Source organism: Mustela nigripes, chromosome 4, assembly GCF_022355385.1.
Source record: "Mustela nigripes isolate SB6536 chromosome 4, MUSNIG.SB6536, whole genome shotgun sequence".
NCBI classification, from domain to species: domain Eukaryota; kingdom Metazoa; phylum Chordata; class Mammalia; order Carnivora; family Mustelidae; genus Mustela; species Mustela nigripes.
Genome location: NC_081560.1, coordinates 45,155,141 through 45,297,108, shown reverse-complemented (window position 1 = coordinate 45,297,108; position 141,968 = coordinate 45,155,141). Strand labels below are relative to the sequence as shown.

At 49.7% G+C, this 141,968-nt stretch overlaps 1 protein-coding gene across 4 annotated transcripts; it reads left to right on the top strand.

The window, feature by feature from the left end:
* Positions 1 to 46,780: 46,780 nt before the first annotated feature.
* ADCYAP1R1 (ADCYAP receptor type I) lies at positions 46,781 to 105,208 on the top strand. 4 transcript variants are annotated; one of them, XM_059396622.1, is made up of 18 exons: positions 46,781 to 47,076; positions 56,433 to 56,548; positions 57,481 to 57,620; positions 58,514 to 58,619; positions 73,354 to 73,461; positions 75,576 to 75,596; positions 76,617 to 76,658; positions 78,997 to 79,109; positions 79,748 to 79,845; positions 80,330 to 80,462; positions 81,401 to 81,554; positions 81,928 to 81,988; positions 82,514 to 82,583; positions 87,038 to 87,129; positions 93,986 to 94,069; positions 97,153 to 97,282; positions 98,641 to 98,682; positions 100,409 to 105,208. In XM_059396622.1, exons 3-18 carry the CDS (start codon positions 57,570 to 57,572, stop codon positions 100,595 to 100,597), a joined length of 1,494 nt encoding a protein of 497 aa, XP_059252605.1. In that variant the 5' UTR covers positions 46,781 to 47,076; positions 56,433 to 56,548; positions 57,481 to 57,569; the 3' UTR covers positions 100,598 to 105,208. The 4 variants fall into 4 exon arrangements, with proteins under 4 accessions (XP_059252605.1, XP_059252606.1, XP_059252604.1 ...); XM_059396623.1 differs by lacking the exon at positions 56,433 to 56,548 and having other exon boundaries at positions 93,989 to 94,069; XM_059396621.1 differs by lacking the exon at positions 56,433 to 56,548.
* Positions 105,209 to 141,968: the final 36,760 nt, after the last annotated feature.

Sequence of the window (141,968 nt, the reverse complement as noted above, 5' to 3'; positions counted from 1 at the left end):
TGTGTGTGTGGGGGGGGGGGGTCACTTAACATCTTAGAGCCTATTTTCTCATGGTGGGTCAACTTGCAGGTCAAATGGCACAGTGGAGTGGGAGGCACTCCAGTACCGAAACCGACACACCTCTTCACATGGAGGCAGAAAGGCAGGGCAGGGATTAGTGAACCCATTTTACAGATTTTGCCATGTTGATCTTTAAACCTGTGTGTTGCTTCCTCCCTCTTCCCTACATTTAGTCACATTGAGGGTTCCTGCAGCCTGGGACCCTGTCTGCTTCTCTTGTCTCCTTCCTACGCCCATCTCAGTAGAGCCCTGACTTATCCTTGGTCTATTAGAACATTGGGACTCAGAGAGGGAGAGTGACTTGCCCATGGCCACACAGTGAATCAGAGTTTAAGCAGGGGCCAGGACCCAGCCTGAGGCCTTCCCGCTGCCAGACTTGTGTTCTTGGGATCCCTGCCTCTAGTCTGGGTTCCCGTGGAGGATGCCGTGGCTCCTGACCCTGCTGAGCCCTCACTGATTTCTCCAGCACCCCTGGGGCCACCAAACTCCGGGCCGAGGGCCTGTTGGGACTGCCTGGAAGCGTGGGAGTCAGGGCAAAGCCAGTTCTCACTGAGGCCTTTGCGTGCCTCCTCCAAGGCTCCCCACTGCCCTCTTTCTCGCCTCCTCTCTCTGGAGAGCTTTCTTTTGGGGCAGACTTTCCTGAACCTCAAGAACACTGATCTTTGAGGCTAGAGGAGCTGTCATGAAATTCAAGATCGTACCGCTTCCTGCCATAATACAGAGAAGGAAACTGAGGACCAGGGAAGGTGAAGGGACCGCCCAGGTCCCAGTCTGAGACTATTTGCTCTCTCAAGACCTCAGGTGTGCACCTTTGGGCAGCATCCTGCACTTTTGGTGTCTAGCTAAACTTGCATGCCTCAAGTGACAGGGGACTCACTACTGCTGTGTGCTTTCTCTTCGTCTTTCTTCATTTTTGTTCTTCTGACCTCTGGACTCAGGCGTTAGAGGTCAAGTTTCCTGCTCCTGACCCTCCTTTGTCTTCCCAGCAGGTGCTCCTAAGAACCCTCACATGCTTTTTGTCTAACCATGTTTGTATAGAGACTTCCTCCTGCTACCGCTTGTCTACTCTACTCTGCAAACCAGCTGCCCAAGACAAGGTTTGCTCATCCTTTTTCACTCCTTTGTTGAAAAATCCTCCTTGAACATCTGTCCTAATATGTGCTGTTTCAGGCATTGATGATACACTAATAAAAACAAGAAAAGCTATCAGTTAAAAAAAAAATACCAAAAAGAGACCTGAACAGTCCCTGACTTAGACATTTCCTCCCCATTACAGAGCCTCGTGCAGCTGTGTGACTAATGGACAGAAGGGCAGCCTGTTAGGGCAATAAAAACACAGATGTACAGAAAAAGTGCTCAGCATGGAGAGGCAATAAGGCACATGGAAACTGGACAGAACCACAGGCCCCCGTGGTTAGCTGTTGTTCCTCTGCCAGGAAATGGCGAGGCTGCCCTTTGACCCTCTTCTGGACTTGGAGGCTGAAGGTCCCTTGGGAACATCTGGAACATCTGCTAGCTATCCTCTCCCACTGAGGGAGACCTGGCCAGGGTTGGGGGTGTAGGGAAGGACAAGAAGGTCCTGTGAGAGGCCTCGCAGGCGTCCTTCTGCATCCAAATCCCGAAACAGCTTCTCCAGAGCCAGGGCGGACTGGCGCCTCCCCAGCCCATCACAAGACCCTTCTCTTCCCTCCTGCTGCCTCTGGCCTCTCAGAGTGGGCCAAGTCCTCTCCGTGCACGGCCCATGCAGGGGGCCAGGACGCTGTCTGCGCTCATGTGGTTGCCCCGGGCCAAGGGGCAGGAGCAGGGCTGTGGGAGGTCGGAGTCTGCAGTGGGGACGGTAGTGGTCAGGGAGCGGGGGTGGCTGAGACGCAGATGGGACAACTGGTGACGGGTGCCACAGGCTGAGCTGGATGCGGACGTCCTCTGCTCCTGCTATGGGGGCTGAAACGAGAGGAGGTATTATGGGAGTTAGGGAATTGTGTCCCCCCCAAAATTCACCCGTCCCAGTCCTAACACCGAGTACCTCAGAACGTAACTGTGTTTGGAGAGAGGACCTTTAAAGAGATTACCTTAAAATGAGGTCCTTGGGGGTGGCCCCAATCCAATAGACTCATGTCCTAGTAAGGAGAGGGACTTAGGACCCAGGTGGGTTCAGAGGGAAGACCACGTGAAGACATAGGGAGGAGATGGCCATTGGCAAGCCAAGGGGAGGGGCCTCAGGGGAAACCTGCCCACACCTTGATCTTGGACTTCCAGTCTCCAGGCCTGTGAGGAAATAACTTCTCCTGTTTAGGCCTTCCCTGGCCTGTGGTACTTGTTACCGCAGCCCCAGCAACCGAACACAGGCCAGAAGCTATTAGAATATGGTGCTGCCATTGTCTTAAGCAAGGGCACTTTCGGTTCCCACGGAGGCCCCATGTTCCAGACGTTCAGGCCTGGAAGAGGCACATACACTTTGGGGTCGTACTCCTGGTTTGTTTACCTGTGGATTAGGATCAAAACTGGGGCAGCAGGAGAAGCTGCTGTTCTTCATAGAGAACAGACATAGAGACTAGTGGTGAGTTGTAATTGCCTTTAAGAATGTAGGAGAAGGGGCGCCTGGGTGGCTCAGCGGGTTAAGCCTCTGCCTTCAGCTCAGGTCATGATCTCAGGGTCCTGGGATCAAGCCCCACGTCGGCCTCTCTGCTCAGCGGGGAGCCTGCTTCTCCCTCTCTCTCTGCTTCATTGTGATCTCTCTCTCTCTCTGCCAAATTAAAACAACAACAACAAAACCCGTAGAAGACCAGGCACTGTTCTTGCCTCCCTCAGCCCCAGGTCAGCACGGGACTGGCCCTGCACTGGGCCGACAGGCAGCGAGCATGCATACTTTTTGCTCACTGGTCTTGGGGTCAGGGACTCTCAGGAGAGCCTTGTTCCATACCTCATTCTCTGTGGCCGTTTCCTTCCTCAGGCCTCAATTTTATCCCTGCGATGGGGGAGAACAGGCTGAGACCCCCAGTTCACACAGGACTCTGTGACTGAGGAGTCTGGGGGAGAAGGGCAGGCCTTCTCTTGAACTCACCAGCCAATTTCTGTCTTCCCCTGAAATAGTGCCAGCACACTTGGACTCTTCCCAGAGAGACTTGAGGAAAGAGGAAGGAAGAACTTGCTGTTGGCGAGAAAGGAGCAAGGCGGCCGGAAGAGACCCAGCTGGTTGGGGATTCTTGCCGGAGGCCGGCACAGACAAGATGGGGCTGGCTGGTGTGTCTCTGAGGTCCTGTCTGCAACGGGAGACATGACACCCACCTCTAGGGAACTGACCAGAAGGACCTGCGTTAACTCCCAGCCAAGGATTTGGGCTTCGTCAGGACTGCAGCTGTGGGCCCGCAAAGGGTGGGGGCCAGACACATGGTATCTGTTGTAGGCTGTGCCGGAATTTGTCACCAAATCAACACCTGGCAAAACTAGGATGCCTTCATGCGTTTCACATTTAATAAATATAAAGAAAGCAACTCAGGGTGAAATTGGAAAAGTCAAAAGGGAAAGGGACAATGATTTGACTCGCATCTTTGCTGTGCCCTCAACAGCCTTCACCTGGGGACGTGTGGGTCCCTGCCTCCCTGGGCTGCACTTCAGGGAAAGAAGCTGGCTCAGGGCAGACTGATTTGTGTGTGTTTACGGCTTGGCCTGGAGGGGAGGGAAGAGGCTGTGGGTGGCTGCAGCGGCTCTGGGGAAGGGAGGTGTGAGCTTCAACTAGGCAAGGATCAGGGGGTTGGCAGGAAAGGGAGGGGTGAGTAGGGGACACTGGGGAGGCTGCTCCTCAGGAGGGGGTGTGGTGGCTGGCTGGCTCTGGGGACTCCTTTTCCCCACATCTACCATGCCTGGCTAAGGGCTTCATCTGCATGGAGCGTTCTGGGAAAGGCTGTCCCTCCTGGTTTTTGGTCCTGTGGGTTGGCAGGGCGGGGAGGGGGGTCCTGTCGGGCAGGTCTCAGGAACCCAGCTTCCTGCCCCCACACCAGGGAAGGCCCTGTCATCAGGAGAGGGATGACCCTCCCCTGTCCAAGTCCTCATTTCACTTGCAGCTGGGAGCTAATCCAATTGCTGGCTCTAACCTAATTCCCCATTGATGCTTGAGTCCTTTGCCTGCCGATATTAAAACTCTTTTCATTTAATTGTGCAGAAGATAGATCCTCCTCAGCCGTCAGGTGGTAAATATAGAAGAGCTGATGTGTAGCTTTCATTTCTTCCCTGGCAGGCCTCCTGCAGCTCTGAGTAATTGGGGACTGAGATGTTCTGGAAGGAGGGGGCCAGGAAGAAGGGGGAAGGAAGGCAGGCCGAGGGGCTGGGACTTGGTTATGCTCAGGGGGTTACAGATCCAAAGGAGCCGGGTCTGTGCTCCTGACCTGGTCCGTTTCTACAGGGCCGGTCACTTCTCTGAGTCTCTCATGTTGCCTAGTGACTGGCATCCTGAGATGTTGTGGGAGGAGCTAGTGTTTCTGAACCAAGGAGAACACAGGAGGAAGGGTGCTGTCCCACTGTAAATAGTAAGGGAGGTCATGGGATCCCCCAGAGCTGGGGGCATGGAGAAGTGGTCCTGCTAAGCCCCCTTGACCCTGCTCATGACAGTGGGCTGCTTCAGTCTCTAGAGTCACCCACAAGCCCCACAGTGTCATGGATTTGAGGCGTCATTTTGAGATGATTGTCTATATCCCCCCGGTTTGCTGACCGTACCTGGTCTCCCAGCAAGGCAATGAAGGTTTGGTGACAGAATACAGGACTCTTGATTTCCAGACTTGCATGCAACATGGTAGCCGAGGTGTGTTCCCATGGTGGGGAAGGGTAGTGGCATCCCAGTGAGACCCCAGGAGCCATTAGAGTCAGTTAGGCTCAAGGTCCTCTTCCATCCCCTCAGGAGCGGCCACTTGAAGTCAGTCCTGCCCATCTGTGCCACAACCCCACCCTCAACACACACAGGGCAAAACAGAATAGATGTGGAGACCACATAGTCCAGACAGTGGGTCAAGGGCAGGACCCTGGCCTGTCGCTGACCTTGCAGTTGGCCGCCAGGAGGTGAGAAGCATTTTAGGAAGAATCACTTGTCCCCAGACCCTGATCTCTTGCAACCCAGCCTCAGCTGTGGTTTCCCACAGCTTCTGAGGTTCTCCTGGGCTCTAGAGAACCCGATACCCAGTCCATTTCCTGGGAGGAGGACTATTTCTTCCTCTTGGCTTCCTGCCTGGGTCCTCATACCTCAGAGCTCCTGTGCCTGACCACTGGTGAGTCTGAGCTCTGCAGACCGGCCCTGCTTTCCTGTAAGAGGCTTTGCTGTGCCTTAGCTCCCTGAACCCCTCCTTTCCACCACCCCTCGCCACTGGCTGGTGGGGACCTCAGAGCGCTCTTGTCTCCTCTCTTCTCCTTTCTGCCTTAGAGCAAGGCTCACCTCCAGCATGTTCCCAGGGCTCCTTTTTCCTGAACGCAGGAGAGATGCTTAGAGTGCCATCCCTTCCTGGCCTGGCTAGCCCAGATGCTCTCTCTGAGTCCACCAAGACCTGCTCCTGTTCCCCCTACCCCTGCTGGGCCAGGAGATCCTTGGACAAGGGGAGGGCAATCTTAGGGCTTAGGATAGGTGCTAAATCCCCTGACCAGGAGGTCCTGAGGAAGATGACAGCATAGCTTCCGAGAAGCCTAGCAGCTTCTAGCTAGCCTAGCAGCTCGTCACTATCCTTACCTTCAGAATTCGGAGCCAACCCTGCTGACCTGCTGAGCTGAAGATCCCTCTCCCCTATGGCATCTCACAGGACATGTGACTGCGGGGAACATGGGCCCAGATGGTCCAGTCACGGGATCCCTGCGTATCAGGGTTGAAAAGGGCACAGCTGCCTGACTCCTCCGCTCAGAGGAGGAAATCGAGGCCCAGAGACAGCAGGTGGGAGGGTGTGTTTGCCCTCCGCTCACGCTCTGACTCCATCTTGAGACCCTGGCTTCCTGCCTCCAGATAGGGCTCTAGACATTTCTGCTAGTGGAGTCAGAGTGACAGGGTGCTTCCAAGCACAGGGTCAGGATGACAGGGTGTCAATTCCAGCTCCCCCCTCTACCAGCTGTGTCTGCAGGCAGTCGCGAGGCCTCTCTGGCCATCAGTTTCCTTATCTGTGAAACAGGGATGACAAGGCTGTCTGGCTCCTGAGGTGGCAGGAGCGTGTGCTGAGATCAGTTGCCCAAAGCCCCGGAGTAGCATCTGGCACGTGGCGAGGGATCATTAGCTCTCAGGCAATGTTGAGCTCCACTGCTCTGCAAATGTCCCTAAAACCAGAGTGAACTATAATGAGCCTTAGCTATTCAAGCAATCAACAGTCGTTCGATTTACTCCCTCAGAACACTGAACGGTTCTGTGGCAGGGGACTTTTTGGATGGCTTTTCCAGAAAGTGAAAGTTTCACGGATGTCATTTTTCCCTTCACGGAAGTTTCCCAGCACACAGCAGGGGAACCAGAGCTATTCCACTAGTCCTGAGGCTGCACCCAGGAAGCAGAGGGATCCAGCAAAGTTAGGATGCTGCCAGGTCTCTTCTGGAAGTTCTCTGGATACCCAGGACTGTCCTGGCTATAGCTCACCCTTCCCTGAGCAGTGTGCCTCCAGTTGTGCCTCTGTGCAGAGGTGATACCCCACAGCTCAGGCACTGGTGGGGCAGAAGGGGCAACACTGACACTCACCAGGGCCAGACTGACCCTGGGAATGACCCAGGGGAATGATGCACAATTGAAGGGGGACCCCAAACTCAGTTATCGAGATCAATCATGTTTTAATTTCTTACTTCCTATGCCCCTGTTCTTTTTTTCTTTCTTTTTTAATTTTTTTCAATTTATTTATTTTCAGAAAAACAGTATTCATTATTTTTTCACCACACCCAGTGCTCCATGCAATCCATTCCCTCTATAATACCCACCACCTGGTACCCCAACCTCCCACCCCCCCACCACTTCAAACCCCTCAGATTGTTTTTCAGAGTCCATAGTCTCTCGTGATTCATCTACCCTTCCAATTTACCACAACTCCCTTCCTATGGCCCTGTTCTTAGGAAGCTATTGGAGGATGCACACCGCCAAAACAGGGGAACAAGCCCAGGAAGAGAAAGAAAGAAGATTCCAGAAATGAGGACTTGAACACAGGAAGTACAGTGAAGGCATGTCTCAGCGCCAAGATGAGGAGTGGCCTAAGAGGACAGCTGAGTCTCGGGGTCAGCAAGCAACACGGCTAGATGCAAACAAGAGGATGGAGGAAAAATGAACCTGAGGTGTTGGAACGGAAACTACTGTTGATGGGTGAGTGGCTGAGATGGTAAGCACTTAGAACAAGTGAACAATAGATACTAGGCAGGGCTAGTACCCAAAAAGAATGCAGGGCTCATTAGGGCCGCAAAAAAGAATGCAGGCCTCATTCAAAAAGAATACTGGGCTCAGAAGTGCTTTTGCTCAATGAAAAATTGGAAGTGAGCCTATTGGGAGGATGGGAGGAGAGGAAGCACGGGACCGATGGGAGATTTAAGTCCTTATTTACCGTGGCAGGAAGTCAAGAGCTAATGCCCACACTGAAATGTCAAGAAATACCGTGTACTCAGATAGTTTTGAAGAGTGGAGCTAAATATTGGACAACACACCCCAAAGGATTTTAAAGGTGATTGGAACCTCGAGGTGACGCTGAACTTGGAGAAGGCAGAGAAGAGATTGTGCCTTTCCTTCTAAACTTCAAGCACAATTTCACTTTAATTATGTGGTATTGTTTTTGAGTTCCCCCAGCTTAATAAAAAAAAAAAAATTCAGTCCTTATGTCTCTACAACCCAGCCCGTCACACAGCACGTTCTCCAGCATGTGCTTGTGGAATAAATAGAGGGAGAGAGCCCAGAACCAAAGGGGTTTCAAGGTCTTCCTGGAAGGGGAAGGAGGGCTGCAGTGGGCTGGAGTCTGCAGAGGATTCGGATAAGCAGAGAGAGATGGACCCCACTCACAGGGTCCTGAAAGGAGGAGCAAATTGATTTCTGGCATTGCTTAATCATCCTGAGTTTCTGATGGAAAAGTTTCCTTTTCTTAAGGAAAGCCCATGGAGAAAGCTCCAAGGGGAAGGAGGCGGAAAAGCAGACGGGACACTGTCTGACTGTGTGCATCTAACCGTTCCACAGTGGCAGGCATCCCTTCCCTCCTCTGTACAGCAGAATGACCTGTGGAACTGTCCCCAAAGATCCCCTCTGTCTGAACCCACTTCCCAGAGAGGCTGACCCTACTGGGCTAGGAAGGGAGCCTCGCTTCCATGCTGGGACTAGGGTGAGGTCAGTGAGGGTCTCACTCTCAGGGTCCCGCAGGGCCAGCTGCAGATCCTGCAGGATTTAAAAGTGTGATATTTTGTTCATTATGGACTTTTTTTAAAATTAAAAAAAAATATTGAGATATAACTGACACATAATATTGTAGTAGTTTTAGGTGTACAACATAATGATTTGCTTTAAGTAGATGTTGTGAAATGGTTACAACTAGCTTGGTTAAATTAATTTAAATATTTTCAAATATTCTGGAATCTAGGAATAGAGGGGAAACAGCTGAGAGATGTTTTGGAAGTGGAATCCATAGGAGGAATAGTTTTGCCGAAGTTATTATTTTTCTGTAAGTTGCTTACTAAGTTTTCATGTACCTACCATGATTCTTCCCAAACTCTCCAAGAAAACCTAAAACTTCTCTCAATTCGACCAACCTCCTCAGAGAACCTGTACATACAAGTCATGTCCCTTCCCCAGCTGTCATTCTAGAACTGTCCTTCCTCATTTCCCCGAGAAGTTCCCTCTCCATCTCATTAGTTGACCCACTGTGTTCTGGACCCAGAACCTTCCTATTTCTTGGCTAACTTCCTTGTTTTGGTGTAGCATATTCTCCAGGAATTTCCTAAGAATTGTACAAAGAAGGTAAATTTTGTGATCCTTACATGTCTGAATATGTATTTATTTTACATGTTCTGAATATGTATTTTTTTTTAAAAGAACCTATATTTTACTTACATAAAGGATAGTTTGGCAAGGTATGAAATTCTAGCTAGGAAATACATTTCTTTCAAAGATTTTGAAATCTCAAAAGATTTTTGATTGCTCAGTTGTTTTCTATTTTCCAGTTTTGTTGTTGAAAAGTCTGAAGCCATTCTAAGTTTTTATCCTTATATATGACCTATCCTCCCAATTTCTCCTTTTCTGGTTTTTTTCTTCGTCTATGATGCTCTGAATTTCATGATAACATGCTTTGGTATAGATCGTTTTTGATTCATTGTTGCTAGGTGCTCATGAGTGCTTTCCAAGTAGAGACTCACATCCTTCAGTTCTAGAAAATCTTTTTGCTTCATCTCTTTGGAAAATTTCTCTTCTCTATTCTCTCTATTTGCAGTTTCCATAACTCCTATTAGCAGGACATTAGAACTTACTATTTGAACGTTCAATTTCTTAACTTTTCTCTCCTATTTTCGGACCTGGCCATTTTGTTCTATTTTCCAAAAGATGTTTTCAACTTAATCTTTCGGCCCTTTAACTGATTTTTCAATTTCAGCTATAATATTTTTCTTTTTATTTTCTGAGTTCTTTTGCTTACTTTTTGAATATTTTTTTCACTTACACACAATACCCAGTGCTCATCACAGCAAGTGCCCTCCTTAATACCCATCACCTGTTTAACCCAGCCCCACACCTCTGTCCACCGCCCCTCCAGTAATCCTCAGTTTGTTCTCTATAGTTAAGAATCTGTTTTTCTGGTTCGCCTCTCTCTTTTTGCCACCCCCTCCCCATGTTCATCTGTTCTGTTTCTTAAATTCCACATATGGGTGAAATCATATGGTATTTGTCATTCTCTGACTGACTTATTTCACTTAACATAATACTCTGTAGCTCCATCCATGTAGCAAATGGTAAGATTTCATTCATTTTCGTGGCTGAGTAATATTCCGCTGTGTGTGTGTGTGTGTGTGTGTGCACACGCACACACGTGCGTGTATTCACTATGTCTTCTTTATCTGTTCATTAGCTTATGGACAACTGGGCTCTTTCTATAATTTTGCCATTGTTGATAATGCTGCAAAAAATATCAAATATAGTGGTGCCTGGGTGGCTCAGTGGATTGAAGTCTCTGCCTTTGGCTCAGGTCATGACCCCAGGGTCCTCTCTACTCAGCAGGAAGCCTGCTTCCTCCTCTCTCTCTGCCTGCCTCTCTGCCTACTTGTGATCTCTGTCAAATAAATAAGTAAAATCTTTTTAAAAATATCAAATAGGGGCGCCTGGGTGGCTCAGTCAGTTAAGCGTCTGCCTTCAGCTCAGGTCATGATCCCAAAGTCCTGGGATCGAGCCCCACATCTGGCTCCCTGCTCAGTGGGGAGCCTGCTTTTCCCTCTTCCTCTGCCTGATGCTCCCCCTGCTGTGCTTGCTCACTCTCTCTCTCTGTGTCTGTCAAATTAAAAAAAAAATCAAATATACCCACTTTGACTGTAATTTTGTATCCTTTGGGTAAATACTTAGTAGTGCAGTTGCTGGCTTGTAGGGTAGTTTTATTTTTAGCTTTTTGAGGAACCTCCATACTGTTTTTCAGAGTGGCTATACCAGTTTGTATTCCCACCAACAGCGCAAGAGGGTTCCCCTTTCTCTGCATCCTTACAAACACCTATTGTTTCCTGCGTTGTTAACTTCAGCCATTCTGACAAGTGTGAGGTGGTATCTCATCATGGTTTTGATCTGTATTTCTCTGATGATGAGTGATGCTGAGCACCTTTTCATGCGTCTGTTAGCCATCTGGATGTCTTCTCTGGAAAAATGTTCATGTCTTCTGCCCATTTCTTAACTGGATTATTTGGTTTTTTGGGTGTTGAGTTTGGTAAGTTCTTTATAGATTTTGGATACTAACCCTTTATTAGATAGGTCATAATATCCTCTCCCATTCTGAAGATTGCCTTTTGGTTTTGTTGATTGTTTCTTTCTGTGCAGAAGCTTTTTATCTTGATGAAGTCCCAATAGTTCATTTTTGCTTTTGTTTCCCTTGCCTCTGGAGACGTGTCTAGTAAGAAGTTGCTGTGGCCGAATTCAAAAAGGTTTCTGCTTGTGCCCTTTTCTAGGATTTTCTGCCTCACATTTAGGTCTTTCATTCATTTTGAATTTATTTTTGTGTATGGTGAAAGAAAGTGGTTGAGTTTCATTCTTTTGCATGCTGCTGTCCAGTTTTTCAATACAACTTGTTGAAAAGACTTTCTTTTTCCAATTGGATATTATCTCCTGCTTTGTTGAAGATTAGTTGACCATATAGTTGTGGGTCTATTTCTGGGTTTTCTAGTCTGTTCCACTGACCTATGTGTCTGTTTTTCTGTTAGTACCATATTGATTTTTTTACTATAGCTTTGTAATGTAACTGAGCCTCCCATATACCCTCTACAAAATATTTAAAGAAGAATTACTACCTAAACTATTCCAAGAAAAAGAAATGGAAGGAAAACTTCCAGGCTCATTCTATGAGACCAGCATGACCCTGATACCAAAACCAGACAAAGACACCACTGAAAAAGAGACCTATAGGTAAATATCTCTGACAAACAAGGATGCAAACATTCTCAACAAAATATTAGCTAATCGAATCCAACAGCACATTAAGAGAATCATTCACCACAATCCAGTGGGATTTGTTCCTGGGTTGTGAGGGTGGTTCAATAGTCACAAATCAATCAATGTGATACACCACATTAATACAAGAAAGGAAAGAACCATATCATCCTCTCAAAAGGTGCAGAAAAAGCATTTGACAAAGTACAAAGTACAACATCCATTCATGATATTCTTTGGGTATTTCTTTAAAAATAGAATTCTGTTCATTTTCCCCTTCCCTAGGTATACAATACATTTTGTTAATTTTTTGAGGATATTTTTAAGCTGTACTTTAAATTTTTTCCCTCCCTACATGTCTCTGTTTCATGTAAGTTTCTTTCTCTGTCTGCCAAACCCCTCTCTTTGTTCCCCCTCCCTGTCTCATGGCTTTCATGTCAGAGGGCTTTCTAAAACATCCAGGGACCCTCGCCAGCAATTCTTACTTAAGACAGAAGCACCCCTAGTCTAACAGCAAGCTCTGTGTGCATAGACCCAGCTTGTCCTTAAAGAGGCTTCCCTGTAGGTGACCCGGTGGCAAGCCCAAATGCCACCATCTCTAGGTCTATCTTCTTGAGCTGGGTAGTTTCTCCCCCTGAGAGGAGATCCCTGATTTCTATTAGGGGTCTTCAGTCTTCTGCAGGGGGAACATCAGGTGGAGGTCCACAATTCTGTATTCAGTCCCCACTTATGTATGGCGCTTTGTCCCTACCCTTGCCCCTCCACATCTCAGTCCCTTTTCGAGACTGTGTCACCAAAAGTGTCACCAAAGTTTAGTTTCTCTGGAAAGGAAGCTTTTCCTTCTCAGCTAGTGGGAAGGGAATTTGCAGGGGGACGGGAAGGGTGGCTCTAACCACGTTCACACTGCTCCTTCCATTTCCAGCCCACTCCTGCTCTCGTAGGGCTCTGGCAACTCTCCTTCCAGAGGCTTTCCAGGCATCAAGACAGATCTGGCTTGCTTGCTGCTTCCGCCTCCACCAGCACTTAGGTTTCTGCTTTCCTAGCTCTGCCAAAGCACTTGCCACTCCTCTGTTCACTTTCCCTTTTGCAGAATTTCGTTGTGCCCTATTGTCTCTTCTCTGGTTGTCTTTTTCTGTCATTTCAGTCGGGCTTTGTGGGAGTGGGGCCAACCCACGGGGCTTACTTATTGGGGTGCTGTGACAGGGCTGTGTCACCTCTGGGCATATCTGTGTGCTGGGGGTGGGGGCGTCCCTGCTTCTGCCCTCCAGCCCAGCTATCTCCCCGGAGCCCAGACCGCTGTATTCAGCTGTGTCCTGGCACTATCCCCCAGGCATTCCCAGGCCCCTCAAATACAGCATACCTCCAGCTGAACTCATCCTTACTCCCTCCGCACTCCCTCCACACCTCCACACCTCCGTCACCTCTTCCTTCTGTGTCCTTCAGGAGTAAGTGGTCCCACCATTCACCTGCATTCCAGGGACTGGATCCTGTGGCTTGCCACCCATGGTCTGTTCTACCTCCTGATCAGCTCGTGAGCCCATCCTCATCTCTCTGTGTCCACCGTGACTCTTCTAGGCCATGCATCATTCCTCACCTGAATGGCAACAGCCCTTGGCTGCTCTCCTTTTCACTGCTGGGGATCAGACACCTCTCTCGATCTGATCATTCCCAGGAGGTTCTCACTGCCCCTCAGATAATCTAACCCTGTCACTTGGCCTGTGAGTTTAGCTGTCTGTCCCCAGACAACGTCTACAGCCCAATCCCCTGCTTCTAACCCTGAGGACTCTATACTCCACGTATGACATGATGTGTTTTCTCCCTGCCAGGCCTTAGAGTTCAGCCTATCTGTTCCCCTTGCTCCTTCCCCTATCTCTTCTGGCTTCTGTCTTCTCCCTGCCTCTTGCTCGTTCTTTGATCCGTTATTTATCAAGTGTCAGCTTAAATGTTACTGCCTCCAGGAAGCCTTCCATGACTGCACCTACCCCCCATCCCAACCAAGATTGATGAGGTGCTCCCTACTGTTGTATTTGTGACATTATTAATGAGTCAACCCATGAACAGTGGAGTCTTCCATGGTTAGAGCAGGGGTCTGTCTTTCGTCTGAGGAGGAGATCCGTGTCAGGTATTTTCGGGAACTTAGTGAGACACCGTTGGAGGAGTGTACGTAAATCACTCTGTGTTTGCTTTAGTGACACCCAGGTCTGGGAGTGGGAGGCGCGGTTTCAGCCAAGAGAAGGTGGCTTAAGAAGCCCTCACCTCTCCCTAGCGAGTTGGGGGGGCTTTTCCCCCTCTGCACTTTCCCTGGACCACAGCACTGCCTTCATTGCAGCTGGAATAGAGACCTGGGGTAATGGGGTGTTGCTATAAACAGATCCAAGCCTGGGTGCTTGGGGGGCTGAGTCACTACGTGGCAGCTCCTCCTCAGGAGCAGCTCCCAAGGCAGGATGGGGAGAGGTGGGGCCACTTCAGGGGAATCAGAGTCCCTGGCCAGTGTCCCAACCCCATCCCCCTCTCACCCCAGTCACCACTTCCTGCCTCCTTCCTCCTGCTTCTCTCCAGTCTTCAACTAAACATTACCACCCCCCCCACCTGCCCCGTGTCTCAGCCCACCCTTCTCTCTCTAACCCCACCACTTGGCCTGCCCTCGATCAGTCTTCATCTCCTCTGGCCTGGTATCTTATGGGGACCAGATTTTATTTGTTCCCAATACCTGGCACACTGCCTGCTCTGGTGGGCATGACGCAGGAGCCTGGGATGGTCACGGGCAAAGACTCTGGAGCTGGGCTGCCCAGGGATGGAAACTCTCAGAGACCTTCATGGCTCGGGGTCTCACTTCTCTCATCTATAGATTGTGTGTGAAAACAGCACTAGCTCATTGTACTGTTGTACGATGAAAGCAGCCGACATGTGTAAAGTTCTTGGAATGGTGCCTGGCAAGCATAAGCCTTGCAAAAGTGAAGTTCATTACTGCTGAGTAGGTGCTTGGGGAAGTGTGCAGCGTAGAACTGTGTCAGGGATGCTGGAGAGTGGGCTGTGCTCTGCTCTCTGGACCACCGTCGCCTCCTTGCTGGTCTCCTTGCCTCCTGGAAGACCCCTTCCCCTCTGCCTTTGTACTGTGGGCCTACCAGGGCTGAGCTCCACCTACTTCTCTGCCTTTGCCAACGACGGGCATGTGCATGCGCACACACTCAGCCCTGCCTTTGGGTGCCCTATGCACCTCCAGACTTTTGCTTGTGAGGCTCTCTGCCTCCAAGCTTCTGCTCCTGCTGCCCCAGGAAGTCCTCACGTGGCCTTGGGCTGTGCTCACCTTCTCCAGGAAACCTCTTGTGCTCAGCTACCTCAAACTCAGGTATACGTGTGCCCACCTCACACTTCCCTACCTTGTTCCTCCCACTGACAGCTTCCTAAGGAGCCTTCCATCCTCACAGAGGCTGCGTGGAATTGTAATCGCTTTCCTGTGTGTCTCCTCCACTCTGGCATCAAGGATGGGGGTAAACCCCCGGGGTACAGGGGCTGTGGGATCCCACAACAGAAGCAGTTCTTTTACCTGCCCCTGGGGGATGGGGTGTTAGCTGTCTTCGGGGGGCAGGGGTCAGGACCATGTCTGCCTCTGCTCTCCACCTTCACAGCCACCATCCTTCTAGCCCTTTCTTCCTTCCACACCCCAGGTTGAGTGCCTGGGAGGTCAGAAGTGAAGGGGAGCTGTCCTGCCCTGTCAAGCTCTCAGGCTTATGGAACATCACAAAGCTGTGCTCTCCATGGCAGTCCCTTCCAAGCCCCCTTGGAACCTGAAGCCCAAGGCACAGGGAGGGGAAGAGTTTGCTAAAGGACATGTGACTGAGGGTAGGGCTTCTACCAGATTGTGCGTCTCTTGTGTTCATACGTTCAAATACTAGGTCTATAAGGCTGGCCTCTGCCCTTCTCCCATTCCCTGTAGTTCCCTGCCCTTCCTCCCTCCACAAATCTGCAGCTCCCCTTCTGTGGCCAAGCACTGCTTTCCAGCCTGGTCTGTCTTAAAGAGATGGCACTGATGGCACCACTTAAGCTCCAGTGGTGACCACACCTGTGGCCCCATGTGCTATGGGAGAGTGCTGTTGGGCTAACGTGGCTGCTCGAAAACTCTCCCCAATGCCTAGTCTGGGCTTACAGCCCTGTCAGTCACGTACACCACAGGATGAATGAGATCCGGACTCCCTCCCAAGTTGGCTTTTAACAATGGGAGTTAAGGACAGATTTCAGGGCACTGGAGAGGTAAAGGCCTTTGTCTGAAGTCACACAGCACGGGCCAGGCAGAGATAGGGAGCCTGGTCTCATTGGGAACGTACTTCCCAGAGCTACAGCTGGTCCTCTGGGCACTTGCACTGTTCCCTCTGTCCTCTGCCAGAGGGAGACTGCATGGCTACTGCGGAGAAGCTGCGGGACAGATGGAGGCGGTGAGGTGAGCGGGTATGCGGAAGATTAGGGAAGATGAGACGTCCCTTCAGACCATTACCCCCCCCCCCAACTCTGCCTCTGGCCAGTTGAAGGTTCCCCCATTCCCAGCTATGTACGTTTTTCGGGAGGGAGAGCTGTGGGAGAAAAGTAGGGTAGCAAACCACGTGCCTTCCTTACCCTGCCACCGATGCCTGGCCATTACCTCTTTTCCTTCCAGCGGAGGGTGGAGCTTTTGTTGTTTTGTGAGGTTTTTGGCATAGAGGGTGAACTCTGGTTGTCATGGCAACTCCAGCAGAGGGAAGCAGGGAGAGGGCCTGAGTGGGGTGAATTTATCCCACTGTCAGCTGGTTCTCTACGTGGGGATGTGCTGAGGACATCCCCACGTGTCCATCGAGAGGAAAGCCTTGGCCTTGGCAGGTCCTGTGAGCCCCCCACCCCATTTCCTGCCTGACCCGGCTCCAAGCTGGCTTCAGCACCATGCAAGCCCTTTTCCTATTGAGGGAGACATGGGCTTCCCCCTGCTGCTGCATCAAGTTCTGGGTCTAGAGAAGGATGTCTTAGTGTGGGTGAAGCGTGGTAAGGGACAGCCCCTGGGAGGAATGTCGGGTGGCTGGGAGGCCCCTGTGCTGACTCCTTGGTCTTCCTAGGGCAGCTGTCAGGGGGTGACGCAGGGCTAGGGAGTCCTTTGGGTGGCCTGAGACACAAACGCTTCGGGCTGGGTGGCTACATAAGAGCACAGGGCCCAGCCTTCGATGGTTGATCACTTTTCCAAGGCAGTAGTCTCCCTTTGCTATTGGTTCTTACAACACATGTCCCTCCGGTTCCATCTTCCACTTTGACAGTGACAAATAGTTTTCTACTAAAACAACAGCACATGGCCAGTGCTAAATGGCAGCTGGCATTAGGCATGGGGGCGATGGGGAGTGGTAGGGACTGTGGCCAAATGGAGAGCTTGTTTTCTGCATGACGGGCACTGTGCCTACTCACTCTAGTTGACTGTTGCCATGTGGACATGCTGGCTCACTTGTTCAGGAGAAGCCAGAAATCCTGATTCTGGGAATTGTCCTGAATTTTACCTTTCTCCTCACTGCAGTCCCATGCCCACCTAGATGCAGGACTTCTCAAGATCAAGACCAAGCCTTTAGAAATGATCTCATGGGCCTCATCCTGGACCAGTTAGGAACACTGGGACCCAGAGAGGGTTGGGACTTGTCTGGCCAAGGACACTGTGTAGGTTTGGGGCAGGGCTGCAGCTGGAGCTACCCAGGACAGATAAAGAGGACAACCCAAGCCTTCATGGACTGCTGAGCCCCATGGTGAGCACCTTGCCCCATTAAGGTCAGATGGGGCTGAGAGGCCCTGGGAAATATAATCATCTTAGCTACCATTTACTGGGACAGGTGCCAGTCTTGGTGCATTACACATATGTGTCCAACAAACAGAGCCTGTATCTACTGAAAATGTAGGTTTATCTTTATATCTCAGAGCCCCTTGAAAAATGCATTATTGGGGGAACTTGAGTCTTGCTTTATGAGATGAGAACTTGGGCAGATCCCATGTCTTTTCTGCTCACTCTGAGGCTACAAAGGAGATGTTAATTATAAGTCTGGAATTGACTTTACAGCCCTTTTTTCTTTCCTGGCTTGGGTCTGCAGTGGGAAGAGGGCACATGGCAGACTTCTTTGTGCTTCTTCCCTTTTCTAGTCCATGTCCGGCTCTTTAGCCAGTTTCTGGCCCCTCCTGGGTGCAGCAAGGGCAGGAGGGAGCTGGGAAGGGAGAGCTGGCATCATCACGAGCTGGCTTCATGCCTTGGGCCTGGCGGGTGGGTAAGGCCGGCTCTTTCTCTGTTATACCTGGGAGGGGGCTGTCTTTGTTCTGGTAGTCCAGGGAAGGCAATGGCGCTCCTCCTGGTGGGCAATGCCCATCCCACAGCCTACCACGCAGCCACAGAGGCCTCTCATCTCCTGGACCATCCCAGGAGCTGGACCAGTGTCGGATGCCTTATATCGGCTTCTTGCGGGCTGTGTGACCTTGTTAAAGACCTTGTTCAAGACTCTCTTGGTCTTAATTGTCCTCCTCTGTGGAATAAAGAGGTTACATACTTTTTCATAAGGCCGTCTTCCTGCTGACCCAGAGGAGGCAGGCCCTCTTTTCACCTGGCTCCCATGTGGGCCCCAAGCAGAAGAGCAAAGCAACTCCCCAGATGCTCCAGGATTCTGAGTTCATGTCCCCATCAGAGACTTGAGGAGCGCTGCTGCCTGCTGGGGGCACCCCCCTCCCCCAGTCTCTGAAGTCTCCCCTCTGTGTATTGGGAGAAAGGTCAGAATGTCCCCCTCCTGCCCTTATGATCCTCCTCCTTCCCCAGGACCATGTGAGGGTAGGGATGGCCTGGGGGATGTGACGAACGGGGAGGATGTGACACAGGGAGGGTCCCTGGACTTTCTCCTCCTCCTTGTCCTCCATCCCCTGACCCCTGGCTCTCACCCAGCACAAGGCCCTGCTGATGGGAACTGACCACGGAGAAAGGTGAGGACCGCAGGGGGCCAAATCAGGGCTAGAATGCGGGGTATAGGGAAGGAGGGTGGGAGTACAGCCGGAGCGCGCTGCTGCTCTTGGGGAGAGGGAGGGTTTGCTATGAGACAAGAGGAGTGGGTGTAGGCCTCCCACCTGGGAAGGGGCTCAAGTTCAGGGACCCTGTGCTTCCTTTCCTCCCTAATCAAAGTCCTGGGAAAGCAGGCCCTTGACCTCCGGCTGGCTGGGGGACAGGGCTGCGGGGCAGCGCTAAGACTTCATAAGGGCATGCGTTCATTACCAAGAGTTCCTGTTCCTCCTTTAGGCCTCGGCGTCTATGTCTTTTTCTGGTTTTCAGATGAGATGGGGCAGTTCAGGTTAACCAAGAAATGTCTAGCAATGGGCCCCCAATAGATTTGTCCTAACTCGCAGGAAAGAGCCCCGTTGCTCAGGCTCCCCCAGGCCTCCCTGCTAATGCCCCAGTCACAGCCCTTCACCTACCGTGCGGAGATGATCACCGTGCCCACCCGCTTCTTCCAGGCCAGGGCCTGGGCTGTGTTCTGTTCACCTCTGGACCTCTGCCCTGGGCCTCATACCTGGCACAGAGGAAGTATCTGACCAGTGTTTGCTGAGTGAATGACTGAATGCATTTGGGAAGAAGGGGGTACGGGAAGAGGGGAGGAGAGAGAGAAGGGGTAGGAGTATTGGAGGAAATTCTGGGGATGGGTGCCTGTTCTGGCTGCTGGGTTCATTTTCGCCTCTTAGCAGGAAATGCGGGGGCTGTGGTGGAAGACACTTAAGACAATGACCTTCTGCCCGTTTACTTGCATGGGGTGGGTGGAGGTGGCAAGCCGCTAGCCTGCCGGCTCTCAGCCAGGGCGGACAGTGAGCAGCTTAGCCCCACACTCCTCCCATCCTGACCTCTCTGGGCCTGGGGGCGGCTTTGGGGATGGTTAGGGCAGGCAGGCACAGAGATTTGGAGAGAACCAGAGGCAGAAACAGGAGGAAGAAGACAAGAGAGGAAAAAAGTGGAGATGGAGACATGCAGAAGGAAAGAGATCAAAGGACAGAAGCAGGGATGGAGAATCTGAGAGGGTTCTTGGCCTAACAAAGGAGAATTCACCTGTTTGCATCCTGGTTCCTGACCCTGGCCCACCTTCCTCTGAAAATGGGTGGAGCTCCAGGGGGGTGGGGGCTCCAACCCAACTCCGGGGTCATGGCTGACCAGAGCCAACCAGGCTCTCTCCTTCAGTCCTTGGATTCAGGGGATTTGGTAATGAAGGAAAATGATACTATGAGAGCTGCTCACTAAATATCTCTAGGGGCCAGTTGCTTAAATGCTCCTTGCCTCAGTTTGCCCATCTGTAAACTGGGGGTAATAATCAGACCATTTCATGGAAGTGTTATGAGTTGTGGATGAGAGAATCCAAGAGGAGGCCTGAGCCTGAGACATCACACGATCTCTAGAACTATGTGGTTATTACTACTTGGGGTTCTGCGAATGGATGCAGCAAGAAGGCACCACCAACTTCTGCACACCTGTTTTTACCTGCTGAAAGGGGAATAGTGATCCTGGCTCGGACAACCTGCCAAGGCTGGAAAGGGAATCCAAGCCAATATTAGACAGGATCAGCAACGGTTTACAATGACTGGCTTCTTCCTTGGCTTTTAACAACATTTCTAATTTCCGTCTAATCCTTTGAAGAAAATGTTAATGCCTATTGTGAAGGGATGGAAGCAGGAGGAGGTGTTTTGTCTGGGGTCACATGGGAGTGCCTGTGCCAGGCAGGGCTTCTCCTGATTTAGGCTCTGGGGAGGGGGTTAGGGGTGTCGAAGGGTAGGGACAGGAGGAGGAAGCGCTCTTGCATCATCTCTGTCATTATTTGTCCCGTGTACTGCTGATTCTGAACAGCGGACACCACGTCTTAATGCCTCAAGCACCTGTCTATTTGAGCAGAAAATTGGACTCAAATGGCCTAGAGCTTTCAGGCTACAATTCAGGAGAAGGGAGGGCAATGAGCTGCACACTGGGCAGCGAGGAAGAACGTGGCTTCTGCCTCTGAGGGTGTTCTCACTGCGAGGACCTCAGGAAGGGGCCACCCCAGGCCCAGTGGATGCCTGGGGAGGAGGTAAATGTCAGTCTTCAGGGTCCTAGACCCCGGCCTCCCTGCTGCAAGATGGAGGCTCTTACACCCCTCTTCCACAAAAAGACAGGATACAAAACTCACCCAGGACCACTGGACCCCAGGGTTTTTTCCCCCAAGAAAAATGAAAATAAAGATAGGAGTGGAGGGCATGAGTGGTCACTCCAGATACTGAAGGAGACCTTGCTTTGTGCTCCCTCCCCTGCATCCGGGTCTTCATTTGCTTGGCCTACTGGAAAGACTGGGATAGAAGACCTGGCTCCTCCCCTCAGGAAGCCCTGGCTGGTGGGGGGACGAAACTCAGCCCAGGTCAGCCAGAGAAGAGCCCAGGCTGTGGTGCGAGCTCTGGCTGGAGGGTAGGGCTCAGCCAGTCCAGGCAAGGAAGTTCAGGAAAGGGAGGTGGGTGAGGGTTGAGGCAGCTGGGGAGGGTCCTGTGGTGGAGCGGCAGAAGGGGGAGTCGGATTGGGCCGGCTCTTCAGGATGTGGACATGGGGATTCAGGAAGAAGAGCCCTGAGGTGGAGGTGTTGTCTTGCCCTGGCTGGGGCAGAGTTAGCAATGAAAGATGACGAGATGGGAGAGGTGAAAGAAAGCTCCACCTAGTTGGATCAGGGAAGGGTGGTGTGGCCAGTCAGGAAAGGGAAAACACAGACCTGGAAGCCAGTTGCAGAGAGTTGGGCTGGTGGTGTTAGACATGGTATAGGGGGAAATAGGGAAGCACTGAAGGTTCTAGAGCAAAGGAATGGCTTGGTCAGATTAGCAGGGGCAAAGCTCACTCTTCCCCTGGCTGGAGTGTGGGTGAGAGCAGAAGCTTGGTGACCAGTTGGAAGAATATTGTAACTGATAAAAGGCAGGGGTGCCCTGGTTTGGGCAATTCCCTGTGGTTGGAAAGTAGGGACTAAAATCCTTTGTGATATAGATGTGGGATAGACTGGGGTAGATTAGATAGGGATGGGATTCATCTATACAGAAGAGGTTAATTTCTACCTAGGTTTCTGGTTTTGGCAGTTAGGGGGATGGGGTGCCATTTGCAAAGACTGAGAACACAATTATGAACTTGACTTTGGACTGGCTGACTACCAAGCCTCTGTGAGGCATCAGTGTGGAGACAGTCCACACTGTGGATGGTTGTGGATGGTTGGATAGATAGGAGCAGAGCACAAATGAGGGATGGGGGCCCAAATGGGGGATGGCAGATGGTTGGGGGGTAGAGTGTGGTGCTCAGTTGGGTGACTATGAATAGCAAAGCCCGTAGGGAACATCTTGACCCCTCCCACAGACATTCTATGTTCTATGACCCCATTCTAAGTGTTGCCTGAGAGTTTCTGCTAAGAGTGAGAAGAGGGTCAGAACCCAAACCTGGGGACCCCCATCATTTACGGGGAGGCAGAGGAGGAATGGCAATGGGTGGAGTCGAGGAAGCCGAGGGGCATGGCCACAGGTGTCTGGTGTCGCAGAGGGGAGTGTGACGAGGCACGAGGCTAGCAGGAGGTCATGGGGCCTCTGGGGTCATAGCATCGGGTCAACTGATGGAAAAGCTCAGAGCCCAGAAGTCAAGTCCAGTCTGTTGCTGCTGGTACCTATCGGGTAGGCTGGGTTCTTCAAGCTGTCTTGGAAGCAATGTGGAGGTGTACTACTCTGGACCTGCAAAGCCCCAGGGAGGGCCCCCATCTTGTGGTCACGGAGTGGAGGAGCTCACCATTTGGCCTCTCCACCCTTTCCCAGCCCATTGGTCTTATGTCTTGACCATCTGTCCTCTTGGCCTTCTACCCCCTTTCCCGTCTTCCTCCCAAAGTTGGAGCCAGAGGCCTAGACCATTCCAGGCCCAAGTGTGTTACCACTTCCTGCACCCTGCTCCCAGGACTCAGGACTCCCTTTCCGGGGGTGCAGGAGTGCCGTGTGATGGAACCTGAAGTGTATGCTGCTGTTCAGAATAACCCATGGTGGGGCTTGGGGGTTACACACTGGGGAAGGCTCAGGCTAGGACCAGACGATGAGGTGACAAAGTACACCAGCAAATTGGCCAGAGGGACGTTTCAGGGAGCGTGGATGGCTCTCTGCCTCTCCCCTCCTGGGCCCTTCTGCAGTGATCCAAGGTCAGGGCCCACAGCCATGCCCATGACTGAGGGAAGCCTGGATGTCGGCAAGCTGATAGCCCAGACGGGAGGTCCACGTAGGGGGTGCACCAGGCGGCCTAGCGGTGGCTGAGTCATTCCCGAAGCTGCTGTGGCTGGAACATCCAGTCCCTGCTGGTGGACAGTAGTTTATCTGGGCCACCCGCCTGCCCGTCTGATGTGATCTCTGCGAGGAGACAGTGTCCTCGGCGCTGGCCTGCAGTGCGGAGGTCCTGCAGAGCTGGGCTAAGGAAGGGTCAAGAAAAGTCCTGAAGTCCATGGCCTTTGCACCAATGCTGGGTCCTGCCCTCAGGAAGCGCCTGGCTATTGGTGAAGGGAGGTCAAATCTTGGGTCTTGGAGGCACCAGATAAGCTCCTGTCTAGAGAGGTAAGGAACACTAGCTTCTCTGCTGCCACGCATAAGCCCCTACACTATAGGCCCCTGATGACAGTCAACTGTATCTCACCCTCTGGGCTCAGATGTCCCTTGAGATCAGGAATGCCCAGCTAATGCCCAGAACAGAAGCTTGCCTTGGGTAGGTGAGCCAGTGACATAGGGAAGAGGGAGAGGACTTTAAATATGGAAGGACTTTTAGAGAATGTCTTGTCCAGGATGGGGTTTCAAACATTTTTAGCAGAAGCTCCATGTCTAAAATATATGATGGTAGTCACTCTGATTGAGGTGGTGGTGGTGGGCTGGGGTCCACCTATAGCCTCCTATCCTAGAAGCCCACCCCAGCAGCCACTAGAGAGTCCTTGATTAACTCCTAGTTGCACCGGATAGCCCAGTTTCAAAAACTGCTGGCCAGCTTCACTTTCTGCATGATATTCTCGGAGTACCTGTTTTACAGATGGGTACACTGAGACTTAATTAAGGAGGAGGAGTGACTTGCATAACGTTTTTTGTGGCAGAAGTGGGGCAGGAATCCAGATTCTTCCATCCCAACCTGGGGCCCCCAAGCTGCCTGATAGAACTCTCTTCTCAGACTGCTGATTGGATTCCAGCAGCTCTGCTTTAAAGAATAATTGTATTGTCCTAATTGTGCATCTACATACTCTAAGCCACCTTATGTCTGCTTTGGAAGCTGGCAGAGTAAGCGTTGTAAATGCACATGTAAAATCATTATGTTTCCTTTTGTTCAACTCTGCTCTCTGCTTCCCTAGGGGAAGAAAGAAAATAGGGTCGATCTGGCCCCCACCCTTGAGGAGCTCACGGTCAGGGCACCCTCCTGGTTAGCCACAGGGCAGAGGCATGTGATTTCCTCTGGCCCTGGCCTGCAAGTTGTTAAGAATATGGACTTGATCGCTTGATAGCTGTGACCGTAGGCTACTTTGCTACTCTGTGTCTACCTCAGTTTCCTCATCTGCAATGTGGAGATTGTAAATTATAAACCCCAAAGAGAAACACAGTGTTGCCCCTGGCATAGGGTAAATGCCCCTTAGCAGTTAGCCAGGGATAATGAAGATATATGTGGCTGTGTCGAAATGGGCTCCGGTGGAGTGTCTATCCTGGGATTGGGGGCTGTGGTAGGAGCTCTTCCAGGAGTAGTGCCTCTTGCTTGAGGCTTGGTCACCGGGATACTGCTTGAATGGAACAGTCTGTTACAGAGGACATAGCCCCTGGCCTGGAACCATGAGACTGGGAACTCGGATCCTTGCTCTGCCGCCAAGGACCCGGGGAAAGGCCTGTGTCTGCTCTGAGCCTCTGTTTCTGCATCTGTGAAGGGAGGAATGTTACAGTGACCACACCGTGATGCTGAGAGTTAGCTCAGATGAATGTGTGTAATTGCTATCACTTGACCTCACAAGTTGGAAGCATTCAGAGGAAGTTAGCTCCCTGCCCCTGCCCCCGCCAATGAGAGGATAGCAGAGTAATGTATCACATGCGATCCTGCTAGAATTTGAGAAGATGGTGGGAGCAGCTGCTGGCAGCTATCACAGAAGAAGCAGGTAGGGAAGCCACGTTGGGACAGAAGAAATGTGTCTTTTCATTCAACTCAGTGCATTTCCCAAATGTTCGCTGTGTCTGGCTCCTAGTCTGGGTCCCGGGCAGACAGACAGACATGGTCACATAAACCGTGCTCACAGGAGCTCCCAGCTGTACAGGGAGCGGGGTGAAGACGTAGGCTCGGATGAACCCTACGTCAGGTGGAAGTACAAAGGCTGGCTGGGGGGCGGAGGGCCCTTTAAGCTAGGGACAGGTAGGGTTGGGTTGGGTTTTGTTTGGCTGGACTTGAAAGACAGCTAGGATAGAAGTTCAGGTGGAAAAGCGTCCCAGGGGGAGGGCACCCATAGGCCAGTATTGTGGTAGGCAAGTGGGTCTGGAACCCTGCTATGTCCCTACCTCCCACCTAGGTCACCCCATTCAGGCAGGAACAGAAAGCCCCCGGAGGAGTCGGCAAGTCTTGAAGCACAGAATTATTTCCAAATTCCTACATAACCAAAAACGGTATGATCAAGAGTCTACTTTTGCAATATTGACAAAAGCTCTAGGACTACACAGGGGAATATTAGTTTCAAAAGTCACCGCAGTCCCTGGGAGGGTCCAGTGAAGCCGGAGGGGAGACTGGGCAGGGTCCACCTAGGCCTGGCAGGCTTCTCTGAGGAGGTGATGTTGGCGGAAGGCTGCTTGGGTGTAAGGAGAAAGCCAGATGAAGAAAGCTACACCCATTCATTCACTTCTATTGCAGATCAGAACGGGGAGTTTTACTCAGATTCCTTCTCGCTAATAAGACAGGCCTCTTCTCAGGCACGACTGCTGACATGTTTTGTTTTCCCCAGATGGGGATAATCAGGCTGTTTGGTAGTCAGGCTGACAGCTCAGGCAGCAGGCGGGGTGGGGGGCTGCGGGCGGGAGGCCCCCGGGGCTGTAGGCAGCTCTCAGGGGAGCAGACGCTGCCTGGCTGCCTGGGTGACAACCCCAGCAGCTGGGGGTTTCCATTTGTGCTACGGAGGAGAGGGCTGTGGGACAATTTAGCTCAGTTATGGAAACCCTAAGAGCCCACCTGGCTGTCTCCCCATTTAATTCATGCCTGATGTCAGTGCTGAAAATTATCCAGCCGTCCCCTTGCTTCGCAAGAGACCAGGCAAGAGCTGTGCTCAGAGCTCCCTCCCCTTCTCTGGGAAAACGGCCATGGCTCCTCCATCCCACAGCCCTGACAGGCCCAGCCTCAGACTCCGGGCCAGACATGCGTGCCTCACCCACTCACCACCCAGGGGCGGGGGGAGGTGCCCGCTTCCCTGGGGGTCTCTGTGGGCAGGCCATTGGTAAGCTGTTGGGCTCCAGGGTCAGCACCCAGGGCCTTGTCCAGCTCAGCGTTGCTACGCATGTGGCTTGGGAATGGAACACAGCAGGGCTGAGGAATGGGTAAAACAGCCATATCCACCTTGAGAATGGCGGGTCCCCTACCCTATGTGTGCTGGAGACCCCTGACCTGCTTCCCCCAGCTTCAAGCTTCCCCTCCGTCCAGGTTCCTCTTCTCCTGGATAGCCTTTCTGGATGACTTGCACTCTCTCCCTAGCCAACATACATTTTGATTTCCTCCCGCGTGGAAGGGAGAGGTTGGGACACCCTAGCTCTTAGACCCCACTGCCCCCAGCTCAGCTCCCCTTTCCTGCCCCCCTCCCCCACCCCCTAGCCAGAGCCCAGGAGAGAGTACAGCTCTGGTCCCAGGGTTTGCTTGTTCTCTTCCAGTGCAACAGGGCTGGGAGATTTCCTTTGACTCTGCGGCTGTGGGTTCTAGCTCTTCCAGAGAGCAAGGTGTAATAGTGAGCTTTCCAGAGACTGAGATCTTTCCAGAGGGGCCTGGGGGAGACCCAGCCCTGGGGACAAGATGCCCCCTGGCTGTGTGTGACTGGGTTGTAGCTCCTGGGCTCTGGCTCTGTCCTTGGTTCCTTGCCACTGATCCTCCGTGTGTCAAGGAGGCAGGCCTTCCCTGGCTTGGCACCTCAGTTTTCCCAATCTGCTTTGTGGGTGTCTAGAAGACCCTAGCAAGATGCGTACAAGGTGGGGGCCCCCAGAAGAGGCACCTCTGGGACCACTAGCCGTCTGGCCCTCGGTTGTCTTGTGGAGCAGCTTTCCTCCTCCATGGTCTCCCTGGCAACGCCGAGTGCCTGCCAAGCTTGCCGCCGAGGCCTGGCTCCCGCGCACATCTTTAGTGCCATGCCGAGATGGCTGATGGCAGGAGCGGGGGCAAGGCCCAGCCTCCCCAGCTGTCACAGGGAGCAAATCAGATAAGAGCTGAGTGGGGTCGGGAGGAGGGAGGGCTGGAGCCAGGGGTCCTGGGAAAAAAAAAAACTCAGAGGCCCTGGCTGTGCAGTCCCCCACCCCACCTCACCGCCTTAGACCTGCCCTCTCAGTGACCCCTGCTTTCAGAACACTCTATGTGGAATCTCACCACCCTGGGCCTCAGTTTCTCCTTATAGCAAAGGCATGAGGGATGACCTGCATCCCTCCAGGCTCTGAGCTTTCTCCAGGCCGGCTTTGCTCTGTTAGCCTTTCCCTCTGCCACTCCTAGGATTTGCAGGCTCTGGTGGCTGGGCAGTTCCGTCCTAAATTATAGTCACTCGTGCACCAAAGCCCTTATGCAAACCTCTCATGTCCTGAGAGATGTGGAAGCTGGAGCTGGCCCTGGGAGGTGGCCAAGGGAGTGTGTCGAGAGGATAGAGCCTGGGCATTGCTTGCTTACTGAGATACAGGGAGAGCTGCCGGGGTGCTTGGGATGGGGCACTGTCCCGCCTCCAAGATATTCCTGGGTCTGGAGGAAAGATCCAGGCATTTCCCATCCAGGCTGGGTCCTCACATGTCCCCCAGGCCTGGGGCAGCAGAAGGGACCATTGCAATGGTGGGGGTTCCACTGAGACTGGGCTGTTGGCTGCATCATGGGGCCACATCGACAAGGATGCCATCACCCCCCGCCCCCCATGACCCTCCTGTGTGAATTGGAAAAAGATACCCCCTCTGGGCAGTCATGGCCCCACAGTGCATGGATTTCAGTCCCTCACCTCCTTCGAAGACCGCCGTTGCACGGGGCCGACTTAACTTGGTGTCCATCGAGGCCTGCCAAGCAGAAATTGGAGAGACAGCCATTCAGACTGACGCCCTGGAGAACCAAGGGAGATGGCTGGCTGGCACAGCAGGTGGGGGAAGCTTTGATGCCTCTGAGCTGAGGCCGGATGCCAGGGCAGAAAGGGCATGGATGTCTTCAGCAAGCACTAATTGAGAACACCTCCTCATTGCCTGGCACTCTTCTGGATGTTGGGATCCTCAAGATAGACAAGGTCTCTGCGGTCCTAGAGCTTATGTTTTGCAGGGAAGAGACAGTCAAGGGTAACTTAAAAATAATCAGGGGGCATGCAGAGGCTTCCATGATGCAGTGGGATAGGGAGTGAAGGGTTACGATAAATCGGGGCTGGGTGGGTCAGTCTGGCAGGCCCCACTAAGCCTTCAGCTGAGACCCGAGTGAGAAGGAATCAGCAGAGTGAAGGTCAAGGGGAAAAGCCTGGCAAGCAGAGGGAACAGCTGGGCCAAGGCCCCACGGAGGGAAGGAATTTGGCCTGTTCAGAAAGTGCAAGGAGGCTGGGAAGATGGGAGTGTTGTGGCGCTGAGGAGAGAGGAGGAGAAGCACTTAGCAGACAGAGGCCAGATCTGGGGACCCTGCCAACCATGGTGAGGAGTTTGGACTTTGTCCTGAGTGCAGTGAGAAGCCAGGAGTGGAATCTAAACAGAGGACACTCAAGGACAGTGCTTTTCAACAGGAGTGTCCCCCCCCACCATCCCAGGATATCTGACAATTCTGACTGGGGGTAGAGGTGGGTGCTACTGGAACCCAGAGGGGAGAGGCCAGGGACGCTGCTAGATGTCTTCCCATCTGCAGGACAGCCCCTCAACGAAAAATGTCAGTGGTGGGTGGGGTTGTGAAACCTTAGTTTCTATGTCGGCATTCCCCAGGGCTGCTGTTCTTTTTGAATAACCCAGGGTCACACTGTACTCACATCTAGCTCTATATATACTCTGGGTTCAAATTCGGTTTCCAGCACTTGCCCAAAATGTCAGTGGTGCAGAGGTTAAGAAACTCCGCTGCATAGGAAGCATGGAAGCGTTGAGACTGCTTAGACTTGCACTGGCCAATGCAGTGGCCACTGGCCTCAGGGGGCTTCTGGACATTCAAACGTGACTAGTCCCTGTTGAGAGATGTTGTGAGCTTAAACCACACACCACAATCCAGACTCAGGAGAATACCAATAATGTAAAATATTCATATTTTATATTGACTGCATGTTAAGATTGTTAATAATCGTGATTTATTCAGTGAAATAAAATGTTTCATTAAAATGAACTCCACTTGCTGCTTTTAATTTTTTTTAAAATGTGGCTACTAGAAAAATTTAAGTCACACAGACGGCTTTCATTTGTAGCTGATGTTATGTTCCCAATGGATGAAGCTGTGGTGGGCAGTGATAATGTTGATCAGGAGCTTCCTATGTGCTGAGTACTGCTCTTCTTCTATACACATCATTTGACTGAATTTCCAGAAAAACTTCATAAAGGAGATACTGTTATCTCCCCTTTAATGTGAGGAAGCTGTGGCCCAGAGAGGTTAAGTAACTTGCCCAAGGCCACACCGGGAGTAAGGGCAGAGCTGGCTCCAAAACCTGGGTGCTTAACCAGGCCCCATGAAGATGATGGCTGGGTTTTGGTGGAAAGGATGAAATTGGGCAGAAGTAGGATGATTCAGGACCCCCAAACCCCACGGGCTCCACAGGATTCCCTGGTGGGTGGACACGGGGAAGAAGGGAGAGAATCAAGAATGCTCAGTAGGCCTTGCTTTGAATGGCAGGTGGAGGGTGATGCCATTCATGAAAATGAGGAAGCCAGAGGAGGAAGCCTAAGTGTTTTGTGCTGGTCCTGCCAAGTTCAAGATGACTGTAGACCTCCAACTAAAAAGATGTCAAGAAGGTAGTGGGATTTGCAGAGAGGCCTTTGGGGGTGGAGATGGACATTTGAGGGTCCATAGCAGATCAAATTTAAGGACATGGGAGTGATTTTACCTCCCATGGAGAGTACAGATGTTGAAGAGAAGGTTGCTTAGGATGGAGCCCTGAAGCACACCAATATTTAGAGGATGAGCCATGGAGAAGGAAGCTGAAGGGGAGGCTCAGAGAGAAGCCAATGGTCCAATAGCACAAAAGGAAAAACAAGGCAAGAGAAGATGTCTTAGGAAGGAGCATGGGGTCAGTTTTCAGGTTCATTGGATCAGCCTGTGAGCCTCTGGCTGTTTGGAGCCAGATTAGGAGAACTCTCTGGTCCAAGGAAGGACATCTGGGCTGGAGCCTTGCAGGCTGCCCAGATGCATGCCCAACCTTTAGAACTAGGCATCTCTGGTTCCCAAAAGATGGGGGAAGGGCCATGTCAAGCAGCCCCAGCTAAGGTGAGAGGAAGGCTCAGGGATGTGGGTGGCTTATTACATCTGATAGTCAGGAAGTCCTTCCCTAGGTCTGACTGTAATCCTAAGGGCCTCAAAGTGAGACTACGGTTCTTTGTAGCTAAGCGGAGCAGACCCCTCATAGATATCCTTCCTATGGCTGAAGTCCGAAAATGCTTCGCCCTCCCCACCCCTCCCCCAAACCCAGCAGCCCCATCTTCCCCAGGCTCTTCCTTCTTCCTTCACCCAGAGGAGACGTTTCTCCTTGCAACAGCCCACAAATTCAGCTTAGGCTTGGGCAGTTCAGGACACTTGGGGAGGGATAGGTAGAAACTCTGATCTGCTTCTTGGGTCCTGCCTCGCTCTAGCAGCTTCCGGCTGGCCCCCATCCCTATCCTCCACTGCTTCTCTCAGCTGATTAGAAAGGTCTCTTTCTGCAGGAATCTGTTCTCAACAGCACTTGTTTCTGGTTTGGCAACTTGCTCTCTGCCACCTGGGTCCCGACTGCAGCCCAAGCTGGCTTCTGTTCTCAGTCTGTTCACTCTTGGCCGTTTGGGGTACCCCCGCCCCTCGCCTAGGCCAGGTCTTGGCTCTCCTACCACGTCCTCAGAGCTGTCATCCCAGGGTACCAGCCCCTGCTGCCCCCATCGCTAATCTCTCCATCAGCAGCTTTTCTTCAACCGCACTGCCCACAGAACCAAGTGCTTTGTCAATGAAAAAGCCCTTTGGGGGCAAACACAGGAAATTAAAGCCTCAGAGCGCAGTAAGAAAATCCATTCTCTTTCATGGATTTCTGCAATCCGATTGTGTTAGCCTCTCCTGAGTGGCTGGGATGTCATGGTGTTACTCACACTCACAGGGGCTGCTGGTGGGGCAGGGGCAGGATGGGGGGTTGACATCAACAAGGAGGACCTCTGTCTGAGATGCTGCCGACCACAGTTCCTACCTTTGGGGCTGTGAGGCTGGCCACTTGGCCATCGGGCTGTCCTTGGCAGGGGAGAGACTTCGGGGCCCTATCAGAAGCTAACACCTTGAGTGGATTTGTTGACAGCCAGCCGAGAAGTTCATGTCCAGCCAAAGGAGAAGTTGGCAAGGCCAGCTGTGACCCTGAGTGTAATGTGGGAAGAGGACTGACTAATTCAGGGATGGGTGGAGCCATGGTCTAGTCCCTATAGCTGCACGGCTCAGTCTCAAAATGAGGGGGGTTGGGTTGATGGTTTTAAATTCCCTTCTGGGTATATTTTATGCCATAAACATTAGTAGAGCTCTGTCTATGTGCCAGAACTTTCTGAAGCCTCAATGACAATGCCCAGAGCCCCAAATACACCAGGCAGCAGCTATGCCCCCTTACCTCCCTTGACCACCACTGAGACCAGGCTCAGCCTGCAGCCCCACGGGCAAGCTCGCTGGCCGGGATCTTTGGAAGCCATCTTGCCACCGAGGGCCTCTGGAATGCTGCTCTCTGGCCAGCGTCTTCTCCTTTGAGAACCCCAAGATTCCACCAAGAGCACTTCAGCACCGTGGCTGGGCTCTGCACCACGGGGCCACTAGGAAGGCGGGCTAGGTGCTGGGGGTAGAAAAGCGGGGAGTGCCCTGGAGGAGTGGCAGAGTGCGGGAAGACATGGCCTTGATTTGGGGCCCTACTTTACCATTGGAGGGAACAGAAAGTGAAGGAATACAAGGAGAAGGTAGGAAGAGCAGAGCTTCAGGGTAGGATACACAGAGGGCTCCTTCAAGTACTCAGGCCCTGCCAACATGTCCCAGTGCGGGGCCTGTGGGCTGAGGTTGCAGTCATCCCTGGGAAAACCCTCCAGCTCAGCGCTCTGGGAGGTGGCCACAGGTGGAGCCTTGGGAGAACAACTCCTGGGCGTGTGTGTGGCAGACCCAGCAAGAACAGCAGTCCCGGAGGTGGGGGAGGCAGGAGGATCTGTTCGCCTCAGGGTAGGGGCTCAGCATTGGATTATCCGGTTCTGTCATGTCTAATAGCCAGGAGCTCTCAGATTCCATCCATTTACCTACCCACCCATCCAAGAAACACTTTATGGTAGGCTTTCTTTTGTCCCCCTGCCCCAACCCCATTGCCACTGACCTCTTGCCCTGGGGTTCCTCTTTCAGCCGCAGGCTGTGAATATTATTCCCTGGCCTTTTGTCTGACCTTGTGCGTCTGCTCCTGGCCTGAGTAACACCAAGCAGAGTAACTGGCATCCACTTTGTAGATGGTTACAAGAGGTGCCGTTTCTCAAAACCCTTTCCCCCTGCCAGCCCAAGTAACAGGGGCAGAGATCTCACCTCTGCAAAGCGCTGGCTGTCCTCACCCTCTACACTTGCAATGCACTGAAACTTTACTGGATTAAACTTGAAGGAAGAAAGGGAAGCGGTACACACTGAATACATCCTCTAGGTCAGGCACTTCCCGTATTAGCTCACAACCATCTGAATTTCGTAAAATCTCACCAACAGCAGAAGTAGCTAATATTTATAATATTTATTAATATAATATTTATTATTATTAACTACTGCTCTGTTCTAGGCTTTATGCTAAGTAATGAAGACACGGGCTCAGAAAGGATAAGAGCTTCTTCACAATTCACCCAGGGTCACGTAACCAGAGTGTGGCACTGCGGACATTCAGACCAGATCTGGCTGACCCTTACCACTTTCCTCTTTGACCTCCCCGAACAGCCATTGGTCCTGTGCTGTGCGGACCCAGTGGGGGGAAGAAAATGATTGTTCTTGAGGAAATGCTGGGGCTAGGACCCTCCTCCGGGATGCCTTCCTGTGCCCTCTCATTCCTGCTGACCTCTGCCCTCATAAACTGTGGACTCCTCCTAACACAAATGCTATGGAGCTTTTCTCCTTCTGGGCTTTCACTTATATCAGGCATGTTCTCTTGTAAGGGATTTATGGGTCTCTTTTCTCTGCCTCCCTCCCTGACTTTTCCTTGCACCTGACCCGAACAAGAGAGATTGGGCAGATAAAGTGTGCTTCATAAATTCTTATAGTTGCATTAATGACCACCTAGTACTCACCACAAAACTTAGTGCATCTCTAGCATTGAGTATGGGATAGCTCTCCTGTTTACAGTTGAGCAATTTGAGGCCCAGAGGAACAAAATGGGCAGAAAGAGAGGAAGGGGCCAATGTCCTGACGGTTCCCTCATGTGTGTGCATGTGCTCCCAGTGCAGTTGGGACTGACGCTTGCAGAGAGGGCACCTGGTTGCAGTGACAGCAGCTAGAGTTGTCCTGGGCAGAGGGGCTCCCTCCCGGAAGGGAAGGGGGAGCCCCCCAGGAGCGGGTTCTGGCCAGCACACTTCCTAAGTGACTAATGAGTGACATGCGGGGAGCCCCAGAAAGGAAGGACAGACGAAGGGAGAGAAACAGGGAAAAGAACCAGTTTTGTTGCTCCAAAGTCCCATCACTCCTTAGCTGGGTGGCTGCTCTGGTTCATCTGCTCTGTCCTCTCCTCTGGCCCAGGAGGCATGGGAAGGCCTGCAGGTTGATTTGATTCCCATCCACACTCCTTCCTCAGGCGTCTGTCTCATCCGTTCCTGTGGTTTCAGTCACCCCATGGCCATGCCATTGCCTCCTGCACCCCACCCTTCACTGCAAGGATCCCTGGGGAGCTTTTAACCCATGCGGATGCTGGCCCTATCCCAGACCTACTAAATCAGAATGTTGGGGATGGGCCAGACTATCCGAATTGGTCGCCCCCTCTTTTTCAGTCAGGGTTGGGAGCCACCCTCTCTGGTCACACTTTCTTCCAGCGGCCACCTGTCCTCAAAGCTCTCCACCTGTTCCCTTCATTCTTTTTCTTGTCTCTTCTTAGGATGCCTCCCGTTCAGCTTGCCCAAGTTGAGTTCGTCATCTGTACATGCCATCTCACCCCACTGTGAAGACTGTTTCTCCCTTGGGGCTCCCTGTCTTGGGGAGCTTGATCAGCTCCAGCCAGCCGCACAAGCCAGAGACTTGAGGACAGCCCTGCCTCCCTTGCCCATGTGCTTAGCGTCTAATTGCTGCTCCATGGGGACCTGATTCAGCACCTAGGACAGAGAGACCCCCAAAAGTGGTGTCCAGACAGAATAGAAGTTTCCCTCTTTCTCATATAAAAGCTTGGGTGCCCAGTTCAGGCTGGTGTGGCAGCTCTGTAACCACTAGCGGCCCGAGCTCATCCTCGATCGGGTGCATTGGCTCTCCTTTGTAAGCAGCCTTCTTCTCCTCATCCTACAGGGTGCTCTCCTTCTGACCACCATGTCCTCGCTCCAGCCAGTGGGAAAGGGCAAAGGGGAAGGAGAGGTCATGCCTCTCCCATGGGGCACACACTGGATGTTGTTCACATCCCTTCTGCTCCTGTCCCACTGAGCAGGATTTAGTCACAGGCTCACACTTGGCGGCAAGAGAATCGGGGAAGCGTCATCTTACTGAGTTCGTCTCCTCAGATGGTCTCCGGTCGTCTCTCGCTTCGATGTCCTTCTCCCAGCATTCCCTTAGTCCAAACCACAGTCTCCTTCCCTGTCCTCTGCGACAGCCTCCTCATTGGTCTCCCCATAGCCTCCAGCCTGGTTTTTCCTTTGCATCCAGGGTGACTTCATTTCAGTGCAAAGGAGACCTGATCATCTGTTCAGCAACTTCTCACTGCTCTTAGGATAAAACCCCATGGCCTTTATTGGGCCTTGATTAGCCCCCAAGACCCTCACAATGTGATCTGCCCTCTGGCCTCAAATGAAGACTCTCCCTTGCTGTCCGTTCTCCAGCCACATTGGCCCGAGTCCCATGGGTTGAGTGTGGACAGCCCCATCTCTATTCACGACCTTTGTTCTTACTGCTTTGACTGCTGTAGCGTTCTCCCCTTTGCACCCCTCCCATCCCCATCCTGCTCCCCTGTACTTGTCCCTCTGATCTAAGATAAACTTACAGTTGCCCTGGAAACCACCCCCTCTCCCTTTGAATGAGATCAGGCCACCTGGTCCCCAGGTTGATGGAACCTTATTCTTTTGGTTCATCGTCATGGGTTGGATTATAATATTTGTGTGATCATTACTTAGGTGGTGTGTACCCATCAGACTGTAGACTCCAGGAGGGCACAACCATTGAGAGCCTAGCATGGTGCCTGGCCCATAGGATATCATCCCTTGCTAACTGGTGGTTGCCCCAATGAACTTTGGGATTGTAGAAGTATGCAGAGTGATTCTCAGGTTTTTGGTTCATCAAGGAGATGAATGTGGTACCATCTGTGGAGGTAGGGCACAAGGAGGGGATTCGATGGGGGCAGGGTCTTACATTTAGTGTTGGGAACGCTGGGCTGGGATGTCAAGTAAGTTGTTGGGCATAGGAAAATGGACTCTGGGGAGATGATCTACTTGAGTCAATGGACATGGGATTCCCCACCTGACCCAAGGTTATCCTAAATCAAGCCCACAGAAAGGCAGATGTTTGGGGTGAGAGGTGAGAGGGCATCCTGGCAATGTGTTCAACTTCAGAGGGGAAGAGAAAGGAGGGAAAGACCAGGAGAACTCCCTGCTGAGTTCTGCTGTCGGGAGGCTGAGGCTCTAGGTAGCATGCGGCATGAGCCCAGGGAAGGCTGGAACCTGGGTTTGCCCGCCCGGCAGCAGCACACACCTCTCCCCACGCTCCACACCCACAAGCAGTCTAGCTCAGCAAACACAGATGGAGCATCTACGGAATGCCAGGCCCCGTGGGGATCAGTCATGACAGCAGTGGGAGGGGCAGGGAAGCAGAAGTGGTACTAGCTGCTGCTTTCTGGGGACCCACGCGCACCAGCCACCACCCTCGGCGTGAGCTCTTCACACACCTTTAATCTTCGTGACCACCTTATGGCCCTAATAACATGCCGTTCGTTAGTCTTCACATTCTACATCTGGGAAAACGGAGGCAACCAAAAATTAGAAATAAACCACAGTGACTGAGTGGGTAAAAGAAGAAAGATCCCTTTGCTTAAGCTAACTTGGAGGGGTGGGACTCTCTCCTTGTAATAGTGGTGATGGCTACTGTCACTCCCATTGGCTAGATAGGTCCACGGAGGGGTTTCTGGCGACTATAATGTTTCTGATCAGCTCATATTCACCCCCCACGTATATCCTCAGTGGTTTTCACTTAAACTTCTTGCCTTCTCTCATCAAGCCAGGAGGCTGGTGGTGGGCTGATGTTGGCAAAACAGTTTTGAGGCCATTCCCCTTGCAAGCCCTGCATAGACAATCTCCCAAAATGGTTCTCAAGCAGGTAGAGTGGACTGTTGGAAATGCATGGGAATTTTTTTTTTAAAAGATTTATTTGAGAGTGAGAGAGAACATGAGTTGGAAGGAAGGGCAGAGAGAGAGGGAAAAGCAGGCTTCCCACTTAGCAGGGGGCCCAATATATCCCAGGCACCGGGGATCATGACCTGAGTGGAAGGCAGAAGCCTAACCGATGGAGCCACCCAGGTGCCCCCTGCATAGGAATGCTTTTAATGTCACAGCGGCTGGGCAATGTCACTAGCATTTAGGACTGGACTCAGGATGCCAAAGGATTCGCACTATTCGCAGCTTGGGGAGAAGGACGTGTCCTAACCAAAACGGCCTTTGGAGAAATGAATATGGGGTTAGGTGGCAGAAGTGTTGGTGAGAAGCAGCGCTGTGACCCAGATTAGCAGGCGGGCCTCTCCCCACCAGACAGGAGCATTCAGTGCTGCACATTCCCACTTGTCACCAAAAGAGACTGAGTCCCAGTGGGGAGACTGGGCAAGGCGCTGAATAAGGAAAAGTTGTAGAGTGGGTAGAGGGTTTTTCCCTGTGGCCCTCCCACCCTGGCCACATAGCGCCTTCATGGAGTCGCTGGCAGAGCACCCGTCCTGTGGCCTACAGTCTCTCCCTCCTCCATCCTCATGATTGCAGCTGCGGAGTCTAAGGGCCCGTCCATCTCGTCCAGGCAGGACTCCCTTGACCTTCCTGGGAGTAAGCGGTATGTACGTATGTCAGACAAGTTCAGTGCTCAAGGGGGAAGCCTCCAGTTCTCCCGTGCAGCCTACTGATGGAAGAAGACAGTTATCCCCTGGCTCGGAGATGCTGACAGAAGAGCAGGGAGCACACAAAGATTCAAATTTATTCTGTACTTGAATTGGTATAGACTTCCTCCTTGAAAAGCACCAGGCTCGTTAAGGAAAAGCAATGACCTCTTGCAAGACGTTAAAACCAGACACACTGAATCCAAGACAGGGTGGCAGAGAAGAGGAAAGAGTGCAGTTGCGGAAGGGAAGCTGGGAGACCTGTACAGTTTGGTGGCAGTTGCTGGGACATTCGCCTGGATTGCCATTGTCAAGGTCAGCATCCCCACAGCCACTGCACCTCCACCACCAGCAGGACCACCTCCTCGGTCACTCCACCCAACCCTCTTGCCAAGGTCAGTGTCTCCACCTCCACCCTCTGGGTCAGTTTAAACCCTGGCCCGTTGACCTCCTTCCAGATTCTCTTTCTCATGTTGGAAAGAGGCCAGGGAGGGGGCAGGACTTCCTCTGGATGGAAGAACCTTCCACGCAGTGAGGATGAGAACCAGCTTGCTCTGGACTTTGGGCGGGAGTTCAACTCAGGTCTTTGTAGTTGCGTTTCCAAAAGCCAACGAGTCTCAGGGGACTCGATTTTACTGTTTTAACGAACCTTACTGTCTTCTGGGTTCTTTGAGGTGAAGCCTATTTTCAGAGATCTGTGTGCTCACGAAAGAGGAATCCATAGCTGGGATTAGGGACTGGTCTCAAATTAGGGCAATGATACAAATCAGGCTGCGACCAGGGCAGGGGCTTCCTCTGAGACTGGGATTAGAGTCTAACTTGAAAAGGTCAGGTTCAGTGTCCAGTTGGGTCAAAGTGCTGGTGGGGGCTGAATTGGTTCTTAGGGTAGAAGTAGTATCAGGTATCCATTAATTGAATCTCTGTCTTATATCCAAAATGTTTTACAAAGTCCCACCGTTTTATTCAGGGTCAATTCATTTCCTTGAGTGATTTCTTCATCCTCTAGTTCCCTTGCCACCATCTCCCTTTTAGCTCTTAGTGCCCTGGGGCTCAAGATGCAGCCATACTCCTGCTCTGGGATAGGGACTTCAGAATAAGATAGAGACCATTGTGAATTCAAAGCCCTCTGCAGCCTGAGCTGTAATTGGAGGAGAGGGCACAGCCAGGCCTGGTGCCTAGCCAGCCCTGGCAGCTGGGATGGCCAGTTGTAATGGGATTAGGGCTGGCTGTGCCCGCCCCCCTGTACTCCGCCCCAAACCTCTCCCTCCCACCCTCCCCCTGTATCCTGATTACGATGCAGCGATGCAGCCTTCGGCTCTACCTACCCCGCCAGCCTCATTGTCTCAGCCAATGCCAGTGCCTAGCAACACTCACAGCGGAGCCCTTTCCCACCACTGTCCTGGCCCCCGGCCCTGCCCCTCTGCTCTGAGCACTGGAACCATTTGTGTTTTCATTGCTGCAAAGAAGCCAGCGAAGCAGAGCCAGCAGGTCTCACCAGATTCTCCCAATGACCCGATTCCAAGAGTCTTCTGAAATGCTGGGCCTCCTTTCCAAGATTCCTGGGTCCTATCAGCAACGACAATCTGAGATGCGCTCCGTTCTGGAATTCTCCAAATCCTGGAGTCCATTCTAGGAATCCATGAATTCTAGAATTCTAGAATTCCTGTGTGTTATGACATGGGTCTCAGATCATTCACTTGTATTCTAGAATTTGGCTTTTGTATTACAGAGGGGTCTGCGGTTCCAGACTGGACTCATGAAACAGGGTGACAGAGTTTAGAAGACGATGAGGGCCCCAGAGCCACATTTTTAGTCTCTTTAAATAGCAACTTCCAAGAGCACAGAGAACAAGGAAACTAGGGCCTGGGAAAGGGGAGGGTGGGACTGACTCCTGGAATTGACACTGTCCAAACCCTCTAGGTGCTGAAACAGAGCAATGAGCAAAGAAAGACCCTGCCCTCGAGCAGCTTTCTCTCTCTTAGAGGAGACGGATATTGAACAAATAGACAAGTAACATGCAATATGTCAGTTAGTGCTAAGTGCTCTAAAGAAAGAGCAAACAAGGGAATAATTAATACTTTATTGTACCTACCCCGTGCTAGACACTGTTCAAATGCTTTACATCTTATTCAAATGTTATAATACTGTGCAAAAGTAGATGCTATTGTTTAGTACCACTTTAGAGAGAATCAAGGCACAGAAGGTTACATAATTTGTCCGAGTGGCGGAGCTGGGTTTTGAACCCAGCAGTCTGACTCCAGAGTCTATTCGTATCCACTGTGTTGTAATGCAGAGTCAGAAGGTGGAGGGTGATGGAGGGAGGGTGGGGACATTGGATGGGAAACTTACCAGAAGGCGAGGGGACAATGCAGGTGCCTATCTGGGGAGTAAGCCAGATCTCTTCTTGCAATACGGAGGACCTGTGTTCTCTGCACTCCAGGGCTGGAAAATGGCTTCTCGTGGGAATCTGGTGCGAGGGGGCAGGCTCAGAGGTGCTTGTCTTTCTGATCAGAAAAGGCCCCTTTGCTCACCCTGCTCACATTCCCTTGTGTCCTTTCTTCTCCGGTCCTGCAGCTGAGTCCCTTCCTTTCCAGAGAAGTGTCCTGGGAACACAAAAGAAAGAACTAAAAGAGACAATCCCCTCATGACAGGACTGATCAGCTTGGCTAATTATGAGGAATTAGAAACCTTTTCCCACCACCTTGGGTGGCCCTCAGTGAAACTGAATGATGCCTTGAGGACTAAATCCCCCTGAGAAGGAAGTTGGGGTAGGGGAGAGGGAGTGATGGTGAGAAGAAGGGAGTGGGGGTAGGTGGCGGGGCATCCTTGACCATTCCTGCATACCTGGCCTCCTGATGCTTTTCTCAGTTTGTCCTGCCTGGAGACACAGGCAGGGCAGCATAGAAAGGCGGGGGTGGGAGCATCAGGGACAGTGGGATCAAGCCAAGTGAGCTCGAGTTCTGGCTTTATGATTGTGCTAATAGCGTCTTTGGGCAAGTTGCTTTGCCTCCCTGAGGTTTGTTCTCTTCATCTATAATCCTGGGGGTAATCATAATCCCTAATCATACAGCTTTACGGTGATTCGAGGAGCTAATGAAATAAGTGAACACAGAGCCTGGCATGTAGGAGAGGCTCAGCAAGTGGTAGTGCTCATCATTGGTTCACATTCCTCCTCTGTTGCCCTGGATGACTTGGAAGAGTTCTTTGTTTTCTGTGGGCCTTGGTTTCCACGGCTGTATAATGGAGTTGGGACTTAGTGACTTGCTTATCCAGATAAAAAAGTATTTCCTGAGTGCTGACTTCATGCCAAGCCTTGGAGATGGAACAGGACCCACCCAGGATCTGAGCTCATGGAGCTTTGGTTGATGGCTTATCCCAACCCAGTTCCTCACACTCCAGGCTCTAGGTGATGAGGATTATGGTAGACAGAGTTGTGAGGTCCCCAAGATTGCTGCTTCTGGTATACAAGCCCATACAAGCTCCTCCTCTTGAGTGTGAGCAGGACCTATAGATAAAATGGACTTCTACTTTCCTGGTTAGTCTAGTTATGTGGTAAAAGGGGCAAGATTTTTCTGATGTTGTTAAAGTCCCTAATATGTTGACTTTAAATTTGCCAGAAGGGAGATCACTGTGAGAGGCTCTGAGCTAATCATGTGAGCCCTTTTCAAGAGGGTCTAGAAGTCAAAGACAAAGAGTCTCCCTTCTGTTGGTCTGGAAGTAGCAAAGTGCCACATTGTAGAGAGGACCACATTGGGGGGGGGGGATGGTAGGAACCTTCTAGAAGCTGAGGGCCCTGCCCCACATCCATGAGGAACAAACTGCCTACAGCTTTGGGAGAAGACCCCCAGCCTCGGCCCAGGCCTGGCTGATACTCTGCAGACTTGTGGTACCCTAAGCAGGGATCCTGCCTGTGCTCCTGCCCCATGAGGAAACAGATAATGAATGTGATTTGTTTGAAGCCTCTAAGTCTGTGGTAACTTGTTACACAGCAATAGAAGACTGATACACAAACCCTGCCCTTGAATATCTGTGAAGCCTCAGATCAGCCCCATCCTGCTGGCAGCCACTAGCTTCCCTGCCCACCCCACACTGCTCAGGGCCTGGGGTCCCCAGTGCCTCAGTTCCTCGCAGACAGTGCTCTCCTCTGCCATGGCAAATGGTTGTTTCATCAGCTGCCAACCTGCTCCCAAAGTTGGTCGTCAAAGAACATTCTATTTGCCCTACTTTTAATATAATTATCAGCATCGTTCGCACAACACCGAGTCAGGGCTCAGCCTGTCACAGGCCCCTATTATCCTGAGCTGCTTTTCTGGGAACAGCTGTATCCAAGCCTCATGCGTGCTGCTGCCTCCCACACGAATTATCTGCAATTTCCACACCTCCATGCACGCCTAGGGCCTGCGTTAAAGCCAGGACTTGGGGCGGGTTTAGTGCGCTGTTATTTTCAAGGCAGCCAAGCTGGCTCTGAGGAAATGGCAGCCAGAGCAAGTGGGACCTGGCTTGGACTGTGGGATCTACAAGGGGGCGGGGAGAGTGGGCAGAGGGGAGCGGGTGCCTGTCCCCATAGGAGCCAGAGCCAGACTGAGGGCAGTGACCAAGCCCCTAGCCATCAGAGGGCAGGGCAAGCACCACAGGGCTCTTGAACACACACAATATGGCCCATTTGTAGGATGCCCAGGAGGGGTCCTTTCTGCAGCAGAAGAGGACTACACACCAACTTCAGAGTGTGCCAAAGAGGGAGGAGGGGATGGGGGTAGGGATCAGGAAAGAAAAGCCCTGCAGACAGAGCGGCGGTGGAGTTGATTTGCCTTCAATCCTGTCCCCTGATGAGTATTCGGCTCCCATGGTTGAACAGCTGAGTTCCGAGGGGAGGGGGCTTTGGAGGTGAGTGAGACATGTCACTGACAGCAAAGAAGCTACACCCCACCCCCATCCCCCCCGCAGAGAGGCCTACTGCCTCCATGCAATTCTGCAGGAGAGAAAGCATGTCTACCTTGGTAGAGAAAATGTACTTTGATACCACATGTCTGTGGCTGGGTCCCTGGTGTGTGCGTGTGCGTGTGCACATGTGCATGCTTGGACCCTATGTGACTGCCCTTCCGGGCAGAGATTGGATGGAAATGCACATGTGTATGTGCGCAAAGTACACTTATGTGTCACAAGTATGTGTATTCAGGAGTCTGCTCATGTGAGCACAAATACATTTGAGTATTTGTAAACATGGTGGAAGGAGGCTCCATCTCTCACTTTTACTCTGAGCTTCAAGAGATTACTTCTTTGGCCACTGGCCTTCCCACACACCTACATTTCCCACTTCCCTTTCTAAGAGTTATCATGCTTGAGCGGAGAGAGCCCAGTATTGAAATTTCAGAGAGCCGGTTTGTGGCCCAACTCTGCCACTAGCTAGCCTTGTCACTTGAAGCCGGTCATTTCTGCTCCCTGAACCTCATTGGCTCTGTCTGTGAAATGGATTGCTAATTGTTCACATCGGCACTTAGAATTCAGGGCTCCAAATCTCTGGTTCCCTGGTGCCACCTCCCCCTACTCCAGACAGTCCTCCCCTTGCTCATCCTTATCCCCTGCCATGCCCTGTGGGGGACAGGACAGAGAGGACTCTGGACTGCTTAGCTCTGAAGATGGGTCTCCTTTCCTCTTGTACTCCAGGCTTGCGGTGAGGCAGGATTTCCACAGCTCCTGGAGCCTGGTGTGAAAACCATGGATCTAAGCAGCCTTAACGTTCATTGCTTTGGTTTCTCAGAGAACCCCCAGGGTCCTAAGGACCTAGTGTCCACAGGGTAACTTAAAAGGTGCCTGATGGCACTGGCTCATCAGATGAAGATACTGACCTCAGATGGGAGGGCAGGGGTCAGAGTGTACCTGACCTGCGGGGTCTGCTCATGGAACGGCTACCATCTGAGGGGAGCCCGAGCCCTAATGCCTGCAGTGTCCCCAGAGCCTGTGTATCTGTGGGAGAGGGGACCTTTATGGGGCAATGGGCATGGCTTCCATACACTGCATGGGGCCAAACATTCCAGAACTTCCCTGCTGCTTTGCCCTGCTGTGCTTCCAGGCCTTCCAGCAGGCATTCCCTGGTGCCCCTGGGGCTGTCTGGGTCCTGCACAGATGCAGGAGTGATCAGAGGGCCTTCGGAATCAAGCTTTCCCCCAGCCTGTGTAATCTAGTCTCTTGGTTCCCACTGGCCTGAATGAGGACGGACCCAGGATCAGTACTTTCTCCTCCATAAAAAGAAACATGGACTCTAGGGCCTGGCATTCAGGGCCCATTCCCCAAATATGAGCTAATTGGGTTAAATAATGTAAGGCAGTTATTCCCCATCCTTTTCATGCCTTGGAGCATATAGAAAACAAAACCACGTATATACTTCTGGGCTGCCTGCCAGGCCGAGGGACAGTATCGCAGGACACATGTTAACCAGTGCCAGACACACAAGCATGCCACCTTGGGATGCTTGTATGTAAAGTGTTTAGCAGAGGGCCTGTGACAGTGGTTGTGAACCTTAGCTGTACGTTAGAATGAGCTTTAAAATACCAACCCTCTAGCGACTTCGGGTGGTGAAGCTGGGGCATGGGTATATTTTTAATGCTCCCCAGGGACTCAGGAGCACCAGGAGAGCTGAGAAACACTGGCCCAAGGCAAGGTGAGCGTTTGGCACATGTCAGCTCCCTGTAATGAAAATGCCACCGTGTCCTCCAATGTGCTGTTCTCCTTGACAGAGCAGCAGCAGAAGGGCGGGCTGGGCTGGGCTGGGGGATCAGGAGTCATAGAGGGCACTGCTGCTCAGGAGAGATGAATGCTGGGTAGGGCAGCCTGGCATCCATCTCCCTCAGCCATGTCTCAGAAAATTCAATTAAAAGCCATATTTTTCAGCTACCGCCCGCCTGACTGGCTGGCATGTGGAACAGAGCTAAGGCAGTGAGCCCCTCAGGATAGGAAAAAGGCTGTGGGACGACCCCCAGCCTCCCTCTGGAGGAGAGACAAGGCAACTCGAGGGCTCCTTTGGGAGGAGACCATTCCCAAGGGTGGGTCCTCAGCCTCCAATCTTCCCAAAGCCTGGCAGGTAGGGTGAGAATGGGCTGGCTGCCTCAGAAGAAGCAGGGAGACTCTGACTCTGTCCTTGGGGAGTTGTCATCTGGGGAAACAACTGGCCTAGCTGCTGCTCAAGGAGAACCATGTTTGTTGGGAGAGACCAGAGCCTCTGCCCCGACAAGCTTAGAAGAGTGAGGACCGTGAGAGCCCAGCCTGGGCCCCCAGCATCATGGAGGCTGCCCATCGGGTAGAAGACCACTGAGGTGAACACCGGGACACAGGCTGTGGTCCCCAGTCTGATGGAAAAGTTGCCTGTGTGTCCTCATCCTAGGACTCTTGTCCCTCTGGCCTCAGGCACTTCATTCACAGGGAACCACCTTCCTGGATTTGAGCTCTGATGGTCACCTCCATGCCTCACCCAGGCTGATGATCCTTAGTAGGGCTGGGATTAGAATCCATCTGCAAGGCTGGCTGGTCCCTACAGCACTTTGGAGAGAACTGGAGAGGTCCCTCCTCCAGGACCAATTAACAAAAGTGCTCACTGTCCACAAGAAGACATACATGTGGGGACACAGAAGAGACAACAGGGGATACAGAACCTTGAGTGGGACCTAGAACACTAGGTAGAGAAAAGGGAGTAAACCTGGAACAGAATGAAGAAGCTCAGAGACAAAGGGACCTTTTCTGGGACCCTGGCCATTGACCTTTCCAGGCTGAGCTGGCCGGCTGTAGGTTACTCTTGATTTCCTCCCTTCCCCACACTCCCAGGTCCCCGGCATCCTGAACTTCCTGCTTCTCTCCTGACTCGGAGACTCCAGGCAGCCTTTCCTTCCCTCTGCTGACATTTCAGTTTACAGAGCACCTTCATACACAGCATCTCATTTGATCTTCACAGCAAAGAAGGGAGGCTCCCAGGGGCTGGGGCAACGAACTAGGCAGGAGGGTAGCCAGGTCCAGAAAGGGAGGTCCTGTCTGTCTGTCTGTCTGTCAAACTCTGGTACAGCACCTGGCCCTCTTCTCTCTAGGGAGGTCTTACTCTTTATTGACACAGAGAAGGACTGGCATTCTCTTCTTCCAGGAAGTTTTCCTGGACTGGAAGGAAAGAGAGTCTGGGAGCTCTTTGCCTCTTTCTGGGGCCTCAGCTACTTCCTATAAGTCTCCAATCCATTATGGATTCCTCTTCTCGATTGGACTGGAATCCCCAAGGAAACATTCATCTCTTCCTCCTCCTCTCTCTTTGAGGCTTCCTTAACAAGGCGGCCACACCCAAGGCTTGGCCCAGGGGAGGCTGGACAATAACTTACTGAGAAAGGTCAGCCTGGTTGCAGGACTATGGATGAGGGGTATGGAGAGAGCTCTTGGGTTGCTCAGGTGTGGGGTGTGACCATAGCAGGGGCAGGCAGGAGCCTGGGGTGAGGAGGAGTGGGGGAGGGGTTTGGGACCCTGTGAGTGGGCAGGGTAAAGTACTTTGGGAGTGGGTAACTGTTTTCAGTTAGGCTTTGGCTCCACTATTGGCTGGCGACATGACCTTGACCAGTTCAGTTCCCCTCATTAAGCCTCATTTATCCACCTGTACTACGAAGAGGTGGAGTAGGACTACAATAACAGTAGCAATATTAATTTATTCATTAATGAGTAAATAAAATCAGTGAAAACCCGGTATGGGGTCTATGTACCATTCTTACCTAATGTTGCTGTCAAGATGGGTACGTGTTCCCATGTACCAGTGAAGAAGCTGAGGTTCAGAGAAGTCAAGGCACTCACCCAAGCTCTCAGAACTAGCCCTGACTCTGCAGGGACTGGAGCACAGGCAGTCTGACTCCAGAGCAGCGTCACTGTTCAGTTGTTGTAAGCCCTCTGTCCCTTTCTAGTCATAGAGATGTTCTCCAGGGGGTCATACTTGAGTTCATCCAGCCAGGCCAAAGCTGGCTGCCCTTCCCAGGCCCAGGCTATCGGGGCAAAGAGTAACCCAACCAGAGTCTGGACTTGCCCCGTAAGTAAGGAAGACTTCCTGGAGGAGGAAGCACAGTCTCAGACAGGGACTCCTGAGGACGTGGAAGAAAGAAGGTAGAGAACTTTCTTATTCTAGATATCTTGGGGAGGGTGGGAAGGAGGGAAATGTGCCCCAGGGAAGACCGGACTCTGAGCTGCGGAAGCCTGGGCGACAGAGGGGGTTGTCGCCTCCGCACCGTCCGCCTAGGGGTCTCAGCCAAAGCTCTGGCTGATGTCTGTCTCTAGGCCTGGTGAACGCGGCGGGCGGGGTCCCGCTCCCCCGCACACCCCCGGCCTAACCCCTCCCCCGGGCGCCCATTGGTCTACACCCGCCCCTAACTCTGCGAAGTGCGCGGCGGAGGCGGTGGTCGGTCCCCTCCCTCCCTCCCCAGGCCTGGCTTCGCGGAGGAGGCGGCGCCTCTCCCGCAAGGCAGAGCCGCCCGAGCCGCGCGCGGTGCGGGGCGGGAGAGGGCAGGCGGGGGGCGCCGCGCTCGGGGGCCCGGGCGGTGACTGACGGCGGCGGCGGCGGTGGTGGCGGCTCCAGGCGAGCGCGGTCCCCGCGTGCGCACACGCACACGCCGCCGCGCAGGGACCGCGGACTCCGGCCGCCCGCGGACACACGGACGCGGAGAGGCGGGCTCGGCGCGCGCTCCTCGGCGCACACGCTCCCCATCCTCTGGCGGCGCGGGGCGCGGACTCTCCGCTGTGCGCCCTCCCCGCGGAGTATGCCCCGGGCCGCCCCGCAGCCCCGCGGCGAGGCCCGGTTGTGAGCAGGTAAGGGCCGCCCAGCCGCCCCTGCACATCCACGCCCCCCCCGCTCCCCCTCCCGATCCAGAACCCTCGTCCCCCGGCCCCCCCCAGGGGACAGCGGACCCCTTCCTCCAGCCCGGTGATCCCCGCGAGCCTCGTCCTTCACCGACGGATAGGGGGCCGGGGCCAGCGCGGGCCAACCTGCGGAAATCGAAATGAAGCCCCCTCCCGCTGCTGCTCCCTTCCTGCGCGACAGTCTGACAACGCTCCCTCCCCCACCCCCCAATATCTGGGCTAGACTTGGGGCAGTCGATCCTTGCAGCCACAAGGGAGCTATCTCTCGCCCCTCCCCATGCCAGAGGGAGGACCAGGGGCAGGAAAGGCATTGCGGCCAGAGGGACTTGTCTCCCTACTCCCAAGGCCGGCGGACGCGCCTACGCGGATCGGGAAGGCAATTCTGAAGGGTCTCTGGGTGCTGCGGTCCTCGCGAGGTCTCAGGGGTGGGCAAGCGATGTGCTGGGTGGGTGGGGGTAGGGGCCAGCCTAGAATGTCTGTCTCTAGTGACACGTTCGGGATTGTTCAAGAGAGCATCCTCTCTTGGTTTCTCGCGGAGCATATGGGATGGGGTCTTGATGCCTGGGCTTAGGTGGTCTCGAAGAAAACGCCTAAGGGGAGCTGTGGGAGAAAAGCTTCGGCCTGCAGGACCAAAGTGGGCCAGTCCGAGACCCCTGCCGGCCGCCTTAAAGGCACAGGCTCCTGCTGCAGCTGCGGGAGGCGGGGGCCACATCCTGGGCCGGTCGTTGGCTGGCGCTTTGAGCAGGTCAGAAGAGGGGGCCAGGGCTCCAGTGGATGGAGCTAGCCGCTCAGGAGGGAGTCGGGGCAGAAGCTGACTGCATTTCACACGTTTCTGGGGAATGGAACCTCACCACTGGAAGGAGTTCAGGTCCCCTTAGAAAGCTGCTGGTGGAGGGGTGGTGGACCCCTGCGACTTCTCCAGACCATTCCCATGCTTTTATTGCAGGCTCCCTGACTTTACCCCTGCCTTACAGTGTCCCATAAAGCAATGCCCTCCACCCTTAAAAAAAGAAAGCGTTTAGCTTTTCTGGTGTACAGTCCTGTGTGTAGGGTGGCTGGAGAATAGGATGGCAATACGCAGGGTCTTTGGGTGGTCACTTGCCTTGGGACAGCAGAGAGAGACAAGCATCAGGTTGGGCTAGAGGCTTTTGAGTGGATGTGAACTAATGAAGGGAGTGGAAAACTATGAGCTTGGGGGGGAGCGTGGGGAGCAGCAGCACCCAGATTTTCTCAGGAGGCCCCAATCTCAGTTTGGTGCTGGCTGCAGGTGGGCTAGGCAGAGCCCACCCCCCCATGCCCCACTGAATCTGGGACTCCTGTTCCCCACTGACCTTGGGGAGGGCAAGCAGAGGGGCCTGTCTGGATACAAACTGCGGTTGGAACAACAGCTCAGAGACAGAACACACTAGGGTGGGCCTGGGGCCAAATCTTCCAGCTAATCCATCAACAGGTGTATGGGGTTACCAGGGATGTGGACCTCGTCCCTTCCTCTGTGGATGATTCACTGGTGGGTCTGTATCTGGGCCAGGCTCCCTCTGGTCTGTTTGGCCCTATGTGCAATGAGGATAGGTGTCGGTGGGGAGCCTCTCAAGGACCCTTCCCTGCATACTGAGGGCTAATCAGGCTCAAGCCTCCATGAAAGTCCCCTTTGGTGTAAAGCTCAGGGTGACAGGGGGTTGATTGGAGAAATACCCCCCCCCCCTTTTTTTCATGTGGTCACCTCTCCCTACCATGCCCCTACATTGGGACACTCTCTCAACTCGTGTTGACAAACCAAACACACAAAATGGGTATTTACAGATTAGTATGTGCAGCTAAGAGGCCAGGGAGAACAAGAGCTCAGGCCACAGAGTGGCTTTCTTCCCGGGGAAGTGGCCTCAGACTGAGTGTCCCAGGCCTCTGGCCTCCCAGGGACGAAGCCTTCACTGACCGAGGGCTGGCGCTGATTCAGTGGAGGACACTTTGTGCTGTCTGCCAGAGGGCAGAACCGAGGAGTGCCAAGCACAGAGCAGGAGCTCCGCTCAGTGCCAGGAAGGCCTCGCCTCCCTGAGAGCCACCCAGCATAGAGCCCACACTGGGAGTGACAGTGGGTTTCCTGTCTCGGGAGGTGGTGAGCAGAGGTCTGATATCCCAAACAGGGCTGCCTGGGGGCTTTCTACACTGCTAGGGCCAAAGGCCCTGGAAACCTTAGCTGCCCCTGAGCAGATGAATCTGAGTCTGGAGACTGAACGTGCTGGGCCTAGTGGTCCAGATGCGTGGCAACGTACAGGTTTGGAAACTCCTCAGCGGCGACATTTGTACTGAGCCCTGGATGCTGTCAGAGGCACATGGTGACAGCCACCCCCACAGTGACACACAAAGAGGGAGTGACACACTGCCGAGAAGGCATGGAGGTTTCCAACGACACCTGCCAGAGAGCTGGGGTGGGGTATGCAACAGCAGAAAGACATAGGGACCTTGGGACACACTGTCTCACCTAGATCTGGGCACACCTGGGGACTCAGACACTTGCCCAAGGGAGATTACGGAAGTCTCCTGTAATGAAAGTCTAGAGGCACATGGACTTTCAAGGAGAAAGTGCGTGTGTGGCATGAGATTCGATGGAGGGCTGACATACTTTCTCCGTAAAGGACTAGGTAGTAAATACTTGGGCTTGGCGGGCCGTTCTGCCTGTGGCAGCTTCTCCGTCCTGCTGTCCTGGTGGGAAAGAACCATAGATGATACAAAAACAAGTGAACACACCTAGTTCTGATAAACTGCTTAGGGACACTGCCGTTTGAATTTCATATAGTTTTTATGTGACATGAAATATGAGTATTTTAATTTTTTTCTGACCATTTAAAAATGTAAAAATGATTCTTAGCTCCTGGCTGGCCAGAAGTAGGTGACAGGCTGGGTCTGACCTGCTCGAAGTGTTTGCCAAACTGTAGGACGGAAGGTTAGAGAAGAAAAGTGGTTTAACAGTTAAAGGGAGGGAGGCCTGGGTCCTGGGAGCCTGAGCTGCCCTAGGGAGCCTTGGATGCTTCCCTGCACTCTGCCTGGAGCTCGGAGTGCCCATCTGTTTAGTGGGTCAGTGCCAGGAGAGGCTCCCTGCCTGGCCTCAGCACCCCACCCAGACAGGCCTTCGCTGTGTCTGTGTGGTAAATCTGCTCTATGGACACCTGGAAAGATAACATTCACGGACATGAAATGACATCATGTCCCTTCAGCTCACCAGATAGGTCCTGTGTCCTCTTTCCCATTCAGCCTCTGTGTCCAGGTTTGTGCCCACCTCCACCAGGAGGGAGATGCAGGGACCCCTGGACATGTCTTGTGTTTCCAGCAAGATTTGAAACTCACAGTGAGCAGAATGGGACCCAAAACGGCCCCAGCAGGAGGGAGGGTCGCCTTATCTGGGGCTGGTGGCTCTCAGACAAGGGCGAGATCAGTGGAGGCAGATGCAGAACAGGGTGGGCTTCCTAGAGATGGTGGTAGGAGGTGGCTTTGACCTTGAGGAATACCTGGATGTTCTCATCCCAGGGCAATGCATTGCCTTCGCTGTCCTCAGCCTCCCCCCATATCTCCTCACCCCCACCCTGCCCTGACAAATGGGCACCGCAGAGGCTTGGCTGAGGAAAAAAAAAAAATACATAGCTGCTTTGTAGGCTTCTCCACATTTCCCAGGTTGTGATTTAAGGCTGTGTGGTGATCCAGGTCTTGCCTTTGTTTTCTTCCTCCCTCTCCTGTTCCCTTTTGACATTTCCTTCCTGCCGTTTTCCCCGAGGTGGGCCAAGGAGAATTTCCTTTCCCATTCTCCCTGTGTTTTTAGATTCTGTTCCCTTATTTCCATTCTAGCTGCCCTTCCCCTGCCCAAGCCACCATCACCTCTACCCTGAATCCAGAAAATGGCCTCTCGTTCTTGAGGGGTGGAGGGGGGCGGGTCTCTCCCTGGCATTGAACTCCCTGCACCCCTTCCAGATCAGCTGAGCTGCCTGGACCAGTCAGCTGGAAGGCCTCTGTTGCATGACCTTGGGAAAGCCTCCTGGTTTCTCAGGACCTCAGACCCTCACAGGGGCGATGGGGTAACGCTGCCAGCATCCACTCTTGAGTTCCAGCCCAGCCCTTCCGTGCCCTGAGCCCCGGTTTCCCACATGTCCCAGTGGAGGTTGTGGGTGGAATCATGAGGGATCCTTCCATGACAAAGCCCAGGTACTGGGCTTTGTCACCCACCCCAGTGGCCAGGCTCTGGAAGGGGAAGGTTTGAACACCCAGAGGCACATCAGTGTTAATGATTAATCTGCTACTGACAGGATGCCCTTTACCTAGGCATTAGGCTCTGTCCTTCATCAGCTCTGACCCTGTTGAGGAGGAAAAAGGTTCTGGAGGTTTCCCTGTTCCTCCCTCCCCCCCCAAAAAAGTGTAGTTCCCTTCCTTTGAGGAGTAAACTTGGCGGGGGTGGGGTGGGTGGGTAACGTTTTATCTTTCGTCTTCTTCCCTGGTTTCCTGCCCTGGGAGGGAGAGGAGGAAGTGGGGGGACCAGCCTGCTTAGGTGCATTAAAAAGGAGTATATGGTGAGCAAGGGAAGCTGCTGATCCATTTCTCATGGGTCATCTGTCTCATGTTAGGCTTGGCACTGCCTAAAGACAGGGAGGGATGCTGGGTAGCCTGAGGAGCTCAGTAGGGGGTAGCCTGGCTGGCCTCAGCCCCATGAGGGCAGAAGAAGCACCTAGAGCTATGTGGCCCAAGGGAAAGGGAAGGTGGAGTGCTACCCTCTCACTGCAGGGGTGTCCAGCAAAAGCTGGCCCGGAAGGACATGGTGGAAAGATATCAGAGCTTTCCCTTGAGGGCCCTCGACCAGCCGCCAGAGGGGGTGACACCCCATCCCAGGGGCGGGACCATCCCTAGCTGGGGTGCAGCAGAAAGTGTCCTGCAGGTGGTGGGGCCTGGGGAGTGGCTGGAGGGTGTCAGAGTCCCTTCCCACTCCATGGGGAACGTTGGGAGCCCAGTGAGTCACCGCTGGCTCCGGTGTGCTGACTGATGATGCTGTCTTCCTGTCTGCTTGGTGCAGTGGCTCACGGGAGGACACGGCTGCTCTTGTCTGTTCCTGCTACCATCAGTCACTGGGCTGGTGGGGCCCAAAGAGGGCCTCCTGAGTGTAAACAGGGGAGCCGACTCCCCTCTAGACCAAGTATCTGTCACACATCCCTTCCTGCTGGCAGAGCTCCAGTCCTCTGGGCTGTGTGACCTTGGGATCTATCTTCCCCTCTCTGGCCTCAGTCTCCCCACAGGCAACTCAGTAGTAATAATGGAAGATGGCCTTGAAAATCTGTCTCTGGTTTGAAATGGTGTGTCTATAATGAACTCTTTCCAAGGAAGATATTTCAGATGTAGAAGTATGGGCAGAGGGTACCAGAAGGTCTGACGAATCCCCAAAGGTGTGAGAAGGATCACTAATAACATACAATGAGTTCTGAGCTGATCTTCCTTTTTTGAGAGACAGAGAATGGCGGGAGTGTAAGGATGGAGTGTATAAGCTTTGGAGCCAGCCTGCTTGGGTTCCCTTCCCAGCTCTACCACATATTTGCTGTGTGACCTTGGAGAAGTTACTTGGGCTCTCTGTGCCTTAGTTACCTTAGCTATAGAATGAGGATAATGCTAGTAACTGCTTCAAGGTTTTGGGCAGGTGAAAGGAGTTAATGCAAATTGGTCGCTTGGAAGAGTGCCTGACACATACTGAGTGTCTAATAAATGTTAGTCCGGAGCAAATAAAGGTGCAGCGGTCCTGCTGCTGCCATTTTGAAAGGGATACAGGGCTATGGGGATGGAGGTGACAGCAAGAGGTACAAAAACCTGAACAGAGTAGTAAGAATCATAACAGTGAATCCCCACACGGCCCTACTGGGAACCAGGCTGTGCTGTGTGCTCTGTAGTTTACTTCCGCGACATAGGCGTTCCTGTTATTTCCATTTTACAGACAGTCAAATTGAGGCACAGGAAAAACTGGCTTGTCTGAAGGGCTAAGGCTTAAAACTCCAGCAGAATGGTCTCCATGCCCATCACCGTAAATGCCGGGGAGTCGAGTTTAATTGTTCTCAGATCAGTTATAAAAGCCAGTTGCCCCAGCAGAGCCTGGACCCAAAACAGTGAGCCTAAGAATAGTGGTGACCAGGTTGTCCTGGGCCAGCTGCGTGGCTGGGCTGAAAGGGCCGGGCAGGCGAGAGCCCAACCACAGGCTGCAGTGGCCATGCCTAGCCTTGTCCTGTGCGAGGGTCATTGGCCGTTTTGGGGGAGTGCTGAGGAGGAAGGCAGCCAGGACAAGGGGGAGGAGGAGCCACTGACTGGGCTGCAGGTGGCAGGCCCAGGGCATGCATTCAGGGCACATGCCTGTAGTTCACAAGGGGAGCAGGTTCGAGGGCAGATGGCCTCCAGCCATAAACTCTGAGTGCTGTCCAATGCTCAGATGGGGCCGGGAGGTGTCAGAGCATGGACAGCAGGGCAGGCAGAAGTGCCAGAAGGGGCTGAGGAGACTATCGTCTTGGAGAAGCTAGAGAAGGTGACCCCCGAGGTCCTCAGCTAGCGTGGGGGTGTGGAAAGATCAAGGCCCCAGAGCTCCCAAGCGCTCTCTTGCGGGTGAGTCCAGTGGGCCGGGGAGTGGTGGGGAGAGCAGACAAGAGGCAAAAGTGGGCTAAGGGACTAGATCTTAAGAGTTCTTATGTTGATAATCACATTACTGTGTGGGGACGATGTTAACTTATTGTGGTGATAATATATACAAATGCCAAATCCTTACATTGTGTGCCTAGAACTAAGATAACGTTATATGTCAATTATATCTTAATTAAAAAAAAAAAGAGGGCAACAGTGGACATGGGGAGCCTGGGTCTAGCTCCAGATGAGACCCTGAGCTGAGCCTACCCCAGCCCCTCCACCCTGCATCACTGGGCTGCTTCCCCTCATGGCCCAGGCAGCCTAGTGACAAAGCAGAGCTGGGGGATGGTCTGGCGGGGGCCTCTGTTTTGGCTTGTTTTTCATCAGAGCAGCGGGCCTGCTGGGAGCAGGCAGGGGCATCCCGCGAGTCTGGCGTCCCCGTGCCAGTGCGTGAGCGTGTGCGTGCTCGCGTGGGTATGTGCGTATGTGTGTGTGTATGCGCCCGGGCCTGAGTCCAGACGTATTTCATTTCCTCTGTGTGTCTGAATGCCTTTGCCGCTTCGGGTGTGTGTTACTACATAGATCGGGGATCAGACGAATGCAGGTGAATCCCGGCACTGCCGTCTAATTGCATCTGTACGTGTCTTTATTCTGTGTTTTGCGTGTGCGTCTGTGCTTCCGCGAAGGGCCGTGTGTGTGTGTGTGTGTGTGTGTGTGTGCGTGGAGTTGTCTGTCGGCCCCTGAAGGGGTCTCTACCTTTGTGTATTCCATGCCTGGCAGGGCACTGATGCCCCCTGGGGATAAATGTCTCTCTTTGACTCTGTGGGGTTGACGTATGTTTGTGCTCTTCTCTGTGGACCTGTTTCTATGTATTTGTGTGTGTGTGTGCGTGTGTGTGTGTGTGTGAGAGAGAGAGGGGTGGGGAGATAATCAGAAATCAGCCAGCTCTCAAACACAGATTCATTCTCTGCCTGCTTGGTGCCCCCACTTGCCCCTAGAGCAACCAGAGGCGTGGAAGCTGCTTGCTCTCCCGGGCCAGCTCTCTGAGTTCTAATAAAGGCCAAAACGGGGATTTTAAAATCCTACTCTCCGTGAGAGTTACCTGAAGAGCCAAAACCAGCATTGATATCCGGGCCCCCGCCCCAGAGGCAGTGGTTCAGTTGGGCGTGGGTATCTTTAAACGCTTCTCAGTGGTTCTGATGGGTGGTCCGGGCTGAGTGTGGGCTAAGAGGGGCCAGAGAGGGGGCGGCAAGTCTCCATTTGCGGGGTCCCCGTCGTGAAGGAGGCAGGTAGTGCCATTGCCATCTCAGGGTGTTGCTGAGAGCAGGGAGCCCCAATTTCATGGCTGAGTGCTCTTGCCACATGTCCTCTCCAGGAACCTTGCTCTGTGCCCCAGGGCAGAGGTCTCCCCCAAGGGACAGAGACAGCCACTGGCCCTATTTTTGGTGGCATCTTACTGGGAGCACAAGAGAGGTGGCCCCTGAGGAAGGAGCATTGTGTCCACTTGGTGACACAGGCTATGTACCCGTTTTCCTTCTCTGGCTCTTGTTTGGGCCCTGCTGGCCAGGAGGAAGCTGAGAGGAGGAGTCACCTTCCTCCTGGCTAAGACAGCTGAGACCCACACAAGTCGAGGGTCTAGACTGTGGCTGGGTGCGGGTACCGGAGCCCAGGCGTTGCCTGCAGGCTCTGAGGCTGCTGGTGGCCCTGCCATATGGGCTGACGGAGGTTCCAGAGCCACCCAGCATGGTCGTAGATGGGGGCGCACCTGACCTCACATCTCACCGCCTTTGACCTGATATTGTCCTGGTGGGGAGGAGTCAGCTGCGGATCTCAGGCTTTCGATGCCTTGCAGTGGCTTCTCTAAGCCCTCCGTTGGCCTAGAGAGACAGCCTGCAGGTTCTGCTGTGGGCAGGGGACCGGGCATTCCTCTGCCCCAGCCAGGTGGGTCAGAGGGTCAGCTCCGGAATCAGCACACAGGGCTTTAGGCTCCTCAGGGAGAGTGGGGTTGACCAAGCCCCTGGGGACCAGCAGTGCCTGGTCATGCCAGAAGTAGCCCATGACCAGTAGAGTTGTGGAGGGTCCTGTATAGAAACCCAGGCCTGAGAGTCTGGCACAGCTGGTGCCTTGGGGTGCCGGGATGCTGGGGCCAGAGCTCCCCCAGCCTGCCCATCCTTCCTGACCCGCAGGGGAAAGCCTGCATCAGCATCCTCAGGGACCCCTGGGCTTCTCCGAGCATTTCTTGGGGACACCCAAGGTCTTCCTCAGCAACTCTGGGTGGGCCCTGAGGAGTAGAGCAACAGGTGGGTAAGACAGGGTCCCCCTTTGGTGGAGCTATCCTGCAGCTTGTTTGCTTTCTCCTTTTTGGATACTTGCTGGTCACCAAAGTGAGGTTAGAGAAGCTAGGGGAGAGGGAGGGAGGACACACGGGTGGCAAAAAGCCAAGGGCACAAAAGGAATGAGGATCACGGCAGCTCTGCCCAGGGAGGGGGGAGTGGTGTATATGGAGACTAATAGCTGGGGTGCACCCCCTGCTGGGTTTCTGAGCCCAGGCACCTGTGGTGGGGGCTCTGACCCCTGCCAACTGAATCCTTTTAATAATGGTTTAATAGGAATGTGAATAATAATTTTTAAATGACTGTGTGGTATTCCCTTGCATGGCTGCTGGGGCCTGTTAACAGGGTCTGCTTGATGGATGCTGGGTTGCTTCCTTTTCTGCTGTGGATGCTATTTTAAGTGATGCTGCAGTGACTGCCGTTGCACGTGCTTTTTTTTGGACAAGTACAAGTATTTCTCGGTAAATACTCAGATGCGGAATTGCTGGGGTAAAGGGAATGTGTGCTAACCATCGATTTTAGAAGCAGACCAGACTCTCCCCCTCGGGAATGTGCCAGGGCCCCCACACCCTCCCCGCTGGACTCCGGTCCCCTGTCCGGTCCCCGCTGGCAACCCTCATCCTCAGGGACCTGCCCTCCTTGGAGCATGCTCTTCAGCAACCACTGCTTTCTCCTGGAGGCCCAGTGGGCCGAGGCGGGGTGAAAGCAGGTTACGACTAAACAGCCCTGGCCCGGCAGCTGGAATGAAGCGATGCTCTGTGGTGGGCACGGGAGTCAAGGAGCAGTTCATTCTCACGTAGCAGTCGGGAGCTAGGGAGGTCTCCCAGGCTGGTGGGGCGTTCACGGTGATCCCATTCCTCTCATTGTGGGGCTTCCCACGGCCCGGGGGTTGGCTCTGGCATTCAGGCAGGGCGAAAGAGCAGAAGTGGAGAACGGGTGCTGCCTCGTGGGCAGGGGGTCTGCAGGTGGCACCTGTCCCTCCCCCCCGCCCCCCGTATTCCGTAGGTGGGGCCTGGGTCAAACGCCCGCACCTGCGAGCGGAAAGGAGCGAGTAATGTCCTCTCTAGGTGGGCATGCTGGTGAAAACTCTGTCACAGTGGAGGGAGCTGGGGGAGACAGTTGTCTGCTACAGAGAAGAAAGCCATGCAGACCCTTCTGGTGGCCTGATGGGGGCCTGAGCCCCTGTGCCCTGCATTGTATCCCCAGTGCCGAGCGCTGTGTAGGTGTTCAGTGGATATTTGTTTGCTAGAGGAGTAAGGAATGCATAGACGAAGGCAGGGAGGGGGCTTACTCTGATAGGCTGAGAACCTTGCTGTAGATAAGCGGGGGTGTCAGGAGGAAGACCTGTCCCTGCCCGGGGACCCGCAGGACTCATGCCTTCCTTTCTCTCCAGCCCATAGACACCGTGGGGCTGGCGAGCGGCTGCTCTGAGCGGGAGGCAAGCATAGCTGGCCTGAGTCTCCGTCCGGACTGAGAAGCATCATGGCCAGTATCTTGCAGGCCTCCCTGGCTGCTTTCCTCCTGCTGCCTATGGTAAGGGCCCAGGACTCTCCCCTCCAGGCATGCTTACAGACGTCCCCTCGAGGAACCGTCCGTGCCCCAGCATGAGAACACAGCTCTCGTGGACTTTGAAGTTACTTGGTCCTACGCTTAAATCCACCACTAACCAGCTGTGTGACCTTGGACAGGAACATGTGATTTTTCTGAGTCTTGGTTTCCACTTTTGTAAAATGGGGGCAGGAGGGAATGAGAGCAGCTCGTAGGTCCCGCTAAATGCAACCAGTGCTTCTCTGCCCACAGCCCCTGGGGGTGCATGCCTCCTGAGCAACCCCCTGGGGGTGCATGCCTCCTGAGCCCCTTCTCTCACCCACCCCTGCTTGCTCCCCTGAAGTACAGTGCTAGTCCCCTGGTCTCTAGAGCCAGACTGCCTAGGTTCTGGTCCTCACTGCACAGTCTGCTAAGCTAAGTGATTTTGAGAGTTACCTAACATCTCCATCTCTGTGCTTAGGGTTCACATCTGTTGAATGGAGAATGATGAGAAGCACCTACTTTGTAGAGCTCCTGAGTTGTTATATATATATATATGTGTGTGTGTGTGTGTGTGTGTGTATGTATAAGACAGAATAATGCACACGCACAGGACAGTGCTGCATGTATGTTTGCTAATATTATTATAACACATGGAAACTGAGACCCAAGGAAGGCTGGAAGCCACCGATGGCCACACATTGAATTGGTGAAGGAGAGGAACCCTCATGATATTTGGGGCCTCTGCTGGCCCCAAAATCTCTCTGGCACTATCCTCTTCCTGCTTCTGCCCCACCCCCACACCCCACATCGCTCCGGGGCTGAGGTAGCAGGGTTTGTCTGTGAACCTCCTGCCTGCTCCTCCCATCCATCCCATGTGTCCCGCGTGTCCCTCACAGGCCACCGCCATGCACTCTGACTGCATCTTCAAGAAGGAGCAAGCCATGTGCCTGGAGAAGATCCAGAGGGCGAACGACCTGATGGGCTTGAATGACTCCTCCCCAGGTGAGTGGGGTGCTGAGGAGGTCAGCGAGTTCCCAGCACAGCCTGGTCAGGCTTTCGAAACTGGCATCTGGGCCTCTGGCCGTTTTGTAGAGAGTGGTGGAGGGTACCGGTACCTGGGTCCTTCTGGAAACCCTGCAGGGTGATGGAGTCCTGGATCTGCAGTGACCTTGGGGTTGCCCTCCTTGGGACATCCTACCCCGGATTCCTCATTCTGGAGGAGGCTGTTCTGGGCAGCTGGACATGGCTGCCTCTGATCCCCTGGGGTCTGGGAGCGGGGTGGTGTCTGGGCTGGGGAGTGGCTATTAGAGAGCTTGTTAGCAAGCAGCCTGGGCCTGGTGGCAACAGGGACACAGCTGTCGCCAGTGGCCAAGTTGGAGAGCACCTGGTTAACCCAGGGCGGGCACTGAGGGGTCATTTCCCTCTTCTTGTGCTCACTCCACCAGAAGCCAGAGAACAAGGCTGCAGCAGGGACCCCATTCCTAAGCCTGCTGGGTGAAATGTTCTCCTGGGGCTGCTGTTAGCACTCGGAGAGGGGAGGATACTGCTTCCTGGAGCTGGATGGGGCCATGCACGGCAGCACACTTAGCAATCGTAGCTCTCCCCATTAGATGCCCAGAACATCCCCAATACCATTGATGACCTCAAATCCTCCACACCTTTTCCAAGTGTCCCAAGGACATGGCAGGGACCCTGGCTGAGAACCAGAGGTCTGTGTAAGGCCTCTCCTGCAGACTCCCCACTGGGCAGATGGTCTGCTCAGGCCCACAGAGTGGGGTGTGTGGGAGCTTGCAGAGTTGGGGCCGGAGTTGGGGCCGGGGCCTCGCTCGTGGCCTTGCCAACCTCACCTGTGCCTGAGTTGCTGGAGGGTGGGGCTCCCTTCCCTGACTGGAGGGCTTGACTTTTCCCTCTGGATCCTCCCCATTTCTGAGGAGCTCTTCTGAGCACCATCTGTTTAAATACTTGATTAATCGGCAGCCCAGTTAAATGTAATGGTCCCTGCGGGCTGAGCTCCCCGTACAGTCAGTGAGCATTAACCGGTAATGAAGCTCCCGGTCATGCTGGCCTCTCCCTCTGGGCTGAGCTCTGGTTCAGTCTTAACCGAGGCCGAAAGTAGATTCTAGGTCCCACCACCCAGGGAAGCTGAAGCAGGGGGCCCAGAAGGGCACACAGTGGCAAGAGACCAAAAGGGTACCTGGTCCAAACCTCTAGTCGAGGGGATGGGAAGAGGGGAGCCTGGGTAGCAGTGACTCGTTAGGCCACACAGGGGTTGGAGTGAGTGGCAGGTTGAGGTGTCCTGCCTCCCAGCCCAGGGCCGTGGCGCCTTCATCACGGGTCTCAGATACACTTGGGGTGGTGTAGTGAGAAGCATCCAGAAAGGAAGGGTAGAGGTGGGGTGGGGACCAGACTTGGGGAGCCGCGTGTGGGTTAATTGCACAGCAGTTTGGGGAGCCCTGGGGTGGGAGAGGACACAAGGTCCTGGCCACAGGGGTGTCCTCTCAGAGGCATGAGCAAGATGGATGTAAGGTTGGACACCCTCCCAGGAGGGGGCAGGACAGTGCGAGGTGGGAGGGGGTCCTCACCACCAGGTAATGCTCAGAAGAGGAAGAAAGGAGTTCTCTTTGGGGAAGGTGGGCAAGGATTCACGGAAAAGGTGGTATTTAAACCACATCCTTGGTTCTCAAACCTGGCTGCGCATTAGAATCACCAGGAGCTTTTAGAAAAATGTGCTGAAGCCACAATCCAAACCCATTAAATCAGCACCGTGGTCCGTTGTAGTCAGGATCTTTTAAGTCTCCCCAGGCCATTCCAATGAGAAGCTAGGCTGAAACTCCTGAGCAAAGCTTAGGGATAAGCAGGCACTTGCTGGCAGATGAGAGCGGAAGGATGGACGAGCAGGGAGAACATTCTAGGCTGAGGGAACCCCAGCAGTAAGAGGTGGGGAGGGGAAAGAGTACCTCCCTATGTGTGGAACCCTGAATTAGGGTGGGTTGGGGTGGCCTATCAAGAGGGTCTGACTGAGGGTCCCAGGGGCCCTGTGAGTCAAGACTGACCACAAGTCCCCCTCAGACCTGGATTTGGGTGAGGGACCCCAGGCCTATGGAACAAATCCACTCATCTACTGACATACTCATTCATTCACCCATTCCTTCATTCACTCACTCACCCCCTCATTCATTCATTCACCCATTTATTCATTCATTCACTCACGCATTCATTCATTCACTCACCCATTCACTCATTTACTTATTCACTCACTCAGTCACTCATCCACTTACCCACTCATTCACTCAGTCACTTACCCATTCATGCACTCTCAGTCACTCTCATTCATTCACTCATCCACTCATTTGCTCACTCACTCATATGACAAGTTGGAATCTTAGTGTCTGGCCTGGGTAGAATAGGGCAAGGCCACGGGCAGGGGACTGTAGAGACAGAGGTTTGCACCCTGCTTGCCCTGGCTACTTCAGAGAGGTCATGCCAGTGGCAGAGGTGGAGCTGATGCTGTGGGAATTCAGTGGAAGGAGAAAGTGCTTTGTGCTGGGTAGGGTGAGTGGACGTGGTGGAATCAGGGAGGGCTTCAAGGAGGAAGGGGCATTCAGGCCGGGCATGCAAGAGGCAGGGTATAGAGGGGTCTCCTGGAAGCAAGCTTTCCTCTAACTCTGAGTGCCCAGAGGAGAGAGGAGTCTACACCCTCCCATGGTCTGCCTAAAGAGAGATTGTCCTACCTCTTCCTATCTTCCTACTCTGAGTCATAGGGTGGGGCTCTATAGGACAAAGCTGAGATGTTACCTCTGTAGGACAAAGCACAGCCAAAAGGCAACCAGCAGGTGGAAAAGAAGAGGAGACTGAGGGCTTAGCTGGATTGCTACCTCCATGGCCCTTTCTTTCTCTGTGCCTCAGAACCTTCTCTATTAATTAAGCGGGTGAGATGGATCATATTAATAGTCAATATTTATATAGACTTACCATGTGCCAGGCACTGTGCTAGTGCTTTTTTCTCCCACTGCAGCTCCTTAGGTGTGGGGTCTATTATCACCCCTATTTTGTAGATGAGGAAACTGCTGCCCACAGAGGTTATGCCCCTTGCTTAGAGACAGTTAAATAATAGGCAGAGGTGAAACTTGTATTCGGGTACTCTGTACCCTCAACTCCTGGGATCCACTGCCTTGGAAGAAGGATATGAGACACTGAGCCCCTAGCCCCCCTCACCTGCTATATGACCTTGCAAAGGGCACTTAACCCCTTCATTTATTCTGTCTGCAAAATGGAGGATTAAAAAATAATATCTACCGCGTAGGATTATTGCATTAAATTCCAATCGTGGGAAAGGCTAAGGGTGTTATGTGGCATTTGCTAAGTATTCAACAAAGATGTTAGAGTAACAGAGTCGTCGTGTTAGGGCGTGGAGTGCCTCTAGGGTCTCCGTCTTCCATTAGATCAGAGCTCTGGGGAACTGTGGAGTTCTCTGCAGGAAACTGCAGTTTGGGACAATCTGGAAGGGCTTTCTGGAAGACTCGAGGAGGGGCTGGGAACCAGATCCAGGCTGCAGAGGGCAGATGGAGAAGCATGGGAAGGGGAGCAAGAGCTCCAGGTGGGAGACGACCTGATAGAGGGAGGAAGGGAGCCGTGAGTATGGGAGACGGGGATTGTAGCAGCTCGCTACGGACAGTTTCTGAATCTCCCCCTCCACGGAGCTGCCCAGGGTGGCTCATGAAACCTCACCCACCTATGGGCTGGGCAGAGTTTTCCCTTCCGTTTTACGGCTGCTGCTTCTCAGACTCATAGAAATCGGGTTGCGAGCCCGTTACCTGGTAAGTCACACAGCCAGGGAGGGAGGAGCTGGGACATGTGGTTGGAGGTTCCGAAGCCCTTGCTGCTGACCACTGCACTGTGGCTCAGAGGAGGAGCAGAGCGAGACCATCCACTGCACCCTTCCCCCTTGTGCAGTGAAATATCACTTGGCAGAGGAAGTTGCAATGAGGCTGGAGAGATAACTAGGAGCGGGGGGGTGGTTTCTTCAGTGCACCCCCTAGAAGCCTGCACTTCACTTGGCTACGGAAAGGCTAAAGGGCATCTGTGTTTCTAAGGGTGTGAGGCCCCAGCTCCAGTCCTGTGGGAAGGAGGCAGGGCTGGGCAGGCGGGAGTCCTGGGAGGGTCCAGTGGTCACCAGGGGCTTTTCTGTACAAGCTGAGGTTAGAAGAACCCCTTGTGGGTCTCAGAGGAGGCGGCCTCTGGGCACCTTTCCAGTGCCAAGTTCTGGGGGAGCACTGATCTTGCTGTCAGCAGACAGGGGAGAGTTTGCTAGGGGCCTTTGTTTTCCCCACATGCTCCATACGAGCCTCAGGTCCTTGGGGGCGTCCTTGTCATTGCCGTCGAGCCAGGCTTCTTGGCTTCGTATTAAACCTGCTTGTGAAATCCAGGCAACAGTTGATCTCCTTGCTCTGCGAAGTGTCTTTGAACCCCCAGGAGCACTTAAAGATGCTGATAGCCAGGCCCTTCCCAGACGAATGCAATCAGCATTTGGTGGGGAGGTCTGTGGTAAAAGCCTTCAGATGATTCTAAAGTATATCCAAGTTAGAGAGCCACTATTGTGGCCAGAGGACAGCAGCCACTGATGCTCGTGCCGTCTTGGGCAAGAGAGCAGCCCTCCGCGTTCAGGTAAGCCAGGCTGGGGGCTCGTTCCTAGCCAAGAGTCAAACACGAATGTCACGGAGAATTGGTGATTGGCATGGTGTTGCCGGTCTGCGCTGGGGTGACCTGGGAGGCCAGCCCTCCCCCTGCACCCCTTTTTTCTCCTCTCCTGCCCCTTCTGCCCCTAAGCACATGCACCACGCATGGAACTCTGGCCAGAGGTCAAATGATGCCTCTGAAGTGCACTTGAAAGAGAAAAAAGGAAAACTCTCTTCTTGCTCTAGTAACCATGAGTTATGAACTCACAGTCATGCTTTGCTGTATTTGAAAAATGTATTTCTATGTATTTCGTATATTTCCTATAATCTTTTAAATCCAGTGAAGCAAGTGCATTGGAATGGGGCCACCGATCTGCCAGGTTGAGGTGTGTCCACGCTACAGTGTCTGTGGCGAGGGCAGGCTGCGGGGGGAGGGCTCCCAGGAAGGTTAACTGTTTCCTCCCCAACTCTTGTCTGTCACTGGAACACCTCAGAGAACATGGGATGGTAGTGGCCAGAGTGGCCTTCGGGGTGGAAGCCAAGGGGAAGGGAGATGCCGGCTGAAGAGGGTACAAAAACCAGGTGAGGCCGGCAGAGTGAAAACAGGCTTGCTGACTGCGAGGTTTGTTCACAACATCCTGGGTGTGTTTTAAAGATGTTTCTCGGGACCGTTACTGAGGCGACCTGATTGGTGGTTTTGAACCTCATCCCAAAGCCCCTGAATGCTAAATGGGACTTGAGACAACACCGAGTCCAGCTCTGTCATGTGACCCAGAGAGAGGTTGAGGCTGGAGGTGGCTGTCACTGGCTCAGTCACACGGAGTGCCAGAGCCAGCTCTGGGACAGGACCCAGGTCTGCCATCCCAGCCAGGGGGGTGCTTTTGTGTGGCAGTGCTCTTGTGCCCAGAGAGGAGAAAGGAGTCCTGTGCGTGGGAACGGGATCTCCACTCTGAAGAGGTGCCGGGCCCACAAGTCACAGGCACGGCCCTCTTTGTTCCCTGTGCTCAACCCGAGGGGCCTGCCTGTGCGAGGTGGGTCCGGTCAGCACCTCCGCTTTGCGGGGCTGCGGGCTTCCGTCAGCCTGGAGGTCTTCCCCGCGTTTCAGTGGGGTCTCCTTGGGGGTCCCCCTATTCTGGAGAAGATGAAAGAGGCCTGCGGTGGCTTTGGCTGGGGCAGGAGGGAGATTTGGCAGGAAGATGAGGAAGCCTGCTCATTGCTATTCTGCCCGGAGGCCTGTCCGGTGGTGCTGAGTGCTTCGCCCCAGCTCCCACCTCCACTCTCACCACACAGGAGAGGCCTGGAGGAGGGCCGGGCCCAGGCTCCCCAGCCCTCCTTGACCGCCTCTCCCAGCTGCTCTGAGACGGAACAGGCATTCAACATGGGATGGGGAGAGGGTCCACGGGGACCCTCGCTTCCGACAAAAGGTTCCATTTCTGTCCGAACTGGTTTTCCTTTAGCTCCGTAGTTCTCAGACCCCAGCCTGCCTCAGAACCTCCTGGCAGGCTGTTAAAATGCAGAATTCCTGGACCCAGCCCCAGAGTTTCTGACTCAGTGGGTCTGGTGGGGCCTGAACAGCTGCACCTCTGGCAAGTTCCCTGTGGTGTTCCTGGTTCCGGGGTCCCCGCTCTGAGGGCGGCTGACTTCCAGAGGGGAGGACTGCATCTTCTTCCTTCCCCAACAACCTCCCCACCACCCAGCACCGAGCCCACAGCTGGTTCCCATTTTATGGATCAGAAATATTGGCTGGAAAGTCAATTACAGTAAATGGAATCTTTTTTTTTTTTTTTTTTTTACCCTTGAATTGTGCTAAAATGAGGGGCTTGTTCTAACACTACCTGAGCATCCTCAAAGGGAGGACTGCATCTTTGTCTGAGTCCCTTTGGTGCCCCTGGTCTCATGGGTTTTGAACACTGTGTGGAACTGGACAAAATCATCACCATGACAACCTGCGATTAGCTCCTTATTTTGTTCCAGTCGAGGCTAATGGTCTTTGTATTCTCTCGCTGTTCAGTGTGCCCAAATGGTCTTTCCCCCTCCTGCTGTCGCAAGGCACTGCGTCTCCTTGGCTGCTTTGTGTCTTAGTGTCTTGGTATGAGCAGCAGCCACACCCACCCCCCAGTGCTGAGTGTGCACGGCGCTCTGCCCCAAGTAGGATCCCTGAAGCACCTGGATTCCTTGGACCAGGTTCCACAGAGCCTTTCAGGTTTTCGGGGGGGTGGGGTGGGGCTGGGGAACAGACTGAGCCAGGGGGGCAGAGACGGGCCTCATGTAGAACTGGGGAACTAGAGGAGAGGTGCTTGGGGATGTCCAAGCAGAGAGTTCTCCCAGGGGAGAGAGAGGCCATTCTGATTTTTGACTCGCAGAGAGGAGGGGAACAGCGACTGATGTATTTGACCATGTCTTCCTTGAAGCATGCTTTCCTGTCTGCTATGTTGCTAACCTGGCCTGGGAGTCCTCGGTTTCTGGCCACCCCTCCTCAGCCTTCTTTGCCAGCCCCTCTTCTGATGCTGCATTCCTTCTTCTGTCAGAAACAAGCCATATCCTCTTCTCTTCTCTTTGCCACACACCCTCTCACTAGACCCATTGTCCAGGTCCGTGGCCCTACCTAGCATCCCTCCCTGTGCTGGGCACTCCTTGTTCCCTGTGCTGACCACTCCTGTTCTCCTGCCCCAGTTTCCCACTCCCCGTCTGCACTCCGGACTTTTATCTAACTGCCTGTGGGAAATCCACCTCCACTTGGCTCTTGGCACCATCTCAAACTGAACACACTCCTCCAGATGAAACCCTTGAGCTCCAGCCTGCCTCGTGCCCACCACCATTTGCTTCTCATTCAGGTTCTTTCCACTGTGGGGAATGGCTGACCCTTCCAGCCATACCGACATTTCAAGCCAGAAACCCAGGTGCCATCTCTCCTACCCGCCTCCCTTTCACTGCATCAGTCAGGGAGCCTTAATTGCTTATGCGGGTCACAGGGCGGCGTGGTTGGCAGACGTGGGACTCAGAGCTTGACTCTGCACCATCATTCAGAGCCCCGGGTTCCTTCCATCTTAGAACACTGCCGGCCTCAACCTGGCGCCTCGAAGGATGCTGCAGAGAGGGGAGAGGGAGAGAAAGGGCATGGAGCCTGTGAGGGATGCCTCTGAGAGCAGTCCATAACCTCCACTTACCTTTGTGTGAACTCAGTCATGTGATATCGGTGAGCCCCCAACAGTCGGGGGCACGCTTGCCGGTCACAGCTGGTTTGTCGCAGGGCCCTTAGTCCTGCCTCCAGACCTCCCTACACGACATAACTTTCCTTCCTGGCTGTCCTGGCTCCAAATCCAGCCCCTCCGCCTTCCCCTGCACTTCTGCCCTATCCTAACAGATATGTTTCCGTGTTTGATTGACTGTTTTTGAAATGTTCTACCTTCCCACATGTGATCTGATTCCTATGGAATTCCTATGGAATCAGATCAGGGGACTCCTGAAAAAAAGACTCTGGTCTTTTTTTTTTTTTTTTAAATTATTTTTATTAACATGTAATGTATTTTTTGCCCCAGGGATACAGGTCTGTGAATCGTCAGACTTACACAATTCACAGCACTCCCCATATCACATATCCTCCCTAATGTCTATAACCCAACCACCCTATCCCTACCCCCGACCCCCCAACAATCCTTTGTTTCATGAGATTAAGAGTCTCTTATGGTTTGTCTCCCTCCCGATCCCATCTTGTTTCATTTTTTCCTTCCCTACCCCCCCAACTCCCCACCCTGCCTCTCAAATTCCTCATATCAGAGAGATCATATGATGATTAGCTTTCTCTGATTGACTTACTTCGCTTAACATAATACCCTCTAGTTCCATCCACGTCATTAAAAATGGCAAGATTTCATTTCTTTTTAAAGTTTTTTTTTTCTTTTTTATTTGACAGAGAGATCACAAGTAGGCAGAGAGGCAGGCAGAGAGAGAGAGAGGAGGAAGCAGGCTCCCTGCTGAGCAGAGAGCCCGATGCGGGACTCGATCCCAGGACCCTGAGATCATGACCTGAGCCGAAGGCAGCGGTTTAACCCACTGAGCCACCCAGGCGCCCAAGATTTCATTTCTTTTGATGGCTGCGTAACATTCCATTGTATATATATATACCACATCTTCCTTATCCATTCATCTGTTGATGAACATCTAGATTCTTTCCACAGTTTGGCTATTGTGGACATTGCAGCTATAAACATTTGGGTGCACGCGCCCCTTCAGATCACTTAGATTTGTATCTTTAGGGTAAATACCCAGTAGTGCAATTGCTGGCTCATAGGGTAACTCTATTTTCAACTTTTTGAGGAACCTCCATACTGTTTTCCAGAGTGGCTGCCTCAGCTTACATTCCCACCAACAGTGTAGGAGGATTAGGGGACACCTTGTCTTGAAACGCATCTAAGGGAGGCAAAGCAGTGGTGGCCCCATCCTCATCCCCCAAACCTGAGAATGTGTTACCTTACATGGCAAAATGTTCTTGGCAGGTGTAATTGGGTTAAGGATCTTAAGATGGGGAGAGGGTCCTGGATTATTCAGGTGAATCCAGTGTAATCAAAAGGGTCCTCATAAGGGAAGGATGGAGGCACGAGGGTCAGAGAAGGAGAGAGTTGAGGACGCTGTGCTCTTGGCTTTGAAGGTGGTGAAAGGGGCCACTGGCAAAGAATGTCTTGAATCTGGAAGAGATAAGGAAATGGATTCACGCTAGATCCTCCAGAAGAAATGCAGGCCAGCAAACATCTGGATTTAAGCCCAGGGAGGTCAGTTTCAGACCTTCTGACCTCCGGAACTGCAACATAAGACATTGTGGCATTTAAGCCACTGAGTTGGCTTTGTTGCAATAGCAATAGGAAGGTAATTCATCATCTAAGGGCTTCTCTTAGCATTTAGCCTAAAGAGCAAGATCTTTCCCTAGACCACCGAGCTGTAAGCGCTGTACAGGCAGAGACCGGGGCTGTATTTCTTCACTCCTGCATTGCTCTGCAGCGTTGGACTCATAACTGACACAATTTCTTGAATAAATGTGTGAATAAGAGGGAGGGGAAGGGAGAGTGAGAAAAATAGGGTAAAAGGAGGAGAGGGAGGAGAAGGAGAAAAGGCGTCTTGAAATCCTCCAGTCCCAACAACACTAAGCTTTGTTGGGACTAGAGTCTGAAACAGATGGAGATAGAGAACTGGATGTGTTCTGTGGGGGTGGAAGGAAAATGAGTTGCTGTCCTCAGAGAAACCCAAGGCTCTTCCCTCCTTATCTTCCTGGAAGGGGTTTCTGGGGGGGATTCAGAGCAGGCCCCATCAAGGAGGGGAGACAAGCTAGAGCCCACGCCACCTCTGAGAGGTGGAGCATCCTGGGAGCCCCAAGGTGGCCCTCTCGGTCTCCTGCAAACCCTATGATGCAGGGCAGGAGGGTGGGCAGAGGGCTGTGAGCTCCCAGTGGGGTCAGTGACATTGTCCCCTAAAGGAAAACTATTTTTCTACTCACAGCATTTCTGACATCGAACATGTGGGTTTTCCAGGCTTCTGTGAACACTCGACTGGTTTCCCTACAATTTCATTCACTTCTGACACTAACTGTCTGCAGTTAGCCCAGACCCTTTGGCTAAGAGCTCTGTCTGAAGACTCTCCCCTCCCGCACTTTAGATGCCATTTGCAAATCATGGGTCCCCATGTTATCCATGCTTCTGTCTGACTTGACTACAAATTGGAGGTTCCCATGTCCTGCCTTCTCTTCAGTTTCAATAATTTGCAGTAGTGGCTCCCAGAATTCAGGGAAACACGTTCACCAGTTTACTATAAAGGATATAATGAACAGCCAGATGAAGGGGGTCGTAGAGTGAGGTCCAGAAGGAGCATAGGAGCTTCTGTCCTTGTGCAGTTCGGGGGTCACCTCTCTGCTAGTATGTGGATGTATTCATCCACCTAGAAGTTCTTTGAACCCCATTGTTTAGGGTTTTTATGGAAGTTCTGTTATGTAGGTATGATCCCCTAAATCCTTAGCCTTTGGTGATTAGCCCAATTTCTAGCTCCCCGCCCATGTAGGGAAGTACAGCTGGTTGCCAGCTGAAAGTACCCGCTGGCAACCAGCCATCTTTGCCCCAGAGTCACCTCATTAGCATAAATTCAGGTGTGGTCGGAAGAGCCTTATGAATAACTGAAGACACTCCCCTTACCTCTATCAGGAAATTCCACAGGTTTACGTGCTTTGCCTGGAAGCTGGACTAAGACCAAATATCCAATTCTTACCATGCGGTTCCCTAAACCCAGACACTGGGATTGGGCTCTCAAGTTATGGATTTCTATTCTAGTCTTTCCACCTGCCCTGGTGCTATAGGAATTGCCCCTGGGAACCTTAGTCCCTGGAGGGGAACCAGGCCAGGAACCTAAGGAGCGCACCGGGAAGGCTTCGATAGTGTGGCAGACCATGGGGTAGGGTGGGGCACCGTGGCGGATAGGTCCTGGAAGATGCTTGCCCTGGCAGTGGGGCCCTGGAGGGCAGTCCCGGCCTCCCCGGCCACCCTTCTAGACACCAGCAGGTCATGAGTGAACCTCTGTTCCTAATTTGAGATCTGGTCATCCAGAGTTGGGCATATGCTCAGAGACTCTCTGCCCTGGCAGTGCACACAGGGAAATTAAGTCCGGGTGGCTGGGTAGAGACTTGCCAGCGTCATGAAGGGAGCCCTTGGCAGAAGTCAACCGAATTCGAGTCTTAAGGCTGCCTTGCAGGGGCCCTTATGCTTCCTCTGCCCTCCCATGCAACCTTCTCAAATTTGTTTCCTGCTCCGCTGTGGCCCTGGTCCTGATGGGTGTGAGAGGTGGGGCAGGACAAATTCCCCAACCAGGCTTCTAGGCCTCCGACCTCCCACCTGGGAGCCCCCACTGCCCCTCATGGCATTGCTGCCTGGGGCTCTGCATCTTTCCCTGCTCCTCAACCCTCGGGAGCACGCTCTGTTTATCTGAAGGGCCCTGAGACCTCAGGAGCGTCAGCTGGCTGTCGCAGCTGGTTGGGTCAGGGCCTAATGTTCCACATTAAGGGAACATCTGTTGGCTGGGGCTGCTAGGGCATGGGCCAAACACAGCCATGCTCCACGGCCGTTCCGTGATCCGCGTGGGCCATGGCAGTCAAAGATACGCTGCTGGGTCTCTTTCAAGGACATGATGTCATAACCAGCCACGTGCCGGCTGGTTTCCTGCTGTGAAGGGTGGGCAGGAATCAGCAATAACTGGCTACTGCTGTGAGACCTGGGACCCTGCTCCCCTCACGTGGCCCCAGTGACCTAGTCTTTCTGGTTTGTTTCCCTCAGAATTTTCTGTGGGGCTTCCAGCTCCCAAACTCGGTCATCCCAGGAGCCAGGAGACCACAGGCCAATGTTACTGGGTGTGAATTCCAAAGTGGCTGGGTTTGGATTCTGAGAGACCAGGTTTTCTGCATTTGGAAGCTTTGGGTGCCTTCTTGTCCAAAGGCTAAGTCCATTGTGGACCCCGACAGGCCGGGAGCCCATGAGGTCTGCCCTAGGCCCCCCTTGCAGGCCTAGTGCCTGCCCAGTCGTCCTCTGTGACACTCCACTGGAATTTCTCCTCACCTTGCCGGGCTCTGCTTCATCTCCTCGCCTGGACCTCTCCCAGGGGAATGCTTCTCAGGGACGCCTAATTGAAATAATGAAATTAATGCCAGTAACAGCAATGAACATGCATTGAGTGGGCCTGGAGCTCCGAGAGCTTTACATGGATGAATTCATTAATCCTCACGACAGCTCTGGGCGGTGGGACACTGTCGGTCACCCTCTGACTGTCCTTGATCTGGTAAAGAAGCCCTCTCCAAAGCCCATATTTCTAGACCCCTCAGCAGGATGTGAGTCCCTTCCTGAAATTGCACTCTGCTGTCGGACCCTCCGTGTGGCCGCTTCCCTCCTCCACCTTTGCTCCCCTTCGTGGGAATTACGTCACCACTCGCACTTCCTCTGCCCACCTGATAAATGTGCGGTTGGTTCCCTGGGGCTCCCTTCTTCATGCCCTTCGCACTTCATGCCCTTTCCCTGGGGGCACTGCCGTCCCAGGGCCTCACCCTCTCCCTGTGTGCCAGAGGGGGAAGCAAGGGCTGCGCCTTGGGGGCCATGCTGAGGACATGAGGTGGTAGGTCCTCTGAAAGGTTAGCACAACTACAGGTGGGCTGGATGTCCTGCCCAGATCTTCCTTTCAGGTGGGCTGAGGGGATGGAGAATAGGACACGAGTGTCCACATATATTTTTCAGTCAGACCAACCAAACATGATGGCCCTCTGGATATGGCACATGAAGGAGGAGGAGGCATAGCAAGGGCAGTCTCTTACCGAAACCCAACTTCGGCTGCCCTTTGTTTGAACAGCCAACACTTGAGAGATGAGTTTTGATTGGAAAGCAATACGAGCTTTATTCAGGCCACCTGCCACTTGGGAAGATGGCAGTCTTGTCCAAAAACCAACTCTGTGGTGACTGCTTGGCCCAGAGATTTATTTAAAGGAGTTTAGGGCAGTTACAGGAGGGCAGTGGTCTGTAACCTTTCTTGATTGCGTGCAGAAGCCAGCTGCAGACATTATCGGGGTGCCCACAGGTCATACAGCAGGGTCTGGTGACGGGGCAGAAGGGCTGTGTTCTCTTCTAGGAAAGAATGCATCATCTCTAGGTGTACAAAGAAAGGTTTAGTTAATCACGTGGGTTACGGGTGCTTGCTAAAGTCTGAAGATGACTAGGTTGGCCAGACGGGCTGAGGTGGCTTCAAGTCTGTCTAGCTGGGGCTGAGACAGGAAACAGGGCTTAGTGGAAGATGCTGAGTGGAGTCTTGGGCAGGCTGGGTTTGGATTACTTGCGGCCTTTCACGGTGGGGATATCCAGCCTGTTTTCAGGGAGTGTAGGTCTCAGGATCCGAGGTTGTCTTTGTGTAGCTCTGTCCCTAAGTCCATGAGCCAGTGATCTTGTTCAAGGTGGGAGCAGTGAGGCTGCGGGGGCAGGGTGGCCACCGGTATATCTGCGTTCAGTTAAGGTGGGCAAGGCAGACCCATCAGGAGGGTGAAGACGTGGGCAGCTGGTGGCCAGAGGCACCTCATCGGAGAGGAGGGATAGCGTCAGAGGAAGGGGTGGAGCGTGAAGGGAGGTGAGGGAGCAGCCATGGGGTTGCCCAGACCTCCCAGGAAAGGCTGGCAGGGGTGGAAGGAGAGAGAGACAGAGGGTACAGGGTGGGCAGAGGGGCAGGAGGGTCTGCTGAGCCCCCAAATTAGTACCTGGTCATCAAGCTTGCCATCTTTCTCTTGTTCCTGGCAGCATGTGTCCGGCGATGCACCAAGTCTGGGTGATTCCTAAACACCCCTTGGTCTGCCCTTGCTCCCCCTCCAGCCCTCAGCATTTGCCTGAGTTGGGCCTGTGCCACTACTGCACTGGCCTCTTCTGTCTTTGGGCTCTGAGTCCCTTCACAGTCCCAGGCCTTGGCCACGCAGGCCTCTGCCTGGCCAGCTTTGCCCTCTTCCTCGTCAGACCGCTCAGAGCCCTGATCTCTGGAAGGCAGGGGCAGGCCTGGAGCAGCACCCTGAGACCAACCAGTTCCTGGAACTCCTCTAGAGGCCGGGAGGGCCCACCAAGGAGGCTGAGCTAAAGCTGGACCCCATCGTGATGCTGGAGGCTGGGAGGACTAGGGGAGCTGGTGTGGAGAGATAGTGGGGTGCTCCAAGGACCCCCCAGCATCTCGTGCATGGTGATCCCACCCTGGCCTGCTATGGGCCTACTTCTCCCTTCCCCATAGTCCTCCTGGCACCATGGGGCTGTGAGAGATGGAAAATCAGGTAAGAGCTCCCTCTCCACCGCAGGAGCCCCTGAAATGTCCCTGCTCCCCTTTGAGGGGTCTTCCAGGGATGAGGCTGAGCCCTGCCTCACACAGTGAGCCTCACCTTCTCTCCCTGAAACTGTTACCTCCCCCCGCAGGGGCCTGACTCACCAGGGTGTGTGTGTGTGCCCACCTGCATGAGTGTGGTGAGTGTGGTTGGTGTGGTGGGGCTGGGCCCCCTCTCACTATGGTTCTCTCCTCCATAGGCTGCCCTGGGATGTGGGACAACCTCACGTGTTGGAAGCCTGCCCATGTGGGTGAAATGGTCCTGGTTAGCTGCCCTGAATTCTTCCGAATCTTCAACCCAGACCAAAGTGAGTTTCCCCCTGGGGCTTCCCTAGGCCATGATTGGTCTACCCTTCACCCCACACTTGGCCCCAGGCCTTCCTGGGACACTAGTACCCAGGACCTAGGACCCCCTGCAGGCATGTTCCCTGTTCCAGAGCTCCCATGCTAGCAGGAACATGAGAGTACAGACCCTGGTCCGCACAGGGACATGGGAGCGCCCGCAGACATGGCTCCCAGGATGCCCTGGAGATGGGGCCTTGTGGGTGAGGCCAGGCAGTGTGTCCAGAGATGGACACACAGTGAGACGCTCTCTGGCAGTCGCACACAAGACACTCCCCCATGTCCACACTCATATACCCACTTAGAAACTAGGTATGGTATCACAAAGAGCTCTTCTTGGGACATGCCTGTGTTTGAGGTCTTGGGGGTGTGGAGCACTGATGAGCTGTGGAGATATTCAGGGGCCCCAGACTCATTTGAGAGTCCTAGGGTTGGGCAGTGGCTGAGCTGTGTGACTCAGGATGTAGGGATGGAGGCACAAGTGAGGGGGGGGTGGTGCTCCTCACAAAGGCATAAGGCTTTACTGACCGCATTTCCAAGGGAAGGGGTCTGACTAAGATGGATTCATGCAGATCTCTTCTTTGGGTGTGAGTCCACTGGGCTCTCTAGGCCAGTTCCACCTTTCAGCTGGAACCTTGTAGACTCCTGAGGAAGGTTGCTCCTAGCCAGGCCTCCCAAGCCCTGGGAAGGGCCTAGAGCCCTGCCCTGCTCCTCCATCCCACTCCTGTGGCTGTGGAGGGAAGCAGGACACCAAGTTAGGCAGGGATGGGTCCTAGGCAGGTGATGTCCTGAGAACATGTCCACAGACTGCTGAGCCCAGGGATGGGGCCTTGTTTAGGGGAGGATGGAGGGCAGGGCCTTTTGAGGGGGTGAGAGGCATCTGAGTCACTTGTGTGCTCATGCACATGACCTTGCCACCTGACCCTCAGCTTCCTGAGGCTGCCTGCCTAAGGCTTAGGCCAGGGTACTTCTAGAACTGGAGAACCTCTGAGTTCCACTCCATTATGGAGTCGTGCCTACCTCCAACCTCTGACCTGTCTATCAGAGGCAGAGGCACATTCTATTTCACTTCCAGAACGCCAGCAACTGTGACCCTGCCTGGAGGTGGGAGGTGGCAGAGAGTGGCCGTATGCTGGGGTGTGGGGCCCCATCTGAAGACCAAGGGAGGCAGGGTTTAGCTCTCCCTCCCTGTTACTTCCCCTTCTGGGGTGTTCAGCCCCACCTCCCGCCTCCAGATCCCCCAGCCCAGAAGGAGGATGCCCTGGGCTCTCCCATCCTGACAGCTGGGGGACTGGGTGTGCCCCAGAGCCAGACAGGAAGTGAATTTGGAATTAGAGGCAAAGCAGTGCAGGAGTACGCGGTAGAGTGTGTACAGGGGACATCGGTGCGGTGGCAGCCGGTGACTCAGCCACACGGCTGCTGCATTCCTGTGGAAACCGCCTTCCTCATTTCCTTTGTTCATGTACTCCTCTCATTCATCATTTACCTGAGGTCTCTTGAACGTCTGCTTTGGGTCAGGTACCATGGCGAGAGGGCTGCTTTTCAACAACAACAAAAAGGCAGAATGAATCAGTGGTGAACTAAGATGCCAAGGAAAACTTCCCTTCCCACTGTGTCCCCTCCCTCTGACAATTGCACCGTGAATGTGTTATTTACACCTGATTCTTAATGGCTCATTAAGGCAGGGCCCTTTAGCGTCTCCGTTCACAAGCCTGGATTAGTGAGACTTGCTTAGAAAGTTGAAAATGGCATTTCTTATTCTAGTTCATGGCTCCCAGGGCTGAATCTGCTTACTATAGCAGTTGTTGCTTCCTAGGCTACTGATGATAGGGGGAAGGGATTTCTCCTTCTCTGAAACACCTCGGCTCATCTCTCCTTCACTGGGTCCTATTCCGAAGGGAGAGGTAGAAGTGTCCTGTGTCTGGCCCACCCATAGCCTACAGTCCTCATGTCCCTGGGTCCCCAGCAGAGCTTGGGCATGGGGAGGGGAGGAGAGAGGAAATCAGCAGGACCCTGTGAGAACAGACCCAGCGTTAGCTCCCTGGTTTACCTATGGGTTCTCTCTCTTTCTCTGTTTCAGTGTGGAAGCTAGAAACCTTTGGTAAGAGGAACCTTGGAGAGGAGAGACCGCTGATCATCTGTCCATCTGTCCATCCAGTGGGAGCCCAGTTCTGACTGCTGGGAATGGGTGGGGGTGGAATGAGAGGCTCCTCAGGGACCAGATTCCCCCCACACCCACCCCCTGCCCTTAACCATCCAAGGAGGTGGGGGACACAGGCACTTGGAAGACATAGCCCTTGGTCTCGGGGCGCTCGGCACTGATTTGGGAGGATGAGACACACTCGTGGAGGATAGAAAATGGGCATGGTACAGCCCTGAAGGTGCGTGTGAGCCCATGTCGATGCGGACATCCTCAGTGGCCTTGATGTAGGAATGGAAGGCAAGCTTGAGAACAGGAGATACCTAGCTGTGCAGCATGTAGGCAGGATAATGAAAGGTCAGGAGAGGCTTCCTGGGGGTAGGGGGTGGAAGGTCAGCTATGTGTTGAAAATAGGGTTTTTAGAAGTGGAATGGAAAGGAGGGATCATTGCTTTCAGGGGCTTTGTCATGAGAAAAGGATGGAGGTGGAATAATCAGGAGAGAGGAGAAAAAATGTCCGTGGATGAAGTCCTGGGTGCCCCCTCGGATGAGACAGGTTTGGGGCTGAGATGGAGGCTTGTGGACCCAAGAAGAAACCCAAGCCCAGGACCCATGTAGCTATTCCTGCTTTTTTTCTGGAAAATACCCAGTCATCCTTTTGCACTCCTCTCCCAGTCTGGAGGCCCTCCCACCTCCCCGACTCTGTTCTGCTTCCACTTCCTGTGGCCCCGTGGGGAGAACTGAGTCATGGGCCGTCCTTAGCATCACTGCAGTACAAAGCAAATGGGATTGATGCTGGAGGGCACGCTGTGTCGGAGAGGGGTGCGGCTCCTGTGTGCACTGCCGCCTTTTGGCAGAGACCCCACTCTGTCCTTCAGACCTGGAACGGCCTTGACCTTCCAGGGTAGAGAGTGTACCACGCATAGCTCTGATACACGGAGGGCCGTGCGTGCTGACTCATGCCCGCTTCTGTGCTTTGCAGGAGAGTTCGATTTCCCTGACAGTAACTCCTTGGATCTCTCAGGTGAGGGCATCAACTGGGGCCCACCATGGCCTGGCTGGAGGGAGGGCATGGGCTGGCACGGGAGCTTGAGGGGCCCAGGTCCAGGGCAGGTGGGGGCTTCTGTGGCTGTGGGATCTATAGTGGGTCCTTTTCCTTCCCTGTAGAAGGTGTGGATTTTCTCCACGGAAACTTGCACTCATGGGCCCAGACAGAGCATTGTGTGTATGATTTCTGGGGGCACAGATCTCTCAAAGCCACACTAGGGACTCCAAATACAGACACCCTAGATTCAAGGGCCCCTGAAAGTTTGGAACTCCCTCAGGGGCAACAGTGGTTCTCCAACTTCAACTGTGACCTCAGTCACCTAGGCGGCTCCTCAAAACTCTGATTCCCTGCCCCTAGAGTCTCTGATTTAGCTGGCCTGGGGCAGGGAGGCGCTGAGAATGTGCATTTCCAGCCTGTCTTCCCAGTGCTGCTGAGGGGCCTGTCTGGGTAGGGGTGCCCATTTTGAGAACCAGTGCTCTAAAACCCTGTGCTCCTATGGAATTGCTGGGGTAAGAGTCTAGTGAAGTGGGTGCAGTCACTGTAAGGTTCTGACAATCTAGAGAGTACTCCGTCTTCTAGAGATTTCCTTCAGAACAATAGCGTGACAAATTCGTGGAAGAGTTCTGAACAAAAAGATTTATACGGTTCTGTGCCCACACTGTCTTATAAAAAGAAACGGAGAAAGGAGAAAAATAAAAGAAAGGAAATGGCTTCTACCTCCGGGACACTTTTAAATAATTGCTTTTTCAAAGCAGTTTCCCTTTCCTCTTCCCACCACCTTGCTGTGGGCAAAGCACAGAGGAGAGGAGGCCCATGGCCACGGCCATGACTCCCCTGGGGCATGAAGACTTTCAGAGGACTTGGAAGGAGGTCGCCAGTCACAGCTTGACATGGATTTGCTGGAAGAAGGAGGAATATGGCATCCAAATGGGGGACGGAAGCAACTCCTCTCCCTGGGCCTGCCACGCATCCTCCTTGTCCTATCATAGGACTTCGAATTCGAGAAGGGATGGAGACCCGTCGTCTCCCCACTCTGGGCAGAGCTGTCTTCTGTGGCAGGGTCACTCACCCTCTGCTTCTTCCCAAAGTCCCGGCAAGTGTGTTTTTGACTCTCTTGGCAAAAAAGAACTGGACTCATTTCTTCCAACTCTACTGGCGAGGATGCAGGGTTGGAAGAGCAGAGGGGATTCCTGTCTTGGCCTCTGCCCTTGCCTCCTTCCTGACCTTTCCAGAGGTGGCCTTTCCAGAGGTTCCCCAGCAGGGGGAACTGTCCAGCAACATGGGTGCTGGAGCCCCTCTTCTGTGAAAATGTCTTGTACACAAGTTTCTGGCCCCTGAGTCCTGTGAAAAAAGAACCATTGCCACGTGTCGTGATATACCAGGTAAACTCCCAGGAAGCCAGTCTGGGAACCAGGGTTGGTCAGGGCCAGAGTCCAAGGCTGGAGGAATAGGGGGCTGCTGACCTTCTCTCCTCCACGGAACATCTGTGGTTCACCCTTGCAGACAATCTGGAGAGGGGAAGATGAGATGAGCAATCATTAAAGGCTAAAAGGCCCCAGGCGGGGCAAAAACCAATCTAAATTCCACCCTACAGACCGTAAATGACTCTTTCCCCTTTGGTGTCCTACAAAATGGCCTTTAAAGTCTATCAAAAGGAAATTAAAGTACATTAGTGAGAGGAAACAGACCTCTAAACCTGAGAAGACAAAAGTTGTTTTTTTTTTTTTTAAACCTGAATACATATCTTAATACGATCTGGCGCTAGGTTAATGGAAGTCTGGTCCTTGTTAATCAAACAAGCCATACATGGCTTGGTGCGGGAGCTCTGGAGCTGCTGTAAGGCACAGAGCTCCCAATGTCTGAGGGGCTCTCCCGCCCCAAGGTCACTTGAGCTGATTCCTGGACCAGAATTCCTGGGTTGGAGAGCTGTGGCTGCTGGAGTCTGCAATGGTGATCTCATGTCATTGTTTTCTGTTTGCTGACGTTTGAAGAGTGCTGACCCATGGCCTGGGGAAGGCGCCAGGGCACTTCCCAGGTCCAGAGAGAGGGAGGCTCGATTCTCTTGGCCCTTGTTAAGAGATCAGCTGTGCCTTGTCCTCCCCAGTGTCCTTCACGTCCAGGCTGAGCTAGAGGTCACTAGCAAGCACTATGTTCCCTCAGACAGTGGAAAATTTCATGAGCCTTCAACCACCGTGCTTCCCAGATGTGCATATGTGGTTTCTAGAAATTCCCACTTAAGAAGTAATTTTCAAGTAAGAATTGCAGGGTCTTCTTAATCATTCCCGTGCCTCGCTGAGTGTTTCTTCTGCTGCAGACATGAGGGTGGTGAGCCGGAACTGCACAGAGGATGGATGGTCAGAGCCCTTCCCTCATTACGTAGATGCATGTGGGTTTGATGACTATGATGAATACGAGCCCGGGGACCAGGTGAGTAGTTGTCCCTTTGTGGAGGTGGCAGAGGTTGGGCTGCGGAGGCTGGTGACCAGGTGTTCCCACCAAAGACCTTGGCTCCTGTTGGGCCTACAGGTCTCTCCCTAGGAAGCACGGGAGCACCTGCTGCATAGCCAAGCCAGACACACAGAGGGCAAGGTTTTTGTTCGTTCATTCTGGGCCAAGAAGCATCTGCTTTTCTTCCTGAGGCCCCCAGCCCCCACCACATGTCCCCTACCTCCCTGGCTACTCTTCCAGGCCGCTCATCCTTCCTGTGGCCCAGCAACCGAAGGGTTGAAGCTGGGCCCAGCTGGGGGCCTCCTGGACACTTCTCCAGGCCAAGGTTGATGCCTTTTCTGGTGGGTCAGTGCCCCTGCACTCAGCAAGCATTTACTGAGCATTGACAGAGTAGAGAGCCTGTGGAGGGGAGGAGGAAGCTTGTGGGGAGAGGGTGGAGGACAGGGTAGTCGAGGCCCGGGGCTGGGGGGAAAGGAAGAGATGAGATCAGCTAGAGGTGAAGAAAGGAAGGTGGAGCTGGGTGGTGGGCCCCCAGAGTAGGCAGGCCCTGGTCTGAGGGAGCTGGGGGCTGGAGCAGCTTCCATGCGGAGCCCTGGATGTTTTGTGCTTTGCTCCAGGATTATTACTACTTGTCAGTCAAGGCCCTGTACACAGTTGGTTACAGCACATCCCTTGTCACCCTCACCACTGCCATGGTCATCCTTTGTCGTTTCCGGTAAGACCCCACACCCCCGCCACCCACACACCAGCAGCATTCAGAGTAGCAGCACCATAGCTCAGAGCCCTGGCTCTGTCCTACCCACTCCTACCCTCTCCCCTGGATGTCAGCCCTGGAGGACCCTTAGAAGGTGTTTCCCCCACCCCTACACTAACAGGTGGGAAACTCCATCCAAGAGAGGGCAACTGATGTATCCAGGGCCACGCAGCAAGGGGAACCTAGGCAGGAGACCCCCATGCCTCACTTTTATCTTCCTGGTCCAAGGGACAGAGGCCACAGGAGGGGAAAGTCTGGTGTCTCAGAGTCACGGAGCGAGGCAACAACGGCTTGGCTGTGAGGGAGGATGTAGAGAGGCGGAAAGGTGGGGAAGCCCCCGAGTCAGAGCCGTGGAACTGGCCCAGAGCAGAGCTTGGAGCGGAGGAGGGGGTCCCACGGGGCTCCTCACCTCAAGGCCTCTTCTTCCCCCGGCCTGCTGGGTTAGGAAGCTGCACTGCACGCGCAATTTCATCCACATGAACCTGTTCGTGTCGTTCATGCTGAGGGCCATCTCTGTCTTCATCAAAGACTGGATCCTCTACGCAGAGCAGGATAGCAACCACTGCTTCATCTCCACCGTGAGTGTGTGGAACCCTGGCAGGAAAGCCCTTCCAGGGCCCCCTTCCCTGTGACCCCCCCCACCCCCTCTACCCTCCAGGTACTTACCTGCTGGGACAGTGACTGTCCCCAGAGAACACAGAAATCCAGGAAGGACCATGAGTTGCTAGCAACCAGTGAGACCCCAGCTCGATGTCATTTCCTGTCCCTCAGTCTGTGTGTGTACTTGACACACAGTGTACTTGGCACACATGGCAGAGCCAATGTGGAGGGTCAGGTGGAAACACTGAGCCTCGGTGGCCCAAGGAGAGAGGGTTTGCCTGGCCTCTCGTCATTTCACTAACTGGTGACAGAGCTGAGGGGCTGCTTGGTTGGGATCTCTCCAGAACATCTCCCCAGTTCTCATACCTTTGGAGGTAAGCAGAGGTTATAGGTTTTGGTGGAACAAGATGGAAAGAACAGCCCAGAGCACAGCAGCTTGACCCAAGAGAGCACACTTGGAAGGGCCGGGGTGGGCCCCTCTGTCCGAGATTTCTGGGACCAGGAGTCTCCCCATTGATGTCTAAAAACTTCATTTGACTAAGAAGCCTCCTGCAGGGTCCTCTGTACTCCCCTACTGATGAGGATGCAGGGTTGGAAAAGCAGAGGAGAAGGAGCAGGAAAGTTGGGGGAGAATGAACCTGGGGAGAGGAGTGGGCCCTCTGCTTGCCCTCCCCCCATCCTTTTCTGACACGCCTGGAGTTGCCTCTGTGGACAGCTTCAACTCAGAATCATAGGGTGCTGCCATTTTTAACTCTTCAAATCCAGGAACCTTGAGTCTTGCAGATCTGTGGGATGCTTGAGCCCAAGTGTGCCTGAGCAGAAGGACCCCCAGGATTCTCTGTGCTCCTGCCGGGCTGGGTGGGAGTCAGCAGTGGGGGGCTTCCTGCCTCCCTCACCGTCCCCACCCTCTTTGCAGGTGGAATGCAAGGCTATAATGGTGTTCTTCCACTACTGTGTCGTGTCGAACTACTTCTGGCTGTTCATCGAGGGTCTGTACCTCTTCACCCTGCTAGTGGAGACCTTCTTTCCTGAGAGGAGATACTTCTACTGGTACATCATCATAGGCTGGGGTAGGTCACTGACTGTGGCCAGTGCTCAGGCCACATGGCTCAGGCCTCATGGCCAGATATGTCCTTGGTCCGCAGCTGATGGCATCTCTGGTTCTTGGACCCTTTCTTGCTCTTCCTGCCCATTGAAAGCCCACTGTCTGAAAGACATGGTATGCACAGGAGTTCTTCTGAGAAGTGAGATAGACAAAGTTCTGAGGGATACGTGGACATGCAGAGGCAGAGGTGTGAGGAACAGTTAGGGTCCCCAAGACTCCAGGTCTGAAAGAGAGACCTGCCCCATGGGTTAGAAACACCCTGGGAGCCCAAATCTGAGGGGACCCCAGGGCCTGTTGGTTTTCTTGTTGTCACCAGGCTTCTTTTCTTATTCTCCCAGGGACCCCAACTGTGTGTGTGTCCGTGTGGGCTATGCTGAGGCTCTACTTCGATGACACAGGGTGAGTACGTGCCCAAGAGCCAGGGCCCAGAACCCCGAGAAGGTTCTTACAGATGGGCCTCAGTGGCTCCCCTGACTTCAAGTTAATAGCCCCTGACTGCACCCCAATCACCTTCCCCCGACTGTACCCTGATTGCACCACTGATAGATCTACCCAGCCACATCTCAGCCGGATCCTAGTGAGAATGTGCAAGGTTTCAGAGGCCCTCTCCATGGCTGGGCCCAGCTCTGAGCGTCCTGTTTTCCTTTCGGGGAGGGGAGGAAGGCTATTGAGGGTGAGGTCGCACCTTCACAATCCTGAAGGGCATGGCCCTTGCCCAGGAGTCCACTGGTGATTCTAAGACGCAAGGACCAGGACACTAGAAGATCCAGAGCTGGGCTCTGGTCTGCAGCATGCCTGAAAACTCTTTTTCCAGCCAGCCCGTCCTCAGACAGCTGCAAGGGAAAAGGGCCACAGTGGGGCTGTCAGCATTGGCTTGTAGGCATCCCAGCACTGAGCTTAATCTCTCTTCTTTCTGTCTTTCAGCTGCTGGGATATGAATGACAACACGGCTCTGTGGTGGGTGATCAAAGGCCCTGTGGTTGGCTCCATAATGGTGAGTATCCTTGGGCAAGGATGGGGAAGAGACAGGGGCCTGACAGAAGGCAGGAGAAGGGGACAAATACAGAGGCCACTGCATAAGCCAGCCTTCTCCTTTTTCCTGGCTCCATTATATTTGGCGACATGGAGACACTAGTTATGTAGCTAGTCCACTAGTGTTGGACATTTATATTTTCTCATTTTTTCCTCATAATGAAAAAATGCTACTAGGAGCAATTCTGTGCATAGTTTTGAACATGGGTATTTCTTTAGACTAAATCTCTAGAAATGGAATTGTTGGGTGGGAAAGAGTACCTCTTTGTCAGTGCTTATAATATCAATCATTTAAATTTTTGCACAAGCTCCTGGGGAATGATGGTAGCTCATTGTTTTAATGTGAATTTCTCCATATTGCTAGTACAGTGAGGTACTTTTCCCCCAGACATTTATTGACAATTTGCTTTTATTCTGGTCATTATCTGTTTATTTCTCTTGCTCATTTCTCTTTTGGTTGCTTTGCTCAGTTATCTTCCTAATTGTTTCAAAGATAGTAACGCTTTATTTGTTAAGTATGTTGTAAGTATATTTCCAAGTCTGCATAATTTTATACAAACTGTCAAGTTTTGTCTTCATAAGTTCTGAAACTTGTATCTTATTATGGGAGCCTTTTCCCAGCCTAAGACATAGAAGTATTCTTAGTTGTTTTATAACATTTTTATGGGTTGGATTTTTATATATTTGTCCTGAATCTAGCTGAATTTTTATTTCTTTGATCTGAAATGATATCTAATCGTCTTTAGTTTTTTATTTTTTCTCCCAGTGGATAGATATTCTACCCTCTCATCTTCTTATTAAATAGACCATCGTTTTTCAATTATGTTGAAATGTCCTTTTATCATGAATATTCCGTATATTCTACCAGTATTCAGTGCTATGCTACTAATCTATTTGGCTGTTTCTGCAGTGAATGCCTCCTTGTCATAGTTATTATAACCTGGTAGCAGGTTTTGATGTCTAAATCAAATATGTTATAATATCCTCTTCTTCATTCTTTTTTTCCTTCAAAATTTTCTTACACATTCATTCGTTCAGGTGAACTGTCAAGTATCCTTGTCCAGCTGCAAAAAGAGGGTGGTGGAAATGTTTAGAGAAATTGCATTAAATCTATAAATTAATTTGGAGAAGTGATTTTCTTAAAATATGGAGTCTTCCTCTCCAAGAACATGGCCTGATCCTTCTCCATTGATTCAGTCTTTCCTGTGGAGACATTTTGTACAGCTTTTCCATCATCTTGTTCAGTTTAGCTCTGGAGTGCTTTCCAGGGGCGCCCAGGTGGCTCAGTGGGTTAAAGCCTCTGCCTTCAGCTCAGGTCATGATCTCAGGGTCCTGGGATCGAGTCCCACATAGGGCTCTCTGCTCAGCAGGGAACCTACTTCCCTCTCTTTCTCTGCCTGCCTCTCTGCCTTCTTGTTATCTCTGTCTGTCAAATAAATAAATAAAATCTTAGAGTGTTTTCCAGTTTGGGTTTGTATTGTGTCTGGGACTCATTCTGTCATTGTATGTTCTAGTGGGTTACAGCTGGTGCATAAGGAAGCAATTTGTTTTTGTGTATTTTTTCTTTTCTTGGTTACTTTTCTTTCTTTCTTTCTTTTTTAAGATTTTATTTATTTATTTGACAGAGAGAGAGCAGTAACAAGCAGGGTGAGTGAGAGAGGGAAAGCAGGCCTCCTGCCGAGCAAGGAGCCTGATGCAGAGCTCGATCCCAGGACCCCGAGATCATGACCTGAGCTGAAGGCAGATGCTTAACCGACTGAGCCATGCAGGCACCCCTATTCCTTGGTCTGGATGAGGATGGTGTTTGCTATATAGTTTTGAGTAGTTATTCTTCATTAAACTAAGAAAGTTTCTATTTCTGGCTTATTTTAGTGTGTATTTTTTAAAAAATCTGGAAATCAAATGTGTTTTGGAAACATTTTTTTAAAGTGGTCTCTTCCCTTAGTCTCTTCCAGTTTTTCTTCTTATGAACAATGCCACGATGGATATATTTGTGCATATCTGTGTGTGTGAATATGTCTTTAGAATAAATCTCTAGGGGGTGCCTGGGTGGCTCAGTGGGCTAAGCCGCTGCCTTCGGCTCAGGTCATGATCTCAGGGTCCTGGGATCGAGTCCCATATCAGGCTCTCTGCTCAGCAGGGAGCCTGCTTCCTCCTCTCTCTCTCTCTGCCTGCCTCTCTGCCTACTTGTGATCTCTCTCTGTCAAATAAATAAAATCTTAAAAAAAAAAAAAGAATAAATCTCTAAGAGTGGAATTTCTGGGACAAAGGTTATGTATGTTTAACATTTTCATAGATGGGATGGCTGGGTGGCTCAGTGTGTTAAGCTTCTGTCTGCGGTTCAGGTCATGATCCTGGGATTGAGCCCCACATTGGGCTCAGCGGGGAGCCTGCTTCCCCCTCTCTCTGCCTGGCTCTCTGCCTACTTGTGATCTCTCTCTCTCTCTCTCTCTCTCTCAAATAAATAAATAAATAAATCTTTAAAAAATGTTTTTCATAGATATCAAATGAGCAGAATCCAAGATTGCTCATTTCTCATGTCTTTGTTGATTCTTTGATCATTGAACTATTCACTAGTCTTACAGGGGATAAAGGTAGCTTATTGTTTTAATCTGTTAGTGTAAGAAATATTAGATTTTGACTTTCTTGGTTTTTTTTTTTTACTTTTTTTGCATTTCTGGTATAAAACCTTTAGGCCATGATCTGTTTGTTCTTTTAATGCAGTGATAAATTCTATTTTTTAGTATCTTATTTATAGTTTTTGCATTACTTTTTGTAAGTTCTCTGGGTCTGTGTGTTTGTGAGTGTGTGTGTGTGTGTGTGTGTGTGTGTGTGTGTGTGTATCTGTATGCTTTCTTTGTTGTCTGGGATTTGTTTTTTTTGTTTTGTTTTTTAAAGATTTTATGTATTTGATAGAAGGAGACACAGCGAGAGAGGGAACACAGCAGGGGGAGTAGAGTAGGGAGAAGCAGGCTTCCTGTTGAGCAGGGAGCCTGATGCAGGGCTCAATCCCGGGACCATGAGATCATGACCTGAGCCGAAGTCAGATGCTTGACTACTGAGCCACTGAGGTGCCCTGTTGTCTGGGATTTGTAGTGGAGTTTTGTTAGCCTAATAAGCAACTTGTGAGGTTGTCTTTTTATTTGCTTTTAAACAATGACATAGCCTGTAAATGACATCTTCCCTAAAGGTGTTATGAAACTGGTCTGTAAAGTTAACTGGCCCCGAGCCTTTTAATGCTTATGTCTTTGATTACTTTTTAAAATTTCTCCTGAGGTCATTTCTCTACTTAGATTTTCTACACTTCCTTGATTTGATTTTGTTATTTTCTACTTTCCCATTTTGTTTGATTTTCTCTTATGATTCAGAATATTCTATACATCTGTTGTCTTGTTCTCCTTCTCATCCCTAAATTTGCTTACTTGCATGTTCTCCTTCTGGACTGACTAACCTCTGCAGGGAGCAGCAGCAGGTTCTGTGCTGAATTCCTGGGACTGTTGGGGCCCTGGGCTTGAAGAGAGGGAGACTACTAGGAGAACTACCTTCGTGGAGAATGTGGAAACAAACCAACAAGACCAGACCCCCAAATAAAGTTTTTATTGATCAAATCTACTTTTACTCAACTTTTTATAATGAATTTTTATCTTCAGTAGTTTCCTTCTTATATAAGTTAAATGGGTGGCACTTTCCCCTTAGCTTTTGATTTGAATGCTTAATTATTTTGTCTTCAGTATTTAGTATTTTTAGTGTCAAGTTATTGTTAAGTTAGTGTCAAGCTCTACATTTTTTAGTGTCAAGCTCTTCATTTTTTTCCTCCGGCTGTAGCTGCTTTGGCTACTTTCAGAGGCTGTTGCCATGTGATCCTCACCTTATGCCTTGTTTCCATTTATTGGCTCCCCGTCCCCTTTGCTTTCTCACTGTTTAGAGAGATTTTTGTCCCTGATCTTTCTCTGAAGGTAAAGGCTATTATTGCTATTCCCGGGCATCTCTTTAATTAATAATGCTTATGGCCATCCATTCTGGTTCCCCATGTTCCATTCTTTGAACTTGGAGTTTCTCCAGAGGACAGTTCCCACCTCTGCGGGAGCCTCTTTTCTCTCTGTTGGGTGTTGTTTTCCATGACCCCGATCCTGTTTGCTCTTACTCTACCAGAAATTGGCTGCTTTTCTGGCTCACTCCGGATAATCTTTCCTATTCCTCATGATTCCTATGAAATTCATGTTCTTTGCTCTTTTCTGTCATGTTAGCACTAGTAGGTGGTGAGGTAAACGCGTGTTCTCCTGCCACCGGCTTGAATTATAAGTCGAGATGGGATTTTGACTGATCAGGGAGGGCTGAGGCTGTAACAGGCCAGGCCGAGGCAGGGCTGCGGCAAGTCTTGGCCCGGAATCAGTTCTATTTTTCTTTGTTCTTCAGGTTAACTTTGTTCTCTTCATTGGCATCATCGTTATCCTTGTGCAGAAACTTCAGTCTCCGGACATGGGAGGCAATGAGTCCAGCATCTACTTGTAAGTACCTTCATGTGAATGCCATTGTCACTTCCAACAGCTGTGTGGGCCCTGCACCCGAGTCACAGGAGAAGGCCTAGGTATTTCGCGGACAGGGTATTTGCAAGATTTCTTTCTGATTAAAGTGCCCTTAAAATGTAGCTGCCCGCCTATTCTTCAGCCAACCCAGCTGCTAATCTGCATGGTGGGAGGGAAGAAAGAGAGGATGAGATGGTCAGATCCTGGGTCGCACTAGCAAAATCAAGGTGGAAAACACCAGATTCCTTAGGGTAATTAGGGCCTTCGTTGTTGAGCAGTTGGGTTTCCTTTGGGGATCTTGGGTCTGTGGGAAGTTCATGAATGCCACTGGATGCACCATTGCCTGATGTCCCCACCTCCAGCCCAGTGTGTGCAAGTTGCTCAGGCCTGACTGGCGAGCCAGGTGGACATTTTTGCTGGTCTGGGTATTGGAAGGGGGGAGTCCTTTCTCTTTTCTACCTTCTTTCAGGGCAGCTTTATCTCTGGGTCTGGTTTTCCTCCTGCAGCTCCCCCTCCTCCTCCCTGAGCAGACGTACACTGATATGTTTGAGATCCAGGGGGTTTGGGGGCAACCCTTACCATTGAGCATGGGTTTTCTCCACTTCCATGGCCATTTGGCTTGCTTTCTACAAGTATTTTTGGAGTCACTAACAGCTTGTCCCACTTGTTCTGTCAGCCTTCCCCCAGCCTTCCACCTGTTCTGAGTCTAAGCATCTTCTCTTTCACCCATCTTGCCTGATCATCCCGAGAATGACCAGCTGGTTGGGGTATGGGGTTTGGGGACATTTCTGATGCTGATGAGGAAGATCGATCCCCTGTGGTTGGCTGGAAGGGCCAGATGGGCACAGAACATTGGAGGGCAGTCTAGTGGTCTGTCCATAAGCAAGGTAGAAAATGTGTTGCCTCCTCGGTTTTTTAAGAAGAAGGCAGGTTAGAAGGAGCCGAGGTCTTCTCATGGCATCAGTGGGGAATTGGTCCTGCCTTCATCAGCCACCCCAACCCCAGGCTCAGAACCCTGATGGCTACCAGTGGACAAGTAGGACAGCACAGAGAGACCCAGCAGAGGGTTCTCTGCAGCTGACCATTGTCCTGCATAGAAGGGGAGGCAGGAGCTACCCAGAGACCAGCCCCAGATCCTTCCGCTCCTTGGGGCTTCCCCAGGGAGGTGGAGCTTGCCCTTGGTCTGTAGGTTTAACTTGGGCACTCTTCCTTGTGGAAGTCCTTCTTGTGGGGGTGGGGGCTCTGCCCAGGGCCTGGGTTGGTCAACCTTTTTTTCCCTGCATTTAGGATGATTACATTACATTAGAAAAGACCCTTTTTTTTTTTTTTTTTTTGCTATTCATTTTCTGTTTTTTTTTTTTTTTTCATGTTTTTGCCAACCCATGCTTATGTGTATGTGTTATGTCGTCAAAAATTATGCATAAATCATAAAGTTTCTGAGGCCTTGTACTGGGGGGTCATCCATGGGGCTGGCTCCCTGCAACTAAGTGCCCTTGAGGGGTCATCCCTGTCTTAGTCTCCAGAACCCACAAAACAGGGCCCTCCTGCTTCCCTCATCTCCCCTCTGCCATCGGCACTCATGACCTCGTGTCTGCACCCACACGGTTATTTCAGACATAGGAGGCTAGAGTAGTAAAGGGTCCCTCTTCTCTCCTTTGAGCTTATCTTTCATTCCTCCACTCTTTGCTTCCTGGTAGGAAGTGTTTTCCCTTCTTTGGTTCCTAGGATCTCTTCTCTGGGAGGCTCTGCCCACTTCCCCTCACCCTGCCTGTGCAAGGATGTACACAGGGGCCCAGCTGCTGCCTAAATAAGGACACTTCTCGGACCCCAACACCGAACTTCAGCTCAGACATCTTGTCCCAGGCAGTAGGAAGCCCCAGGGTCTGGTGGAGAGAAGGGTGGGGCTGGGGGGGCTTTCAAGTTACCACAGGCTGGGAGCTGTAGCCTTTGGGCCTTCCTGATGTGTAGATGACAGTTTCTCAAAGTGGTTTCTACATTTACGTGCCCATGTTGAAAGAACCAGCTGGTTGGTTTGCTTCCATTCTGGAGGAAAAAAAAAAAAAAATCATTTTGCTATCTCCGTACATCCTCTTCTTAGACAAAACCTGTACTTGTCTCCAGCCCCAGAGATGGAAAACTCAGATGTGGTCTGCAAGCCAGCGGGGAGGGCTGATGTGGGATAAGGGATCAATTTGATCCTATGAAATTTAGCAACATTTCTGAGCATTTGCAGGGTCAGGGAGACCCAGGGCGGGACAATCAAAGTGACGGTGCTGCTGGGGACTGCAGAGCTCCTAGCAACCCTTGCCACTCTGACCATGCACAATTTGTGCTCACAGACACCCAGTGAATCTGATGGGCTGAGTTGCCAACTGTTCAGGATAATCCGCGTTTTACAGCTGAGGGAACTAGTTGTCAGTGAAGTGAAATGAATCCAGTAGGAACGAGTGGAGCCATGGCTCTAGGACAGCAGGGGCCCTTGGCTCTGAGCTTGACTGCACTGTCTTTCCTATCCTCCAGGAAGTTACAGACGAGAGATGGTCCCTAAATAAGGGGATAAACAAGGCTTCCTGGAAGAAGAGGCCCCAGTGGGATCCGGCCTTGTAGAGAACATCCCCACCTGGAGTGCTTTGGGCCCGGGAGGTGTCTGTTGTTGGGGAGGGGAGATTACGGGGGTGCTGGACGGAGGGGAAGGGCCAGGACCTGGTGGGAGAGGAGATTTCAGGGCTGTGCCCGAGTCCCCTTGGTCCACCAGAGGTATGTGTGGGGCTAAGAAGCCCCTTCCGATCTGCCCACAACAGCTTTCCGGTTTTTTCCTCTGTTTCCAGAACAAATTTAAGCCTGAGAGTCCCCAAGAAAGCCCGAGAGGACCCCCTGCCTGTGCCCTCAGACCAGCATTCACTCCCTTTCCTGTAGGTTGGTTCCAGCTGCTCAGATGATAAGGGTTTGAGACACGGCTTCTGTTGGGGGCTTGGAGGCCCGTAGGGGGGTGGCGACACTGAGCCACCCACACTCTCACCTCAGGCTTCTGATGGAATGAGGGGCTGGCCTCAGGCCATGGACAGTGGCCAGGTGTGGAGTGTGGGCCTGGGTCAGGCTTGGCATGTGCTCTGGTTCCCTTTGGTCTGGGGTTGGGGCTAGGGCTCAACCTGAGGCTGGGGTCAGGGTTAGTCTGCCCTTTCCTGCCCTGAGCTCTGTGAGGTGCCAGCTGGCTCAGAAAGGGAAGGGTGAGGTCCCTGCACAGGCACCAGTTGTGCTGAGACCACCTCCAGGAGCCGGCTGTCCTCCCAGCGGGCTCCCCAGGTCTGCTTCCAGCGGGTGTTGGAAGCTGCCTCTCAGCTCTCAGGTGGGGGAGGGAAACCCCACATGTACTTCCCTTGGGGACCTCGCAGAGCCAGTCTGCATGGCCTCTTGGGGTAAAGGAAGGAGGTTGTCACTAGTGATGTCGCTAGTCGGCAGGGCTGTGTCATACCCAGTGTCTGAAGGACGGCATTGACTCTAAAGACAGGCTCTGTCATGGCAGAAATGCAGCCAGGAAGCTGTCAGCCGAGGAACTCAGCCCACAGCCTAAGGCTCCCAGTTCACAGGGAGGTCCATTTTCCACTTCCAAAGCACCCCTACCCTATCGGGGAGCACCCTGTCCTCAAAATTCCTGTTAAGGATCAGCAGCGGGGAATGGTTACTCCCATTTTGCAGATGGAGAAACTGAGGCCTGAGACCACCCAGCAAGTCACTGTCTAGACAAAGCCTTGAGCTCAGGAGCCCTCACTCCCTGCCTTTCCCCAAGGTTGGAGAGGGGCATAGAGCCTGAGCTTGTCCTCAGTGGTGGAGGAGGGGGTAGGAGCAGGCAGGGGAGCTCCAAGATCTGCTGAGCTGAGCTTCTGGCTGGAGTGCCGGTGTGGTGTGCAGTGATTCCCCAGGTGCTGGGCCAGGGTTCCAGGGGGATATGGCATCTCAGGGCCAGGAGGGACCCTTTGGAGAGTGTTTGGCTCAGGCTGAGATGTTCCACGGACCTGCCCAGTGACCCAGCACCACACTGCTGGCCAGGAGCAGGGTGGATTAGACACAAAGCTGCCCTCTGGGGTGGGTGGGGTTGGGGGGGCTCCAGCCTTCTGTGGGGTGTTCCCTGGGGCCTCATAGCCCAGGGCACGCTGCACACAAAGGCACCAGAGCTTCCATGGAGGTTAGCCTGTGACCATAACAGGCCTTGAAAATCCATGTGCTGCCTCCCTGAGTTATAGGCCAGGGCTCCCTGGTTTCCAGAAGGAGGAGTGGACCCTGTACCTGCTATGGGGCTCTTCAGCCTTCTGATCCACTTCCACCCAGCACTCTGGCCTGTCTCTTCTCTCCCTTCAGTTCCAAATCAGAACTGAGCTCACCAGCCAGTCTGGGGTTACGTCTTCTTCTTGATTCCTTTCCCCTTTGCTACCAACTGTAGTAACTCCTGAGAGGCTGCGACATCTCTTCCTTTCTCACACCTGTCTCTGGCTTTTCTGCCACCCTTTCGTATGCTTTTCTGTGGGTCCTTTTGTGCAGAGCCAGGGAGGTTTTGGGAGAAGTACTGTTTGGGAAGAAAGACACTTAATTTTGTCCCTAGGTTCTTTTCGTGAGAGCCCTCCCAGGCATCAGCCCCCCCCCACTTTATCCTGCCCCTCCCAGCAGAGACCCACATCTTGACCAGGGGTCTCAGCTAACTTGCCATTAAGTGACCTTTAGTGTTAGAAATCAGAGGAGTCTGTATTTACTGTGGCCAGGGCCCAGGAATGGCAGGGATAACCCTTTGGGAGTTCAAGGAGGAGTAGTCTCAGAGGAGAGCAGCTGAGGCTTTAGAATTTGGGGTGAGGGCTTAAGACGGGCACGTAGGGGGCCACATCTGAGGTTTGGGCTTTCAGGCTCCTGGGCACCAACCAGGCTACTGGCTGTAGGAGAAAGTAGCCAGCCTTCCAATCTAGGCCAGGCAGAGATAAATCTGGAGATGAGGAAGGCTCCCATTCCTGATTGTCCAATTAAGCTCTTTTAAGTTGTGAGAAAAACATACCTCTGTGTGTCTATCCATCTCTTTGTATGTATACGAAGCAGACCTTTGACATTCACTGAGGACACATGAAGAAACTTCTCAAATACATGACTTCCACACGACAGTGTTTCTCAGGCTTTGAGCTGTCTGTGGATCACCTCCGGGTCCTGTGAAAAGGCGGATTCTGAGCCAGCAGTGCTGGAGGTGGTGGGGGGTGGGCACCTAAGATTCTGCATCTCTAAGAAGCTTGCAGGTGGTGCTGATGCCACTGGTCTGGGCAGCACCGAGCACTGCGCTGTCCCTCACATCCCACATCTGTCAGGTGAGCCAGTGGTGGTTCCTACCCTGCCATGCGGTGCGGACCGAGAGGTGCTGGTTATTAAATGAGAACCATGCACCTGATGGAGGCAAGGGTCCTGGGGCGACCTCGGCTTGCCTCATCTTTTAAGTATGTGATTCTGATTCTTGCCTTAGCAAAATGACATGTCTGCCCAGGTCAAGGACCTTTAGACTTCCTCTCAAAGAGCTGGAATCATAAATTATGAATCGGTGAATGCCCAAGGCCTGGTCTCCTCATGTGTCTCTGTTCTCATGTGCATCAGAGCCCCTCAGCTCAGATCACCGGCAGGTATTAGGGGCTCCGTGCCATGTAGTGCCCGAGGAGAGTTTGTAGAGGAGGCCGCTCTTTTGCTATCTGATGAGGTGACACAGTGTTTGACTTGGGTCTTATATGTTTATCAGAGAAGGAAAAGAAGTGTCTAAGGCTTGTCCCCACCTAAGTGCAAGTGGGACCGTAAAGAACTGGGACAGATGGGAATTCAGCCTGACCTCTCTGAGAAGGTGGAAATTCTGTGCCTGCCCTACCCAGCAGAATATAGAGCGAGCCTGACCCCCCGGGTCTCCCCTCCTTTAAGATGACTTGTTTCTGCAGGCTATGGGCAAGTGCCCAAAAGATACCCCTGCAGTCCCTGCCTGCGGAACTTTGATCAGGAAGCCTAGCCCAGCATTGGGCTGTGAAACCGTCATCAGGAATGGACATGCCCTGGACTATGCTGTGCAATATGGGAGGCACTAGCTATGTGTGGCTGTTGAGCCCTTGTGAGGTGGCTAAGGTAACTGAGGAAGGTGTATTTCTAGCTTGATTTAATTTTAATTCAAATAGCTGCAGATGGGTCATGGCTGTCCTGTTGGATAGTGCAGAGTTCGGTTAATTAGCCATCTCTTCCATCCATCCCACTTCTGTTGCCCCTATATGCCCACGCCAAGCTGCCTGGGAGCTCAGAGAGGAGGAGGTCCAGGCAGAAGAGGGAGAGGTGTAGAGGAAGAAGACCAGTGGACACCCAAGCCCAGAATGGGCTTGATTTGGGCTGGGTCGGCCCAGGCTGGGCGACGCGAGGTCCACAGCATGGGTTTCCAGCTGTCCGTCTTGCTGCGTGACCTCTGACAAGGCCGTGCTCCAGGCCTGGCGCTGACTCAGCAGAGAGCTTTCGGGGTGGGGGGGGCCCTGCTTGAGACCCAGGCCCGCCCCCGCCTTCAGAACACCCATGCCCTCACCTGCTGCGGACCTGGTGTGAGTGCTCATTGTGTGCGTATGTCTCTGTGCACACACCTGTCCACGTCTGGGCATGCCTTTCTATGTCCAGAGCTGACCACATCTTGGTCCCTGGCTTCCTCATTCTCTTCCGTGTCACTGCCCCCGCCCTGGCTCTGCACCTGGGCTCCTCTGCCCTCCCTTGAGCCTCGAGTCGCTCTAGGTTCCCCTCAGTTCCCTCATTGCCCAATGCCCCCAGCTGACAGAAGTGCTGATCTTGTCACACCCAGCAGCTGCGTGCAGAAATGCTACTGCAAGCCACAGCGGGCTCAGCAGCACTCCTGCAAGATGTCAGAACTGTCCACCATAACTCTGTAAGTGTGCGCGGCGTGGCTGCAGCTGGGGGTCCCGGAGGGGAGGGGGCCGCATGCTGCTGCTGCCGCCTGGAGCTTTGCACCTGCTAGCTGTCCCAGAGCGGAGAGCGAGGCTGTACCTCCAGCCCAGTGGTTTCTCTGCTGTTGCATGTTGGTGTCTGTGTGTCTTGTGAATTCTCTGCAACCTCAAGCCATCGGGGGAGGGGGAGGGGGGATGCTGTGGGGACGGAGCTGTGGTCCCTGTGGGAGCAGCCTTCTTGCTGCTGCCACGGTGCGTGGTTTTCCCTTGAATCCCCCACTCTTCTGGGCTTCAGTGTTTGCACCCGCCACATTAGTTCTAAGAGTCTTAGAGCCTGAGTTCCTATACACTGGACCCTCACCCCCGAGGAACCTTGCTCACACTTCCTGTGCTAAGAGGCTTAATCCTCACAGTGACCCTCTGAGGTGGGGTCCTTGTAATAACCTCATTTTACAGATGAGAGAACTGAACACAGAGAGGGGAAATACTCAAGGTCCCATCCCTGGCAGGGCGAGGATTTGCACCCAGGGAGTCCTCAGCACAAAGGCCCAGGGCGTTTCTAACTGAAGATCAGTCTTCCTTTGGAAATCCCTTGACAGGGGAGGGGAGGGGGAGCCCACCGTAATTTGGGCCGCTCTGACCATTGGAAATTCTTCCTTGTGTTTTTTTAGGGATCTTCTGTCCATCGATGTCCCCTTGGGGGCAGGACAGAGGCTGAGGCTTGTGTGACAGTCTCTGTGACTTGATCAGATAGGGTGATTCTGTGACTCTCTTCAGAGGGTTCCCTAGGCTCACACCATGTGTCCCCATTCCAAGGCCTCTGGGCCGCTCTGAAGTATATTAGTCCCAGAGCTTTGGGCCCTCATGGCCTCCTCGTCTGCGCCCCACTTCTCTGTCTGCCAAAGTGGTGACCATCTGCCCTGGCAGAAGTCCCCCACCGTTCCAGCGGTGCTGCTGGGCCACCCGTGTCACCCTTGCTGCCATTTGCCACCTGACCAGGGACTGGGAAGGGCCCGAGCTCATGTCTGGAAGGTCCCTGCTTCTCACACATGGAACCATCCAGCCACAGCCGTGTGAAAGCTGAAGAGGTTTGGCCTTTTGGTTTCTAAGAACTTTCAAACTGCGGGGATGGATCCCTGCAAACAGGCCCGGGGAGGGAAGGAGGGAGGAAGAGGGCGCAAACCACAGGCGCGTCTGAGGGCCGCCTTTCCTCCCAAGCCCCTTCACTTAAACTTTGCTTATGAGGTACCCCCACCTCTGGGCAACGTCATAAAGGGGTCCACAAGTGCCCACATGCCTGAGTGTCCAGGCCACCTGCCACTTCTTTTCAGGCTTTCGTCCTTCAGCCATGCATTGCCCCTTACCACGGGGGACACAGAGATGCGCAGGACCCGAGCCCCAGGTCACATTCAGGTGTCAGAACTCTGAGGCTTTCCCATGGCCTGTGTGTTCATTTGTCTCTTCCTGGGCAGGAACCTTCTGAGTGTGCGCCCCCAGCCTGGCACGAGCTGGCCAGGGAAGCTAACCGATAAGGGAAACACCAAGAGCATCTTCAGGGATCCACAGTCTGAGAGAGGACAGCCCCCTCGAGGACACCTGGGCTCAGGGTGGGACCTACTCCCATCCTTTTGGCACCAGCTCTGGTCCAGGGCACCCGGGGCCCTGCAGAACTGTCTGCCTGTGGCCAGGGGTGGAAGGGTCGGGCATCTGCACACGTGGTGCTTCTTGCCTCCATGGCTCAGCCTTTGTCCACCTGAAGGTTTTCCCAGGGCACTCCTCCCCCTTCCTCTGAGTCTCCTTCTCTGCTTCTCTTTCTTCCCTTCCCTCTCTCTCAGTTGGGAAGCCAAGTGCCTCACGCAGACCCCATGGATTCACCTCCTGAAATCTGGAGCCCTCACATTCAACAGAACATTTTCTCCCGGAAAGACTAGGATGGGGAAGAGGGCAGGGCTCATGCAATGCCCCCAAATCAAAGGGCTACACTCCTCACCCTTCAATGTCCTTTCCCGTGGACAGGAACTGAGAGGGAGGGGAGCTGGACCTCCCACTTACTGCCCCCACTCTGATGACTCAGGGGGCAGACCACACCTACAAGGGCAGGGCTAGGTCTTCCAGGAGATCCAGAGGGAGCCAGTACCCTGAGGTGGGCAAAGCTGGGGTCCCACTTGGAGACCCTCTGGGAACATCCCTTCCGACAGAATAGGACCCACAAGCACATGCAGTGTGGACCCTTTGGACGTCATATTGTGGCTTCTGTGCCCCTGCCCCTCAGAGCAGAGCCCCACCTTGCTGGGCCTCGTAACCAGTGGCAAGCAGAGGCATCCCAGAAGAGCAGCCTCAGGATGCAAGGAGGGCCCTTTGGCTCCTTCTCTCTCTTTCCCCTCAAATTCCAAGCAGGCAGCCTCCTCTCCCTTGACTGTTCCCCAGGTGGTGGATTCCTCCGGCTTAGCCAGTGCTTTTTGATTCCTAGAGGCAGTCAGTCCTTCCTTGGATCCCTCCTGGGTCTCTCCTTTTGTGGTCCACCCCCGGTGCCCCCACCCCCTCCCTCATCAGCACTTCCCCATCACTCCCCATGTGTGTGGCAACCCCAGGCTCAGAAAAGCCCGCTGCCTCTGTGGCCCCCCAGGGGCTGTTCTTTCCAAGCATGTGGAGCTTCCATCCAGAGCAGGGGACAGTTTGCTTTGCTTGAGGGCCCATGATGTCACAAACCTTCCAAATCCCGCATTGGTCCCCATCTCCCTTTTGCCAAGGGTTTTGTACCTTCCATAAGGGGTGTCTGTAAACCCCACACTCACATTTAGTGGTTCTACAGGACACTGACATGGCCTAGAGGAATGGGATGTCCACCCAAAACGTTCCAGGGGGGTCTGGAAGCCCTGCTGGGTTGGCCACCCTCTCCCCCAGCCCCCATGCCCTGGGAGAGAATCCTGAGAGAGTCTGTGGACAGGAGCCCCAGCTCTGGGGGAGAGCGGGGAGCTGGGACTTAGCCTCTCTGCCTTCCATGGCTCCAATGTCAAGACCTGGCCACCCTAAGAGCAAGCACTCTCTCACTCTCTCCCAACAGACGGCTAGCCCGGTCCACCCTGCTGCTCATCCCACTGTTTGGAATCCACTACACGGTATTCGCCTTCTCCCCGGAGAATGTCAGCAAGAGGGAGAGACTTGTGTTTGAGCTGGGGCTGGGCTCCTTCCAGGTAGGTGTGGTGGGTAGGGCAGGTGGGGGCTTGTGGGGAGCCAGGGCCCCGGTCTCTAATCTGCTGGCGGTTCTAAGTTCTGTAACCTAGACCCAGCCTTGTGTTTCCATGTCTGGAATAGCAGTAGAAGGAAGAGAGCTGGGAGAGCCCGTTCTGCTGTCTATACCGTGGGCTCCTGTGAGAACAGGTGCTGGTATCTTCCCACGGCTGCCTCTGGGGGTTCTGAGCAAGGCCTTCCTTGGGTACCCCATCCCTCCCCTTCAGCCTGTGGGGGGGCGGAGAGCAGGGTGCTCTCCGGAGACCTCTGTGTCGACACCCTGACTCCAGCCTGTAGACCACGCCTCTTAGGAGCCCTGGAGCTCAGTCTTACCTACTCTGGTGTCCCCAACACAGGACCTGGCCAAAGAGAACTAAAGAGGTGGATGAGCAAAGAGAGATACAGATGATCCAGAGAATAGAGAGGGACCATGACTCCATCCCTGAAGGCATAAGTGGATGGGGTTGTCAACGTGTGAATGAAGGAGTGAGCGAGTGGGTGTGAGGATGCCTAGTGAGTAAATTAATGGACAGCTGCACAAGTGGGTCCATGAAGGGGCACCAGGGGCAAACTTGAGTGTCCTCTGGTAAAGCACCTCGCCCTAACCCAGCTATTTGCTCCAGCTTCTTGAGGGTCAGGAGCTTACTCTGTAAGTAAGAGTAAGAGTAAGCTTACTCTTACTCTCCCTCCCCCAGTTTTGATTCAAGGTATTTTCCCTGTTAACGGTTCTTAGCTTGGCATGGCTGGGAGCTGTGTGGCTGTAGCCCCAGCCTCGGAGTCCGAGCCCAGGGTACCCGTCTTAGCACAGGAATTCTAAAGGCAAAGAGTACATGTAAAGGCCATATGCAGGGGAGCCGGCTGCCTCCTCTGTGTCAGGCAATTAGTCATGGTGTTTTGTGTGCTGTTAAGAGTGTCTGACCAAGTAAGTGTGGGATGGGGAGGGGGTGGGGGTCTATTCTATCCTGGAGGGGTGCCACCCTCAGGGTCCTGCAGGCTGGTTAGGGAGCCTGAGAACATGCTGGGGACATCCATGAAAGGCTTCTTGGCAGCACATGGGATGGAGCTGGCCGTTGGGAATGGGAAGGATCTGACCTAGGGAATGTGAGATCCAAAGCCAGGTTGTAGCCACTTGGCCTCCTGAGCATGGCCATCATGGTGCAGCAGAACCTTTTCCATCTTACTGCAGATTCCTGGGCAAGGGCCCCCCATCCAGGTATGTTTCTGATTCCTGGGGTCATTCCACATTGGTGCTGCCTCCTACCTCACTGTGCCCAAGGTCCCTTGCTAGTGTTCTCAGGTTATTTTTGCTTTCTCTCCATAGGGCTTTGTGGTGGCTGTTCTCTACTGTTTTCTGAATGGCGAGGTAAGATTCTGGCCCTCTGGCTTCTTAGCAATGGAGGTGGGAATTGCTGGGGAGCAGACAGGGGCATAGCCTGCTGCCCACCAGAGCTGATGCTCCTGACCAGGGCCACACCAGGCTCCCAGCACCTGGAGGAGGGGGAAGGCAGTGGTGCTAGAGTCTCCAGGAAGCCTCTGTCCTGGGCCAGAATCTCTCTCACTTCGCCTGCTGTGCAAAGCATCATGTGGACTTGTAAAGGCGTCCCCTGTTGAGCACAACCCTGCTTATAAGACACACCTTAGGGGCGCCTGGGTGGCTCAGTGGGTTAAGCCGCTGCCTTCGGCTCAGGTCATGATCTCAGGGTCCTGGGATCGAGTCCCGCATCGGGCTCTCTGCTCAGCGGGGAGCCTGCTTCCTCCTCTCTCTCTCTGCCTGCCTCTCTGCCTACTTGTGATCTCTCTCTGTCAAATAAATAAATAAAATCTAAAAAAAAAAAAAAAAAAAAAAAGACACACCTTAGTAAAGAGAGATGGAAAGAGGAAGGCACAAAAAATGGTACCTATAGTTTCTGAGGCTGTGCCAGGCAGGGGTGCCAAGTGGGGAGCTACCCAAAGTTCAGCAATGCCCCCACCAGGCCTGCCTGTCTGCCCCAGCCCATCCCCTGTAGAGTGGGAACTCTGGAACTTGCGAGAAACCCTAGGAGAGGCCTGGCACCTTCTCGTAGCGTGTCCTTTCCAGAGCTATGGTCTCAGGGCCTCCTGCTCCTGTTTGTTAAGGTGATGCTTTTGAACAGAGGTGCTGGGACAGGAGTGGGGGCTGAATGGGTGGGATGGGTGTGCGGCGTGACCAGGAGTCATTGTATCTGTGCTTGGGTCTTGGCTTAGCACAGCAGGCTCTTCCCCTTTTTGCATCTGAGAAACAGGAAGATTGGGTTCGGAGATTGCCAAGACAGCCTCCGGCAAGGTCGGATAAGGAGAGGCGCCAAGCAGCAAGCGGCTACGGGAGGCAGGGGGTAGGAGCACAGGGAGCTGGCCAGGAGACCAGTGGGGAAGGTGGGAGCTGGAGCTGGAGGGCTGGGTGCTGGGACCACTCACTTGCAGGCGTGCAGTCTGGGCTCCACACAGAGGTGCTAAACTGGGGAGGGCGTAGAGAGGCTGAAGCTGGCCATGCCCTGTGCATACCAGGCTAAGGGCAACATGGGGGGTGTGTTCACTCAGACAGTACCTTAGTTAGCCGTTATCGAGCCTGACTGCATATTGGAATCCTTGGGGAACTTTACAACATACGGATGCCTCACCCCAGAGATTCTGATGTCGTTACTTTGGGCTGTGGTCGTGGTATCTGGATTTGTGAAGCTCTCTAGGTAATTCTGATGCGCAGCCCACTGTTAATGGTCTGAGAGAGAGGGGCTCCTTCCCTGGTCTGTCTGCCCCAAGCGACTGCTTTTTAAGATTCCCCGAAAGATCCTGTGAGCCTGCGATGGCCTGGGGAATACCAAGGCCCAGGATTAGAAGCCCTCAGAGAACAAGAAGCCATTCGAGCTCCTTGTTCAGGCAGTGCCTTGGGAAAGGAGCTCAAGTCAGCTCCTCAGAGGCATTCCTTTCCCCACTGCTGGCCTAGAGGGCTGCAAGCCTTCGTCTGAGTCTGTGGGTATTGTAGGGAGGTGGCAGTGGGTGCCGGGGAGGGGCCCGGCAGAGCAGTCAGGTAGAAGAGGCTGTCTGGAAGTGACCATCCCACTTGCTCCCTGCAGGTGCAGGCGGAGATCAAGCGTAAGTGGCGGAGCTGGAAGGTGAACCGCTACTTCGCCGTGGACTTCAAGCACCGGCACCCGTCCCTGGCCAGCAGTGGGGTGAACGGGGGCACCCAACTCTCCATCCTGAGCAAGAGCAGCTCCCAGATCCGCATGTCCGGACTCCCGGCTGACAACCTGGCCACCTGAGCCCGTCCTCCCCTCCTTCTCTCCTCCGTACACAGGCTGGGGCTGCAGGCGGGCGCCGGCCCACGCATGTTCAGCTTCTTTTCTCACTTCGGGCAGGCCCTGGGCTGGAGGCCGGGCTCCCCGAGGTGGGAGAAGGATGCAGGGCGAACCCGGGTATTGCCCCTCCCCATCTGGCACTGTCCCCCCACCCCCATGGGCCCCTGGGCCCTGATCCCAACCTGTAAATACTCCACCAATTTTGAAAAGTTGTCTTATCCCCACCCCCTGACCACCTCAGGCAAGTCCCCAGCTTCACCCTATCCTGTTTCCACTAGCCTTAGTGATCTCCTTGCCCTTGTGAATGAGGCCTTGTGAGCTGAGGCTGATGACCTTGCTTTGGAGGGGGGGGATTAGGGAGAGGCCTGCCCGAGAGCCCCCACAGTGTCTGACTTTCAGTGTGGACTCCTTGAGTCTGCTCACCACTTGAGGCTCTTCTCAGGCCGGGCCCAGTCCCTGAGGCCTGCCAGAGATCCAGCTTGGGTGCTCTGAGCATCCTTTAGTAGAGGTGAGACCTGAGCCGAGACTCCCCCATCCTCCGCCCCCAGCACCTTGGAGTCCAGGTGCCCAGCTCCTGGTGTCAGGGCAGTGGACAGCTCCAGGGCTCTTCCAATCAGAGACTTCATTTTGGGTGTGGGGCTCAGGGTCCCGGCATGTTCTGGTGCTCTTCATTTGGTAGAAGAAAAATTGCCAAGATCCAGCAACGTGGATGTGATTGGAAAGGAGATGAAAAGAATTTGGGGGCCCGTGGAAGAAGACCTTCACTGGCTCCATTACTTCGCTCCCGACTCGAGGTGGGCGGGGGTTCCTCGGGTAGCCTCCCTTCTACGCTTCCCATCCCTAGGCATCAGCTGCGGGAGGTGAGAGACTCATGCCTCAGAGAGACTGCTTCCCACCCCTACCTACCACAAGGAACCCCTAAGCCCTCCCCCTCCTCATTTCTCCTCAAGTCAAAGCCATGAATAGGATGAACCAGCCGCCTTCCTGTGATGTCAATGAATCCCGAATCACCTTACCTCCTTGCGCCTGAGTCAGGGCCCTCATAACTCCCCTCCCCCCCACCCTCATGGACAATGAGAAGCCCCGGCCAACAGTTCCTTGGGCTTGAGCTCAGCTACTGAACTATCTCTGAGACCTTTGCAAAGACTTCCCTCTGTGTATTCTTGACATTGAATCACCACAGATGCTACAGTGGCCTAGGATGTTGGGAGGAGAACCATACCCACCGTGCCTATTAGAAGAAGCCACAGATGGAAGGCATGGCAGCTCCCCAGCTCCCGTTGTGGTTCTCCAGTTGCAAGTTGCTTGGCCACAGTCTAAGAATTCAAAATGGTGTAGAACCAGATTGTGAGGGAAGGTGGGAGAAAGTGCTAGAGTGCCGTGGCCCATGTGGGGGGGCCCATTTCATTCCATATCAACTTTTGGTGTTGTTCCTGTCCAAGTGTGTTTGCAGACTTGTTTCGTGATCATGTTCTGGAATGCTTAGGGAACTTGGGTGGAGAGGGAATGTTGCTTCGCTTGTTTTTATGAGGAGCGCAGAGCCTGGGGGACCTTGGGGTCCGTGTTTGGAGAGATCCTTTAGATGACTGGAGAAGGACTTAGTTGCATGGTTTAGAGATGAGCCCTGTGTCCTTGGCCAGTGAAGCACTGTAGACCCCTGGGTCTTTGGCAGACCTAGAATCTGCCCCCCATTGGGCCTCTACTGCTCAGACTATGGACACAGAGCTCCCTGTTCGGGGTCTCAGTTGTTCCATATGTGAGATGAAGTGGCTTCGAAAGCTTCTCCAGTCTCTGCACTTCAGCAATTGTTGCTTTCAAAGCTAAGCAGATAAAAGGGCATGCATCATTGTTAATACGTATCATCTAAGGCTTTGAAGTGTATGTGTTCGTGTATATGTGGTGGGAGGGGAGAACGCCGTTTATTTTCCCTTTCTTAGAAAGGAAACTTCTGTCTCTTCCACTGGGACACCGTAGTGGAAGCTGGTGGGCTGGAGGGAGGGATCATGCCAGGGACAGTTGGACAGGGGCCTCGGGCATGATGTGTAGATCCAGCCATGTCCCTAGCCTGGGCAGGGTGCCAAGGCTGCTTGGACAGTGGCTACCTCCAGATCCTAGGAGCGGTGCCCTGAGTGGACCTCATTCCTTCGTTCCAGTCCCCACCAGCAGCTCTGCTTCACTGTGGAAAAAGAGACTTTGATTTTATACAGATATCCTCATAAAACAGCAAAGACATCATCAGCTTAGAATCCTATGGGCTGTGTTGCCACCTGAGCCCTGGGGTGCATCCTTGTAGAGGTTCCGGGTTCCTGTTGGTTTGTTGCTTTATTTTTCTATCTGGATTAAATATTGTCCATCTTGTGAACAGATGTACCCCATGTATTTTGAATGTTCCAGAAGGTTAAGCAGCTGGCCTGCAGGGTCATAGGCAGTGGGCAGGGGGAGGGGGATGGATAGCATAAGGTCTGGACAACACCTTTCCCTCTCCGAGTCTTTGTTTTCAAATCTGTAAAATGGGCAGTAGGACTAGGTGATCTGTGGAGCCCGTTGCATCTCTGGAATTCTCTGTCTAAACACCAGCCATCTACTTACTGGGGATGGGCTCCAGGCCACATTTGCCTCCCCGGGAAGGGGTAAGAAAGAGTTGTGAGCTGGGAGGGGTTTGAGGTCTTCAGGAATGGTCATTCTGGAGAGGAACAGAGTTCTCCATCTTCATGACTCTAGAAGATAATTACCAGGAGGGTTTTTTTTTTTCTAATTTTATGCAATCCTAAAGGTCAACAGTCACCCAGGGGAGGCTGAGTTCTTGGAATGAAGAGATTTTTCAGATGCTTTTATGAATGCTCCGCCATGGGACAGGCCATGTTAGAAGAGAGTCTCCAACCCCGGCGGAAGTGGGAATCCAAGTTAGGGATGCTGAGGCTGCCAAGGAACCTGTGAGAGGACAGAGTGTGCGATTTGGGGGTGGGAGGGGGTTCAGTAGCTTCTTGGTGGTCCCCGCACTGGGGGCTTCTTAACTCCCTACCACATGTGAGGCTAGGCCACGTTTTCTGTCTCATTGGGTGGCCCTGTGACTCTCCTTGACCTAGCCGGTGGTCTGCAGTGACTCCTCTTCTTACCCTCACTCCTTCCCAAACCAGCTTCTTCGGGGAACAGGAACAGGGAGCTGGAGCCAGGCCCAAGGCTTGAAATATACATCATCACCCACGAAGTGTTCTGACTCACCTCCTCCCTCTGACCATTGCCCTTCCTGAAAGGAGCTAGCAGAAGCTTCCTTTGTGATTCTGTGAGTACCCTTGATCCCCTCAAGACCACTCCAAAGTGAAAGCAGTGAGTGCTTTGCTATCATAAATTCCTCCTTGAGCTCAGTGACCATGGAAGCTTGTGAGGAGGTCTCTGAGCAGGGAGTGGGGAACCTGGACTTCTCTCAGCTTTGCCAGTGACCTGCTGTTTGGCCTTGACCCCTTCCCCGTATTTCTTTAGGGAGACTCACAAAACACTAGAGCTGGGAAGAAAAACAGAGATCTGCAAGTCAAACCTCCCCATTGGGCTGTTGAGAAATCCCTTACTGGCAGGCTTAGCACAGTGCCTGTACTGTGCTGGGATCCAAGATGCTTCACAAGCCTGAATGAGGCAAGGGGCCCACCAGCATGTGCCCAGCCCTGCATGTGAGCCCAACGAGAGCATCCATATAGAAAATATTCAGACACGTGCAAGAAAGTGGCTCTGGCTACCGAAGTGTTTAGGATTTCAAATCGCAGGAAGAGCAATAGAGTCAGTGTGGGATGGGGAGAACCGTGTTCTAGCCTGGGATTTTCTTGGAGTCTTGTGCCCCAAGACTCAGCCTCTCTGAGCCTCTGCTTCCTAATCCGAGAAATGGGAGGACATGATTTGCAGTCTGCTCCCCAGCCCAGAGATGAGGTTGAAGTGAGATATCCTTGTGTGTAAAAGGGCTTTGGATACTACACAGGTATGGGCTGGTACTGGGGTGAAGACCCCTGAAAGGGACCCTGTGCTATTTGTCAACTGCTTTGAGCCAACCTGGGTTAACCTTTGCCCCATTTGTAAAACCACCAGCACTGGGGGCAAGGGGGAGACCAGTGGGCTGTGAGGGACACAGGGTTCCAGGCTTATCTCTGTCAATGGATTCAGTTTGCTCTTGGACTTAGGATGGGGAGAATTTCACATGGGTGGTGATTTCCCTGTCACCTCCATGGGAATCCTTCAAGGTTCTGGGACATTCCTCAAGTGGGCTATGGGCTCTTTTATTCTTTCCCTAAATATGTGAGGTCCTGGGATGTGTCTGTGCTTGGCCATTTGTGTCTTGTCTTATGTCTGTGTTGTGTGGTTTGCCCCTGCCGAGGGCTGAAGTGGGCAGTCCCCAGCATCCCAGACGTGGCTCTAGGCTCACTTATGGAACCAGACCCCCGCTCCCATATTTCATCTCCCACAATAAAGATAAGCCCGAAGACCTCACTGCTACCGCTGCCGCCGTTAACGCTGTGCTCACGATCTTGTCTGGGATTTTAAGGATGTCACCGTGCTGTAGATGACTCAATAAATGTCTTATCATTTTTCCTGGTGGCTGTAACTTGGCAGAAGTGGTGGGCAGGGAGGAGAGGAGGTGGAAGGGGAGGAAATCTGATCACCCCGAGTGATCCAGTCCACAGAGTCCTGTGGCCTGGATTCCAAGGGAGAGGTGTGGAACAAGCATGAATGAGCTTAGAACTACGGGCTTGGAAAAGCAAAGTCGTGGCCTCAAAAGGATCTCCAAGCATCATGCAAACTGAGTGGAAACAAGGCCTGTTGGATGTTTTGAGTTCCTAGAAATGGAAGTAGCTCATCCCAGGTTTTCAATGCCTTATGGCCTGATGTTGTTTATGTGTGTGGTTACCGGATATCTCGGAGCTGGTCTACAGTGAAAACTTCATCCCAGGTAAGCACAGATGCATCTTGGCTGCCAGAGTCCCACCCCGTCATCTGGATATTCTGAGCCATCAGCCCATGCCAGACCAGTTAACCAATTCCAGGTAACCTCCATTTCCTCGAGTTTCTACTGATGGTCATATCCTCCAGTGCCCATTCTTGTATTCGTCGGAATTTACAGTTGCTAGCAATAGAAGGTAATTTTGGCTGACAGAGCAAAGATGGGGTTTAGGGAAAACATACTGGGCATCTCCTAGAATTCTCTCAGGACTGCAGAAGCCAGCAAAGGTGGCTCAAGCCTGAGCATGCTGCAGAGCTGGTGACGAAGCTGTTGTCTGCTGTGGCCAGCAGCCCACACAAGTCCATTAGGTTAGCTGTGTTCTGGTTGCCAGGGAGGCTGTAAATTTCACGTTTCCAGATTGTACGTTGGGGAACTCAGGCTACTAAATCTGGAGATGTTTGGAACTTAACAATAGTATTAGAAAGCCTTAAAATAACAAATGCCCGTCCCAGCAGGCCTGTTGTGGAGCCAGCTCCCACCAGTGATCAGTGGGCTACGAGGACAAAGTCAAGACAATGAAAAGATACATCCCAACCAGATAACATGGGAGCCCTACAAACTTGATGGGCAACTTGCCAAAGGCACCAGGTGTCTAGTGGGGCTGTTCCCCAGGTGTTTCTGTTTCCTGAGATTGCCCCTGCTCTTTCCTCTCCAGGTCCACCTAACACCCTAAAGGTTATTACCAGCTATATCACTCGACCCACTTAGCAGGTACCTTAAGCTGCTTCCAAAATGGAACCCACCCTCAACAGGGGGAAATCGATCTCTTGGCGTGTCAGATGGCTGACCGCTCAGGCAGAAGCTGTCTCTAGTGTCTAGAGAAATATCCTCACTGGTTTGACCATGATACATTGAGGTTCCATAGGCTTCGTTCTTAGAGGGAGGTCACATTCAAGAAGCAAAGATAAGGAGCCAAAAGCAAGCTGAAAGCCTTGAATTCTGTATTAGACTTGAATTTCTTGGCACCTGCAGCTGTGAAGGTTATCAAACTACTCAGTCTATGAACACTTACTAAATCCTATCTTATCCCCTCCACCACATCTCTCAACGGTTCCAGTCCTCTTTTCTCCCAAGCCTCCTAAAAGAATGCCTGGTTACTCCTGATGATGCTCTTTGCTAATGGTAGCATGAGCAATCCCTCTCGGGTTCCCTGTGGTTTGCAAGCATGAGGATGTGTGAGAATCACCAGAGGTGTGGTTAAAACACAGATTGCTGGACCAAAATTTCTGATCCAGTAGGTCTGACGTAAGGCCTGCCTGATAATTTGCATTTCTAAAAGTTCCCAGGTGCTGCTGCTATGGCTGTTTTTGGTCTGGAGACAATACTTTAGGAACCACTGTTCTGGATATTCTACTGAGGACACTGGCTGGACATCTCTGTCCCTTTTTGTGAACCTTGGACCTGGACAATGATTAACTTCCTAAGAGGGGGAGGACCAGCACAGACATCAGCACCATAAGGTTTAATTGACTTTTCTTCCCAGGCCATCGTCTTTTCTTCCCAGGTCACTGTAATAAATGTGCATCAGTGCTGGCCCAGCCAGCTCTGGTCTGGTTCTTTGTTGAGCATTTCTCATGTTTCCTGTGGAAATTGGCTGGCTTCTAGGATTCCACTGCTTTCCAGATCACAATTCCCACAGCAGCATCCAAATGCTTAGGGGGCCCAGTCTCAGCAGGTGAAGCTGGATGAAATCCATTGAGGAAGGCTAGACATTGACCTTCTTTCATTCTCCAAATAACCCCAGAATCCAAAGACACTGAGTCTCCTTTCCAAAGCAGAAGCAAAGGGAAACTGAAGAAATATTCTGATAGTCAGTTACACATACTCATGGATGCCAGAAGACTTGTACAAAACCATCACTTACATCTATTCCAACTCCTACAGACCTTCACATGGGGATTTGGGAGTGAAGTCCCACCAACTCATTGGAGAAGATCTTTGTTCTGGACTTCCAGGCTTTCTCTCAGGCCACCCCTCTCCGTCATTCTCTCTTGTTCTCCTTCCAGATAGTCCAACCCCTGATTTATTTTATTCTCTTTACTTTTCCTTCACTCTGGGTCCTTCCTCTCTGCCCTTGATCTAGATTCAGGCATGGCTTCGTGCTCAATGTTTTCATTGACCTGATACCCTCTTGGTGTCCCTGTCCTTTGGTCCTTTGGGTTTCCTTGACACTTGAGTCATCTGTGGTTTCCTCCTCAACCCTCTTATTTTTAGATACTCTCTCCATGGGCAAAAGCACTCATTCGTATTCATTAACCATGACCTCAGTTGATAGTCCTGATTCTTCATTTCCAGGCACAATCTATTGGCATAGGCCTGTGTGGGTTAGGGGAGGGGGGCGGGGTTTGTGCAATAAGTACCTTGGGGAAAGCTGAGTGAACCTCAGGTCCAGCACCACAGACAGTTCCAAGATACTATACCTGCTTGAGAGCCAAATCTTTGTGTGGCCAATTTATCCAACTTGAACAAAAGCAGATCTAGGATTTATAGGGTGTGAAACACACAAAATTTGGGGGAGGGGGTCCTCTTTGATAAAAAATGCAAAGATTTTTGATGATTCACAGGCCTGTACCCCTGGGGCAAATAATACATTAAATGATAATTTAAAAAATAAAAGAAAAAAATGCAAAGATTTAAATTAAAACTGGTATAAAAATGAGTTTTTCTTTTGAGAATGAGAAAAGTTGACAACTATCATAAATGTTTCAAAGCCAAAAAAAAATTTATAACATGTGTATTAATTACTCTATGGCCCTTCTGTTTTGTTTTGTTTTGTTTTGTTTTGTTTTGTTTGGCAATTCACTCTTTGATTCTGTCTTTATTGAATAATAATTTTTCTATCATTCTCTATACAGATAATTGAAATATAATTCAGTCACATGGTTCATCAAAATTTGTGTTTTAGTATTGATAATTTGGACTCAGTACCAATGAGAACAGAATCTCCCATTTAAAATTTCACATACCTGATAAATTGAAAGATTACTTTCATAGACTAGTGCCTGGCTCCATATATGTCAAATCTTTTTTCTCCACAATTAATCACAATGCCAGACACTTTCATATTATGATGTGATCTCTAGTCCTCTGTTTTTGCATGTAATGCTGAATGAAATATAGGAGCATTCCTAGATGACTTAGTAATAATCTATATAATGAAGCATCAATATGCTACTTAATTGTAAGCCAAACTGAATGTATCTCTAACTTAACTTGCCTTTAGCTAGATCCCCCAAATTCTCACCGTCTCCCCAATATGTGAGATGGTGTCAGGTTTTCAGTCTCTTGTAACATATAGTATCTTTACTGTTACAGGCACCTGATAATAGCTGGGGGAGGGGTTTGGTAAGTAAACTTTTCCAAAAGAATTGCTCTTGAGCCCAAGTATTGATAAGCAAATGGCTATGAAGAGAGGGGTGGGGTGGAAAGTCATTAGAAGCAGAGAAAATAGGATTAGCAAAGAGTGCTTCACTTTCTTCTTCAGCTATGAAGCTGAAAAGCTTCCCATGATCCCAAATCTGGTGAAATGCCTCTCTGATGTTTTCTCATAGAATTTTGTACTGAAGTCGCACTGACTTTGAGCACTCGTGCCAGAAATATTAATGGCAAGTCTGTTAAGTTCTATGTGCTTTAGATGCCTGGGATAAAACCATGAGTGAAGAAGATTTGTTTTTTTCTTGCAGGGAATACATTCTAATCAGGAAAGCAGAAAGTATATAGGTGAACAAATAATAAAATAATTTCAGGTAGTACTATATAGAAAACAAAAGAAGGTAATGGGATAGAGAAGATTTTAATAGGATGCTCCAGATAGGCCTCTCAAGAAGGTGACAATTGAGTTGAGACCTAAAAGACAAGGATATGGTCATTCAAAGATCAAAAGAGTAATATTCTGAAAGGCGCAAAAAATCCTGATGTAGGTACAGACTAAGCGGTGTTTCTAGAAACAGAAAAAAGACCAGTGTGGCTAGAATGTCTGGTCAAAAAGACTTAAGCAAACTTCAATTTCAAATACATAGAAATTCTGAAAGAATTGAATTATACACGTGTGCTCACACACACACTTATGTATATGTTTAGAAATCTAGCAGAACCAATATATGAAAAGGAGATCTCAGATGAACCATGAAAGACTATGGACTCTGAAAACCAATCTGAGGGTTTTGAAGGGACCGGGTGGGGGGTGGGAGGTTGGGGGAGCCAGGTGGTGGGTATTATGGAGGGCACGTATTACATGGAGCACTGGGTGTAGTGCATAAACAATGAATTCTGTTACCCTGAAAAGAAATTTAAAAAAAAAAAAAAAAAAAAGAAAGAAAGAAAAGGAGATCTCCAGGTGATGGAAATAAGGAGAGATCTAAAAGATAAAGCAATGAGTGCAGCAAGTGAGGGGGAGGGTCATGCTGTTTGAGAAGCAGGCAGTGACTAGGTCAAGTAGCATCTTGTAGGCCATGATAAAAAAAAAAAAAATCTGGAATATTTCTCAAGTGCAATGGAGTATCTTGAGAGAGTTTTAAGCTGGAGAGTTAGGTCGTGCAGTTTATATGTTCAAACCACTCTGGATGCCTTGTAGAAAACAGGATGTAGGCTGATCCGGAGTTTTGCTGCCATTGTCCAGATGCAAAGGATGATCTTGTAGCTTGGAGTGGAGCTGTAGCACCAGACATGGTGAGAAATGATTGAATCGGGGGCATTCGGAGCTTAAATTGACGGGAGTTGCTTTTGGGTTGGGTATGATAAGGGAAAGACAATGATTAGGTTCTCAGCTGAAGCAATGGCTGGGGTGGGGTGCTATTCATGGAGATGAGGACAGATGGGCAGACTGGGGAGGGGTCTTGAAGAGTTCTTGTACAGAAGGGTCAGCTTTTAATGTCACTGGCCATCATTAGGGAGTCAGGAAAAGAGAAGCTATTGTGGGCATTCCAAGTATGAGGAGTTTTAACAGGGGGCATTAGAGGCTCACAGAACCATTGGAAAGGCTAGAAGAGTGAGATCCAGGCTGGACTGAGCCCTCCCAGCAACAACAGAATCCAAGACTGTCCCACAGAGTGGGCAACATGGAAGCACAGAGCGCATAAGATAGATGTCCTGGGCTCTGCAAATGACCCAGTGGGTGGCCCTCCCTCCTCATACGTCTGCATCTCGAATAGAGAAATACTTAAAACAAGTCATGACCCAACCTGTCATTTCCTGAATGAGCAGGTGAGGCAACAGCAAATATAAAAAGTCCAGGCACTCAGAACCAACTCGTCTAGCCAAAATGGCGAGAGGAAAATCAGTGCGTGGTTCTGCACTGCCCCCTGCTGGTCACTCAATTATCAGCAAGGCAGCGCAGGGCTCCCTTTTGGAACTTGCAGGAACCCTTCCCAGCGCCTATTTCTCAGCCATCCGGGCTTGTTTCCACACAGTGACTCATAAATGAGATAATGAGGGGCAAGAGCAAGCTAAAATATTTACTATAATTAACATCAGGAGGAAAAACTTACATCTTAAATCGTCTGTGGAGAGAATGTAGCCCAAAGAAGATTTGGCAGTGGGTTTCACCCCTTGCATTTTCAGTTGTGAAGTATTAGCTTACTCCCCACGCCCCCGTCTACCCCCCCAACCCCCCCCGCCCACTCCCCATCAGACAGAAAGTTTATTTCTGAAAACCACATAAATATAAAAAACATATATATGTTTGGTGTCCCTTAGGAAGTGAATATGGGCCTGAGGGTTTTCACACTCAGTCGTAAACATGAATGCACTCATTGACTCATTCATCCGTTCCTCAGATTGCCACTGAGGTGTTTGCTACGTCCTCCCTCAAGGACACCAACTTGAAAGAGATAAGGACTCTGACTGCTAGGAGCTTGCTGGTTGTGAGGAAGTTAATAAATCTGCCGGAGAAAGGCACGCGGGGAGACGTGTCCTGGCGGGTGCTATTTCTGCCTACCCAGGTTCAGCGGCTGCAGGTGTGGGCTGTTCATGGCGCTCATCTGCCCCCTTCCCCAGATGATCACTGAGGGATACCCAAGGGGTAACACCACCCTCCCTCCACACTTCCCATCTGGGTGGCCTATGGTAGGAGAGCCCGGGCCCCTAACCTCTGGGTGGGACGAGCTCCGTGGGGTGGGGTACATGCCAGAGCTCCCTGCAGGGCTGGGAGGAGACCAATTCAGCTGAAAAGACATCTCTGCCCAGCCCCTTCCTCTGCTGCTCCCTGCTTTCCTCATTCCCCTACGATTTCTCCGAGGGTACCCCCTTGATAAGTTACTTGCTCCAGATTCTCCACTTTAGTCTCTGCTTTTATAGAATCCAGACAAAAACAGAGGCCATCATAAAGGCTCAGGTAAGACGATGTCTATTCTCCGGATCAGGAAAACGTGCCTGGAAGGTTAGGTTAAAGTCAAGCCCATTAGAGATGACCGTTCATTCCACAAACACATACAGACTTAGGAGCTAAAATCTCCTACTGGCTTGGAAGCTCTCCCAGGCAGCGTGTGTTTCAATCATCTTTCTACGCCTGATGGGCACAAAACAAATCTTACTGCACAGGAATTAACCACTGACATTCGTGGAAATAAGTGACTTCTAGGACACTTTTTAGTCCCTGCTTGCCTGCCTGACTCATGATTCCAAAGGCCAGATTACAGTCCTTTCCCCATTTGACAAGCCCCATGGCCTTTCCAGTACGATGCCTTTGCTCAGCCTGTTCTCCGGTTCCGTGGCTGCCTGGGGAATGACCTCTGGCCTGCACTGGAATCCCAGAGCATGTGACTTAGGGCAAATGGCTTCTACACAGGAATCTTACATAGAATGTCCCACTATTGTCTGTACGGAGTAGATCTTGACATATTTCTTTCTCCAGCTCCCATCTTCCACCCAGTCTCCTTTTGAAATATTCTCCTCTGTTCCCAATAACCAAAAGGCACCCACCTTTCCAGTGTCATCTCTTTCACAAAGGTTCTCATGATCGTTGGGATGGCTGACTGATCTTAGAACTAATTGTTTTCTCGTCTTCTGTAATTTGCATGGGATAGAATCTTCCTAATGCAGCGGTTACCGATCCTATGAAATCCAACATTCTTTTTTCATAATGCTTTGGTGGGCTATTAAGGCTTTCCTAAATATTTTGATCCTTCTCTTTACGGAAAAGAAATTGGATGGCTTTCACCCCAGTCCTTGACATCAGGCATGGCCATGTGACACTCACTAGCCAACAACCCATGAACACAACTGAGCTGGGCCACTTTGCTCCTGAAGCATTCAAGAGCCGTCGGAGACTTGTCATGTTCTTGTTCCCTCTGCTGGAGCAAAGATCAATTTGGAAACACCCTTTGTGCCAGAAAGAAACCTTGGTTATTTTAAATAACAGAGATTAGCACGGCGTTGTTGATTTCTGTGGCCTAATAAGTGCATTATGACTGATGGATGCAGTTTACTTTCCTAAAATGAAATCCATAGTATGTATGTGTCTATATGTATATGCATCTATATTTACTTACATTTTTAAGAAGCAATAGAAGGGTCTAACTGCTATATAAAGAAGAAAGAAGGGGGCATTGGAGTGCAATGTTATATATTCAATAAGCAAATGCCCTTAGCTGACAACACTAGCAGTCGTACAAAAGTAGAATACAGCCATTGCAAGATTATCTAAGATTAGGAATGCATCTCGGTAGGGGTTTTGTTTTGTTTTGTTTAGAGAGAGATTGTGTGCTTGACAAGCATAAGCAGGGGAAGGGGCAGAGGAAGAGAAATCATCAAGCAGACTCCCAGCTGAGCACAGAGCCCAACTGGGGGCTCCTTCCTAGGGCCCTAAGATTGTGACCTGAGCTGAAATCAAGAGTCAGATGCTTAAATGACTGAGCCACCCAGGCACCCCAGTCTCAGTAGAGTTTTTGACAAGGGTTTACGTCTCCCTTGATTAAAAAAGTTTCCAGGAAATGCAACATATTTTAAAACTATACCCCTAATACTTTTCATTTAAGTGTAAGTATAAACAGGAGTTGTGTTCTCAGTCCAGGTTTAGATGTCAAACTCTTTTGGCCCAGGTTTTAAAACCTGCATGTTTTGCCTACACAGAGTTTCTTAGGATGTTGGAAAGCTCTGCAGGGGTTCAGGGTGTGGACCGGCCCTGTATATCCCTGTATATCTGTTCTTGGCCCCTGCCCAAGGGATGCCGGTTGTACTCCAGCTCTCATCATCGTGATGATCAAAAATGTCCCCCGAAATTTCCAAAGTAGACTTCAAGACTGGGCTTTTCCTTCCTTGAAAGCTCTCCCGTCTTTCTAAAGAAGGATCCTGCTCTACACTTCTTCAGGTTACCTAATACCACCCAGCACTGAGATATATCAAGGGTAGCTTGCTGACTCCGTTGAGTTGATTTTCTAAAGCTGATTCTGTTAAACTGAGTTTTTCTTATTAGCGCGTACTGAAGGACTGCTCCTAGGGCCAGATCTTCCAGGACTCTGTCTCTGATGGCAGCACTAGGAACGGGGTCATAGGGCAGCACACTGCTGCCCAGAGGGCTGAGTACGCCATAACTTCCTGGCCAGCACCACCAAATGCCAGGGACGTTTCTGGAACATCCGCACCTTTGGTTGTTAGAGTTCATCATACAAGTCATTTCCACACCTCCCAGGAGGCTGTCTGGCATTTTTAACCCCATTCCAGTGCCTTCCCAGTGTTGAATGGTCCAGCCTTGGTGCAGGAGATAGTAGTACTTGGGCGGGACCAGCTGAACGGAAACTAGCTGTTCACATCCTCTGCAGGCAGCACAGGCTCTCAGCTCTTCTGGAAATTATGGTGCTCCCAGATTCTTGTGGTTCTCTGTGCCCTCCTTTCCTGACCCGCCATTCACCATTCCCAGCTGTCCTCATCTTCACCCTGGAGGGATTTCCCTCCTGCCTTGCTTTCCACAGCTACCTTGGAAAGCAAGCTCCAGGAGCATTCTCCTCTGCCAGGGCTGCTGGGTGTCAGGAGGAAGAGAGGGAGCCAAAAGAAGGAAAGAAGGAATAGGAGATGCACCTTTCTCCCTTTCACTGTAATTAGATAGTAAATGCTTAGTCTGATGGTCTTGGAGATTAGTAATCCCTGACCCCCATTTATCAGTTTTGGGGAATTGATAAAAGGCTGATTGACCACGTGATTCTTGGAAAGGCTGTGCTCTGCTCTCCAATGTCCTAAATCACGGACAGTGGCCCCCAATCAGGATCTTGTCGGGTTCCTGTCTCCTAGCACAGGCTCTCGCTCTGTGTTAGGTCTCACCTTGGTGGCTACTTTCCTGACCTCTGCCTCCAAAGGTTAGGAAATATGTTTGTGTGTTGTAGGGGAGAGTAGAACCCATCCGTTCCAGCCTCCAGACCACATTTCCAGCGGGTGCTCCCAGATGGCAACAGGCATTACCTCAGGTGGACAGCAGGGGGCAGGAGGGGACCAAGAATATCGTGTCCCCCATTTCTTGGATTCTTCCCTGGCCTGAATCTTTCCTTCTGCCACATTTCAACTTTCTGCCTCTGTTTAAACAGGATTTAGTATACTCGTGGCAAACACTTAGCTTTTGCGGTTCTACAAGGTGTTTGATTCTCTGATTCCTCTTAACAAGGCTGAATCCTGCTTCCATTCTCATTCAGATAGGCCAGCTTGAACCAAAGCGGATAGCTTTCAAGAAGAAACTTACCAGATGTAAAGAAATAGAAGCTAAACTATAGTATCTGTGGATATATACTGGTGTAATAAAACTTTAAAGAAGTCAGGAAAACGACTATTATAAAAGTCAAGATAGTCATTAATTTGGGGGGTGGGGACAAGACCGTGATTGGAACGCCACATGGCTGGGGTGGGGGCCAGGGGCTTCTGAAGCAGCTAAGGAAAGTTCTGGGTGCCGGCAATGAGAGTTTTCACCTTATAATTTGTACATTTTTGTATCATTTCTGTATCTGTATTTATCTTAAAATAAAAATGTTAGAATAAACAATTCCATCAAAAGGCAGAGATTATCAGATTGGATTAAAAAACATGATCCAGCTCGATGCTGCCTCCAGGAGACACTTCAGAATCTAGGCAATAAGTAGATGGAAAGTAAATGATTAGCAAAGAGACATCATGTGAGCAGCTACCACGGGAAAGCTGGAGTGGCTCTGTTGATATCAGAAAACATAGACATAAAGGTTTTATAATGATACAAGGGTCTATCGATCAAGGAAATGTGCATTTAACAGTAGAGCACTAAAGGGACTGAAGTAGAACAGACTGAAATGCAGAGAGAAATATTTCAACAATAGTTGGAGACGTCAATACCCCTACTTTCTTTCCTTCTTTCTTACTTTTTTTTTTTTTTAAGGATTTTATTTATTTATTTGACAGAGAGAGAGGTCACAAGTAGGCAGAGTGGCAGGCAGAGAGAGAGAGAGGAAGGGAAGCAGGCTCCCCACTGAGCAGAAAGCCAGAAGCAGGGCTGGATCCCAGGACTCTGGGATAATGACCCAAGTCGAAGGCAGAGGCTTTAACCTACTGAGCCACCAAGGCGCCCCAATACCCCTACTTTCAATAATGGATAGAACAACTAGACAAGATCAATAAGGGAATGGAAGCCTTGAATGACTCAAGAAACCAAACTAGACCTAACATGTATAGAATCCTCCACCCCACAAGAGAGTATACATTCTCTTCAAGTGCACAGGACACCATCTGTTAGGCCATCAAATACACCTCAATAAATGTAAAAGGAGAGAAATAGTACAAAGTGTGTTCTCCAGCCACTGGTGGAATGAAATCAGAAATCAATAGCAGGAAAACAATTGGGAAACTCACAGATTTGTGGAAATTCGACAGCACACTCCTAGATAACCTATGGGCCAAAGAAAAAATCAAAGGAAGTAGAAACTACTTCAAGATGAATGAAAACTAAGATACAAAATACCAAAAACTTACATTATGCAGCTAAACCAAGGCTTAGAGAACTTATCGCTATAAATTTCTATATTGAGAAAGAACAAAGATTTAAAAAGCCCTTATACATGATTGTTTCTAGCAGCGTTATTTACAATCACAAAAAGATGGACATCCCCCCCAAATGTTCAGCAACTGATGAATAGGTAAACAGAATGTGGTATAGCCATATAATGGGATCTTATTTGGCCTTAGAAAGGAATGAAGTACGGATACATGCTATAATGCGGATGGACCTTGAAAACATGCCCAGTGAAAGAAGCCAATCACAAAAGGCCCAGATTACCTGGCTCCATGCATATGAAATGTCCAGAACACAGAAATCTATGGAGACATAAAGGAGATGATGCTTACTTTTGGGGCTGGGGGAGGACTGCGAGCACAGAGGGATGATAATGAAAACACTTGGAGGTGTTTGTTTGTTTGAAACGAGGCAAATGTTCTAAAACTGTAGTGATAGTTGGAAATGTCTGTCAGTACACACACAAAAAAAATCACCGAATGGTACACTTTAAATAGGTGAATTGCTTGGTATATGCCTTACATCTCAACAAAACTTTTTTTTTTTTTTTAAGTTAAAAAATGAAACACCACTATAAAAGAGAAACACTGCTCTAAGTAGCTTCGACTACATTTGACCAGACATATTTGGGTGGATCTGTAAATCCAGGCCTAACTACTACTACTGCCAATAAATGTAAATAGTAGAAGCTTAGTTTTTCTTAACTTTACTCAACTTAAGCTATACTTGTTCTGTGTAAATAAATATGATCATAGATTTTTATGCTTGATCTGTCTTCAGCATTTTTTAAAAAAATATTTCATATCAGCTTTTGTGATTAGTTATTTTAAAAAGCTGTGTGCAATTTTAAGGCAAATATGCTGAAGGTTAGGCCATAATTCTCCCTACTCTTTGTAAAAAATCATCAAACTCTTTTCCAAAGGCTCTCTGCCCTTTTGCATAGCCAGTGGGAACCAATGGGAGTTCTAGTTGCCCTCCATCCCCACCAGCCCGTGATAGGTTTTTTCTTTTTTAAGCCTTTCTAATAGGCACGTAGTGCAGCTAAAGTTGCAGTTTTAATCTGTATTTTCCTAATGAATTATGCTGATGAATATTTTTTCATGTGTTTATTTGCCACTCGTATCATTGCTTCGGTTAAATGTCTGCTCAAGTAACCCATTTTTCAAAAACAGTTGGGTGATTTTTTTCCTTCCTATCGAGTTCTGAGAGTTTCTTGAAAAAAAATCTTCATACAAGTTCTTCACCAGATGCGTGTTTGACACGTATTTTCTCCTAGTCTGCAGCTCGTCTTCATTTTCTTAACAGCATCATTAGAAGAACAGACCTTTAAAAATTTTTATAAGGTTCGATTTATCATTTTTAAAAATTTTTCAAAATTTATTTTGCTACTTCTGTTTTCAGAGACTTTTTATGCAATGAGAAACAAAGATTTTGAAGCATTTCGAGCAGGGGGGCGACATACAGAAAAAGATGAAAAAAACCACTTGATCTGATTGAAGACAACAATATGAATTGGAGTAGAAATAAATTTAGAGTAAGAAAAATCAGCTGTTATAATAAATTAGGTGTGAAATAAATGAGGACTCAAGCAATGCAGTAACAACAGGAATTGCAGTTTATTAAAATTTCATCGCTGCTTAACTAGAATGTACTAATGATGGAACAGAGTTAGTTTCAGTCCGGGTTAGATCGTCCAGAAGGAGATCAAGAGTCCTCTGACTGGCAACATGAGAAGGATCAACGTCCTTAATTCCATCAGACTTGTTCCTCAAATGTACTCCTCCTCCTCCCCCTTTTTTTGGTATCGTGATTTCCTATGCAGTCAGGAAATATATTTTCTATATGTTTTAACCACGATGTTTATATCAGTTACCTATTACTGTATCACAAATCAACCCAAAACTTAGATTTTATTTAGCTCATGATTGGGAAGACCAGCTGGGTGGTTCTTGCAGTTCCTGCTGGGTCCTCTCACACCTCTGTGGCTGGCTTTGCTCATCTCTCAGTGCCTTACTACAGTGGTGTCTCTGCTCCATATGTCCTTGCATGTTCCACAAGGCTGGTTTGGGGTTGTTTGCTTAGGGTTGTTGGCAGCTGGCAGTGTTCCAAGAGATTGAGCTGAAGTATGCAAGGTCTCTTGGGATCCAGGGTCAAAACTGATAAGTGTTTTCCATTGCGCTTTATTAGGGAAAAAACAAAAAACAAAAACAAACAAAAAAAAACCCAAGTCAAACCCAGACCGGATTCAAGGAGTAAATGCAGGGAGGAGAGTAATTGTGGCTGTTTTTACAAGCTATTTCAGAGTCTGTCTTCTGACCTGGCCTAAGGTCATTTTGTGAATTTTTTTTTTTGGAAAGAAAAACATTTTTAGAGACCCTTTCTCTGAGAGTTGATGGTAAAGGGATTATTTCTAAGACCAACTTTCATTGGATTCATTATTGCAAAATCTGGGGCCCTTAAAAATGAGCCAGAATTACAATCTAATGTGGAAATCCCAATTCTTGTTATTTGCCTCCCCTAAGGATAAGAAACAGCCGCATTATTAAGTGCTGTACTTTGCTACAAATATTAACTAACAACAATTGACCCTCTCTGGGATTTTCCATTTAGTTATTTACTGGAAGCTGTTCCTGTAATTTTCAATAGTGCTGTTATCTATGAGATTGTCTTTCTTTTAACTGTGCTGGGTTTTCAGATGCATTAATACAGCTTAATATCTCTTCCTGTTGCTTCTCTAATTAAAAGCTTGTTGGATTTCCAAATAAGAAATACTATATCCCAGCACCAGCAATAAAGACTGCTAATAATTAGGAGAAAAACGTCAGCAAGGGACGACATTAATCAGACGTGAGGGATCTTCTGGTCAGTCCAAGAAAAGGGGCCAGGGATCTGGAGAGGATTGTAGGGGAAATGATGTGGTTCTGAGAAACCAGCCTCCCGGGAGAGGGGCTGCTGCAGATGGAGGACCGCCAACGGGCAGCCTGAATGTAGTTCAGATGCCCTGTTCCAAGCCGGATTTGTGATTCCTGGGTCCCAGAAGGACAGCCTGCATGTGCCTTTTCAATCATTCTCTCTCTCCTTCCCTTGCTTCCCGAACTCCCTCACTCCCCTCTGTCGGCCTGTGTGCTGGCTTTGGTCCTCACCGCAGACCATAGCTCCACGCGTTATAAGAACCAGCCACTAGATGGCGCCAGCTGCCTAGATTCCAGTGCTTTCCTTCGCTAGCTCCGCAGGTCCTCCCCGAGAACGCAAGGTCTGAGGAAGGCTTCTCCTCTGCCACTGTCCTTCTCAGTCTCCCACTTCCCTCTCTCTCCACCTTCTCACCTATTCCCCATCCCACGGAGAAAATTCGTTCTCCCGGCAGCAGCTTGTGCACGCGTGATCTCGAAGCAGAGGAAACAAGTGCGCGCGCGCGTGCGTGTGTGCATGCGCGCGTGCGTGTTTGGCGTGGAATGGCGCTGAGTGGCGAGGGAGAGGGCACTTGCGGGGACCGCCAGATCTTTGGACGGGCTCTCTGAAGGCACAGCTTTAACTCTGGGCGAGAAAGAAGGGACGGCAACTGCTTCCTCTTCTCTCTCGAGTGTCCCCCGGGGCTGCTCCGCAGGCACCTTCGCCTACTACCCTTTCAAAAAAAGTCTGAACCCATTCCTTCCTTCTCTCCCCGGGTCGCACCCCCGCCTACTCTTTCTTTGTGGAGCCTCCTCCCCCTTCATTACAGCCGTGAAACCCAGTCTTTGCCACCAAAAAGCCGTCCAGCGGCCTATCCAGCTTTCCAGGTCCCATCCAACCTGCCCCTGGTTAATGCGGCCCCGCTTGACGGCTACCCGGGCCGTCCTAACGTCCTCGTCCCTGTGCCCAGAACACGGCGGTGTGTTGGAACATAGCAGTGGTGTTGACTCTGGGGCCACAGCAGCGACGTTTAACCCGAAAGCTTAAGGGCGGGCACCTGGATGGCTCAGCCTTCGGCTCAGGTCATGATCTCAGGGTCCTGGGATGGAGCCCCGCATCGGGCTCTCTGCTCCGTGGGGAACCTGCTTCCTCCTCTCCCTCTGCCCGCCTCTCTGTCTACTTGTGATCTCTGTCAAATAAATAAGTAAAATCTTAAAAAAAAGAAAAAAAAAATCTTGAGGGTGAGTTGGAAGTTAGCCAGGTAAAAACATTCTCATAAACAGTGGTTCCTAACCCGGCGCCCCTGGATTTTGCCCCGCAGGGAACTTTTGGCAATGTCTGTGGACAGTTTTGGTTGTTACAACCAGGGGTAGGTGTACTGGGATCCAGTGGGTAGAGTGCAGGAAGGCTGCTAAATATCCCACAACACCCAGGACACCCCCCACAATGAAGAATTATTTACAGGCCCCAAAGGTCAATAGTGCTGGGTTGAGGAACTCCCAGAGGAAGCAGCACAGGGATGAGGGAACATGTCTTGTGTTTTGAGGAACTAGATAGTCTTGTTATGGTGGGAAGGCATGGTGGGGAGATACAGCTAGTGACCTGAGTGTGCAGAGTTGCACTCAGGAGTGTAGACTCTGTCCTCAAGCCACCAGAGACTCCCTACAGCTACTGGAGCCACACACTTTATTCCAAGGGTCATTGAGAGCCACCAGAGCCTTGGATATAGTGAATGAAAAGGCACAGTTTCAGTCACTGGTCAACAAGGAATCCTTGTCCAGACCTCTGTAGAATAAATGTTGGAATGCCATGATACTTCTGAAGAAAACTGGAAGTAATTATATTCATTTATGTCACTAAACAAACAGATGAATTGAATTTATATATTAAAGCACTGTTCTAAGTTTCATAAAGGTTTTTTACCATTTATCCTCCCAACACCCTTATACAATAGGGACTTTGTAAATTTTGCTTTTAAATCCTTGCTTTTTTTCAGATGGGGACACAGAAGCCGTGAGAGAATAAACCACCTTCCAAATGTCACATAACAGGTTGGTAGTAAGTTCAAGATTTTTCACCCAGAGCTGCAAGGCACAGCTCAGGTTCTTAACCAGAAGCTATGTTGTCATTGTACGATTTTGCCATATTTCCAAAGAGAAATGAGAAGTCAGTAGTCATCACCTTTTGTATATTTCCAGTAGTCTTGAAAAATAACACACGGGTTTCATGTCCTTTCTTGGACAACTTTGCATATGTGTATTTATTTTTAAATACTAAATCCATTAATATCTTAAAAGAATTGGGAAAAAATTTCACATACCCCCAACACTTATGGTCTTCAAAAATAAATGATGAGAACAAATGACTTAAGCATTGTTTCACAAGTTAGGAAATGGTAAAAACCAAGAAAAGCAGAAAAAAAGAATTAAAAGCAGAAATTAATAAATTGGAAAACAAAAATCTTTGGAAATTCTAAATTTTGTTATTTGGAAAACTAGAGACATAGATAAACTGTTAATCTAATTTTTAAAAAGGATATAAAATCACATATTGGAAAAGATAAGGTAGTACTAATTGCAAAACCAGAGGAAATTAGAAGAATACTATTTTTGCTTAATATTATGGAACTACATTTGAGCAGTGATATGAAATTCGTTGATATTCTAGAAACATACCTAGTAACAAAGCCAATCCTAGAAGGAGAATACATAGCTCAAGTACAAGAGAAGAAATAGAGAAATTTCCCAAAGAGGTACTATCAGTTCCCACAAAAAGCTCCAGATCCAGATGGGTTCATGGAAATAGTTTACTCTATCTTTGAAGAACTTGAAATTCCAATGTTGCTTAAACTTATAGGAAACAAGGAAAAACCTCCACATTTATTTTATGATGTGAAAAGTTTCAGTATCAAGATAAAAGTGAAAATTATAGACCGATCTTTATTTTGACTATTAGGAAACAAAAGTGTAAACAGAATTCAATAGCAAATTAATGCCAATAATATTCAACAACTAATACAGATTTATTCCAAAAATGTTAGAATTTTTTTTTAAAAGGAAGTGTGATGATTAATGTGTCTACATGGCTGGACCACAGTGCCCAGACCGTTGGTCATAAGATAGGTATTATGTTAAGCTTTAGGAGATGCGGCCAAAAGCTTTTCCAAAGGTGCTTACTGTATAACTTTATGCTTCCCCTGGCATTATATGAAATTTAAAACTGCTTTGTTTCCTCACCAAGAGTGGGTACTATCAATCTCTTAAATTTTAGTTATTCTTGTGGATGTAGAACTGTGTATTACATTATGGTTTCAGTATTTATTCCTCTATTAAATAATGACACTGAGCATCTTATAGGTTTACTAGGACATTTGGATATTCTCTTTTGTCAAGTGCCTGCTAAAATCTCTTGTCCGTTTTTCTATTGAGTTGACAGTCTTTTTTTGTATTGATTTGGAAATGTTTTGAAAATATTTTCTGTATACAAATCTCTTGAGAGTTATATAGATATTTGCTAATATCTTCTTCTACTATCTGATTTCTAATTTTATTCTCATGATATAATCTTTTCATGAATAGAAGTCCTTAATGTTAATGTAGCCCAACTTGCCAGTCTTTTCTCCTTTAGTTCGTTCTGTTGAGGTTCTAGTTAAGAAATCGTAGTCTTTCTCAAGTTCATGAAAATGTTTCCCTATGTTATATTTTTGATGTTCTTTTAAAAATCATTTACATTTAAGTTTTTGGTTTGTCTCAAGTTTATACTTGAGACAAGTATAAAGGTGAAAGGTGAAGTCAAGGGCTACATTCATTTTTTTCCTTATGGCTATTCAGTTGACCTGGCACCATTAATTGATAAGACCAACCTTTCCCCAGTGTTCCGTGGTACTTCTGTATTCATTTCCTATGGCTACTGTAACAAATTCCCACAAAGTTGGTGAGTTCAGGCACCAAGACAGAAATTTATTCTCTCACAGTTCTAGAGGCCAAAAATTCAAAATCACTACTGCTGGGCTGTATGTTGTGATCTCTCTGTCCAATAAATAAATAAAAATCTTAAAAAAAAACTCTTAAAAAAAATCAGTCCATGTCTGGACTTTGTGTTTTATTCCACTGATCCGTTTGTCTCTCTTTGTGCTGTTATTACATTATGGTGATTTTATTTTATACTGATTTTATTATATATCTTTTTTTCTGTATTTTTAAAAATTATTTATTTTCAGCATAACACAGTATTCATTATTTTTTCACCACACCCAGTGCTCCATGCAATCCGTGCCTTCTATAATCCCCACCACCTGGTACCCCGACCTCCCACCCCCCCTCCACTTCAAACCTCTCAGATTGTTTTTCAGAGTCCATAGTCTTTCGTGATTCACCTCCCTTTCCAATTTACCCCAACTCCCTTCTCTCTAACTCCCCATGTCCTCCGTGCTTTTTGTTATGCTCCACAAATAAGTGAAACCATATGATAATTGACTCTCTCTGCTTGACTTATTCACTCAGCATATTCTCTTCGAGTCCTGTCCATGTTGCTACAAAAGTTGGGTATTCATCCTTTCTGATGGAGGCATAATACTCCATAGTGTATATGGACCACATTTTCCTTAACCATTTGTCCGTTGAAGGGCATTCTTGACATCTGTTGGCATCTTTTGGTAAATCTTTTTATTTTTCCAGGGTTGTCTTGGCTTCTTTCTCCCCTTTTACTTTTCTTTATAAATTCTAGAATCAGCTTGTCAAAAACTGGGGCTAGGATTTTTTTGACTGAAATTCCTTTGCATCTAAAAATCCATGTAGGAGGTAACTGACATCTTCAACAGTATCAAGTCATCCAGTCAATGAATGTGGTAATGTTCATCCCTTTGTTTTTTTAAAAAATATTTTTCAGTAATGTGTTATAGTTTTCTCTGAAGAAATAACACCTTTTTTAAAAAAAAAGATTTTATTTATTTATTTGACACAGAGAGAGAGATCACAAGTAGGCAGAGAGGTAGGCAGAGAGGGAGGGGGAAGCAGGCTCCCCGCTGAGCAGAGAGCCAGATGTGGGCCTTGATCCCAGGACCCTGGGATCGTGACCTGAGCTGAAAGGAGAGGCTTAACCCACTGAGCCACCCAGCCACCCAAAATAACATCTTAGAAAGCTATTCTGGTGATTAACTTTTTGATTTTTTTGAAAACGTTATTTTATTTAAAAAATTTATTTTCCATCCTTCATTGCATGTCTAAAGAAATAGTTAATTTTTTCCATAAAATAACCTTGTTAAATTTATTTATTAAGCATTATACATTATCTGTATTTTAAAAACATTTCTGCACACAATCATGTTGTCTGCAAATCCTGACTTAATAAAATGCAACGTAAAATAGTACTTTTACCACACTTCTGTTAATGCAAAAACCCCTTAGAATTACATATTTTAATTTTACATACCTATTAATTTCTATAAACAAATATTATTTTTATACAATCAATATCAATATCATGGTCATAAGGACCTTTCTTATTTGTGCTCTTTATCTTTTTCTGCATTACCAGGATTAATCTGGAATTATTTTCCTTATGTCTTTGGCATTCTTTTTACTGTAGATCTGCTGATGAATTTTCTGTTTTCCATGGTCTGAACTGTCTTATTATTTTTAAGGATGTTTCTTTCTGGGGAAGAATTTAAGTTCAGCAATTGTTTTCTTTCGGTACTTGAAGATGTCATTCCATTGTCTTCTGTATTCCATTATAGAAATTGAGAAGTAGGCTGTCATTCTTATTTTGTTTCTTTGAAGAAAATGTCTTCTTTTTCCTCTAGTTACTTTCAACACATTTTTTTGTTTTCAGCAGTTTTACTGTGATAAATCTAGGGGTGGCATTTTTTGTTTGTTTTGTTTTTTTGTATTTTCCTGGTTGGGGAATTTTCTGGTTGAGGTTCATAATATTTCTCAAACCTGTGACTTGATGTCTTTCATCAATTGAAGATCATTTTTATTTGGTATTACTTTAAATATTGCTTCAGTAGTGCCTTTTGTTCTCTACATTCCCTCCCGGACTACATATATTTTTGCCATGGCTTACATGTCTCTTACTCCATCCTTCCTTCTTTTTCAGGCTTCACTTTTGATATTTCCTTCTTATCTACTGCCAGCTAACTAATTTTTCTCTCCCTCCCCCATCTCTGTCTCCCATCTATTTTATTTTTTTTAAAGATTTTATTTATTTACTTGACAGAGACATCACAAGTAGTCAGAGAGGCAGGCGAGAGAGAGAGGAGGAAGCAGGCTCTCCGCCGAGCAGAGAGCCTGATGTGGGACTCGATCCCAGTACTCTGAGATCATGACCTGAGTCGAAGGCAGAGGCTTAATCCACTGAGCCACCCAGGCGCCCTCTCCATCTATTTTAGATATAGACCTAGAGCTCTATCTATATATGTACATTGCTGTTAGACACATCAGTTGAGATTTTTAATTTCAGTTTTGCATTTTTAATTCAATTTTTCTATTGTGCAATTTATATTCTCTAATGAAATCTACCATCTTGTCATCTAATTTCTTGAACAACAGTAATCACTTATTTTAAAGACCATATCTGATAAACCAATATTTTATCACCTGTGGCTCAGGGGTTATTATCTGCTTCTTTCTTTCTTTTCTTGATTTTTTTCTTTTTTTCTTTTAATTTTATTTATTTATTTATTTGGCACAGAGAGAGAGAGAGAGATCACAAGTAGGCAGAGAGGCAGGCAGAGAGAGACGGGGGAAGCAGGCTCCCTGCCAAGCAGAGATCCCAATGCGGGGCTCGAACCCAGGACCCTGAGATCATGATCTGAGCTGAAGGCAGAGGCTTAGCCCACTGTGCCACCCAGGTGCCCCTCTTTTTTTTTATTTTTAAAGAATATTTTATTTATTTTTGTGAGAGAGAGAGCAAGTGAGCACACAAGCAGTGGGGAGGGGCAAAGAGAGAAGCAGACTCCCCACTGAGGGGGGAGCCTGATGAGGGACTTGATGCCAGGACCCTGGGATCATGACCTAGGCCAAAGGCAGACGCTTAACAACTGAGCCACCCAGGCACCTTGTTTTACTTTCTCTCTTTCTCATGAAAGAAATCATCTGGTTTTATTTCCTGATGTAACAATAATTTTTTATAATAATTTAAATTCCTTTATTGAACACAACACTTTGGAGATGCTCTGGATGGTGTTATCTAGGCCTAGAGAGGGTTTATTTTCACCTCTGGAAGGAAATTAGAGTAAGATACAATCATTTTAATCCAATCAGATATTGAGTTAATTTGAAGTCAGGCTTTGGTCTTTGTAAGGGATGTTTTATTTCTGGTTCATGCCCATTCCTGCCATGTAGGTCATTTAGGTCTCTCAAAGGAAATCCTGGGGAGTTTACTAGGGCTCCTCCTCCACTTATTTCCCTTAAGACTTGTAAGAATGCAGGAAATCCTTGCTCAGCTTCTCTGTATCTTCATAACCACTGGTGAATCATCAAATTCCTTGATCAGAAAAGTAGTTTGAAATTAATGCCCAGCTTACCCCTTTGTAAGTTCCTTCTCTCCAGAATCTTGTTTCTTCAAGTTCTCACTGGCTTTGTAGTTCTCCAATGTCTTCAAATATATATTTAAAAACATATTCCTGAGCATTTCTAGGTGATTTTAGTGAGATAGTTGTTCTGAAACCAGCTACTCTGTCATTACCAGAAGGATTCATTTCTGATTAATTATATTTATAGTATGCACAGTTTTCCCAGAGGAGCTTTTATAAGAGGTAGAAGAATGGTAAGTGTTCTGTGTGAAGCGAGGTGAAATTTTTCTTATGATGCAGGGTTTGGTATATAAGCTCATTTAACTTTTATTTCTTTTCTGTGAACTGGGTAAACATGTATGGGATTTTTCTTTTTCTTCACTAAAAGAAAATGTTTATGGCTTCTGTGTTTATGTTTCTCATTCTTCCTTTTACTTTACAAAGACTTTCAGGGAAATGAAGGAAAAATTCTAACTTTATAATGCTGTCTTCACATTACAAGTCTGATCTCATTTTCATTTTAGTTGTATCACTCTGGCTATTGTCTGGAACATTATTTCAGTAAAAGATTGGCATGAACCTGAATGTACATGAATGCAAGATGGTTAAATAAATTATGATAAATTCATATAATGAAATACAACCATTAAAAATAATTAGATAGCTTTCTATGTAATGATATGGAACTATTCCAAGAAGTATTAAGTGAGAAAACCAAGATGTGGACCAATGTGTGTGCTATTACTGCTACTATCTGTGTGGGAAAAAATGTTTATGCATTTTTTATAAGTAATTAAATTGTCTTTAGAATAATATAAAAGAATTTGTAAAATTTGCTACTTTCTAGAAAAAGTTACTCCTAGGGAGTGGGATGAGGCCACTAGGAAACAGGTCTCAGATGGACATTAAATTTTCAATGCATATCACTCTTTATCTTTTGAATATTGTACTGTGGGCATGTGTAACCTATTCAATAATGGAAATAAAATGTTTTTTAGATGGAAACATTCATCTTTACTATACTCTAAAATAATCTTCATTTGTGGACATTATTATACTACCTATTATACTACCTATTACCTTCCATTATTTTTCTACTAATATACATATTTTATATGATTATAACCAGAATTTTGTTATTTTTAAATATAAATTTTCATATTTTTATAATGTTGAAAATTATCTTCAAATTTAGCATGATGTTTTGTTAGTTCATGTACCATAATTTACTAATCCTTTCCCCAGTGTTGGTCATTTATATATTTACATGTTTCCTTATTATGTGTAACATGGGGTTGAGTATCTGTGAATGTGTATTCATTTGGATTCTATAATTAGCTCTAAAACTTTATGGTTATTTGGTAAGGCTGAGTGAAAATAAAATAAGCACTCTATGGAGTAGAAAAAAGGTTAAGAATGATTATAGATGATACTTTGACTTACCCATGATAAGCATGGCAATTTTCATTTATTCTAACATTTGTCTATATGGACAAAATAAACAGAGTTGTTGCTCTTTAAATATACATACAGTGCAAATTGAACTCTTAGGAAATAATGCACTTAAAGAATCATTAATTATTACCTAATTACTTGCACCACTGTGGCATGGACAGAAAAGTGCTCTGCAATGATGAAGTTGTCAATTATAGTTGATAATTAAGGGGCCAGGTGCATGTTTAACTTAACAAGATAAATATCTGCCCAGATGTTGTTTGTCTGCTGCTTCATTACCAGGTAGGTTAGAAGATTTTCATAAACTAGAAAGACTATTAAATGCATAACCTTGCTACATCAAGAAATCTTTAACAAATCTGTTATTCTAACCAATATTCACTTAGGAAGACCGTTCATCAGATTTCCTGGAGAGCTGGAGTAAGAATTAGTATGTGTCTATAATACCATATTTGAAGATTCTCAATGAAATGGCTATTTGAATATAAAATAGAGAAAAAATATAGCAGTACTAGAAGTTGGAGATGATGGCTTTGCATGCCAGAAACACAAAGTATTTAAATACCAGCTTGCAAGAAGACAACAAAGAATCAGTTCATGTGTGGACCCTTCCAAGGAACCTAAGAGCCTAGCATGTGAGAGGTGAAGATTCTGGCAGACATATAGTAAAATAAATGACTTGTTATCTGAAAAATGGAGGCCAGACCATATTACTCCTTGTGTGTCTGCTCTGAACACCAGACAGATGGTGGCTCAAACAACAGGACCTTATTTTCTCAGAGATCTGGAGGCTGGAAGTTTAAGTCTAAGGTACTGGCAGGATTGGTTTCTCCAGAGACCTCTCTCATAGGCTTGAAGATGACTGCCTTGTGCTATGTCCTCACATGGCCTTTTCTCTGTCCATGTGCATCTCTGATGTCTCTTCTTCTTCTTATAAGGACACAATCATATTCTCTTAGAGCAACCAGGGTGAACAACAAACAGGAACTCTTTTAGTATTTTTTTTCTGTTCTGTGATTATAAAATGATTTCAAAATAAAAAGTTAAAATTTCTATGTCCTGTATTCTTTTTTATTTTTTTAAGGGTAAGCTCTACACAGGGCTTGAACTTACAACACCAAGATCAAGGGTTGCATGCTCTACCAACTGAGCTAGCCAGGGCAGGGCACTGTGTCCTCTATTCTTGAGTTCAGTTTGGCCAGATATAAAATCTTTGGCTTATATTTTATTTTCTTGAATATGTAAATTTTACTGTATTATTTTCTGGTGTGTCATATTACTGACAAAAAATACATGATAATTTGATTTTCTTTCCCCTATCAGGGACTTAGTCTTTTTATTTGGGTATCTAAAACATGTTTTCTTTTCTTTTCTTTTTTTTTAAAGTTTGATAGAACTAGTAGAATATGTCTTTTTTTGGCCATTCCAGGCAAATTTTTCCAACATTTGGTATGTCCTTTCAATGAATGAAATGAAATTGAAAAATGAATTATACATTTTTCAATTTAGTTAATTTTAATTTAATGTTTCTGTAAAGGTTTCCCCAACTTTTTATTTTAAAAAATTTTTAGTGTCTAGAAAAATTGAAAGAATATCAGTGCAAATATCCATATACAGTTCATCAGTTGTCAAGATTTTACCAGTTGTCAAGATTTTACACTTGCTCTATGTCTGTCTATACATGTATGTGCATTATTTATTTATATTTGTCAAACTTTTGAGAATATAAAATGCATAAAAACTTCTTGGGAGCTACTACTTATTTAATAATTGGCCCTTGTGGCAAAATAAATATGAATAAGATCCATATAAAGAGGTCTAAACAAGTTGGGCCAGCAGTTCTTAATAGTCACTGGTTATTATTCTGGGGATATGAAATAATCACATTTAATATTTTTTTCATAATACCATTCTCCTCTTAGTCCACATAAACTTAAGTAAAGATGGGGCAAATTTTCAATTTACTTATCAAATAATAATAATCCAGAAATTAGTAATAGCCACCATTTATTAAGCATTTACTATATAAGTGACATTAGATTAGGAGATTTCACAGACTGAAAGATCATTTATTTTTTACAAGATGTTGGCAAGGGAAATAGTATTCTCCCTGTTTTTACAGTGGAACACATAGAAGCAGATAAGTTAAGGAACATACAGTTGACCACATCTTACTAAGTGATAGAAAGAGGATAGTAAGATCTGTCCCAACCCAAGCCCTGATCTTTCCACTACAGAACACAGAATATTTGGAAAACTCAATGCGTGGTCTAGAAAAAAATGTCTAAAAGTCTGAATGACTCACATGGGCCAATCTGTACTGGTTGAGACAAAGGGCTGTTTTGTGAAGCTCATTCCTCTTTATGAGGCTCAGATATCCCTTAATGCCTAGTTCTGTGGGTATCAGAAAAGAGAACATTTCTTATCCAGGGTGGTTCCTGTGTGAAAGGTCTCCATGCAGCTTGACTTCCCAGAAAATTCATGTTTTGCCCCTTTGGAAGTAGGTTTGGGATTTCCCTTCTTGGTGTGTGACGTTGCTAAGCTCTTGGTGTGGCAGACAATCAGGCCAGCATTCCAGCACCCACTGTGCTCCACTTCAAGTAACGGTCCTAATTAGGTAGGAGCTCGAATCCATAGTGTGACATCCAGGAGAAAGAATATGGCTTGGGCAATTCTAATTCTGTCTTTGTTTTTGAGATCAGCGGTTTACGTACATAGTTCCTTATTTTTTTAAAATCAGCTTTATTGAGGATTAATTTGCCTACATGTATTTTGGCATTTTCTCTTTCCCCTCCTTCTTTTCTGACTTACCATAACATATTTATTAAAAAATGCAAATAAGACAGAAATAAATGATAGAACTTGAACGTTTCTTTCATTTAAAAACAGTTTGTTGGGTACTTATGATGTCCATATATATATATATATATATATATATATATATATATATATATATAGTATATATATATTATATATATATAATCTCCTCACTCATTTATTTTCTTTTTTTTTTCCTTTATTAACATATAAGGTATTATTGGTTTCAGAGGTACAGATGTTTGTGATTCATTGGTCTTACATAATACCCAATTCTAATGACAACACATTTCTTCCCCAATGTTCATTACCCAGTTACCCCATCCCTCTACCTCTCTCCCTTCCAGCAATACTCAGTTTGTTTCCTATGATTAAGAGTCTCTTATGGTTTGTCTCCCTCTCTGGTTTCATCTTGTTTTATTTTCCCTCCCTTCCTCTATGATCTTCTGCCTTGTTTCTCAAATTCCACTTATCAGCAAGATCATATGATAATTGTATTTCTCTGCTTGAATTATTTTGCTTAGCATAATGCCCTCTGGTTCCATCCATATCATTGCAAATGGCAAGATTTCATTTTTGATAGCTGCATAATATTCCTGTGTGTGTGTGTGTGTGTGTGCACGCACGCATGTGTGTGCATGTGCATATATATATATATATATATATATATATATATATATATACCGTATCTTCTTTATCCATTCATGTGTCAATGGATAACTTGGCTCTTTCCATAGTTTCACTGTTATAGACATTGCTGCTATAAACATTGGGGTGCAGTGTCCCTTCAGATCACTACATTTATATCTTTGGGGTAAATACCCAGTAGTGCACTTGCTGGGTCATAGGGTAGTTCTATTTTCAACTTTTTGAGGAACCTCCATACCGTTTTCCAGAGTGGCTGCACTAGCTTGCATTCTCACCAGCAGTGAAGGAGGGTTCCCCTTTTTCCACATCCTCGCCAACATCTGTCATTTCCTGACTTGTTAATTTTAGCCATTCTGAGTGGTGTGTGATGGTATCTCGTTGTGGTTTTGATTTGTATTTCCCTGATGCTGAGTGATGTTGAGCATTTTTTCATGTATCCGTTGGCCATTTGGATGTCTTCTTTAGAGAAATGTCTATTCATGTCTTCTGCCCAATTCTTGATTGGATTATTCTTTGGGTGTTGAATTTGATACGTTCTTTATATATTTTAAATACTAGCCCTTTATTTGATATGTCATTTGCAAATATCTTCTCTCATTCTGTCAGTTGTCTTTTGTTTTTGTCAGTGGTTTTCTTTGCTGTGTAAAAGCTTTTTATCTTAATGAAGTTCTAACAGTTCATTTTTGCCTTAGTTTCCCTTGCCTTTGGAGACGTGCCTAGTAAGAAATTGCTGTGGCCAAGGTCAAAGAGGTTGCTGCCTGTGCTCTCCAGGATTTTGATGGATTCCTATCTCACATTTGGGTCTTTCATCCATTTTAAATCTATTTTTGTGTGTGGTATAAGGAAATGGTCCAGTTTCATTTTTCTACATGTGGCTGTCCAATTTTCTCAAACCACTTGTTGAAGAGACTGTCCTTTTTCCATTGTATATCCTTTCCTGCTTTGTCAAAGATTAGCTGACCATAGGGTTGAGGGTCCGTTTCTGGGATCTCTATTCTGTTCCATTGATCTATGTCTGTTTTTGTGCCAGTACCATATTATCTTGATGATTACAGCTTTGTAATAGAGCTTGAAGTCCGGAAGTGTGATGCCACCAGTTTGGGTTTTCTTTTTCTTTTTCAACATTACTTTGGCTATTTGGGACCTTTTCAGGTTCTGTACCAATTTTAGGATTATGTATTCCAGCTCTGTGAAAAAAGTTGATGGTATTTTGGTAGGGATTTCATTGAATGTGTAAATTGCTCTAGGTAGCATAGATATTTTAACAATATTTGTTCTTCTAATCCATGGCCATGAATGTTTTTCCAATTTTTTGTCTTCTTCTATTTCCTTCATGTGAGTTCTATAGTTTTCTGAGTACAGATCCTTTGCCTCTTGGGTTAGGTTTATTTCTAGGTATCTTACAGTTTGGGGTATAATTGTAAATGGGGTTGGCTCCATAATTTCTTTGTCTTCTATCTCATTGCTAAATTCCTGTATGAGTTCTAGTAATTTTGGAGTGGAGTCTTTTGGGTTTTCCACATAGAATATCATGTCATTTGCAAAGAGTTCTTCTTTGCCAATTCAGATGCCTTTTGTTTCTTTTTGTTATCTGATTTCTGAGGCTAGGACTTTTAGTACTCTATTGAACAGCAGTGGTGATAGTGGACATCCCTGCTGTGTTCTTGACCTTAGGGAAAACGTTCTCAGTTTTTCCCCATTGAAAATGATATTCACTGTGGGCTTTTCATAGATGGCTTTTATGAGATTGAGGTATGTTCCCTCTATCCCTACACTGTGAAGAGTTTTAATCAAGAAAGAATGCTGCACTTTGTCGAATGCTTTTTCTGTCTCTATTGAGAGGATCATATGGTTCTTATCCTTTCTTTTATTTATGTAGTGTGTCACATTGACTGATTTGCCAATGTTGAGCCATCCTTGGGGCCTAGGATCAAATCCCACTTGGTTGTGGTGAATAATCGTTTTAATGTACTGTTGAATCCTGTTGGCTAGTATTTTGGTGATAATTTTTATATTCATGTTCATCAGGATATCACCATGGTCTGTAATTCTTTTTGGTGGTGTCTTTATCTGGTTTGGGGATCAAGGTAATTCTGGCCTCATAAAAAGAGTTAGGAACTTTTCCTTCCATTTTTATTTTTTGAAATAGCTTCAGAACATATATATTAATTCTTATTTAAATGTTTGGTAGAATTCTCCTGGGAAGCCATCCAGCTCTGGTCTCTTGTTTGTTGGGAGATTTTTGATTACTGTTTCAATTTCCTTAATGGTGATGGGTCTGTTTAGGTTTTCTGTTTCCTCCTATTTTGGTTTTAATAGTTCATGCATCTCTAGGAATGCATCTATTTCTTCCAGATTGCCTAACTTGTTGGCATATAGTTGCTCATAATATGTTCTTATAATTGTTCATATTTCTTTGGTGTTGGTTTTGATCTCTCCTCTTTCATTTATGGTTGTATTTATTTGGGTCCTTTCTCTTTGCTGTTGATAAGTCTGACCAGGGGTTTATCAATCTTATTAATTTTTTCAAAGAACCAGTTCCTAGTTTTGTTGATCCATTCTACTGTTCTTTTGGTTTCTATTTCATTGATTTCTGCTCTTACCTTTATTATTTCTTTTCTCCTACTGGGTTTAGTCTTATTTCCTGTTCTTTCTCCAGCTCCTTTTGGTATAAGGTTAGGTTGTGTATTTGAGATCTTTCTTGTTTCCTGAGAAATATCCTAACTCATTTCTTGCAACAACTCTATGAACAGGCATTATTACTCCTATTTTGCAGAGAATGGAAGTGAGACACATGGATTAAGTCATCTTTCCAGAAGGCCTACCAGGTAACAAAATCATCTTCTTAATCATTGCACTGAACTGCATTAATTCTTGCTTGTCTGACTCGCAAGCTTTCTCACTTCAGCTCTGTTGTGGTCCTTCTGCCACATGATCCTTTTCAGAATATTTTCTCCTCTGTCTTTGACTTCAGTGGTATCTTTTTCTGATGGCTTATACTATGGGGAACTCACTAGCTAGGAGGCTTTTTAAGAGCAAGTAGTAATTCTGTTTACTTACACAGCAGCAGTGCCTGTAGCACATGGAGTTGCTAAGTAGTAAATCTTCATAGAAACAGTAAGTAAACAAACAGAATTTTTAACCAACAGTCCCTTCTATGCAGTATCTTACTTAGTCCTATGAAAGTAAAATAAACTCTGTTTTAAAGGGATAATGTACACTGTTCACTGTTCAATTCAAGTCATGATTTTCATACTATCAATTGTTTATGCAAAGATTTTATAAGAATAATAAGTTTAGGATTTTTTTTATGTGCTGTCTGGAGAAGCCAAATGTTCTTTTTTATATATTAATGTTGATTTGTCTTCCATCATCTTCTATTTTTTCTATTTCATGTAGGCACTTTTCTCTCGTGCCCAGGTTATAGCTCTCTTGCCCCAGACTTCTTGGTTTGCATCCGATGTCCTCTACCTCATGCCAGTAGTCATCGTGCCATCGGTAAATGTACTTTAAGAATCCAGTCCAGTTGGCCACTTCCCTCAGCCTCCTTTCTCTTCTAAAGCCAAAACTTTCTAGGGAAGAAAAGTTGAAACCCCACCTGAACTCTCTTCTATGTAGGTAGCTTGGCTTCATACCCCATATTTCTCCCTGCTTTGTATTTGTTTTCTGAGGAATCATGTAGGTGGGAACAGGCTGTGGGTTTGAAGAACTTTGGCAGCTTTTCCTTCAGAGGTTTCTGAGCACTTGCTGTTAGAGGACATTTTCACCTCTCTAGGGTCTTCACGTAGGCACCTTCTTTGGCCTCCAATAGATCTTCACCTACCCCTAGGACCCTCTAGGAGGTCACGCTTGCCATGCCCTATGCTCCTGTCTAATTCAGCCATGATCATTGAGGAGCCGGATTTCAAACCTGCCACTGGTTTGCAATTTGACCTTTTAGAAGTTTGTAGACCTTCCTCAACCTCATGGGAATCAGAACTTACTTCAGAAAGAGAATAGTGAATTGAGAGTTGTGGAATACAGGTCTTAAAAAGAAACTAGTAGTGAAAAAAGTTAATTATGCCAGTGTTTCTCCACCCAATTTGTTGATGAAAGAGCCTCCAAAATCATTACCTGTCAATCCCATCCTTTAGATAAAAGACTCTTCCTTTGAAAACAGTCATCACATGAAAATCTGAAAGCCAATATCAATATTTATTAGGGGACACACATCCCTCCTGTCCTGTCGTATCATGGATTTATAGTACAATCAGTTATCCTGGGGTCCCTGAGCTCTTTCAAGGGTTGTGCTGAAATTAAACATGTCGGCTGTTCTTTGGGAGAATCACACAGTTTCAGACATTTGTGTAGCTGACTTGCGTGCAGAAGTATGAAAGTAGTTCTTTTGAATCTCTACTTGGCAAAATATTTCTTCTTTTATTTCCCCTGCCCCTGTTGTTGCTGGCACTTGGTATCTGAAGACCAAGTGCCTCTGGGAGTGGCTGACATGTGCTTCTGTGACTATATAGGTCAAAAGGGAGTTGAAGTTGTATTTTGGCCCCTGAGTGCAAAGAAGAAACAGAAAGATTAAAGGTCACTGAAAGATGTGCCAGAGGAACAAGAAACTTACAATTGAGAGGAAAGAAAAAATCTTTTTAAGAATTATTTTTGGAGAAAGATTAGGTCAATCAGGAATGTTAAAAACGTTCAATATGGAAAATAAGGAACAGCAAATGGTCCACAGCAAATCTGTGTGACGACAGATTTAGGAAGGACCCGCATGGCTCTTCCCTAGAGGTAGCTATAACCTTCCCTCAATGGTCAAGGACTCTGAGTTGTGTATCGGGTATAATTCTCCTTTTTCATCTCCAAGAATTTTCTAGGAGCAAGGATCAAAGGCATTTGTTGAATGAGTTAATGAGGAAGTGAATGAATGAAGGGAACAGAACAAGAACAAGGATACTTCCTCTCTGACCTGGTCAGACAGCACCTGGATCATTGTGCTCAAACCAAAGGACCGCTGAGATGGTGACGCTGTGGAAACCATGTCAGATGAGGGATTTCAAAGAAACTGGGCAAAGTTAGCTCTCAAGAGGGGACATTTAAGGCTGTGGACATACTACATAGTTGCTTCCAAGTAGTTAAAGTCTCAGTGACTCAGTGAATTAAATAAAAAACTCAGCGGCTGCTGGGGGCCAGCACTGGGCCTGGAACCCGGAATGTGGAGAAGATGAAAATGAATATGTCCTGCCTTCTGGACATCTCTCATGTGGGAAGGAAAAGGAGACTGATTCTGGCAGTTGGAAGATAAGATTTCAGTTTCATCGAAGGAAAAAGATCTTTACAAACAGACCCAAGTGACAAGGGGCTGCTTACAAGACAGCAAGGCTTCCTGCTGTGGTGGTTCAGTAGTGTAGGTGACAAGGAATTGTAGATGTTCTCTGCATTCCGGTAGGGACAGGATGACCACCTACGACAGGGCTATTCTTGGGCAGGATTCTCCATTCCCTTCCATCTCTCATGAACTCTGTGTTTTTGAATCATAAGGTTTGGGAGAGGAAAGAGGCTAAAGTAGCCAATTAATAAAGGGAGCATAGTTTGAGTTCACTAAGTCATACTGATAATAGCTAACTTCTGCTGAGAGTTTACCAAGTCCTTGGTGGTGGTGGGCAGCACCTCTCTGATGAGGTTGAACTATTTTGTTTTCTTTTCCCAGCAGGGAAAACAGCTGAAGTAACTTGCCCAAAGAGCCACAGCAGGTCACTCGTCATGGGGACGGAGGGGACATGCTTGAACCTCCAGGCTGAGCCACCTCGCTTACTCAGACCTTGTGTCATTTCTTGACTCAAACCTGCACTTGTGTGCCTGCCAGGAATGATACCTTTAGGGATTGTGGGAGTGCATTTAATTTTGCTACAATTTGCAGAAGCTCATGTGAGGGCACACCAACTGTATGAGACTGTGGGAATGTGAAGAGCTCTGGAAAATTACTTAGAGGAAAGGTTCTTACCTGACATTGTGTGTGTGTGTGCACGCTCACGTCCATCACTCTATGAAGAGATCTGTAGCTTTAAACATGTTTTTATAGGGATGACCCATAACCTCAAAAAAAGTTTAAGAAATGCTAATGTAAGGTCTGCCACAGCTCCCGCGGGGAAAAGAGAGAGCCCATCCAAACATGGGCTTTTATTCACAAAAGGAGTCAGCAAGCTTGAAAAAGAAAAAACAAAACCAAACCCCAGCAATTGCAGTTATTAAACCAATTCATTCTGATTGTAGGAATCATCTAGATTTAACCTTGTGGGATTCACTTTACTAGGTCTTTCAGACTCTATGAGGAGGCATTTAATGGATGCTGCTGTTTCCCTAAAGGAAGTTGGGAGCACAGGAAGAACACAGGAACTAACTGGGCTGGGGAAATGAGGATTGCTCACTGTCTTTACTTCAGCACCCCTCCCCTAGGGTTTTGCAATATTCAACAGTAGAGTCTCTGAATGATCATTTTGTTTCCACAAAACTTCATTTCTCCCACCTTCGATCCTTGCCTGACACCATCAAGCATCGCATGGCAGTGAAAACAAAGGCAACAAAATGGAAACTGGATAGATCTAAAGCAATCAGATTTCCAAGTAGAAAATTCATCTCTGTTTCTGAGCATCTGAAGATGCTATTAACATTGTTGCTGAATGCTTTTGATGCCAGAAGAAAACTCTCCTTGCATAATAACTGCGTGCTCATTCATGCTATCTGTGAAGACTGTTCTTTGACAGAAAACTTCTGCGAAAGCTACTGGGAGAAGAAAGGGTTGATTTTATTAACTAGTTTTATATTAAACACTTAATGATTCTATTCCCATATTTCTGTTGATACTACATAAGAGATCAGTATCACTTGTCTTTGTGTTTACAGTCCCTTCTCTTACAGGAAATGACCCAAGAAAAAGAAAGAAAAGCAAATATTTTTCAACAAATGAAAAATATCACTTCTGTTTTGACTTAGTTTCTTTTCTTTTCTTACTTAATTCTCATACCTTCTTTGGAAGGATGGCCCCTTGCCTAAGTGTCCATCACCACTTTACATGAACTTGCTAACATCTCCCTTACTATGTACCCGGCTTTGGACTTCCCAGTATAGTTTTAGCAGATTAAGGATTTTTATTCTTTATCAGAGGTGGTTCTGGATTTGTTAGCCATGAGGCTGCGGATCAGTATATATTGGTTCTGTTGATTACATCAAGGTGCTAATAAGATGGAATAATATAATTGATGTACGAACAGTTGTCACACTTTATAAACTGCTTTCATATGCAGATCTCTTCTAATTTTAATAAATCATGTTATCTTGGAAAAAAGTCCAACTTTCCTAGCAAAATATATTAGGTGATTATCTCTGGAGAATCCTGACAGATACCTTATGGTACCTATGTCCATGTCTGTGTCTCTCTCTATTATCTCTCTGTCTCTGTTTTTGAGGTCACATCTCCTTTGCTACTAGAGCAGTATGTAACTGGGACTTCTTTTCCACTGAGAAGAGAGTTAGCCCACACGCTTGCTCGAGATGGGGAAGATTCCAAGTCTTGATCCTCCTCTAATTTCTATGAGCCAGAGGGTCAGCTTGTTTCTCTTGACTGTTTTTTTTTTTTTTTAAGGTTGTGTGAGTTTTACATATGAGTGGCCATATTCATTAAATGCAGGCTTAACTGGTTTAATGGAGGGGGTCTGGGGGCCAGAGAGGGAGTAGCCTATGGTTTGCTCTGTGGACAACAGTGCTAATAATGGAAGCACATATAGCCACTGCTCTTAACAGTATTAGCAATTAGTTTTCTTTACAAATCTGATTTATTTTTAATAGACTTTATTTTTTAGAACTGTTATAAATTTATAAAAAACTTGCCAATGCAGTACAAAGTTCCCATACACCCCATACCTAGTTTCCCCTATTACTAACAGCTTACATCAGTGTGTTGTATTTGTTATAACTCATGAACCAATAATGGTATGTTATTATTAACTCAAGTCCCTAGTTTATTCAGATTTCCTTCACTTTTACCTGATGTCCTTTTTCCATTCCAGGATCCCACCCAGGCTACCCTACTACATTTAGGCTTCTTTTTTTCTGTGACAATTTCTCAGACTTTCCTTGTTTTGATGACTTGGCAGTTTTGAAGAGTCGTTGTCAGGTGTTCTGCAGATGCCCACAATTGGAATTTATCTGATGTTTTTCTCAGGATTAGATGGGGGATATGGGAGAAGGTTCATGGAGGCAAAGCACCATCTTCATCACATCATTTCAAAGTAAAAGGTCCCCCAATGATAGGTCCCTGATCAAAGGAGTGAGACTGATACAAAGCGAAAGTCAAGCAAAGCTTTATTTCACACCAAGCATCGAGAATCAAACTGACCATTTGGGGCCGCCTCTTACAGAGAGGGCGACCACCCCCAACCTCACAGACTAACTTTTATAGAGCAAAGGCCATGTGGTTGAGCCTGACCACGCACAGGTGGCCAATGAGATTGCAACACACAGAGAAAGCCGCACAGTCATGCTAGGTCACACACTGGGTGGCCAATTGAATTACAATTCACCCCATAGTAGCTATTTGAACTAGCCTATCACCTTGGTCAGAATTGGCGCCCAAAAGGCAGGGCCCACACTCCTTGGTAGCTAGGAAGACAGTATGCACGCCTCACTGATTGGATGTCTCCCCCTGACCTGACTCATCTCTGCATCCGGGCTCTGTTATCTCCACCTGACCTGACCCACCCTTGCATTTGGGCTCTGTTACCTCTACCTGACCTGACCCACCCTTGTATTTGGGCTCTGTTACCTGGGACTGGTCAACCATATTATACTAGTTTCCCGGACTTGCTTTTCAGTAAGTCCCCTGGGGGGAGGTAGGGTCAGTTTAAGTTTTACTGCACAAACAACAAAATGGCTATTTAATCCAAGATGGAATTGCTCTGGCTAAATAGGCCCTTACAAAAGGTATATATTATCAACATGATTCCTGACTGTAGATGTTGACCTTGATAACCTGGATGACATGGCATCTGTCAGATTCACCCCTGGAAAGTTACTTTTCCCAAAACTCACTATGTGCTGCCCACATCTGAGAAATAGGGAGTTATTTTGCCCTCCTTCAGGGTAGAGTCTCTACATAAACTATTTGTATTCTTCTGTATGGGAAATTTGTCTCTTTCCCCTCAGAAATCACTTTTCCAAAAGTTATTGAACACAATGGCATCAAAATTTTAGAAGGGAAATATACTATCATTTCTCTACAACATTACTAATCTGTCCATCCAAGGTATGTATTTTGAATCATTCCACAAACCCACAATTCATTTGTGGCTACAGAGGTGCCAGGTATTGCAGAAAGCTCAAGGAAGCAGTAGGTACAGTTCCAATCCATTGGGAAATGTTACAGGAATAGCTGGGAAATTCCTATGTGGGATCCTGAGATCCCCAGGGCAGCTTCCAGCCAGGCAGGTAGAGGGCTCCACAGTCACAGGTGCTGTGATAAGGACTGGTAATGCCAGTGTGGCTTAGAGTGTGCCCTGGGGCCCTAGCCTGAGCAGGAGTGCAGTCCCCTGGGGACATCTCAGTAGGTCCTAAGTGGTCAGTGGTGGAAGGACATATGAGAAACTGGTGGTTGACCAGAGGTGCTTTTAGAAAGCTTAAGTTGATCTTGAAGAGAGGAAGAGGGTAGGAGGGAGCTGATAGGACCGGGTGGCAAGGCCTGGAGGGAAGGAGTTGGAGACAATTGCCCATCCTCCTGCTCTGTCCTTTGTCTCTGCTTTGTTATCTCTGTTGTAAGGATGGGAAGTAAGGACCTCTGGGGAACAGAATTGACTTAATTACTCTCCTTGCTTTAGCTTGGTTTGGTTTTGTTTTCACCCTTTAATCATTCTCCCCAGTCCCATTCTCCTTGCCCCATATGTACTCACTCTGCTATGTTCAAGCGGAGTCCTTTCCATCTAATTTCCTAATACTCCTAGTTTTTTAGTGCTTACTGCAGAGTTGTTTTGAGTTTGTTATTTTGTTTTACTTTTTTATTTACAATTTTTTTCAGTATAGCTGACACGATGTTACA

Bases quoted from the DNA above. Each gene is read 5' to 3' on its own strand.
- ADCYAP1R1 (XM_059396621.1), top strand. From the start codon at position 57,570: ATGGCCAGTATCTTGCAGGCCTCCCTGGCTGCTTTCCTCCTGCTGCCT. The intron at 87,130-93,985 runs GTAAGTACCTTC...TGTCACACCCAG, and splicing joins AATGAGTCCAGCATCTACTT to CAGCTGCGTGCAGAAATGCT. The intron at 97,283-98,640 runs GTAGGTGTGGTG...TTCTCTCCATAG, and splicing joins TGGGGCTGGGCTCCTTCCAG to GGCTTTGTGGTGGCTGTTCT.